Raw genomic sequence first — 144,179 nt, 5'->3', positions numbered from 1 at the left:
ATCTTGTGGAGTTGCCAAACTCCTGTTTTCTGGCGATCCAGGTTCTCCAGAATTAGTTGCACGTACATGTGAAACTTCAAGTCCACGTGCATGCCTTCCTGTCTCATAGCTAGCTTGAGTTGGAGCCATATTCTGGCCATGCCCAGGCTATGGACTTCCAGGCAGCTCCGAGGCTGCTCCCCTGTGGTACGCAGTCACTTGGTCGAGCACTTCGAGCATTGATTGGTGTGCTGCACGAGCCATCGCATGCATCGTCTGCTGCATTCTGCTACGTGCCTTGGCGCACCTCTATCCCTGCTTTATCTGGCGCGTTCGGCTGCGCTCCGTTGTTCAGAGAATCACTCGGCGTCGTTGTAGTCTCCGGTTGATTATCGGGATGCTCGTATTCGTTGTAAACAACGTGAAAGATTTCATTAGAGATCGGGTATACTGGCTCGGTAGAGTTCCAATTCCATGACCTTGCTTCTTCAAAGACTACGTCACGCGTCACAACCACCTTATTGGTAGAGGGGTTGCACGCACGGTACGCCTTCGAATCCGCTTCATAGCCAACCAATATCATTGGAGTACTCCGATCCGCCAACTTACTTGTATGCTCGGCCACCGTCTTCACATGTGCCACGCACCCGAAAGTACGAAGATGATCAACCGCGGGTTTATGTCCGTACCATGCTTCGTACGGCGTCATCCCAACCACACTCTTGGTTGGAGCCCGGTTCAGCAAATAAACGGCCGTATTGACCGCCTCACCCCAAAACTTGCCCGGAATCCCTTTGCTCTTCATCATGCTTCGTGCCATCGCCACCACGGTTTGATTCCTCCGTTTCACAACACCGTTTTGCTGCGGTGAATATGGCGTCGTAAGATACTTCTTGATCCCATGTGCTTCGCAAAATTCTGTGAATACACGAGACTTAAACTCACCCCCCCCCCCCGATCGGTACGGAGGGCCTTCAGTTTGGCTCTAGATTCTACCTCGGCCGCCCTCTTTACTTTCCTAAAGGCTTGCAAAGCTTGGTACTTCGTCTTCAACAACACAATCCACATGTATCTCCTGAAGTCGTCGACGATGAGTAAGAAGTATTTGTTCCCAGCTGGGGTAGCCGGTGTAATGGGTCCGCACAAGTCACCATGGACCAACTCAAGAGCTTTACTTGCTCTAAAGTTTCCCTCTCTCGGGAACGAGGCCCGCCTTTGTTTCCCAACAAGTAAACCGTCGCACACTTGCTCAACATGATCAATGCACGGTAGGCCACGTACCATCTCCTTTTGTCCAAGTTGCCGAAGAGCCTGGAAATTTAGATGATCGTAGCGCGCGTGCCACTTCCATGCCGAGTCCTCCATGCTTGACAAGAGACATACTGGCTCCACACGATCCAAGTTGAGGACGTAGAGTCTGTTTGGCGACCTCTACACCTTCATGATCAACATCCTCTGACGGTCATACCCCCATAGATAGCCATCTTCGAGCACAATCTTGCAATCACGCTCCTCGAGCTGGCCAAGACTTATGATGTTGCTCTTTAGCTTGGGAATATAGTACACATCTGTGAGTACCTTGTGACTGCCATTCTTCAGCTCAAATAAGGCAGTCCCCCGCCCTGTGATGTCAACGGTCCGCCCGTCACCAAATCGAACCGTGCCTCCAACCGAGAGATTTAGCTCAGAAAACTGGTCCTTGTCACTTGCTCCCGTGTCGAGGTACCACACGTGCCTCGCCGTGTTCACCCTCTTCCTGTCATGAAGGTAAACCTTCTCTTCGTCGAGCATGACAACCTCGGTACCTGGTGCCTTCGGAGCTGGACCATCCTCGTCCATAAGCTCGCATACTTCGACCATGAGCATCATATCGCTATCATCGCCTCCCTTGGCCATGAGAGCTCTTTCCTCCGGTGGATTCTTGCAATCAGACTTGAAGTGACCGAGGATTCCACAATTGTGTCACTTACCTTTTTTATGTCAAATTTTCTCCTTGGTTTTCTAGCCTTTTCTTCCTATCCAGCGAGGTCCTTTTTCGCTGGGCTTTGCTTCTCCTTTTCTTTACTACTGCTCGTGGATCCACCTTGCTTTCCTTTCGACAGGGCCATCCATTGCGCCATTGTAAGTATGAGATGCTCACTCTCCTTCGAATCGCCGAAGCTGAGACGAATTCTCTCATCGTGGGCATTGAACCTTCCGACGAGATCCTCAACCGTGAGCGTGTTCAGGTCAAGACATTGCTCGATCGACGTGACGATTTGGATGTAGCGTGCCGGTGCTGCGCGCAAAAGTCGTCGTACGATCGCAACTTCTTCTAGGATTGAACCATAGCCGCGAATGCCGTTGATGAGGGTCTTGAGACGGGCGCCGAACTGATCAACCGTGTCGCTTTCCTCCATCTTCAGGCACTCGTAGCTTCTCATCAGGGACTGAAGGTGTGCTTCCTTGACACGGTCATGACCCTGGTGCAGGATCTTGATGGTCTCCCATGCCTCCTTCGTCGTTTTTTTCCGACGAGGTGTTGCAGCACATCCTTCGGCATGGGGGAGTAGATCGCCGTTAACGCCTGACGATCCGTCCGGTACTTTGCCGCGCCCTTCGCATACTCGGCGCCTCCGGGATCGACAGCTTCCCAGAACTCCGCTCCCTCCATCGCGACCTCGATGTTCATCGCCCATAGTGCATAGTCTTCTCGATCCAGCCGGGGTAACTGCGACACCCCCACCGTCGGCATCGTTGCTCCCGCTCCCGCCACAACGATCTCCTTGCCCGGGTTCGACATGATCCTTCGATTGCTTTCTGAAGATCACGCCAATAAACCAAGCTCTAGATACCAATTGTTAAGCACCGGTCCCGTATGATACACCTCGTACGAGTACTTTCCGTAGAGGATGTATACGTAGCAGAGGTAATAAGCAAGTAGGCAAGGAGCTGGATGGATTCTGGACGCGTACGGCAAGGTGCTGGATGGATTCTGGACAGCGGCACCACTACGATCCGTCTCTCACATGTGAAATACAATACGTCGGGTCGCCGAGTTATGGCAACACGAGCGTGTCGCTCCTGGGAATATTATTGCTTTGATCTTTCGATCTCGGTTGTCTACAGGGGAGCCACGTACAGGTATATATAGTACTACTATCCTACCAATACATTACTGACTCGGCTAAAGCTACGAGTTCGTGCCGGACTTAGTTGCCTAATCGTGATTATGTCTAACAATGTGTTCGTACCATTTCATTAAGATTTCATCTTCACCGTCTGTTCGAACGGAAGCCTATGATCATTTGGGAAATGGATCCCTGTTGATAGTCAGTAGTGAATCTCCTGTCAAGTATTTCGACAATAACTTCATCCTGATCTATCATCTGGAGTGCTCGTTAATATGCTAGAGTGCCGAGTGATCAGTAAGAACTTTGGTCCTGGTTCCATGATTTTGGAGATGGATGTCGTAGATGTATTCACAGCCCGTGCGTTGTGTGTATTCTGCTTTCTTTTCGTTGTCGCTCTTTAGCTGGTCCATCAAACATCTAGGTATGTTCCTTTTAGCAATGTGTGGTAGACTGGGACATCTTATTTACTTGTTTTCCTTTTCGAATAAAATCTGGAATGATCATTCCCTCGTCCATCCATGCTTAGCTTAGCTTAGCTTAAAAGAAACAAGCATAGAGATAGATATCTGTCTTAGATAAAAGTCCTAGGCCTAGTAATACATTAAAGAGGGAACTTCTGTGGTTTATTTTAGATAAAAGGGGACATTTAATTTTCTCTATATAACGGCATGGTGTAGATTTAGCGTTGATATGACCTTACAATAGTATTACATTGTAGTGTTTTCTGCTTGGTTTCGTATCACTAGTTTCATGTTGTCTTCACATTTGAGTCTATTACTTGTTTTTGTTTTTATCCTTGATTAGTATCAATTGTTGTACTGTAGACTTAAAATTGTGTTGGTTCCTCTTTTACAGAAGCTCAAGTGTGAAGTGTGAAGCCGTGAAGTGTGAACCCAAGTGTGAAGCTGTGAAGTCTTACTCAGTTTAGAGTAGCATATTGTAGCGCATCTGTGCTCTAAAGATTATAATAGATTTATTTAGTCGTATATTTGATCAATTTTATGTGTTCTTAGTTCTATTTGAAATTCATTCCTGGATTGAAAGTGGTCAAAAAGACAATATATTAGTATTAAATTTAGGTTGATTCTAAGTTTGTGTTGTCACCTGTATTGGATCAGATATATTTGTGCCTTCATAATGCTACATATCAAAATGTAAAAATCTCGAGGCCCAAAATTTGACAAAATTTTGAGATCAACATGACATGTTGGATCAGTACAAAAATAAAATGGCCAAAAAAGAAAATCAATAGAAAGTAAAAGGCCACAAACCAAAATTCGAAAAAAGATAAAATTAAAAGTGGCTATAAATAGGCTAAGGCCCAAAAAGAAGCCCAATAAGGAAAAGCTCCAAAAAATAAAATCAGTCCATGTGATCAATTGAAATGGGTTGGGCTGATTTTAACCATTACGTTTTGATTTCGTCATAATTTTGCCACGTAGGACATCCACGTAGGACTGGGTTTGATTGCCAACGACGATTTAGGATGGTCGTAAAGGTTACGACAATTCAGGAATAGTCAAAAAAGTTATGTCGATTTTGATCAAAACGTCATTGCTGTTCATTTGTGACGCTCCGTTTTCGACGCTTGGTTTTTCGTCGTGAGATCGTCGTAAATTAAAAACCGTGACGATGTACCGACGAAAAAATAGCATCGTGTATTAGCATATTCCTTGTACTGTTATGAGTATAGTTAGTAGTTGATCAATACATTTTGTGAAGTTTACACTATTACATTTACGAGTATGTTTAGTTGCTCAGAACCTTTTGTAAAGTCTAAACTCTAAATTTTATGAGTAGGGTGTTAAATGACTCGTGTAGTTTTTGAAGTAGTATATTTCTATTATTCGAAAAACAATTTGCTGGAGTTGGATAACAGCGCACGACCAAGGCACTATGAATGTATAGGCGGCGTTGGCCACATGGCACACCATCAAAATGTCATATACCGTTGGCGTCAGATGTTACGCAAGCAGTATTTTTTAACAGTGGCGCCATATTGTTGGCGTCGGGTGTCCATGCCTGCAAGGCCAGTTTCGTCAAGCCATAGCTAGGCTTTTTCTGCACTAGTGTATGCATGTTATATATGCTTTTAGTCTAAGTTACTCCCCACTATGAGTAACCTAAGGCTGGTCATTGTAGGGAGTATCATATACTAGTATAATATCATGCATATGATACTAGTGCATGATGCTACATCTGTAGTGCATAGTATCATGAATTACTATCATAGTTTGTCTCATTTAATGAACCTTCTATTTTTTTCATTTAATTCTATGTTATACTAGCAATGATACTCCAATTATGGGTAGCCTCTCAGAGCCCACTGTTCTTACATTTTAATGTCTCTCTCCTCAAAATAGACAAAATGGCACGTAAGCGGGCTATAAGAATGCTATTGTACTTGCTCTTAGATAGATTATGATGAACAAAGAGATGAGTATTACAACTATGGGTATTATCTTTGCTCCATCCGTCCTCTGCATTTATTAACTTGGCAAGACCTATGTGACAACTAACAATTTGTCCACAACAAATTATTATTTGATAGTTGTAGTTATCGTTTTAAATTGGGAACCTAGGAGTCACTTCTCCATTGTTGCTAACACTTATCCTTCTTGATCCAAATGGATACACATACATACATGAATGCATGCATAGTTTGAGATAGATCTGGTTGAATAAGGAGACAAATTAGACAAATTCTCCAGTTGAGAAGTATGGGTTTTAGATGATGATGTACCAAATGTTAGATCTCCCACTTCTATCACATTCCTATGGCATCCATTTTAATAGTTAGGACTATTGCCAACTAACTACTAACAACTAATAATAATACTCTATTTGGTCAACGATTTTGTACTGCAACCAAACTTTTGTTTGTGGTTAATCATATGTCCTTAATATTGATTTAAAGTTGAATATTGCATTTCTTTTAGTAGAGAAAAATGAGACCATATGGACAGTAGTTGGTAGAAACTTCTCGTTGCCATGTATGCCATCTAAAGATGAGGACGTAAGCATGTCATATAGATGATTGTCAGAAATTTTTTGTTTACATGTCTCTGTTTTTTTTTCTGCTGACTGAACTTTAAGTAGAAAACGTGTGACTGCAAAATAGTATAATTTATATCAATCTAATGGAGGAAAACTTCTTATGGACATTATAGCAATCTAATTTGTAAACATGTAAGTAGAGGAAAGAAGATGAACGGGTAAATGAATGTGTGGATCATACGTACATTACGTGCCACTACAATACCAAGATATTTCTTCGAGGAGGATCAATAATTTTCTAAAATTAAGTTTTTCCTATGTAAACTTACCTAAGCTCGTGTACATTATGAAAAGGTAAAATGTAAATATACCTAAGCGCTACTACATTAGGAAAAGGTAAATAGAGTATACCATCAAACATAGATAGTCTAGAACGGCTATGAACACCGTCGATAGAGCAACATATGTGAATTGAGAACGTCACATATGTGCAACGGCTAGAAGACAATTTTACACATATGTAAAATTGACAAAACAATAATCAATTAACCATATACATCACCGAGGATGAGAATACTCCAAAGGATGATGAATTGTTATACTTAACTCCCTCTATTTTTACATCACTGCACCATATTCTTATGTCCTGTAAATAAATATTATGTTAGAATTCAAACACGAACGTAAGAAAATATATACGGTCATGAAAAATAGTATATGTCCTGCAAAAACACTACAAGAAATAAGGTCAATTATGACTCCCTATATTGGTCACTGATTCGTCATTGTTGTCGTTTATTGACCTTTTTTTGACCAAATTTACAACGTCAACAGTTGGCCGTCAAGAATGAACAAACATAACCTTTCTAAAATTTTGATCACATGTCTCTATCGACCAAATTTTTGGTTTGGTCATTACCCATTTGTGTCAGCCACGTAGGATCTGATGTGGCCAAGCTGACGTGGCATTGCTAGTGAGCAAATGAAATCATCATAATTTTCAGATCCCTGTCCACCAATCTAGCTACATGGGCCTGGTCCAATACCTATTTTACTATTGGAAATGTTTGATTTGTTTGGGTTGAAGCATTTTTTTTTGCTAGAAGCACGCATATCTCAAGATAGGCACATTAAAAGTAAGTACAACAGAATAAAAGATTGCAAATAAAATGTATATTTCATTTCAGTAGCATATAACATCAAATACAATACATCATCCACCGACTCGACGCATTAAGGTTCAACGCCTAACAAGGACACATCAAAATAATTTTACATGTGCACAACAGAATACTTCTCCAAGTGCAAGTGCATAGAAAAAGGTTCCAACAAATGCACAATCGCACATAAAGAGAGTTCCACAAAGATTGGATGAAAACCACAAGTTTCTTCTCATCCTCTTCCTCTGCACAATATGCTCTTGCCATTGCCGCCTGCAAGAAGAAAATGATGGTAAGGCTTTCAGACCACGTAAATAGGGATTCGGGCTCGTTGTATCTTGCTAAAAAACCGAGATGCAGGTGTACTAGCAAAATATACCCTCTCGTAGTAGTGATATAATGATATTGTACTATTAATTTGTACCGTTACTGTTAATTATCTTGTTCTTCTGAAAGTCCTGTTCTACCTTCTTCTGAAATACAAATGTTCTATATTTACTCTCTCATAAAAAATAAGTATATGTCTCCTCACACGCATGATGTGGTATATTGTACGGACGTGACTAATGTACTGAAATCTAGTGATTCTGATTTCATTGTGAAATATGGTATAGTGCTTTCCATTTTGAAAATCTGTATTTTATTCTAGCTCTGGAAGGTCATTTTACTACGCATATAAGCAACTTCCTAGGTGTTCTGGTACTGACTTTGGCTATACCACCTTTTTGCCACAGTAAAATACCAACAACATTCATCACGTATAAAATAATAATTACAAGAAAAATATGTATAAAAATATATGGAATATTTGGTACTCAAAATATGCCCTTTTTAATCCGCATGCTTGATCAAACACTGCTTATAAAAAGAAATGTAGGCAGACCCAATCATTTTGTAGACACAGCAATTTGTAAGTATGTGTGTACGTAGGTACTACCAATTGTCGGTGTTGTAGTTTGATAAATTGAAACAGAAAACACCTAGCGGTTTCCAGCAAGGATAGGACAGGACATGTATAATTTTGCAAGTTTCCAAACATCTGCCATGAATGTGTAATAATAAAGAATGGGTAAACATTCAGTTCGTAGCACACATGTATCACAACCCAAATAAACCAAAGAAAAGGGAATTATGTTTCTTGTTCTGACATCATTGCATTTCAAGATCATCTGTATTTATTTGTGTGCTATTGCAGTCTAAAGGGCAGCTCGATTTGGATTTTTTGCCAGGCTTGGTTGTTGTGCCCTAAACAGGATGAAACTCGGTTGAGATGAGCCCTGTAGTTTACAAATATTCATGGAGCTCTCCCTATGTCAAGAGAGAGGACAACTCCTGCAATGCCAGCTTGACAGCAAGTGGCTAATGCCCTCATCTTATTTGTTCTGTAAAGTAACGCAACTGGCAGCATCGTGTTGGCTGTATGATTTGGTTAATTGACTGATCGTGAAAATTATTTTTTATAGATAAGGCAGCCCCTAGTTATTTGGTGGGCAGGTACGTGTGCAACTGATTTGCTAATCACGGGTTAACCAACGCTATAAAGAGGGCCTGCGTGTTTCATCTGAGACACCGAAATACAACAACCCACTAGTTTACAATTAAAGAGCAGTATCTTTTTATTCTACTCTACATATTTTTTTCATACTGCCGCTTTAGAAAATCAACTACGTATATACTACATACTCCCAACGAATATACTCCATAATCTAGTAATAAGCATATTCGGTACTCCCTTCTAAAAAGCTATTCTATTTTACATGCTCCCCGTGTATTATACATCTTTTCTTTCGTACTGTTGCTTCAAAAAATTAACTACACATTGTTATATACCCCATACTAGTAATAAGCATATATACCCAGCATACATATATACTCCATACTCACATCTAGAAAAAATTATTGTTCACTAACTCTGCACAATATAGGGATTAATCAAATAGAAATAGCAGAAAACAAAAAATTTATTCTAAACTTATTTGATAACAAGTTAAGTTCGTATGTGAAATTTGAGACTACAATAGTATGAAAGATAACTCTGGAATGTCGAGGATCATATCCTTTCAGAAATGTCATCAAATAAGAAAGCTACATTTACCTTTGTGCAAGAGAAGTTCACATTGATCTGATGGACTCCGAACCGACTGATGAAGTCCACTATCTTTATAGAATAACTCTGCAATGCCGAGTTCTGCAGTGCTTTCCTACAAGCTACCACATTATAGAATAAATTTTCAACCTGCAAATTAAGAAAAAAATCCTTGTAAAAATCACACAGGACATATCTAATAGAGCAATAGTACTATGAAAAGCTGCAAGCTCACCATGATTTGAGTTCCTTTAACCGCATCACAGGGCTTTGGGTCATTCTCCATTACTCCATCCCTATAAGAAACTCTGACAGGACAACATGATAATAATCATTAACAGATGACTCCAGAATCTAGCAGAAATATTTGAAGTTGCTCATGGACTAACCTATAGCCATGCAGTTGGCCTTCTGTTATTATTGTCACGGTAACATGGCCAACATAAGTCATACTGGCCAAAGCCTCCCCTCTGAACCCCATGGACTTTATTGTCTGTAGATCCTCATATGCAGACAACTTTGAGGTAGTATGCATCTTACACAATATTGGCAAGTCCTCACACTGTGAAAGGAAACCAAGTTAGCTGACAGAGTGGTGGTCAACAATGCTAGCCTAAATGCTTGACATATGAGATGCTTATAAGAAATTTCTGATCATGCCCGACTCTTCAAATACCCAACAATAAATATTGTAATCAAATACTAGTACCCTGCAGGCGCCTGTCCACTTTATAGTACAAACACAAGCCCCAGTTCGTAGTATCATAGACAACTAAGTGCAACCTAAAGGCAATTAGCACCAACAATCGTGAACTGTATTAATGGAGTTGTGCGCTCATTTGTCCATGGAATGGCAGCTCCTATGCCTTTTTTCACAGCTGAGTGAGTCGGAACAAACAGACATCAGATCCCCAATCATTCGCCCACATGTTCCTGTACGCAGCAAGGATTAAAAGGTCGCAATCAAGAGAACTCATGATTAACAGCTCGCATCTGAAGGAATTTTGCAGTAGTAGGCGCCCGCGGCAGCACCAAGGGTTCAGGGGATGGGGAATTTGTTTGGAGGTTTAGGGTTTATTTTGGAAGCAAGCGTACCCGGATGCCATGACCGTCTTCTGAGACCTGGATGAGCTTGAGGCCGCCGTCCTTGACGGTGACGGAGATGGTGGAGGAGCCGGCGTCGATGTTGTTCTCGACGAGCTCCTTCACCGCCGACGACGGGCGCTGGATCACCTCCCCCGCGGCGACGCGGTTCACCACCGACTCCTCTAGGCGCCTGATGCGGTGCGGCTCCCCGCCCCCGCCCCCGCCGCGCGGCGCCACGTCGTCGACCTCCATACCTACCGCATCGCATCTGGGGACCGGGCGGAGGAGGTGGGGAATGGGGAGGCGGAGACGGCGAAGGTTCCGTCGATTTTGGTATTCGGGCCGAGGGGAGGATCGGCCGCTATAGGTCATAGGTCGTGGGGGAGAAAGAGATGGGGATCACGAAGAGAGATGGGGTCGTGGGATTTCTGTCTTTCACTTTTTTTTCATTTTGGGCAGCCAGCCTATCACATGCGAGGCCACGGATCCCACCCCAGAAACAGATCCTGGCCATCCACTCCTCCTACATCCAACGCTCCAAAACCCTTCCCTCATCCAACACACCTATATCATTTTTTCTCTTCTTCTTTTTTCAATTGGTAGCACTTAATGACCAATTTGTGCAATAGTATCATGACCTAATGGATGCAAAAGGTCATAACGTTATGGGCTTTGGACCCTCTTAGACTTGTCATGACTAATTTTGGAATTTTGGTCATGCATCAATGACCAATTAAACCACCGTCAATTTTTTTGGTCATAATTGAGCATTTTTCTTGTAGTGAAATATACGATAAAATAAAAAATAAAAATACAATTTTTGTTGTGTCTTATGACTTGTAATTTATTTTTTATGCCAAATTTTACATAGTGCATGAATATGAACGTAACTATTTATATTCCAAATTTAATTCCTTAATGAAAAGACGGGTATTTTTCGCAAAATACCTTCTTCTACACAATGGGTCATGAACATTGTTAGTATTTTTCGAAGATCATATATTTTGTAAACTATCACAGGCAGATACACCACAACGGGTATGATATAACATATATAGACTCAAGTGAAGAAATTTTAGAATTAGCAAAGTCATCATGTGTCTTCCCATCCAAAGAACATACACTTGAAATATACAAAAAGTGTCAAAGACATACGCAAAAATTTATACATATGTAAAAGGAATATAAATGAATAAGATATATGTCCTTCAGTTGGGTGGTACGTGACCATACATACCACCTGCTTCATACGAGCCCACAACAATTGGTAATGCTGGCCATAGTGGGGTATCAATGTTAAATGCTATGCTACTATGTGTCATGCATCCTAATAAATGAAATCAACTATGATACTAGTTTATGATATTATGCACTATGAAGATAGTATCATACAATAGTATCATATACATGATACTACTATTTGTTACTTTCCACTATGAGTAGTCTAAGCCATGGAGGAGCCCTGAAAAAATGCCTATCCTGGATACCGTGTCTAACACAGGACATGAATGGTTACTACATTTGTTGGAACACGTTCCAAAGTATGTCAAAATTCTGGAAAATCTTCCATGTTGACATTTGATAGTGTACTACACCTGTGTAAAATTTCATGAGAAAAAACATTGATTCCAGAGCTACACAAAAAAGAAATAATCGTTCGTTTTATACGGTGGTCACACTGTTTTCAATGTCAGCTATTTGTTTTTTTGTCTGTAGCCCGAATGCAGTATATATTCATGTGATACTGTGGATTTGTATAAAAAATATGAAGCATTGAAGCATTAGTTTTAATTGTTTTGAAAAAAAAGTGCCGTGTAGCTCGAGCTCCAAACTAGTATCAACTTCTCTACCCCCCACAGATTTTTTTTATTTGTTATTTTTAAATGCTCAAACTTCGAGAAATTTACATTTCAGAATTTTTAAAAATTTGGAAGGTCCTAAATCTCAACCAGTTGATCCGGCCCTTTTTCATTTTTGTGTCGCAAAGATTCATGAGATAACAACATCTGATTTTTTCTGATGGGGAAAGGCCAACTTATACACATATTGAAACAACGTCTAAGAACATACCACCCCCACGCACCCCTGTGTGCATCTACCCTTAAAATAAGAAAGAACTCTATCTGTCACCTTCCATCTCTCACTTAAACGTGTAACCCAACTAAAAAAAACTATTCACACAATCTTTCTCTCCCTGACTAGAGGGTCCACTATTGCACTTAACCCTAAGCAGAATCTATTAGATGGTTTTTTCAACAAGGGGTCCCACATATAATAGACTAAGTGCTTAGTTAACTATGGTCTATGTAATCTCTCCCTAATAATAAAGCAAATTCGGTTTCTGGTCGTCCGTCTTCAAAATTACCCCTAAAATTTGCATAAATTACTCACCATGCCACCGGTAAGTAATAGAAACGTTTCATAAAGCAAAAAATCTTGGACTGGGCCGGCCCATGTAAAAACCTCCTATATTACGCTCTGCACGCTGGGAGAATATCTAGCACACCGTATGGGCCGGCCCATGCACACGCGCCTGCTTTTAGTTCCGTTTATTTATTTATTTTCATTTCCGTTTTATTTTTTTATTTTATATAATTTAGAACCTTAAATAATCTTAAAATTTTAATAAACTGAAAATTATAAATCAACATATTTAAATAATTAAAATGTTTGTGACTTCAAAAACTGCTCGGAGTTTTGTAAAAACTGCTCGCATATAATAAAATGTTTGCAATTTTATAAAAATGTTTGTACAATAAGAATAGTCCATGATCTCAAATACAATTCCATGTCTTAAAAACTATTAAATGCATTTAACAAAATGCTTTCTAATTCAATATATGTCCTAAAATTTTAAAAAGAGCTAATGCCTGTTTTGATAGTTTCTTTTTTTTATTTAAAATTTTCCATTCCATTTTTGTTTATTTATAATTAAAATAATTTAGAATCACAAAAACTTTTGCATATTAAAAAATAGGAATTTCGACTAAAATGCTGACGAATTTTTATTTTGAATTAAAAATAGGATTCAAAAAAAGCGCCGGATTTTTTTTTTTTTTGCAAATTCCAAAACAATGTCCATGAATTTAATAAATATATTACTGATTTATAAAAATGTTTGTTTATTCAGAAAAACTTCATGCCTTTCAAAAAATGTTTGTGAATTTAAAATAAAATCCTCCAACATCAAAAATTATGTTCCTCTTTTCTTGAATTGGTGGCCAATTCAAAAGAAATTATTTAAACTCGTTCGAAATATAAAAAATATTCATGATTTTTAGTAAATGTTTGTAAATTGTAAAAAATGTTCTCGATTTTAAAATCGTTTCCATATTTGTAAAATTGTTCACGAAAGATCTAATGTATGTAGTTAAACATTAATGCTTCTAAGTCTTTGTAACAATATACCTGTGTTAATTTTGAAGAATTAACTGTTGGATGAATCGGATTATTATTGTATGTTTTCTAAAAAAAAAATCTTGAAATTCAAAATAAATCTTTGAGTTACCAAGATTTTTGACAACCATGATATATATATATTTTTTAAAATGTAAAGATTGCTTCAACTTGTGAATAAATTTAAAAGAAGAAACATTTTCTTGCGTTTGTGCACAAAATTTCTAAATCAAGCGATGATATGTGAACATAATGTGGTCACCATCATTGGAGATTATGTTTTTTTTCTTCCGTGGCAACGCATGGGCCATTTTGCTAGTTAATCTAAACTAAGCACCGCACATCCTCTTACCGGAGATTAGACGGTGGAGACCAAAACACACGACAAATGCACTGTATGCTCGCTGCAGGGCAAGAAATCGCGTATGGATGAGTTCTACGGATAGTAGGGCCCGATCCGTACATTATGGTGGTGGTTCTCGTAGCAGAAATCACTAGATAAAGGGTTGACGACAAGGTATTGCAACGACCGGGGCACACGTTCGAATGGTTCAGTGCTATAGAATTAACCACGACGAGCCAAGGGTAGCGTTCACTTCCTGGCAATATTAGGAGCACGATTCCATTCTGAGACGCAACAAGTTCTAGCTCTAGCAAAGGCCGTAATGAGGCATCGAAACGGAGGCGGCTATTGGAGCATGCGGAAATGGTAGCCTTTTCTGCACTAGTGTTGTGTACCGGCCACCATGACCACATGACTACAAAATGGTGTGTTTTTCATTCTTATATGTGAAAGATAGGCTGAAAGCGTTGAACCATTTGTCTTGGGCCGCATTAATATATATTAGGCAATTGCCTTGGCTTACAAGGAAGAGATCAATCAAGAGATTGATTGGGATTACATAAGTCGGTTTGAGAGAGAGAGAGACCGAAGAGAAGAAGAGACAGAGAAAGATTACAGGGTTTAAAGTACTTTCCTATCACTACACAACTTATTCTAACACTCTCCCTCAATCTAAACCTCATGGAATTCTGCCAAGGTTGAGATTATACTTAAATTCATCTAGCCTCTTCATAGTAAGGGGTTTTGTGAAACCATGTGCAAGTTGATCACCTGTATGAATGAACCGAATATCAAGTAGCTTTCGAGCTACCCTTTCTCTAACAAAGTGGAAATCAACTTCAATGTGTTTTGTCCGTGCATGGAAAACAGGATTAGCTGAGAGATAGGTTGCACCAATATTATCACACCATAACCTCGCAGCTTGTGGAGCCTTAATTCCAAGCTCATAAAGTAATGTTTGGATCCACATTACTTCAGCTGTAGCATTTGCTAAAGCCTTATATTCTGTCTCAGTACTTGACCTTGAGACAATAGCCTGCTTTCTTGCACTCCATGACACAAGATTTGTTTCCAAGAACACAACAAAACCACATGTAGATCTTATATCATCAGCAAATCCTACCCAGTCTGCATCCGAGTAAGCAATGTCAAGCATAAAAGAAGACTTGATAATCTGAAGTCCAAGCCCTTTTGAAAATTTAAGATACCTCAAGATTCTCTTAACTGCAGTCCAATAAGTGGTTCTAGGTGAATGCAAATATTTACATACCTTGTTTACTGAATAAGAAATATCAGGTCGTGTGAGTGTCAAATATTGCAAAGCACCTACAATACTTCAGTAATTTGTTGCATCTTGTGACCCAAGTATTTCTCCACTTTCAAGTGTATGTTTTTCTGAAGTTGAGATTGGTGTACTCACAGGCTTGCAATTTTCCAGTCGTACTTTTCCTGTGTGAGAAGTATACCATCCTTTATTGGGTTTACCTCTACACCAGGAAAATAGGGAAGATCACCCAAATCCTTGAGTGCAAACTCCAATTACAGATACTTAAGCAAACAAGTAGTAGCATCTGAGTTTGAACTAGCAACAATTATATCATCAACATACACAAGCACAAACATGGTGATGTTGTTTTTATTGTAGAAGAATAGTGAGGTATCTGCCTTGGATGGAGTGAACCCAAGATTTTGTAACTGCATGTTAAACCTAGAGTACCAAGCTCTTGGGGCCTGTTTCAGACCATACAATGCCTTCTCTAGTTTAGAGACATAATGTGGTGTGCGATGATCCTCATATACTGGTGGTTGTCACATGAACACTTATTCCTCAAGAACACCATGAAGAAACGCGTTTTGAACATCTAGCTGTCTTAGACTCCAACCTCTAGAAATAGCAATCGACAATAGAAGTCGAATAGTAGCTGATTTAACAATAGGACTGAAAGTATCTTCATAATCAATCCCAAAACTTTGCTTAAACCCTTTAGCAACTAACCTGGCCTTGTATCTTTCTATGCTTCCATCAGATTTTCTTTTTATCTTGTACACCCATTTACAATCAATAACATTGTTACTATTCTTTGGTGATACTAGATGCCAAATTTGATTGTGCATGAGAGCATTATATTCAATACCCATAGCTTCTTTCCAATTTTGATGAGAATGGGCATCATGCAAATCTATTGGTTCGCCGGCAGTGGTAAGAAAAGCATGTTTAACTTTGTCATACCTTATTGTGCCATCAGTGTATTTATTTTCTTTAGTAACACCTGACTCAGATCTGGTATGCCGACGAGGAAGCACAGCTTGACAAGTTTCTGGCATATCAGATGCTGATGGAGAAACAACACCTTCTGCAGGAGACACTGAAATATTAGTTGTCTACTGATGATCTTTGTTGCCCAGTGAGTCACTCCCACCAACGCTGGTGGACACCATCAGATTAGAGTTGTCGGCCGCCAGCTCCTGAATGTTGCATGGCGGCGCAGGGGAGATATCCTCTTGAGTCGGTGCGCTAGGAGACCCAGCCGAGTTGCTGCAACCAGACTCAAAACACACGTCTGCTGCAAGTTGCGTAGAATAAGCAGCATGATGGAGAAACTGTTGGAAATATGCCCTAGAGGCAATAATAAAATGGTTATTCTCATATTTTCTTGTTCATGATAATCGTCAATTGTTCATGCTATAATTGTAATAACAGGAAACAGTAATACATGCTATAGTTGCATTGCATCCTGTGTTTGCTTTGCGGCAAAGTTCGGTGTGTCGGTCCATTTTCTGTGTACATAATTCGTCATATGTTGTACTGTTTGCTTCCAGCCGTTTACGATTTCTACCATTGGCAAACGTCGAGGCGGCCCTTTCGAGAAGGTCAACTACACAGAGGCACCCGAAGAGGGAAACATAAAATGTTTGCAAATTCAAAAATTGTTCGGGATTTTTGTAAAAATATTTGCATATTAAAAAATCATAGTTTTTGAGAAAACATTCGTGAATCAAAAAAAGTCCATCATTTTAAGAAATTTCTTTAATGCAATTAAAATAATGTTTGATAATTCCAAAAATGAATTATTCACCAATTCACAAGAAAATACTTGAAAACAGTTTGTAATATAAAATATTGTTTGGAATTTAAAAAATGTTTATAAATAGTAAAAAATGTTCTCAATTCAAAAAATGTTCCCAGATTTGTAAACATGTTCACGAATGATCGAATGTATGTAGTTCAACAATAATGCTTCTGAGTCTTTTTGATTATATACCTGAATGAATTTTGAAGAATAAATTGTCGGGGTGGATCGGAATATTACAATATATTTTTAAAAATGTTTCTTAAAATTCAGAATAATTCTTTGAGTTGCCAAGTTTTTTGACAATCATTATATATTTTTTTTAAAAGAACATTGTTTCAACTTCTGGATTGTGAATAAAATTAAAAGAAAAAAAAATTCTTGCATTTGTGAACAAAATTTTAAAATAATGCAATGAGATATGAACATAATGTAGTCATCGCCATTGAAGATGGTGGTTTTTTTTCTCCCGTTGCAACGCACGGGCCCTTTTGCTATTAATAATAATATAAGAAAATCAATTAGGCATAGTTTTTTCTCTTAAACGTGAGGCTTCAGGAGCATTTATTTGTTTCTGCCTTTTTTCCAATTAAACATGTACGCTTTTGGGACGTGTTCCCTTTTTCTAGCGTGGGGCTAGATGATTTTTCACTTGTGCTTACTTTTTTTATTAAGGGAGAAGGCAAAGTGGATTTCTAATGGTCAGCACGTAACGTGTGCATTGGTTTAAACCTGTGCTAACGGCGATGGTGGTCCTAGCCTCAATTTTGTTTTATCAATTGATGATGCCCACGATGGCTAGGGGTCTTGACCATAAAGAAAAGACTACGTAAAAATATGAGTTTGTATGACGTACGATTCATCCCATGCATGTAAAAAAAAGTCTAATCATGGCAATATATATGGATTAATCTGTACCGTAATAATTATGGGCCCATCAAATTAACGGCTCCTATTTTCTAATTAACGTGGTAATTCTTTGGGAGTCTCTAATTAGTATAGTAATAGATAGATAGATAGATGTGGCTAGGTGTGATTAGATAGCTGAAAATATCAGAGTGGGTGGGTGGTCCACAGTGAATTTTGGACGAACTGGAGGGGACATATATGTTTCTAAACTTCTTATATGAGGACTACTCCAACGCCGTGCATCAAATCAAACCCAAATGTTTGGACCGTGCTGCACGGACTCATTAGACCATCCAACCCTCTCTGCACCCAACGTTAGCGGACCGGTCCGGGCATTAGAAATCCCACATACTGAAACCAAAGTTGGGCCAGGTTTGTGGGCGTCCACACATCCACCACGAATGAATCTGACACCTAACACCCATACAGACCGTATCTCGATCGTTCCGCTTCAGCCAACACTCCTTTCTCCAAGCCGCATTCATGCATGCAAGTCTAGAGCTAACGTGATCGGTCACTATCGCATGTTGGATAAACGGTGCAACATTTACACCGGTTGGGTGGCCGAGAAATCTGCTTCGGCTCGACGCTCGCTACACGAGTTCTTGCTGTCCGCGATGCGGTAATGCCAGTTCAGAACAAATGTGACATAAATCCACATAAGTATAAAAAATAATTCATACAAAGTTTTGTTCGATTCTGAGAACTTTTGTTTCTACACAAAAATAACATCAAAGTAATTCTGCTGAAAACAACGTCACTCTGGTTTAGCTCCATTCAAATCATGCACATTAGAGGGCAAAATTAGAGCAGAAGTGTTTGGAAAAGTATATAAACGTATCAACTCCCCCAAACTTAACTCATTGCTTGTCCTCAAGCAATTCAGTTGATAAACTGAAAGTGACAAAGAATACATTTACAAACTCTTTTGTTCTTGTTATTATACACATGCTTAGCTAGTTTTCAAGTTTTCAGCATAAATAAACACATCCATGATAATAATTTAAACATCGTATCCAATCATGGCAATACATAACCAACTAGTAAGAAATAATAAGATACCTCACATGCCAACAATTTACCAAAACAATCACGATAGAATATGGTGACATGGTATCTCGCTAGCCCTTTCTGAGATAGAAAAACATAAACGTAGAGAACCTCTGAGATACAAGTAGTGACTAAATATCTTAATTCAGAATAGAAAAGATCCTAGTCATACTCCTAACCATCATTGAGTGGACTCAATGCATGAAAGGAAGCATCAACATTTACTTTAACAGCTCCCCCCGCAGCCTTCTTTCATATATGATGTCGCTTGCGAGTAGGCCGATTTCGAGTGTATGCTCGTATCTAGCACATGGATCGTCATTGCTGCTTGTTGAGGCAGCTGAACTATCTCACCTTTTGTATAGATTCTCCTTTGCCACCAAATAAACCACATTGCTACAAAGTCAAGCTCAGCTATAGAAATGTTATGTACTTACGACGGCAACTGGATTAGGCTGTCATGGTTAATTGAGCCCGATTGGTCTTGGGAAAACACCTGGTCAATATCCCAAGATAGACCTAGCTCTGCCCAAATTGCGTGTGCCCTGGTACAAGTGAACAAGCAATGTTGTATATCTTCTAATCCAATGGAACAAATCGGACATTGCGGGATCAGAGGAATATGTCCACTAGCAAGGACACCACAACATGGTAGAACCCCCTTGAGCGCTTTCCATCCTAAGTGTTTTATCCGCGGTAGCCAAAGTTTCCAAGGATCTTTTCAAGCTCAAATTAATAAGGCACTACTTGGGCTAGTCCGATTCAAGTGATGCCCAAACTGATGCTCAAATTCAACATGGTATGCCGAATGCAAGGAAAAGGTCCCAGACCTTGTATGTTGCCAAGCTACAAAATCTTCAACAACCTCCATACGAAGAGGAATTTGAAGAATTTTATGCACATCGACTAATGAAAAGACACTGCGAATAAGTGCCTCATTCCATTGTTCGTTCATACTAGTGGGTATCCATGGGTCATCCCAAATGTTGATGTGTGAGGTATATCTCATACGCCATATGCATCCCCTTTTGAAACTTTGAATGCCAGCTACAATACTCAGCCAAGTGAACGAGTATCCTTTCTTGAGGCCAAATTTCAGAATATCTTCATTGGGATAATATTTTGCCCTCAAAACTCGTGACACAAAGAGTGTGGGTATTGGATTAGTCCTATCATTACTGAAGATAAATAGATTGAAACTTTTTTCTAAGAAACAATTGCAATAAGCAATACAATATCTTTTGCATTCTTTTCAGTTTTCCTTTTACTTTTTTTATCGTACATATTTATTTTTCCTTTGCTATGGACGGTAGGCCAGGATTCATGTTATGTGTTGCTAGTCAAAGCTTCGACACGGTGAGCCGGGCCGGTACAGACCCTCTTATCTTTGAAGCGATGGGCCTAAGCCCACGCGCCCTCTCCCGCAGCGAGAGCTTTTGCACCTTCCCCGTGACATTCTTGGGCAGCTCATCGACGAACACCACTTTCCTAGGCACCATGAAATGCGCCATCTTGCTCCTGCAGAAGGACACAATCGCCTCCTCGCTTACTTCGTCAGCGCCGAAGTCCAACTGTTTCTTCAGGGCGACGAAAGCGCAGGGCGTCTCGCCCCAGTGCGGGTGCGGCATGGCGACCACCGCCGCCTCCCGCACTGCAGGGTGGCCGTACAGCCCCGCCTCAACGTCCACGCTGCTGATGTTCTCGCCGCCGGATATGATCACGTCCTTCGACCGGTCCTTGATCTCCACATACCCGTCCGGGTGCACAACGCCCACGTCGCCGGTCAGAAACCACTCGCCGCGAAACGCTGCTGCCGTGGCTTCCGGGTTCTTGTAGTATCCCTTCATCAGGCTACTCCCGCGCAGCACGATCTCTCCGAGGGTGGCGCCATCGCGGGGCACGCTCTCCATGGTCTTGAGATCCTTCACCTCGGCGCCGGCGAGGGAGAGTGCGCCCACGCCCTGCCGCGCCTTGAGCAGCGCGCGCTCTCTCGGGGCCAGCGCGTCCCAGCGCTCCCGCCACTCGCACACCATGGCCGGGCCTGTGGCTTCCGTCATGCCGTAGGCATGCGTGACGTTAAACCCCAGCCGCTCCACGCGCTCCACCAGCGCCGCGGGCGGCGGCGCGCCACCCGTGAGCACCTCGACGGTGCGGCGCAGCGGCTCGCGGTGGGCTTCTAGGAGGACGTTGAAGAGCACGGGTGCGACGCACATGTGGGTGACGCCGTGGTTAGCGATAGCTGAGTACATGGCGTTGGCTGTCGGGGCGCGGACGCAGACGTTGGTGCCGCCGCGCGCCGCCACGCCCCAAGTGAAGGTCCAGCCATTGCAGTGGAACATGGGGAGCGACCATAGGTAAACCGGCTCGTTGTCCACGCCCCACTGGAGGAGGAGCCCCACGGTGCTAAGGTAGCTGCCGCGGTGACTGCACACGACGCCTTTGGGCGCAGACGTCGTGCCAGAGGTGTAGTTGAGCGCGACGGCGTCCCACTCATCCGCGACCTGCCTCGGTGGGTACCTCGCCGGGTCACCGCGCGCCACCAGCTGTTCGTACTCCAGCTCGCCAAGGCGCGCGCCCGTGGGTGTGTCAATGTCATCGATGACGACGAGAAGCGGCAAGTTCTTGTCCGAGATGGAGTTAAGGGCATCCTTGGCGACGCCTGTGTACTGGTAGTCGACGAAGAGGAGCTTTGGTGCGGCATGCCTCAGGATGGCGGCGACGGCGGCGGCATCCAGGCGGATGTTGATGGCGTTGATGACCGCGCCGACCATTGGGACAGCAAAATGCATCTCGTACAGCGCGGGGGTGTTGGGAGAAAGAACCGACACCTGGATGGACACGTAAGAACAAGCCGCTCGCCATTAATGGACGAAATGAATAGTTTGTGAGAGCTAGTAGGTACGTACGACATCGTTCTTGGAGACGGCGAGGACCTGGAGCGCAGCGACGAGGCGGCAGCAGCGGGCGTACGTCTGGCGCCAGGTGAAGGTAGTGCCGCCGTAGATGAGAGAGGTGCGGTCAGCATACACAGCGGCGGCGCGAGGCAGGAATGTGATGGGACTTAGGGGGACGTAGTTACCGTCGCGCTTTGGCAACTTGTCCATATGATCGATCAAGAACGAATGCCCGATATTTTTGGTACGGGAGTTCTATTTGACGGGTACCTGAAAAAAAAGTGTTGAATCATTCACTTCTCATCTGTACACTCACTTCTTAATCCAACAGCCCAAAACAGATTGTATACTCCTCATATCCTTCCCCCCTTCCTTCCTCTTCCTCCACGGCTCCTCCTCTCGCGCGGCCTACCGCGACATAAGAGCATCTTCAACAGACCCACAAAAAGGACTGTGCGTGTTAGTAGAGGCTGTAAAATAGGGCATGCACAAAAAGCGTGAGCGTGCGTGCTGGAAATGTTGGACGCGCTGGCTTACAGGCTGTAAATTTGGGGCGTTGGATCATGCGCGTTTTATAATTTGCACTGTGTGTTCTTTTGGGCATGCGTTTTTGGCTTCTGAAAAAGCAATGTTGGTTCATGCGCAATAAAAGTGCTATACCGACGTGCTAAATATTTTATTGCGTGCGAAAACTTTTGTACGGCTGTTGAAGATGCTCTAACCGCATGCCCCCATCCCAATCCCTCTAAGCTCCGCACCGCCAATGCACAACTCCAGTGATCCCCTCCTTCCGCTACCCTAAGATAGCTAAGAGCATGGTTAATAGAAGAGCCGACTGCCGGCTCTATGCCGATGCCATGTCACTTGTAGCCTTCAGAAAATAATTGTTGTACAATAAAGTTAGTAGATGTAACAGTTAGCTGTAGTAATCAATGTTTACATGCATGGAAGAGAGAAAAATGTCATTGATTGGAGGCGAGGAAGTAGTGATAGCTTTTAGCCCCTGCATGCAGCTCCTTTCTATCGAACATTGTGCTATAGCCAGGCGCTCCGTGAATCGCCCGCTGTCTTCTCTCTCCTGTCTTCTCTTCCCTCCAGCTAGATTTTAGATGAGGTGGAACGGCTTATAGCCAGCTGACTAGACACTATTGTACTTGCTCTAATGGGATTGTGGCTTCCCCCTAATAACATAGACAATGAGGCTATGAATTTATTCTAAGATAGGTGGTGGAGTTGGTTCTCACGTGATGTGTGCTCGGGAACAAGGAAGGAAGAAGAAAAAAAATGACTGGTCCATAATAAACATTTCAGTTGAGTGAGAAATAGAAAACTTTTTTTGTCACTCGGGTCCATTCTGTTATGATCTGAACATCTATATCCTCATGGACGCTCTGTTTTACATGGCATTTTGGACAGCTGTCTAGACATCAAAACCAAAATTTCAGAACTGTATTTTTTAACTGAATTAAATGCCTTTCATTCATCAACCAGGAGTGGTGCAATCCAGATTACATAAAGGGATAATTTCCTATGGTGCATGGCGAAGCCACAAAACTGTCTGAGGCGCCTGACACATTTGATGAAGTTTTTGACTAACAAAGCTTATATCTCTCCTAACATGTGAAATCACATGTGGTAGGCACAAACTTAAGAGATGTTTGGTTTCCTCGACGATCGACGCAGCCGGTGATCTATTCACTTTTGCCTCCGTGATCATGGTTGCGGCTGTAGTCTCCAAAGTGAATGGATCGGTACTCCATTCGAGTGTGAGGGACACCCTTCCAAGCATGTCGCTAGCTTGGTTGCCAACACGCTAGAGCAGTTTGGCAGGAAACGGTAGGACGCAAATACAACCGGTCCCTCCTGGTTGCATAGGATCATATCTGCGGCCCGCTTCAACAAAGGCGTCGCCGATGTGCATCTTCACCATCCATCAGCGGGTTGGCCAATCTATCCGGCGGCCGGGGGTTATCTGCAGAGGAAGACCAGTCAGGTTTCCGTCTGAGCATGTGGTCATACACGACCATCATTCCTTTCAAGACATCTGCGTTCCGATGTTTATGGATGCACATGACTTGGTCAATATAGCTTGAGAGGAAACGCCGAGAAGCTTCCGTATCACTAGTAGAAAACAGGGCATTGAGCCAACCACATTGGACCCGGATTGGATATAAACCGGTTTTAAAGGGTCTGTCCGCTGGGCCCCCTCCCTGCAGCAAATGGCCGCAAGGCCTTTAGGACCGGTTTGTAACACAAACCGATCCTAAAGGTTTTTGGACCGTTTGCTGCAGGGAGGGGGACCCAGTGGACAGACCCTTTAGAACCGGTTTGTATCACAAACCGGTGCTAAAGGTTTTCTCATTTTTGCAGCAACTGCGGGGCCCCGCTGTCAGACCCTTTAGCACCGGTTTTTAACACAAACCGGTCCTAAAGCCCTCCTCTCCTTCCTCCCCAAGCACCCCTATATTCCACCCCGAGCTCAGCTCCATTTTTTCCAGCTCGAGCTCAACTCCATTTTTGCTCTCTCCTTCCTCTTGGGAGCTCTAATCCATCCTCATTTTTCTCCATCATTTGTCAAGATTGTTGGCACCCATCGGTCCTACGGTTAGCATCAACATTCCCTCTTCCGGCATTGCAAGTTTTGCTCGTTTTCTTGCTCATTTCATTTTTGTTGTGCTAGCTAGGTGTTTGATGAAATGCCTAAGCTAGAGAGAGTTCATCATTTGTTATGTATACATATGCAATTTGAGCTCAAATTTAATTATGATTTGTGGTTTTTTTTAGTGTCGCGCGCCTTGTCCCCTTCCTCACCGCCGTCGATCGCCCCGTCACCGACACAACCTTGGTGAGCCTATTGTTTTTATTTACCAAAACAAATTTTGATTTGTATGATTTACATATTTACTTGTATATAATTTTCTTATTGTGTAAGAATTTTTTTATATGTATAGCGCCATGGTTTTGATATCCGTCCCCGTTGGCCCTCGTCCAGTCTATGATTCGGATGTGGTATATTATCTTTTATAACTACATATTTTCATTTCCTGATTATATATATGACAATTAATTACGCCGATCAACTTGACATAGATATTTTTATCTAGGAGGTAGTGGAACCGGAAATGCCAATCGACCCTATTGTTGAGAAGTTACACTTAGTTGAACAAGAAAATGTTGGCCTGAAAGAAAGATTGAAAAAAACTGAAGAAAGGTTGGAAAAAACTGAAAGAGAGAAGATGACCTTGAAAAAGGTTCTTGCTGGTGTCGTCGATGGTCACAAGAGCGAGATGGACGCAATGCGCCTGAAGATTAGAAAGATTAGAAAATATGCAATTAGTAAAGAGGCTTGGTATCATTATGCCGTCGGGTCAATTGTTACCTTTGTTGCGATTTTGATCGCATTTGTTGTTGTTTTTAAATGCATTAATTAGAGAGAGTTTTTATGGTTGGTTTCAGTGTGTATTTTTATGAGAACTATATATGTATGGTCACTACGCTACTTTGGTTTTAACGTGTGATGAACTTTTTGTATTAATTAATTAATTTAGTCATGATGATTTAGCATAATGGTTTTTGATAAATTTATATAATGCAGATGAACCGGCAATGGATATACAGTGATCGACGTCGTCCCGAATTCCTTAATGGCATGCATAGTTTTCTCAATGTGGCTGAGAAAAACAGGCAGAATGAATTTATTTTTTGTCCATGTAAAAAATGCCAGAATAAGAGGAATTTCCCTAACTCAAGAACCATACACACCCACCTGTTGCAAGAAGGCTTCATGCCCAGTTATTTTTGTTGGACCAAGCACAAAGAAAGAGGGGTTGTAATGGAAGACAATGAAGAAGAAGAAGAGGATAATGATAACTATCCTATGTTCGGTGAACACGGTGATACTGAAATGGGGGAAGACGAGCCTGAACTTGAGGACATTGTTGATGAGTCTGATGATGATCTTCGTCAGGTCATTCGTGAAGAACAGATAAACTGCGCAAGTGAAAACGAGAGGTTGAAGTTGGAGCGCATGTTAGAAGATCACAAAAAATTGTTGTACCCAAATTGCGAAGATGGCCAGAAAAAGCTGGGCACCACCCTGGAATTGCTGCAATGGAAGGCAGAGAATGGAATATCTGACAAGGGATTTGAAAAGCTGCTGAAAATAATGAAGAAGATGCTTCCAAGAGATAACGTGCTGCCCTGCAGTACGTACGAAGCAAAGAAGGTTGTCTGCCCTCTAGGATTGGAAGTGCATAAGATACATGCATGCATCAATGACTGCATCCTCTACCGCGGCCAGCACGAGAATTTAAATGCCTGCCCGGTATGCGGTGCATTTCGGTATAAGATCACGCGAGATGACCCTGGTGATGTTGAGGGCGACGATCGCCCCAGGAAGAGGGTTCCTGCCAAGGTGATGTGGCATGCTCCTATAATACCACGGTTGAAACGTTTGTTCCGAAACAAAGAGCATGCCAAGTTGCTGCGATGGCACAAAGAAGACCGTAAGGAAGACGATATGCTGAGACAACCCGCTGATGGGTCGAAGTGGAGAAACATCGACGATAAGTACGAGGACTTTGCACGTGACCCAAGAAACTTAAGGTTTGGTCTAAGTACAGATGGCCTGAATCCGTTTGGGGAGCAGAGTAGCAGTCATAGCACCTGGCCCGTGACTCTATGTATCTATAACCTTCCTCCTTGGTTATGCATGAAGCGTAAGTTCATTATGATGCCAGTGCTTATCCCAGACCCGTCGCAACCCGGCAACAACATTGATGTGTACCTGAGGCCACTGGTTGATGAACTTTTAGAGTTGTGGGCTCACGAAGGTGTACGTGTGTGGGACGAGTACAAACAGGAGGAATTTGACCTACGAGGGTTGCTGTTTGTAACCATCAATGATTGGCCCGCTCTTAGTAACATCTCGGGACAGTCAAACAAGGGATACATCGCATGCACACACTGTTTAGGCGAGACTGAAAGTATACATATAGGCAAGAATGTGTACCCGGGGCATCGTCGATTTCTTCCAGACAGGCATCTCGTAAGAAAGAAAGGAAAGCATTTCAAAGGCGAGGCAGATACACGGAGGAAGCCAACCCTCCCTAAAGGTACTGATATATATGACATGGTCAAAGATATAAAAGTAATCTTTGGTAAGGGTCCTGACGCACAATCTGTTCCGAATGACGCCGACAACCATGTAGCCATGTGGAAGAAGAAATCTATATTCTGGGAACTACCCTATTGGAAATTCCTAGAGGTTCGCTCTGCGATCGACGTGATGCACGTGACGAAAAATATTTGCGTGAACCTGCTAAACTTATTGGGCGTGCATGGGAAGAAGTCGAGAGATACACCAAAAGCACGGCTGCACCACCAACGTATGCACGAACGAGACGACCTGATGAATCCAGAGAATTTCAAAGGTCCTGCCAGCTACGCTCTTACCAAGGAAGAGAAGGAGATCTTTTTCCAAGTCCTGAGCAGTATCAAGGTCCCGTCTGGCTACTCGTCGAACATAAAAGGAATACTAAACCTGGAAGAGAAAAAGTTCCAAAACCTAAAGTCTCATGACTGCCACGTGATCATGACCCAGTTACTTCCGATTGCATTGAGGGGGCTTCTGCCAGAAAACGTGCGAGTACCCATTGTGAAGCTATGTGCATTCCTCAACGCAATTTCTCAGAAGGCAATCGATCCAGCAACTCTACCAAGTTTACAGAAGGACGTGGTCCAATGTCTTGTCAGCTTCGAGTTGGTGTTCCCACCAACCTTCTTCAATATTATGACGCACCTCATAGTTCACCTAGTCCAAGAGATTTCCGTTCTCGGTCCTGTATTCTTACACAATATGTTCCCCTTTGAGAGGTTCACGGGAGTCTTGAAGAATTATGTTAAAAACCGTGCTAGGCCAGAAGGAAGCATGGTCAAGGGCTATGGAACAGAGGAGGTCATTGAGTTTTGTGTTGACTTTATTCCTGACCTGAACCCGATCGGTGTTCCTCAGTCGCGCCATGAGGGGAGACTGCGTGGAAAAGGCACGCTAGGAAAGAAATCAACAACATGTATGGACGAGCAATCTTTCACTCAAGCACACTACACAGTTCTAGTTAATTCCAGCTTGGCGGCTCCATATATCCAGGAACACAAGGATATTTTACGCTCGGAATACCCGGAGCAACCTGAAGATTTCATTGCTAAAGAACACGCGAAGACTTTCGGCGGTTGGTTGCAAAGACGTCTCATTAATGACAACATTGTTCAAGATGAGCTATACTTGTTGGCCAAGCAACCATCTTCGACTGTACTGACCTTTAAAGGGTACGAGATAAATGGTAACACATTTTACACGACAGACCAAGATAAACAGGGCACCAACCAAAACAGTGGCGTCCGGTTTGATGCAAAAGACGACAACGGGCAAAGGGTCACATACTATGGTTACATAGAGCAGATATGGGAACTTGACTACGGACCTTCCTTTAAGGTCCCTTTGTTCTGGTGCAAATGGTTCAACCTGTCAGGCGTGAAGGTAGACCCGAAGTACGGAATGACAACAGTGGATCAGAAGAATCTTGGGTACGGCAATGATCAATCCATCCTAGCCAATGATGTGGCTCAGGTTTTCTATGTGAAGGACATGTCAAGCAGACCGAGAAAAAGAAAAGATAAGGAAGCGAATACATCAGACGATGAGCCAAGGCGCCACATAGTTCTTTCAGGGAAAAGAAACATCGTGGGAGTCGAGGACAAGACAGACATGTCAGAAGATTACAATAAATTTGATGAAATTCCTCCCTTCAAAGTCAAAGATGATCCAAGCATCCCGTTAAATAATGAAGATACTCCATGGTTACGGCGCAATCAGAAGAAAGGCAAGAAGAAAAATAGATAGGGGGTGTTGTTGGTGATGTGTAATAATGTATTAAACCTTTTATGTAATTGTGTTGACCATTTTGATACATATCAAAAATTTGACCAGTTTCCACTAAATTTGACCATTTTAATAAATATCATTTTTATTTTTAAGTGTTAAAATGACATTTAGACAATTTGTAAAAAAATATCAGAAAATATAAATATGTTGTTATAATATTTGATTTTACAAAAGCTTTTTGAGTCTAATTTGATTTTATAAATAAATGTAAAAGAAAACAGAAAAGGGAAACAAAAAAGAAAAATAAAAGAAGAAACAGGAAAAAGAAAAAGGAAACAAAAATAAAAAGAAAACAGGAAAAAAACCTTTAGGACCGGTTTTTAACAACAACCGGTCCTAAAGGTGGGTTCGCTCGCGCGCCCAATTTTTGGACCTTTAGTACCGGTTTATGTTAACAACCGGTGCTAAAGGGTCTTTAGGACCAGTTGTCAACACCAACCGGTGCTAAAGGCTTGTACTTTTCTTTTTTGTTTCCCGGTGCCGCCGTCTTCTCTCCTTCCCGCGCGTCTTCTCTCCTTCTCTCCTCGCCGAGTCGACCCTCGCCGCCCCACGCCGTCGCCTCCTCGCCGCTGTCGCCGTCCCACGCCGTCGCCGTCCCACGCCCCCTCGCCGCCCCACGCCGTCCGCCGCCCCACGCCTCCTCGCCGTCCCACGCCGTCGCCGTCCCACGCCTCCTCGCCGCCCCATGCCGTCCGCCGCCCCACGCCTCCTGGCCGCCCCATGCCGTCCACCGCCCCGACGCCGTCTGCCTGCGCCGCTCCCACGCCGTCGTCCGCCGCCCCGACGCCTCCATGCCTCCGTCGCCTCCACGCCGCCGTCGCTAAGTTAATCGTCGGAAAGTTAGAATTTTTTTGCTAAGTTAATCGGAAAGTTTTACGGAATCGTCGGAGTCGGAATCGTCGGAAAGTTTTGCTAAGCTAATCGGAAAATTATTAGTTAGAAATTTTTTGCTAAGTTAATCGGAAAGTTTTACGGAATCGTCGGAGTCGGAATCGTCGGAAAGTTTTACGGAATCATCGAAATCGTCGGAAAGTTTTACGGAATCATCGAAATCGTCGGAAAGTTTTACGGAATCGTCGGAAACTTTCCGACGATTCCGTAAAACTTTCCGACGATTCCGACTCCGACGATTCCGTAAAACTTTCCAGTTCCGTAAAACTTTTCCGTAAACTTTCCGGTTCCGTAAAACTTTTCCGTAAACTTTCCGGTTCCGTAAAACTTTTCCGTAAATAATTTTGCTAAGTTAAATTCTTGTTACTAGCAGGGTGTTGAGCTATGGATCCCCAAGAACCACATGATCCGCACGCCGATTAGCTCGCGGAAATGGGTGAGGCGGAGAAGGAAAGATACATGTGCCAGATGATTTTTGAAGATGCAACGGCCATATATCATGATGACTACGGTGGACATGCGTTTAGCAATCAATTTTTGAACGACTCCGGTGACGGAGCTGAGAATATAGAAGATGTAGTAGATGCAGAAGTGCCCTCCGGAACAAACTCTGCCAATGTATATCTCAAGTCACTGTTGACGCAACAATTAATTTGTATTGCACTTACTAACGAATCATTATTTTCCCGTTTAGGCGCCCTCCGGAACAGCTAGCGCAAGTACTGAGACAAAGTCGAAACGAGGCCCGGCCGCAAGGTTGAAAGATACTGCAAGGTACTCGATCGATAAAGTTGCTGCTGATGGCAAACCACTGGAACCCCCAGAAACTTATCGCAAATTTGTAAATCAGTGCGGAGTTGTTGTAAGAGACCTGGTCCCGATCAACTTAATAGAATGGAATAAGCCGAAGACCGGCGCCAACGTTGGAGCTACTTATGTCGATGACAGATTGAAAAGAGTGCTTTGCGACACGGTCTGGCTAAATTTCAGCGTAGTGGAAGATAAGAAGAAGAAAGTCGAGGAGTGGGCTTTGAAGAAGATGGCCACACAATTCCAGAGGTGGAAGAAAGACTTGTGGAAGAAATATAAGGACGAAGATCCAGTTTTCACTGGGCACCTAGTGAAGATAAGAGACGCTTGGCCTGATTTTAAGGCGTACAAGAAATCGGGTGTCTTTACATCCCGATCAGCCACAAATACGGAGAATGCGAAGAAGAAGAAATATCACCATATTTTGGGGTCAGGTGGCTACATGACTGCCCTGCCTAGGTGGCGACGCTATGAAGATGCGCTTCTGAAAAGAAATATCATTCCACAGACACATGACTGGCCCGATAGGTCCAAGTTCTGGTTGTTCGCGCATGGGGCAACGTTGGACGCTGAGACTGGGATGATTGTTGCGGAGGGACCATAGTCGGAAAAAATAACACAAGTCGTATCAGATCTAGAGAAGGCAATAGAAGCTGTTCGAAAAGGAACTTTTGTTCCCGATAGAGAGAACGACGAGCTGACGAAGGCACTCGGGAACCCCGAAAAGTGGGGACGAACACGAGGCTTTGGAGCCACTACCCCGTGGAACCAAGGGTTTCCGGCGGACCTTGGCACTTACAGAAGCCGTGGTAGAAGCAAGAGGAAGGCGCTGGAACGGATATCGACATTAGAAGAAAAGGTGGCGTTTCTCTTGAAGAAAGGGGGACACCCTGTACCTGACACTGAAGAGGAGGAAGAAGATCCTGCACCTGACGCTGATCAACAACAATTAGAAGACGATCCTGTAGCAGATGCCGTCCCATCTCAGCATAGAAGCAGCGTGGGTTCCACGCAGCTGCAGCTAGAAGACGGTCCTGCAGTCGAACCGTCGGCGCCTCACTACCCCGTGGATGATATCACGGAGAAGAAAAACTGTGAGATACATATGCCAATGGGGAACATATCCTTCATGGTGGCGTCAGGCTATGCTTTACCGAATCAACCTGCAGCAACCTACCATGGTGGTCAGATTCCAGCATCCCATGCTCGTGTCGGGTTGTCAACAATTACGCCGGGATGCCAGTCAATTGAGCTTGATATTCCTGGAGGTGAAGGCGAGAAGACACTGGGAGAAATGGAGCTTGGTATCATCTTGTGGAAGAAGAAACACATCGTGTTTCCTAACGCGGCGCCAAGGCCACCGACTCCTCCAGGTACAAATGCACCACCTCCAACAATTACTGAATGTTGCACCACATGTAAGCCTATTTTTAATAGTTTTTTCACTTTCGTACAAAGAATGCACGACCTCCAAGTCCACCCCCCAACGCACCTCCAAGTCCACCCCACAACGAAGATTGGGAGCCCGAGGCCGAGAGTCCATCGCCCGTGCACTCCAGTGAGCCGACGGATGCGCCCACTACGGGTACGGCAAAGCGGAAGCTGCAGTTCAGAAGAAACGGGACTCCTCCCAAGAAGAGAGAAAGGAAACCCAAGAAAGTCAAGACTCCCCCGAAGTTACCAGGCCTGATGACTCCGGAGGAACTAGACGAGGCCGTGAAAGCCAAAAACAAAGCATGGTTCGCATGGTTTCCCCTGAAGCCCCCTCCAGACATCTGGAAGGAAACTCTGAAGAACATACCAAAGTGGAAAATTGAGCGCACCATCGACAACTTATATTATCCTGAACCGCCGCCACCGCCGCCCCTTTCAGACTATGAAAGGTACATTGAAAAGATGCACACCGCACAGATGAAGCAGGAGGAGCAGATGAAGCAGGCGGAGCAGACGAAATGCGGGAAACAAGTTCCCCAGCTCGGACAACAAGAAGCACAGTCAATTGCCCCGCTCAAGGTGTTATCTGACCAGGCTTCAGTGTCCGGTCCACGCATGGGCGACGTAGGTTACGCTATTGCTGATGTGGTATATAAATATAAGCCCGAGCACCCTCTGGTCGAAAATCCTAGTGCTCTAACAACCCAACTATGGAATTTACATGTTTAGTACTTGGAGGCCGCAAGGCAAAAGAGAGACTGTATCATGGCGGCAGTTCAGGATCAACACTACTTCGGAGAGTACGGTGTGGAGGTTGGGTTCGATGATTTTTTCCAGATGTACAATCAACGTGCCCTCGACAAAGCTATCGTCAGCTGCTACTGTTTGTAAGTGATTTATTTGTGTAATTTAATTATTTAGTTAAGCTCGCGTTCATTGCCCGTATAATTATCACTCACGAGACATTCTTTTTGTACGCTACTATGCAGAATGAAGATTCGTGAATGCAGGCTGGCAGGAATCTGGGACTTTGGGTTCATTGACCCGTATTCGTTTCATCAAGAGACAATAGAAAAGTTCAACAAGGATACACCGGATGATTTGCTAAGGTTTTTGAAGCGACAAAGTACCAAAAAAGAAATACTTTGGCCCTACGGATTCAAGTGAGTGTTACTGTCTTGTACACATTCCATTTTGCTTACCTGATGTTAAGTGTAATTGATGAGTATGCATGATTGCGTGTGTACACGTGCGCAGGTCCCACTTCATATTGTTCATCATTAGAATCGATCAAGGACAAGTTGAAGTCTGGGACCCGTTAACCTGGGACATTGACACATGGAAGAGCGCGCGTCAGATGCTTCAAAGGTATATATATATATCGGCCTATTTCGTTCATTTCCTGATATCAAGTAAGTAATAATTAACTCTTGTATTCATTTTTCTTTGTCGGCCAGGGTTTGGCAAATGTTCATCAAGGAAGAACCCGGTACATGGGCAGACAAGCTCCACTTTCAGATTAACAAAGTAAGTAGTACTAAGTACCCTGGTTTCAATACCATTACCATTCTTTTGATTATTATTAATTTGACTTAATTATGTTCTCGTATATAGGGCGTCCCGCAACAACCACCGGGCACTGATTATTGTGGATACTACGTTTGCGAGTACATTCACAGGATTATCAATGAGAAATCCCGTACTTCCACAAATATAGAGGTACGTAACCGGATCTTCACAACTTTATTTATGTTGCCATCAATTATGTTTAGTTTTGTTCATAACTTAATTGTTTTCATCTACTTCTTTTAAAGTTGCAACGAAAGCGGGCGATGCTCAGACCAATCCAACGTTGCAAGGCAGTTGCAGAGGAATTGGCAGGATTTCTCCTCACACAAGTCATAGATGAAGGCGGAGAATTTTTCCATCCTATGAACCAATAGCCAGCTCCCTTCTCTATGCAAGTATACAGCTATAGGAAATGAACTTCAAATTATGTAATGATAATCGGTCGAGTACTTCGTGTTACATGTATATATGTACTTTTATTTGGTGCATCGACATTTAACCGCAAACACGGAATCGGTGTTTCCGGATACGTGTTTCCGATTACGTGTTTCCGATTCCGTGTTCGTAAAAAACGGAACACGGACACACGGAATCGGAAACACGGAATCGGAAATACGGAATCGGAAAGACGTAAACGGAAATACGGAACCGGAAACACGTAAACGGAAACCCTGAAAATACGGAACACGGAAATACCGAAATACGGAATCGGAAACCCTGAAAAGAAAAGGAAAAAAAAAGAAAAAAAAAACATTATGACCGGTTGGTGTTACCAACCGGTTCTAAAGGTCCTCCGCCTGCGCGCACTCTTCGGCGTCCACGTGGAGGCCTTTAGACCGGTGCTAAAGGGGGGGGGGGGGGGCTTTAGTCCCGGATACGTAGCACCGGATGTGTATCCGGGTCCAAAGGCACTTACCAACCGGTTCTAATACCCCTTTCTCCACTAGTGTATGATGCTCTGGCTTGTGGTTACTTAGCTCATTATGGACATGTCTGAAGGCGTTCGTCCCCGCTGCAGTGTTCCAACAAATGTAGTAACCATTCAGGTCCTGTGTTAGAGACGGTATCCAGGCTAGGCATTGTTCAGGTCTCCTCCATGGCTTACCAATTGCCGTGGGCCCTTAGGAAGCAGGTGGTATGTATCCTCGCGTACCACCCAACCGAAGGACATATATCTTGCTCAGTTCTATTCCTTTTACGTATGTATAACTTTTTACATATGTCTTTGACACTCTTCGTAATATTTAAAATGTATGTTCTTTGGATGGAAAGACACATGATGACTTTGCTAATTCTAAAATTTCTTCACTTGAGTCTATATATGTTCTATAGTACCCGCTATGGTGTACCTGCCTGCGATGGTTTACAAAATATATGATCTTCCAAATATATGAAGATATTTTGTTCCCAATGTGTCTTCTCATTAAGGAATTAAATTTGAAATATAAATAGTTACGTTCATATTCATTCACATATATACAATTTTTATTTTATCGTACATTTTCGCAAGACATATACTATTTTTCATGACCTATATATATTTTCTTACATTCGTTTTTGACTTCTAACGTACTATTTATTTACAGGACATAAAAATATGGTGCAGTGATGTAAAAGTAGAGGGAGTTAAGTACAACAATTCATCATCCTGGGGAGTACTCTCATCCTGGGTGATGTAAATGGTTAATTGGTTATTGTTTTGTCAATTACATATGTGTAAAATTGTCTCCTAGCCGTTGCACATATTTGACCTTCTCAATTCACATATGTTGCTCTATCAACGGTGTTCATAGCCGTTGTAGACTATCTACGTTTGATAGTATAATCTGTTTACTTTTTTGTAATGTACTAGCATTTAGGTATATTTACATTTTACCTTTTCATAATGTACACGATCTTACGCACGTTTACATAGGAAAACTAAATTTTAGAAAATCATTGATTTTCCTCGAAGCAATATCTTGGTATTGTAGCGGCACCTAATGTACTATGATACGGGCATTCATTTACCCATTCATCTTCTTTCCTCTAATTACATGTTTCCCTTATGCATAATGTCCAGAAGAAGTTTTCCTCCTAGATTGCTATAAATTATACTATTTCACAGTCACACCTTTTCTACTTAAGTTCCCGTCAGCAGAAAAAAATCATAGAGATATGTAAAAACAAATTTCAGACAATCATCTATATGATATGCTTACATCCTCATCTTGGATGGCATAAAGGACAATGTGAGAAGTTTCTACCAACCACTGTCCATATGGTCTTATTTGCTTCTCTAGTGAAAGAAATGCAATATTCAACTTTAAATCAATATTAACGACGGATAATTAACCACAAACAAATTTGGTTGTAGTATAACATCATTGACCAAATAGAGTATTATTATTAGTTGTTAGTAGTTAGTTGGTAATAGTCCTAAATATTGAAATTGATGACATATGAATGGGATAGAAGTGAGAGATCTGACAGTTGGTACATCATTCAAAAGCACATACTTCTGAACTCGATAATTTGTCTCCTTCTCCAATCCCATCTATCTCAAACTGTGTATACATACATCTATGGATGTGTATCCATTTGGATCAAGAAGGATAAGTGTTACCGATAATGGAGAAGTGACTCCTAGGTTCCCAATTTAAATGATAACGACAACTATCAAATAATAATTTGTTGTGGACAAATTGTTAGTTGTAAGATAGGTCTCGCCAAGCTAATAAATGCAGAGGACGAATGGAGCAAACATATTACCCATAATTCTAATACTTATCTAAGAGAAAGTACAATAGCAGTCTTATAGCCCGCTTACATGTCATTTTTGTCTATTTGGAGGAGAGACATGAAAATGTAAGAAGAGTGGGCTCTGAGGCTACCCGTAATGGGAGTATCATTGCTAGTCCAACACATCTCAACTATGAAATTCTGATGAACTGCCGTAGAACTAAATGGAAAAATTGAAGGTTCAGTATCATATTATGATATTGTATCATAATAAATTATATGCTACTATCTGTTTTGCATGGCAATAAATGAGACAAACTATGATAGTAATTTGTGATACTATGCACTACAGATGGATTATCATGCACTAGTATCATATGCATAATATGATACTAGTATATGATTCTCCCTACTATGACCAGCCTTAGATTACTCATACTGCGGAGTAATTTAGACTAAAAGCACATATAACATGTATACACTAGTGCAAAAAAAGTATAGCTATGGTTTGGCGAAATAAGCTTTGCTGGCGTGGACACCTGACGCCATTAATATGGTGTCGTTGTTAAAAAATACTTCTTGCATAACATCCGACGCGAGTGGTATATGACGTTTTGATGACGAGCCACGTGGCCAATGCCGCCTAGATATTTCTACTACCTTTGTCGTGCCTTGTTGTCCAATGTAAGCAAAAAAAATTGAATAATAAAAAAATACTACTTCAAAAAATACATCATTCATTTAACAAGATACTCATAAACTTAAGAGTTTATACTTTACAAAAGGTACCGGGCAACTAAACATACTAATAAACTTAAAAGTTTAAACTTCACAAAATGTATTGATCAACTAGTAAACGTACTCATAAACTTAAGATACTGAAATAACTACTCTTCATCAACGATTACACCCAGCTGGCGAACCTACTTGTGATTGCTCTCTCCATCCATTTTGAAATGAGCAACATCCATGTTTAGCTCATCCCTCTCCGCCCTGAGTAGTTTTCTCAGCCCCTTAAGTTTTCCCCTCTCCGCCCTGAGTAGTTTTCTCCCCCCACCTTCAGTTTATCCCTCTCTCCCCTCAGTTCATTTTACCTACGAACAGCATCAACACCCTCGGTGAGCAGCTCGTCCCCTTCATTCTTCACATAGACATTGTTTTCTTTCAGTTTTTATGAGCCATTATGAAGGCTCTAAGCGCTCCTTATTCCACTTGTCCACATCATACACTAATTCATTGTTATTTGTAGAATTGTCCATATGTTCCGATTCAAATTATGTACACAAGCCAACTAAAACTTGTAGTAGAAATTATAAATCAAGCAGTAGCGAAACATCGCAAGTTTGAGACATATGAAACTTCTGTATAAATCATTTTAGCAGAATTTTAACTTCATCTTACAAAAAGGCTTTACAGTATAAAGGTTGTAAGTATTTTGGCAGACTAGTTGTATGAGCGCTCAAACTAGTTTGACAACTATTTACTTTGCACAAGCCTTCCACTATGTGACTGATGCCATACTTACACTAGTTTGGAACTATCAATTTCATCTTACAAAAAGGCTCTAGTAATGTGAGAGAGTTAGCACCGCTGTGCACACAGCCTCACATGTATAAACAAATCAATCAACCTAACTACCACCAATAGAAAACAGGGCTTTGGTTTTGGCTAGATCAGAGCATTAATTCCGGTCTTGTTACGAACGGGACTAATATAAGCATCAGTCCCGGTTCGACCGGCTAGGATGCCGGCCGGGCATCGGCCTGCATCAGTCGCGGTTCGACTGGGACCTTTAGTCCCACTTCTATACACCAACAGGAACTAAAGGGCCTCGCTCCTGGCGTGCCCCCTTTAACCTCGATTTGTGTCTCCAACCGGTAGAACATGTCTGTCTTCCGTCCTGGTTTTAGACACCAACCGAGACTAATAAGATGCATATATATATATATATATATATATATATATATATATATATATATATATCCTCGCCCCTGCGCCCCTCTCCTGTGTTCTTCCTCCAAGCTCGACCTCCAAGCTCCATTTTCCCGAAAATCCGTCTAGATTTCATGTAGCAACAAATATTCAAGTGTTCTAAAAGGCTAGCAACTTCATCCTTTCGTCTCTTAATGCTAGTTTAGCTCTTTCATATGCTGTAGAAGTAGAGTGGTTTGTGGGTTTTATTGGAGGAATGTCTGTGTGGGAGTTTATTTGATTTAGATGCACAATTTGAGCTCAAGTTAACTTCTTAGTTTGCACATGTGTAGGATGTCGCCCCGTCCATGTCCCCGTCCTCACCTCCGTTGATCCTCAATGCCGATCTCGTCGTCGGGACCATCGTGGTGAGCCTCTTGTTCTTATCTTTTTTTAAAAGGAAAAGTTCTTACTTGTATGATTTAGATAGCTACTTGTATAATTTTCTTACTCGTATTATTTATTGTTATTATATAGTGTCATGGTTTTGGTATCCGCCCCCATAAGCTCTCGTCCGGTCTATGATTCGGATGTGGTGTATTATATTTTATAACTATTTGATTCATTTAGTGTTTATGACAATTATGCAGACCAAGTTGATAAAGATGTCTTTATCTAGGAGGTATGTGAACCGACAATTCCAACCGACCCACTTGTCGAGAGGTTAAATCTAGTTGAGCAAGGAAACAATTATTTGAGACAAAAATTGAAAAGAATTGAAGAAGAAAAGATGAAATTGGAGTTGCATGTTGCCGATCTCGCCGATCTACACAAGATCTACATGGATGCAATGCGCTTGAAGATTAGAAAGAAAAGAAAATATGCGATTGATAAAGAGGCTTGATATCATTATGTTGTTGGATCAATTGTTACTTTACTTGCGATTTTGATCGCATTTGTTGTTGCATTTTAATGTTTTACATAGTTGTATGTTGTTTTATGAGAACTATGTACGAACTTTATGTACTTAATTTTGCAGTAATAAGTATTGTACTTTGGTTTTAATGTCATGATGTATTTGCATTAATTTGATCATTTCTTTATTCATGATGTTCTGTAATGGAGGTCCCGTATATCAATGAATATAAGAATATTCTACGCCCCAAACACCTGGAGCAGTCTACCAACCGGATTTCACGTGAACACATGCAGACTTTTGGCAGTTGGTTGCAAACACATCTCATGAGTAACAACACTGTTGGAGATGACATGCACTTGTAGTCACTAAGAGGAACACGGGTTCGCCTGCTCGTTTTCTCCTAGTAAATCAGGCGTGAGAGAGAAGTTGAACGCTAGAGGTAGGCCACCTGAAAAGCATGGTCTCTTATCGCAAATTCAGAAAAGGGTTAAAAGGAGAAATTGATGATATGTTAAGGGTTGAGAAATCAGAGAATACTATGATAATAGTCTATTGTTTGGATATATCTTATGAACATCCAGGCACCTTTATATTATTTTACATTAGGAATAAAAACCCACATCATGAGTATATTGGGTTATACCAAAAGGGTTTTAGATTCCGAAAGAAATAGGTTGACAAACCGGAGGGAATCTTTGTAAGAGTTAGGGTATATATATCTTTGTAAAAAGGTCTAAAACCATAAATAGGAAAAAGGCTTTAGTCCTGGTCGGTGCCATCGACCGGGACTAAAGGTCTAGTTTTTGTCCCGGTCCGAGCCATCCACCGGGACTAAAGGCCTGGGTTTTGCGTCCTTCGGGCTGCTGAAATTTAGCTTTAGTCCAGGTTGGTGGAATGGACCGGGACTAAAGGGAGGCTTTAGTTCCGGTTGGTGCCACTCACGGGACTAAAGTTCCAGGTATTCAACCGCCCCCGCCGCCCCATTCTTCCTTCTCCAATTGTCTTCTCCACTTGCAACCGCACCGCATGCCTGCCCCGACGCCGAAGCACGTACGCTACAGCCAGGCTGTTGAAGATCACTCCCCCCTCGACGATGCCCGTAGCTGCTCGTCACCGACGACCTCCATCGTCGGACCTCCCCGTCCTCTCCTCCCCGAGTCGCACGCGTCACCGAGCATCGCCGCAACCTACTCCCCGACAACTCTGGTGAGCGTCACTGCCATTCCACTCCTCATCCTATCCCCCCCGGGTCAACGCCGCCCGCGCCGATGTCGATGCCTCCAGCGTTCAGGCCGATCCACCGCCGCTGCTGTAGTCTTTTTTTCCCTTTTTGCTATTTTTGTCTCAGTCAATTACACCTCGAAGCAACAACGAATTTTGCAGCGATTCATGTCATGTTCTACACATACTGGTTGTATTAGGTAGTGTGCTAACTATGCGTTAGAATTCTAATGGCACTAATTGGAGATTATAGGAGATTATTGGAGATTGTTGGAATTTAAGAGCTTATTGGAGATTGTTGGAATTCTAAGGGCACTGATGTTAGGAGTAAGCTAATGATTGTTCAATTTGTAGCATGTTAGGTGTATGTGTTGCATGATTGTTGGATTTAAGAGACTTACATGCAGGACCCACCACTTTAGAAAATAAACACATTATACTATAACGAGAAGAACCAAATAACATATGCATGCATACATATATAATAGAAAAATCCTACATGACTCGAGTAAGAAGAGAATTTTTTTAGGTTTTTTAGATTGAGAAACAAATGTTCAACTTTGCATATGATGAGTGGTTACTTCATCATGATGATCTTGCTAAAACAAATTGAAGAACAAAATTGTGGTGACCTAATGTTTTTTCACTCGGTGGAATTACAGGATTTCTGGTGTTGCATCTCCATGGAGTGATCGCCGACGTTGGAGCTGTTGGTCCCTGATCGTCCCTCCACTGGTCGACAAAAGGAGTCCATTTGTCATATGAACATAAGCCCGATAGCTTCAGTATAATTTTTTTAACATGTATGTGTTTGATCACTGCGTGCTTATATAGTTGATTGGACTTCGGAGTGCATATTTAGTCCAGTCCAAAATCATTATTAGGGAATGATTTCAGATTGTTGGGCACCGTATAGAGTTTTCAGAGGAGATTTCCCTTTGATAATTGATTCTAGATAGGACGACTCATCAGATATGATTCTAGATATTGTCCAATGCCTCATATCGCGAACATAGTTATATTGGATAATTGATCTTCATATAAATAAAGCAAACAGTTTAGCAATCACTTAGAAATTGCCATGTTGTAATACTTGCAGAAACTATGGAATACGCCAGAGACTTAGATCGACGGAGGTGACGATATCACCTCACAGTATCTCAACGAATTCGATGGTGAGGGAAGAGAGGATGACGGATCCGGTGATCGAATGGATGGAGGAGATGACTTCTCCGCCAGTGTTGGAGCATTAACTTGTATAAGGAGATGAGTCCCGAAAAAAACATTGGGCAAGAATGAAAGGTTCACGATAGAAGAAGTCGCTGCAGAGGACAAACTGACTCTTCCCCAGCGGAGCTTAGACCGATTTATACATTAGTGCGGAGTTGCTGTTAGGGACAACATCCCGATCAGCATCCAAGAATGGAATAAGCCAAAGGCGGACGATGGAGTTTCTTATGTCGATGCTAGATCTAAATATGAGCTTTGGAATACGCTCATGACAAATTTGAGCCTATTGCTGGAGGAGGATCCAAATAACCCTATTATAGAGCAAAAGGTAAAGGTGTGGGATCTTAAGAAGTTGACCGAACTAGTCAACAATAAGAAGAAAAGATTGCACGAACAGTTTGTCCTGAAAGAGAAGACTCCAACATTCATTGGATAATATGAGAAGATAAAGATTACTGGGACGCATTTGTGGCGTACAAGAAATTGGAGAAAGGTAAGAAAATGTCATAGGTAAATAAGCAAAATGATGCAAAGAATAGGTATCACCATGTTACGGGGTTAGGTGGCTACAAGTTTGCCCGACCTATGTGGGACAAAGGTGAGAATGACCTGCTTGATAAAGGGATCCATCGAGAGATGATGAACTGGCCCGAATGGGCTAGGATCTGGTTCTTTGGGCATGGGGGAACTTTGCACCCAGAAATAGGGAAGTGTATTTATACGAAAGATCAACTTGCAACACAGGTCAGAAACATTCAGGTTGCAATCTAGGCCGTGCAGGAAGGTAAGTTCTATCCCGACAAAGAGAAGGACAAGCTGTCACGCGCCCAAGTGAATCCTGAAAACCCGGGACTAACACGAGGCACATCCCCACAGAGGAAGCAGACCGGCTGTAGAAATTTTGAAGAAAGATTAGTGTTCCAACATAAGAAAATAGAGGAACTTACCAGCCAATGAGCTACCGGCCCATCATCTCAGCAGCACGAAGATCCTTAATCGATACTACCCATGGAGCTACCCCACTATCTCAATGGAAAAGCAGCATGGCGTCCACGGAGTTCGTACAACCTAATATCACGGCTCCTTTCTACCCCATGGATGATATCACGGAGAGGGAACATTGTCAACTACATGCAAAATGCATTAACTTAACCATGAAGGTGTGGTCAGCTATGCCTTACCTCGTGGACCTCATGGAACTTACCATTGATCTCCGATTCCAGATGGCTATGCTGTTGTCGAAGCGGATGAAGTTATCAACGGATTTGAGCATATGGATCTTGAGTACCCGACAGGTGAAGTGGAGACTCATCTGAGAGATGCCATGAGGAGTATTATTCTATGGATAAAGGTACACACTGTGCTTTCACACTGGACGCCGCGTGAGCAGCCTAAGCCGGAGGAGTATCCTGAGCAGTAGACTCCTCACAGTCCGACTCTATCTCCGCTGCCTCAGCCGTCTCCGCCGTGTCAGCACACTCCATCGCCTCCGCCGCTTCAGCAGACTCACCCGGAGGAGGCCCCTCAGCAGCAAACTCCTCATAGTCCAGCACTATCTCCGCTACCTCAGTTGTCTCCGCTGCGTTAGCGGACTCCATCGCCTACGCCGCACTAGAAGACTCAACCGGAGGAGGGCCCTCAGCAGAATTTTCCACGTCAGCCGACTCCTCCTCCTCCGCCACCTCAGCTCCGGCGGAATAGATTTGTCGCCGCTCCGGTGTCTAGTAGTTCAATAGCGAAGAAATGCAGAGCATGTAGTGTCAAGAAGGCTCCTTTCAAGTTAACATACGACATGACTGATGAGGAAAACAAAGAGATCGTGGATGCCGAGGTGAAAAGCCATTTTGCATAGAAGCGTCCAGATCCACATGAGAAAATAAATCCGTAAAATTGAGGCGCTCTCTAAGAAATCTTTTGAAACTAACACATTGCTACTGCAACAACAGACCTTCCCTGACAACGGCGCCAGGAATCCTGCTGCTACGGGCTACGCCTATAGGGACTTCCTTGGAAAATATGCAAAGGATTTCCCCGCGGCCTTGGAGCCTTGCGTTGGTGTTCCCTTGAAGAGGAAAGGGTGATGTAGCATAGTGGCGGTAAGTATTTCCCTCAGTTTGAGAACCAAGGTATCGATCCAGTGGGAGGATCGCGTCAAGTCACAAGTACATGCACAAACACAAAGAGCTTGCACCCAATGCTCTGAAGGGGTTGTCAATCCCTTATAGATTGTTTGCAAAGTGAGAACTGAAAGCAAAAAAGTAAACAAAGCAAAGTAAAAGTAAAAGTGGAGCCGATAGTTGTGAATAGACCCGGGGGCCGTAGTGTTCACTAGTGGCTTCTCTCATGAAAGCAAGTAGACGGTGGGTGAATGAATTACTGTCGAGCAATTGATAGAACCGCGCAAAGCCGTGACGTTATCTATGGCAATGATTATATCTATAGGCATCACGTCCAAAACAAGTAGATCGATACTTCCTGCATCTACTACTATTACTCCACATGTCGACCGCTATCCAGCATGCATCTAGTGTATTAAGTTCATAAGAACAGAGTAACGCCTTAAACAAGATGACATGATGTAGATGGACAATCTCAAATCTATGATGAAAGCCCATCTTGTTACCCTTGATGGCAACAACACGATGCGTGCCTTGCTGCCCCTTCTGTCACTGGGAAAGGTCACCACACGGTATGAACCCAAAACCACGCACTTCTCCCATTTCAAGAATCATAGATCTAGTTGGCCAAACAAAACCCAAGACTCGGAGAGACTTACAAGGATATCAAATCATTCATATAAGAAATCAGCAAAGGCTCAAATATAAATCATCGATAATCTGATCACAAATCCACAATTCATCGGATCTCGACAAACACACTGCCAAAGAGGATTACATCGGATAGATCTCCATGAAGATCATGGTGTACTTTGTATTGAAGATTCAAGAGAGAGAGGAAGTCATCTAGCTACTAACTACGGACCCTTAGGTCTGAAGTGGACTACTCATGAGTCATTGGAGAGGCGATGGTGTTGATGTAGAAGCCCTCCAACTCCAAAGTCCCCTCCGGCAGGGCACCGGGAAGGGTCTCCTGATGATATCTCGCGGAAACGGAAGCTTGCGGCGGCGGAAAAGTGTTTTCGCGGATGCCCTGATTTTTTCTGCGATTTTAGGGAATTTATAGGCCAAAGAGCTAGGGCAGGGGAGCGCCAGGGAGGCCACAAGCCTGGTTGCCGCGGGCCCCCTGGCCGCGGCAACACGGCTTGTGGGTTTCCTGTGGGCCCCCTGCCTTGGCCCTCAAGTCCCCAGATCTTCTTCTGTTCTGGAAAAAAATATTTCGGGAATTTTATTCCGTTTGGACTCCGTTCAAAAATCAGATTTGAAAAGAGTCAAAAACACAGAAAAAACAGGAACTCGCACTTAACACTGAATTAATAAGTTAGTCCCAAAAAAGATATAAAAGGTATATAAAACATCCTGTTGACAAGATAACAGCATGAAACCATCAAAAATTATAGATACGTTTGAGATGTATCAAGCATCCCCAAGCTTAACTCCTGCTCGTCCTCGAGTAGGGAAGTGATAAAGAATGAATTTTTGATGCTTTCATGCTACCTAGCATAGATGTCCTTTGTAACTCCTCTTATGTGACGTGAATGTTCAGATCCATTAGATTCAAAACAATAGTTTGCTATTGACATGGAGACAATAATACTTCAAGCAAACTAGCAAGATAATTAATCATGAACTTTCAAAATAACTAGGCCAAAAGAAAGTTATCCCTACAAAATCATATAGTCTGGCTATGCTCTATCATCCTTGCACAACGAATTTAAATCATGCACAACGTCGGTATTGGCCAAGTAATTGTTTTCATACCTTTACTTTCTCAAACCTTTTCAACTCTCACGCAATACATGAGCGTGAGCCATGGTTTTAACACTATAAGTGGAGTGGAGTGTGGTGGAGGTTGCAAGGCAAACAAGGAGAACATGGTCACATTGACTAGGCATATCAATGAGCTATGGAGATGCTCATCAATAGATATCAACGTGAATGAGTAGGGATTGCCATACAATTGATGCACTAGAGCTAAGAGTAAGTGAAAGCTCTTAAAAAACTAGTGGGTGTGCATCCAACTTGCTTGCTCACGAAGACCTAAGGCAATTTTGAGGAAGCCTATCATTGGAATATACAAGCCAAGTTATATAATGAAAATTTCCCACTAGTTATATGGTGGTGACAAAACGAGAGACTCTGAATCATGGTGTTTAATATGCACAAGTGTGGAAAAATAGTAGCATTGTCCATTCTCTCTTTTTCTCTCATTTTTTGGTGGGCTATTTGGCCTCTCTTTTTTTTTGGTGGGCATATTTGGCCTATTTTATTTACTCACATGGGACAATGCTCCATCAATGATGATCATCACACTTACAACTCAAAACTTAGAGCAATTGTGACTCTATATGGAATGCCTTCGGTAGTGTACCGTGACAATGATCTAGCATGGCATAGACATTAATGGAAACATCATGCTAGCTATCTTACGATCATGCAATGGCAATGTAGAAGTGGTGGCACATGTCATCGTGTTTGTTGTATGGCAATATATCTCGGAATAGCTTTGAAAAGGCCATAGTAGGTAGGTGTGGTGGCTGTTTTGAGGGAGGATATATGGTGGGTTTTGTGCACCGGCGAAAGTTGCACGGCACTAAAGAAGATAGTGATGGTGGAAGGTGAAAGTGCATCTATACCATGGACTCAACATTAGTCATGAAGAACTCATATACTTGTTGCAAAAGTTTTAGTAGTTATCGAAACAAAGCATTCAACGCATACTCCTAGGGGAAGGGTTGGAAGGTATAAACCATCGCGCGATCCCGACCGCCACACAAAGGATGACAATCAATAGACTAATCATGCTCCGACTTCATCACATAGCGGTTCACCATACGTGCATGCTACGGGAATCACTAACTTCAACACAAGTATTTCTAGATCCACAACACATTACTAGTATAACTTCAATATTACCATAACCACAACTCAAAACTAATTGAGATGAATCAAACTTCTCCAACTATTCAATGCACATGAAGGTGGATGTTTTCATATCCCTTTGGATAACTACCCCTTTTGAGACTACTTTCATAGCATAGATCAACTACCAAGCCATGCGCCGTTGTGCTCTAAAAGATATAAGTGAAGCACACAGAGCAAAATCAACTAGCTCAAAAGATATAAGTGAAGCTCGACAAAATCACGGTGAGTGCATGTCTCTCTCTCTAGGTGTGCAACAAGGAAGATTGTGACACAACAAAAATAAAAGACTCATATGATACAAGACGCTCCAAGCAAAACACATAACATGTGGTGAATAACAATATACACGCAAGTAACATTACCGATGGATTGAAGACGAAAGAGGGGGTGCCTTCCCGGGGCATCCCCAAGCTTAGGCTTTTACGGCATCCTTTAATAAACTTGGGGTGCCTTGGGCATCCCCAAGCTTTATCTCTTGCCACTCTTTATCTTTTTGTCCATAAGAACTTCACCCAAAACTTGAAAACTTCACAACACGAAACTTAAACAGAAACTCGTGATAACATTAGTATAAGAAAGCAAACAACCACTTCCTTAGGTACTGTAGCAAACTTAAACTCTACTTATGTTGATGTTGGGTTACTATATTTTCAATCTTCCATGGCTAATACCCCCCGATTCTATCCGTAGTTTCATCAAAATAAGCAACCAACTCAACAAAAACAAAATATGTTAACAGCAGACCAGCCTGTAGCAATCTGTATACTTCATATACTTCTGGTACTTCAAAAATTCTGAAAACTTACGACAGTCTGAAGAATTTGTGTAGCAATCAGCAGCAATAAGAATCAACTCAAAATCTCTTACAGAAGAAAATGAAAATTCGTTTCGTGAGCAGAAAGTTTCTGTCTTTTCCAGCATGACCAAACGATCATCCCCACGACTAATCATAACGGTTTTACTTGGCACAAACACAAAAGAAACACCAAAAACACAATCATAACATCATTATGAAAGTGTGGAAAACACAAAACAGAAAGAAAAAGGATAGATTCGTTGGGTTGCCTCCCAACAAGCGCTATTGTTTCACGCCCTTAGCTAGGCATAAGAATTTCAATGATGCTCACACAAAAGACAAGAGTTGAAGCACAATGAGAGCATCATAAAGCATGTGAAAATCACATCTAAGTCTAACATACTTCCTATGCATAGGCATTTTATAGGAAAAAAATTTGGCAAGACAACCAATAGTTACCAAATGCAAGGAAGAAGAAAGAGACAATAGCAATCTCAACATAACGAGAGGTAATTTGGTAACGTGAAAGTTTCTACCACAATATTTTCCTCTCTCATAGCAATTACATGTGGGATCATATTCAAATTCAACAATATAGCTATCCCATAGGATATTCTTTTCATGATCCACATGCATGCAAAGTTGGCGCTCTTCAAAAATAGTGGGATTATCATCAACTAAAGTCATGACTTCTCCAATCCCACTTTCAATATCATTGCAAATATCATATTCATCATGAGGCTTAAACAAATTTTCAAGATCATAAGAAAAATCATTGCCCCACTCATGATCATTGCAACAAGTAGTGGACATAGCAAAACTAGCATACCCAAGCTTAGGGTTTTGCATATTTTTAGCATGATTGTCACTAATAGAATTTATAATGAAACCATTGTAATCATGCTTTTCATCCAAGGAGCCCTCGTGAATCACTTCATAAATTTCTTCCTCACAATTTTCAGATTCACGCATCTCAAGCAAAACTCCATAGAGAAAGTCAAGTGCACTCAACTCACTAGCAATTGGTTCCACATAAGTGGATCTCTTAAAGAGATTAGCAAGTGGATGAGGATCCATATCACTATATTATCAGCAAGCGAAGATGCAAGCATATTGAAGGCACATGGCACACAAGCGAACAGAAAGCAAGCAAGAAAAAGGGCGAACAAAAAGGTGAACGGAAAAAGGCAAAGGAAAAAAGGAAAAAAGGCAAATGAAAACGGCAAGGAAGAAAGGCAAATGAAAACGGCAAATGTGAAGTGGGGGAGAGGAAAACGAGAGGCAACTGGCAAAAAAGGTAAATGCAAGAGATGAGTTTGTGACACCTACTTGGATAGATCTTGACTTGATCTCTCCTCCCCGGCAACGGCGCCAGAAATAGGCGTGTTGATGGGAGATTATTCTTGTCTTGATACTCCTCGGCAAGCGATCGTCCCCGGCAACGGCGCAAGAAATCCTTCTGCTACTGCGACAACAGACCTTCCCTGACAACGGCACCAGGAATCCTGCTACTATGGGCTACGCCTATAGGGACTTTCTTGGCAAATATGCAAAGGATATCCCCGCGGCCTTGGAGCCTTGCGTTGGTGTTCCCTCGAAGAGGAAAGGGTGATGTAGCACAGCGGCGGTAAGTATTTCCCTCAGTTTGAGAACCAAGGTATCGATCCAGTGGGAGGATCGCGTCAAGTCACAAGTACATGCACAAACACAAAGAGCTTGCACCCAACAATATGAGGGGGTTGTCAATCCCTTATAGATTGTTTGCAAAGTGAGAACAGAAAGCAAAACGTAATCAAAGCAAAGTAAAAGTGAAAGTGGAGACGATAGTTATGAATAGACCCGGGGGCCGTAGTGTTCACTAGTGGCTTCTCTCATGAAAGCAAGTAGACGGTGGGTGAACGAATTACTGTCGAGCAATTGACAGAACCGCGCAAAGCCGTGACTTTATCTATGGCAATGATTATATCTATAGGCATCACGTTCAAAACAAGTAGATCGATACTTTCTGCATCTACTACTATTACTCCACACGTCGACCGCTATCCAGCATGCATCTAGTGTATTAAGTTCATGAGAACAGAGTAACGCCTTAAGCAAGATGACATGATGTAGATGGACAATCTCAAATCTATGATGAAAGCCCATCTTGTTACCCTTGAGGGCAACAACACGATGCGTGCCTTGCTGCCCCTTGTGTCACTAGGAAAGGTCACCACACGGTATGAACCCAAAACCAAGCACTTCTCCCATTGCAAGAATCATAGATCTAGTTGGCCAAACAAAACCCAAGACTCGGAGAGATTTACAAGGATATCAAATCATGCATATAAGAAATCAGCAAAGACTCAAATATAAATCATGGATAATATGATCACAAATCCACAATTCATCGGATCTCGACAAACACACCGCCAAAGAGGATTACATCGGATAGATCTCCATGAAGGTCATGGAGAACTTTGTATTGAATATCCAAGAGAGAGAAGAAGCTCCTTGCTGAAGATTGGGATACACTAAAGACTCTCAACACCCCTCGGTAACAACAACAGGGCACGCAGCAACTTCCAAGGGTATGATGGCTATGAGGTAAAATGTAAAATCTGGAAAATAATGGACCACCTTGCTAAAGATTGGGATTGGCGTTACGCCCATGATAACTCCCAAAAAAACAAAGTTGCGGTAGTAGCCGATGTGTCCTACATTATCGATACCAATGGGTATAAGGACACAGGTCCCGCAAACCACATCACTGGTGAGTTGGAGAAGCCATGATCAAGTCTACACCATAGCAAATGGTGCAGGTATGGAGAAAAGTCATATTGGTCATTCAGATATCAAAATCCCACACAAATATCTTGAACTCAATGAAATCTTGCCTGTACCAAATGCTTGCAGAATTTTGTTATCTATTCATTGCACTGCTCTTGACAACAATGTATTTACAGGATTTTACCAATTCTTATTTTTATCAATGGTCACATCACGAAGAGAATTCTCCATGTCACGACCAATAAAAATCATTCCCGAAGCCGGTCAAAAAACACAGATCTGTGTGCAAAGAGAGGGGCCTCTCCCCGACCAACGGCATCTCCCCTTACATCAGTATCTACTATCGAGCACACGTCGGTCCCCATACTTTGCGGCATGTACACCATAGAATCCCCTAGGTATATGCTAGTTGTTTGTAATTATCATTGGTATTCTGTAGAGAACAGAAAAATAGCATTCGTGCTCATGTATCGAGATGGGCTTCATTCACAGGCTGCTAATACTAGTAGAAAACAAGGCTTTGGTTCGGGCCTGTCCATCCCATTAGTCCCGGTTCTTCACGATCCTGGACCCATGGGGGGCATTAGTCCCGGTTCTTCACGATCCGGGACCCATGGGGGGCATTAGTCCCGGTTCATGAGCCCAGAGGGCCGGCCGGGGCCTCGTGGGCATTGGTCCCGGTTCGTCTCGACCCATTTGTCCCGGTTCTAGTCACGAACCGAGACCGATGGGCCGCGCTCCTGGCCCACATCCATTGGTACCTGTTCGTGCCTTGAACCGGTATAGAAGGGGGACGTTAGTCCCGGTTTATGCCATGAACCGGGACAAATAATTTGCTTATATATACCCATCGCCGAGGCAGAGCACTCTGTTTTTTCTCGCCGGCGAGGGGAGGGCATTTGGGTGCTCTAGCTCACCTCCTATGCACATGAGGTGTTCGATGAAATGACCGAGCCACACTAGTTAAGCTTTCTCCTCTCGAAGCTCGACCTCGGAGCTCCATTTTTCCCGAGATTTGTCTAGATTTAGCGGTCCGTCACGCCCCGTCCCCGTTTTCACCGTCGTTGATCACCCGCGTCGATCTCGTCACCGGCACCACCGTGGTGAGCATCTTGTTCTTATCTTCTTTCTGATTTTCTTACTTTAGATAGAGACTTGTCTAATTTTCTTACTTTAGATAGATACTTGTCTGATTTTCTTACTTTTGACACACATAATTATATATAATGCACGCAGATGAACCGGCAATGCATTTATGGTGACAGACACACCTCCGAGTACATTAAGGGCGTGCATAATTTTCTCGAAGTGGCTGAGGCAAACAAGCATAATGGTTTTATGTGTTGTCCATGCCCTAAATTTGGGAATACGAAGTCTTACTCTGACCGGAAAATCCTTCACACCCACCTGCTTTACAAGGGTTTCATGCCACACTATAATGTTTGGACGAGGCACGGAGAAATAGGGGTTATGATGGAAGACGGCGAAGAAGAAGAGGACGATGACAACTATGTCCCCCCTAAATACCGTGATGCTGCAACGGGGGGAGCTGCTGAAGATCAAGAGGAACCAGACGATGTGCCCGATGATGCTGCAATGGGGGAAGCTACTGAAGATCAAGAGGAACTAGACGATGTACCCGATGATGATGATCTCCGCCGGGTCATTGTCAATGCAAAGACGCAATGCGAAAGTCGAAAGGAGAAGATGAAGTTTGATCGCATGTTAGACGATCACAAAAAAGGGTTATGCTCCAATTGCAAAGATGGCAACACTAAGCCGGGTACCGTACTAGAATTGCTACAGTGGAAGGCAGAGAATGCTGTTCCTGACAAAGGATTTGAGAAGCTACTGAAAACATTGAAGAAGAAGCTTCCAAAGGATAACGAATTGCCCGACAGTACGTACGCAACAAAGAAGGTCGTATGCCCTCTAGGATTGGAGGTGCTGAAGATACATGCATGCCCTAATGACTGCATCCTCTACCATGGTGCGTACAAGGATTTGAACGCATGCTCGGTATGCGGTGCATTGCGGTATAAGATCAGACGAGATGACCCTGATGATGTTGACGGCGATCCCCACAGGAAGAGGGTTCCTGCGAAGGTGATGTGGTATGCTTCTATAATACCACGGTTGAAACGACTGTTCGGAAACAAAGAGCATGCCAAGTTGATGCGATGGCACAGTGAGGACCGTAAGAAAGACGGGAAGTTGAGAGCACCCGCTGACGGGTCGCAGTGGAGAAAAATCGAGAGATAATACTGGGCTGAGTTCGCACGTGACCCAAGGAACGTATGGTTTGGTTTAAGCGCGGATGGCATTAATCCTTTCGGGGAGTAGAGCAGCAATCACAGCACCTGGCCCGTGACTCTATGTATGTATAACCTTCCTCCTTGGATGTGCATGAAGCGGAAGTTCATTATGATGCCAGTTCTCATCCAAGGCCCTAAGCAACCTGGCAACGACATTGATGTGTACCGAAGGCCATTAGTTGAAGAACTTTTACAGCTGTGGAATGGAAACGGTGTACATGTGTGGGATGAGCACAGACAGGAGGAATTTGACCTGCACGCGTTGCTGTTTGTAACCATCAACGATTGGCCCGCTCTCAGTAACCTTTCAGGACAGACAAATAAGGGATACCACGCATGCATGCACTGTTTAGCTGACACCGAAAGTATATACCTGGACAAACGCAGGAAGAATATGTACCTGGGCCATCGTCGATTTCTTCCTACCAACCATCAATGTCAGAAGAAAGGCAAGCATTTCAAAGGCGAGGCAGATCACCGGAAGACGCCCGCCATGTGTTACGGTGATCACGTACTTGCTATGGTCAATGATTTAAAAGTAATCTTCGGAAAGGGTCCGACCGGACTATCTGTTCCGAGTGACATTGCGGGACACGCACCCATGTGGAAGAATAAATATATATTTTGGGACCTACCCTACTGGAAAGACCTAGAGGTCTGCTCTTCGGTCGACGTGATGCACGTGACGAAGAACCTTTGCGTGAACCTGCTAGGCTTCTTGGGCGTGTATGGGAAGACAAAAGATACAACTGAGGCACGGAAGGACCTGCAACGTTTGCATGAAAAAGACGGCATGCCTCCAAAGGAGTATGAAGGTCCTGCCAGCTACGCTCTTACCAAAGAAGAGAAGGAAATCTTCTTTGAATGCCTGCTTAGTATGAAGGTCCTGACTGGCTTCTCGTAGAATATAAAGGGAATCATAAATATGGCAGAAAAAAAGTTCCAAAACCTAAAGTCTCATGACTGCCACGTGATTATGACGCAACTGCTTCTGGTTGCATTGAGGGGGCTTCTACCGGAAAACGTCCGATTAGCCATTGTGAAGCTATGTGCATTCCTCAATGCAATCTCTCAGAAGGTGATCGATCCAGAAATCATACCAAGGCTAAGGAGTGATGTGGTGCAATGTCTTGTCAGTTTCGAGCTAGTGTTCCCACCATCCTTCTTCAATATCATGACGCACGTCCTAGTTCATCTAGTTGACGATATTGTCATTCTGGGCCCCGTATTTCTACATAATATGTACCCCTTTGAGAGGTTCATGGGAGTCCTAAAGAAATATGTCCGTAACCGCGCTAAGCCAGAAGGAAGCATCTCCATGAGCCATCAAACAGAGGATGTCATTGGGTTTTGTGTTGACTTCATTCCTGGCCTTAAGAAGATAGGTCTTCCTGAATCGCGGTATGAGGGGAGACTGACTAGAAAAGGCACGCTTGGAGGGGACTCAATAATATGCAGGGATGGATATTCTTGGTCTCAAGCACAATACACAGTACTAATGAACTCTACCTTGGTGACCCCGTATGTCGATGAACACAAGAACAGTCTGCGCTCCAAACACTCGGAGCGGTGCGACTAATGGATTACAAGTGAACACATCAGGACTTTCAGCAGTTGGTTGGAAACACGTCTCAGAGATGAGAAGACTGTTTGTGCTGAGTTGAACTCGTTATCCAGGGGACCATCTTCAACTGTATTTAATTACAAAGGATACGAGATAAATGGGAATACATTTTACACGATCGACCAAGATCAAAAGAGCATCAACCAAAACAGCGGTGTCCGCTTTGATGTAGCAACCGAGAGGGGAATAGACACATATTATGGTTACATAGTGGACATATGGGAACTGGAATACAAACATGATTTTGAGGTCCCTTTGTTTAAGTGCAAATGGATCAATCTGTCAGGAGGCGGGGTATAGGTAGACCCACAGTATGGAATGACAACAGTGGATCTGAACAATCTTGGGTGCAGTGACGAACCGTTCGTCCTAGCCAATGATGTGGCACAGGTTATCTATGTGAAGGACATGTCTACCAAACCGAGAAAAAGAAAAGATAAGGGACTGAATACATCATACGATGAGCCATAGTGCCACATAGTTCTTTCAGGAAAAAGGGACATCTTGGGAGTGGAGGGCAAGACAGACATGTCCGAAGATTATGAAAAGTTTCATGAAATTCCTCCCTTCAAAGTCAAGGCTGACCCAAGCATCCTGATAAATGATGAAGATTATCCATGGTTACGACGCAATAAGGAAAGGACCCAAGCGAAGAAAAAGTGAAGACTTTCTCCACAACTATTACGATGATACCATGCCAACTTTCAACCTTTTCGTAGTTCATTTGAAATGCCTATTGTAACAGACAAGTTTCCGTATGAAATCCTGATACTTCGAAAGAGATTGTCCGTTTTGTACAGGAAGTGCATCCAGTTAGTGCCGTAACCCTTGCATATGCTATGTGGATGAAATGATGATACTATGCCAAATTCTAACCTTTTCAGAGTTCATTTAAAATGCTTTTCAATTTCAGGGTCTTACAGCTCAAAATAATCAGTAAATGCATGAAAAATAACATAAGAAGTCAGAAAGGGATGAAAATTAATGATGTAAGTAGAAACCAAATAAAATGAAATAAACTTTAATAAAACCAGAAGTCCGGACTAAAAGAATTATCATAAAAGAAAAGAAATAAGTAATTAGAATTTTGATTCAAACTTTAATAGCAAAAAGAATTATCATAAAAGAAAATTAATAAGTAATTAGAATTTTGTTACAAACTTTAATAGCAAAAAGAATTATCATAAAAGAAAAATAAATAAGTAATTAGAATTTTGTTACAAACTTTAATAGCAAAAATAATTATCATAAAAGCAAATAAATAAGTAATTAGAAACAAAAAAGAAAGCAAAAAAAACTAGAAAAAAAATTAAACATAGCACCGCACCAAGCGAGCACATGGCCTTTGGTCCCGGTTAGTGTCAAAAACAAAAAAATAGTTGTAAGTGAAACAAAACAAAAAAAAGCAAAAAACAAAACAAAAATAATGGATTTTTTTTTAAAAAATAGATGCGAATTTATAGAGAAAATTCAACCTAAATTCAAAGTACTAGTTAGTTTAACTCGCTAACTAGCACTTTGAATTTAGGTTGAATTTTGTCTTTAAATTCGAGCTCGATGTTGCAGCCGCGGCGGAGCTTATAAACAGGTTCGGGAGCCTTCGCTTGGTGAGGTGGGACTAAATATCCAACCGCACGGCGGCTGTGGCAGGCACATGCCTTTAGTCCCGGTTTGTGGCTCCAACCGGGACCAAAGGCCTCTGCTTCCCGCCCTCCGGGCTGCTGAAAAGAGACCTTTGGTCTCGGTTGGTGTCCCTTTATTCACGGTTGGTGCCACTAACCGGGACCAAAGGTCTCTGTTTCCCGCCCTTTGGGCTGCTGAAAAGAGGCCTTTGGTCCCGCTTGGTGGCACCAACCGGGACCAAAGGCCTTTGCTATATAAGCCAACACTTGAAATTTTTAGATTGGTACCGCCACCATTGCCCCACGCCCGACGATGACGCGAGCTCATCCACGGCGCCGCCAAGCTGCCCCCGTCGCCGTCGCCCGTCGCCCTCCGCCCCCCGAGCCCACGCCATCGCCCGTCGCCATCGCCCTCGGCCCCCCGTCGTCGTCGCCGTCGCCCTCCGCCGCCCTCGGGCCGTCGCTCGTCACCGTCGCCCTCGCCCTCCGCCCCCCGCCGACGTCGCCGTCGCCCTCGCCGCCCACGCCGTCGCCCCGGCCGCCCACAATGTGAGCCGCCGCCGCCACGGCTCTGTTTTTTTTATTTATAGTTTTTAATTCTTGATTTATAACACAACAATTTGTTGTTTATAATACAAAAATACAAATAAATATACATGTGGTGATTGTCCAAGGTTTTATCATAAAAGACTATGTCCATGTCTCAAAATCACGTATTTTAAAATGTGGTGATGTGGTAGTCCTACTACCATATGCCTATATAATATGCCTATCCCGCATAGAACTAGTTTATTTTTTAGTTCATTTTACGATGATATAATATGCCTATCCCGTATTTTAAAATGTGGTGATGTGGTGATGTGGTAGTTTGTTATTTATTTTTAGAAGCACGCTGATAGAAGAAGTAGTTTATTTTTAGCAAGAAAATTAATAGAACTAGTTTATTTTTTTAGTTCATTTTACGATGCCTATCCCGCATCCTCGTCGTCGACTCGGCGGAGGACACCTGCTTGATCAGAGGGGCAATGTCCGGCACTGGGCTCCGCCCGGCTGGTATTGGGAGGTGCTACCTTCCGAGGGGTGTAGGTTGGTCAGGAGCCAGCCCATTGTTGACCCGATCCTTGTTTGGTGGCGGTCGCGTGGGCCACTGACGGTGCCGAGGCTTCCGGACACCGTGGAGGTGGTACGTCACCGTGTCAGCGAGGAGGACGAGCACATCCGTCGCTACATGGTTGTGTTGGAGGGCAGGTTCGACAATACCTGGCAGGTTCTTCAGGGATCTCACTGGAGCTATCATCCTGTGATGGTTCCTTCTCTTTGGGTGTCCACCGCCCAAGAGATGATGTAGTTTTGCTTATAATTGAATGCATGCTAATTTGAATACTACTTTATTTTACGATTTGGTTTTGCTTATTGAATGCTCAAATTGGAAAAGTACTCCTACTTTGAATGCGAAAATTGGAGAGCACTATGCAGAAATCTAGGAGCCCCCTCCATCATCCACGCCGTCGTCCCCGTCACCGACCCCCCTCCGACCTCGAGTCAGGGTCTATATTGTTTTATGCTATTTTACCTTGAAGAGGGTATTATTAGGTCCTACCTAATACTGATGATCATGTTGCTGTAAATGGTGTATGACAATGTTGTAAATGGTAGTAATTGGTCTCTTCAGCTGCTTTTCAGAGATGGAGTTCTTCATGATTATACTTGAGAAATCCTCCAGCAGGCAGGTGCCGCCGTACAATTTTGTGAAGATGTTGGATGGCCATCGGCCACAGAACATGAAGCTGAGGCAGGCCGGCAACGGGCTTCGCAAGCTGTGGGACGTGGACGTGGTGTTCGACACCGATGGAAGCATGTACCTAGATCGTGGCTGGAAGCAGTTTGTCCGTGCCTACGACCTGCGGCACGGGTACTTCCTTGTATTCAGGTACGACGGCAACGCCACATTCGCCGTGAAGGTGTTCGACACGACTATGTGTCAGAGGCGCTACTAGGACGACGATGATGCCAGTATGCTCTGTCTCTTCTTCCTCTCCATTAGGCTATGTCTCACACCCATTTTTTTAAAAACTTTTTTGCATTTGGCAAGGCAATGGGAGCAGGAGCAGCGAGTACTGGCAATGTTGTAAAGGGTAGTAATTGGTCTCTTCTGCTGCTTTTCAGAGATAGAGTTCTTCACGATTATACTTGAGAAATCCTCCAGCAGGCACGTGTTGCCGGACAATTTTGTGAAAATGCTGGACGGCCATCATCCACAGAACATGAAGTTGAGGCAGGCCGGCAACGGGCTTCGCAAGTTGTGGGACGTGGAGATGGTGTTTGACACCGATGGAAGCATGTACCTAGATCGTGGCTGGAAGCAGTTCGTCCGTGCCTATGACCTGCGGCACGGGTACTTCCTTGTTTTCAGGTACGACGACAACGCCATGTTCGCGGTGAAGGTGTTCGACACGACTATGTGTCGGAGGCGCTACCAGGACGACGACGATGCCAGTACGCTCTGTCTCTTCTTCCTCTCCATTAGGCTATGTCTCACACCCATTTTTTTTAAAAAAAATTGCATTTGGCAAGGCAATGGGAGCAGGAGCAGCGAGTACTGCGGCAGGTGCTATGTCTACGGCAGCAGCGACTCTGGCTACATCAAAAGTAGCAGCGACTCTGGCTACAGCAAAAGTAGCAGCGACGATGGCCTCGCGATGGTGATCCCACAGCTGGGCGACACGGCCATGCCAATTGTGGTAGAGGGGTACATCCCACAGCCTGGCCTGTGGCTTCGCCGCTCTAAGCGCATCAGGATGATGAAGGAGAAGGTGAAGAAGCAGGAGTGAAGATCTTAAGAACCTGATGGAGCTTTAATCTTTATAGTGTAAACCTTTTAAGTACGATAGTGTTGAACTGCTACTGCACTCTTAAGTATGATGGTGGTGTGCCTGATGAAATTTTGTGCATGCTCATGGATGCTCATGGATGAAAGATAAAAAAAAATTATGCTTGCTCATGGATGCTCCTTGGTTGGTGTATATAACAACCTAAATTAACTTCTAAACCAGCCCCTTTAAAAAAAACCTCAGCTTCAGCCAGGTGCTGACGCGTGGATGTCTTCTGGTTTCGGTTGGTGTCACCAACCGGGACTAAAGGCCCCCCTACCTGGCCTGACTGCAGCGGTCACGTGGAGGCCCATTTGTCCCGGTTGATGTAAGAACCGAGACTAAAGGCCGAGGGCATTAGTAACGACCTTTTAGTCTCGGTTCCAAAACCGGGACAGAAGGTCTTTACGAACCGGGACAAATGGCCTTTTTTCTACTAGTGTAATGCAGGGACTAGGCATTAAGAAATAGACAAAAACCCACTTGGACGGCACCATGTAGTGCAGTTTGGCTCTATCACAGTTTAGACGGCCTTCATGGAGAAAATTCTGAATTAGTGAAAACTGAAGAATAACGAAAATAAGCAGCAGGCAGTGTACTTGGTAGACACAGAGAGTTCCATCTTCAACTCCATTTATAGTTTCTGGTCCTCTCAACCTAATACCAAAGACTCGCACGGATGTATGCAGTGAAGTGGAGTATCCAGTAAATCTTCGACGAGCATTGCAGCTGCAGTTAACTTGGATTTGGTCACTGATATGTCATTGTTGGTGATGTATAATATGTTGGAATTGTATCAATTGTTTGTCGTTTCTGTATGGCATATTAATATTTCGAATAATCTTGGCAATGCAAGGACGGTCGATTCTTCTGCTCCAAACCTGTGTCATAGTTCCACTGTGTGCTATCGATTTGGCCTTGAACATGTATATTTCTGATGGAAAAGGACTTGTACAAAGTAGTCCATGGCATCTGTTATACTCCCTCTGTTGTTAAATATAAGATGTATTGGCAGTTTAAATTAAACTTCGAAAACGTCATATATTTAGGAACAGGGAGTCCATGGCATATGATATCAAGGCCTGAATAATAAGCACTCCTTCAAAGAAGAAAAAGGTCTGATGCTTTTATCCTGCCATGAGTCAGGAAGATGGAATACAAGGTTTGGAACATACATCTCATCTTTTTTTCCTTTCCTCTAGATGTATTTCTTTTGCTTTTGCTTTTGCTTTGAGCAAAATCTGTATTCCTTCCTTGTTATAGTAATCCTGGCATCTTTGCCCCTATAAGACACTGTCGTGTAGCGAACTCTTGTTGCGCTGTTGCTACAGATATGCTACATCCCATTGTTTACACAAAATAGGATTCCATGGTAATTAAGTAGTACTAGCTACGTCCGCGCATCTCTTTATTTCTAGTTTCAATACCATTATAATGTTTGATTATTATCTGAGTGAATTTTATTCTTGTACAGTTTTGCATGCGACAACAACAGGAAAATAATCTATGTGCATACTTTATTTGCGAGAACATTCGCTCCTTTACGACCGAACAACCCACTAAAGCAGGAACTCTTGCGGTACGTAAACAGTATTCATAATTTTTGTATTCATGGTCTAATATATATATATATATATATAGGCATATATATAATGTTTATATTGGTCTCCTTCTTTAAAAGATGACGGAGAAGTGGGAGTAACTCCTCCGAACGAAATGCATACAAGCACTTCAAGAGGAATTTACCGGATTTTTGCTGGATCAGGTCATAGATCCCAAGGGAAAATACCACTTCACCGGTTAATGCCTGCATGTAATTGATCCGCAAGTTATAAGAGAAATTATATATACCAAATTGTATGTATATATATTCATGTGTGTATGCATACACACACACAAATATATATATATATATATATATATATATATATATATATATATATATATAGAAACTCTATTCACCATCCAGGGTGTAGAATAGTTTATTCTTCACCTGAGATAATTTTACGATCAATTTATAAAATAATTACTTTTGAAATACAAATAGTTACATTTATATTGATGCACAACGTAAAATTTGACAAAAGAAAAACAAAAACATAGGTCACAAGACCAGAAAAAATTGAATTTGTTGTATTTTTTGCACTATTTGTGTATCTTCGTACTTTTACGTTGATTATATTTTTTACGGTCTCTTTTTACATGTAAAATAAGACAAAATTTACGAAACATAAAACCACGGTGCATTGATATTAAAAATAGAGGGGGGTGAAGAATAACTATTCCTTATCCAGGGTGACGAATAGCGCGACCCTATATACATATATATGAGACTGCTGAACACAAAGAATTAGAACTTCTAGTATTTGCGGCTTCAAACCATGTATGATAAAAAACCGGGGTGCAGACGTTAATGCTATACCATTATCGTTGGCTATATTGGACTTCTGCCCCGCCATCTCCAATCCCACCACTCCTCCCGCCGCCGCCAACTGGCCATCTTCTTCCTCGCCCGCTCCGGTTGCAGCGCCGGCTCCGGTGTCCTCCCCGGCGCCCCCGTTCTGGCGCCGCCGTCCCCTTCGTGCTCGTCAGGTGCTCGAAGAAATGTCCGAAAGGTATTGTGAATGGGGGTCATCCTTGCTTCTCCTTCTCCTTGAATTGATCCTCTACACCCAGCAGCGTATTTTGTATTTTGTTGATCCACTAGGAATTACATATTTCTCTTTTGTACCCTAATGTGGAATTGCCTACCAAAAAGGATTAATCACAGAGCGATTCTTTTAATAATTTGGGGAGACCACCCGTTGCGTACTGCAAGTTAGTTTAGACTGAGAATGAATTGATGCAAAAATCTCACCATTGATGAGAAAAACGACTTCTTAAACTAACGAAATGTAGCTCTTTAAAAATTCAAAGAATTTGTCACTATTTAGACTGATATTATATTTGGGACTTACTTATACTTTGTTACTTGGACAAATTCTTCTGTTCTGTTGATCTGTTGTAGTTGCTTACTACATTCATAGCAATACCTTTCATGTAGACTGTGTATTCTGAACTGCTGATTGACCATTATTGAGCAATTGCAGCTCAAAAACCATGGACGCACTACCAACGCGATGCCAGCCTGGCTTGGCGCCAGAGTTGCGTGACTTGTTTCCACAAGAGGTGGTTCAAGTGCTTGACACTGCTGGTTTGAATAAGCTGATGAATTTCAAGCTAGATGGCCTTGGTAGCAGGGTACTCTTGTTTGAATTAATGGATTGTGCTGTCGTTGATAGAATAAACAATACAATTGAATTTCGGATAAGGGAAGGAGATTCCCTGTGGGTCACCAAGGATATTTTGCAGCATGTCCTTGACCTGCCGACAGGCTGTACTAAGGAGTTACTAGCTCCAGAAGACACAGAGCCAGCAGATCAGGAGTACAATAACATGACTAAAGCCCTAAAGTACGTAATTGAAACGTACAAACCAAAAGAAAGGGAGGGAAAAAAAAACAGCACAGCGAAGAGTCTGCAAAAAAAGCGGCACATCTGCAAGAATTGTTCGGCGTCAAGAACATTGAGCTGTTATTTACACATTGTGAGAAAGCAGATGTCAAACCTTATGTTACCCCGGAGATGCTCGCGAGGCTGTACTTAGCCGTAATATATGAAAGATTTTTAGTGCCTGGAAACTCTGCCTATATCACCACTCCTACACTTCGAAAGGTACACGACCTAAATAAGCTGGGGGATGTTGACTGGGCACATCTGGTACATGAGCAGTTGATGAATGGCTGCGAGAAGAAACCCAGCAAAAAGTACTTCCTGGGTTGTGTGGCTGTGCCTTTGGTAAGTACTAGGAGCTTTCCCAATGCTTTGGCAAGCGAGCCTTTGGTGTTGCTTTCCTATGCATTGTTGCCAGCAAAGTGACCTGTGTTGCTATCATATATACATGTTCCCAATTCCTCTTAAACTAATGCCCAATTCTTTCACTTGTTCTCAGATTGTCTTCGTGGACTGCTGCAAAGGGAATCAGTTAGACGCGGAAAAATCTGGTCGAATAAACTTATATGATGAGAAGATGCTCATTACTCTTGTCAGTCAACGTGTAAGAAAAGGAACCTGTAAGAAAGTATGCATTATATTATGATGCAATTTCAGAACAAACCTCCCAAGATTCATTAGAAGCAACAACTGAATAATACGACGTACATGAAGCTTGTCGCTATTTCAAGTGAGTTATCCACTGAAAACACATTTCTCCCTATTTCAACCAGAAAGCAACCTTTCGCATTTTGGAGATTTCCTTGTAGACGTTCCAGCGCCTGGACACTTTGACACCACATTTGTTGACTATCGCTCCACCGAGTTTGGCTTCAGGTTGTGGTCGACGCCAACTTGCAGACCAGATCGAACTGCACAGGCTTCTACTTCTTCCACATCTCATCAACAATTACTCAACCAACACAGCCGCATTGCTCGGTCGATGATCTCATAGTGCTAGCAATCAACCTCATGTTGCATCTCTCTCTGCATCGACTGTTGCTAGCAGAAGCTGACCCGGCCAATCTTTTCCCAGCGCCTCCCTCCCCTCCATCTCCTCCTCCCTGACGAAAAATCCCCTATTTTTTCTCTTCCAGCTAGCCTGCGGTACCAAATCGAGTGCTATCACTAAAGCTTGGCAGCCTCCTCTGTTGTTGGTGCTGCCGGGCTGGCCTAGTCGTTTATGCCACCCGCCATGGACAGGAGATCGAGGGGCCGCGAATAGAAGGAACGATTGGAAGCACAGGGATCGGCAGCCTTTTTTTTTTCCGGCGATTATAACTTGTCCTTTATGTGCATTATTATATTATATCTTTGTATTTCAGTGTTACTGGTCCATGAGTTTGACATTGTTTTTTTTCAGATATGTGCCCCTATAGTCGCTGATGGCCACATTTCGTTGGTCGTTGTTTCGCATACGGAGTCAAAGATATATTTCCTTGACTCCTACCCAGATGAGCATAAAGAGGTGGCAGATATTCTGGTAACCAATCTGCAGTCATGTTTGCAGAGGCACGACATTGACATATCTCTGTATGAGAAAGTCACTCCAGAAGTTAAAGCTCAGCAAAACAAGTAAGTGATGTTCACCTTTTTAGAGCTGATAGTATTCTTTTATACCTCATTATTTGGTGATCACTAAATAATTATTGCAACTATTGCAATTATTGCAGCTGTGATTGCGGATTCCACGTTCTTCTCTATGTCAGAGGATTCGACGAGAAGGACATATATAACATCGACAAGGAAAAGGTGAAGTTGCTACGAATGGAGCTTACTAAGTTCCTGCTGCATCATCCGGAGAACAGGAAAAATCCGAAACGCAGGCGCATATCTGTCCATGAAGATATACCTGATGAAGAAGAGGAATGCGAGCTTCTTGGAAAATCTGAGGAAGCCACGCTTAACTCAAACAGTTCAGGCAGTAGCCTGGGAGAATCTTTTGGCTTTGGAGCCTCAGAAGGGACAGGCCAGGAAGATTCACATGAAAACTCATCAGCAGAATCACTGCCTGGTCACAACTCTCCCAACGCTGTCAAGAATAAGGGTGTTCCCAAGGGAAAAAAAGGGACTGGCACGAGTAAGGCTGCTTCCAAAGATTCATCAGAAGGAAGTGCTGTCAAGGATAAGCCTGTTAAGCCTGTTACCAAGGGAAAAGGAAAGGCTTCCAAGAGGAAGGTTGCTTCAGAAGATTCAACAGGAAAGTCACCAGTTTTTTGTCAGGGCAAGAGGAGGCTTCCTTTTTCTGGTCCCATGGTTTCTTTTAAACCACACACTTCCTTGTCTGCTGCAAGTTGTTTAGACATCTACGATATCATCAAAGCGAAGACGTAAGTTTATGGATGATTACTGTTAGTTGAGATTTTTTTAATTTATGGCTGATATTTATATCATGTTTTTAATTGGTGTAGCGGCAATGATGCTCCCGTGTTTTCTGTGGGCCAAACTTCCATTAAGGCTGGTGAGCTGCTAAATTCTTGGAGGCAGATAACTATGACCTGAGAATCCTCAATGCATTCATCCATTGCCTGAAGTGTGACGATAAGGGTCAAGGCTACTTGGAACAAAGAATCATTATCCCCGCACAAGATCTGGTAAGCTTTCTGCAAAACACAAAGCTTTGGATGTCTTTTAAAATCTGATAGCAAAATATTTTGGAGTGCAGAATGACGATAAATTTGCGGACGTGATTAAAAAAGAGCTGCAGGAACTCAAGAATGGCGCATTTAGATTTGTAAGTGGTGCTCGATTCTAATGATAATACACTCGATGATATTACAGTCACTGATATGATATTTCTGCAGCTATTCTTTCCTACTGTTCACAATGAAGAATGCATTGTGTTTTTTGTTGATGTTAAAGTACAAGACCAGGTCACTATCATTCAATCCAGCAACTCAGAATTAACAGAACATACTGCTGATCCCATTGGTCTTGCATTCGCGAAGCATGTCAAGCAAGCCTTTGGGCCCAATTCGCCAATTTCCAAGCTAGACGACACACTAAGGGTGACACAAATTAGCTACCATGTCGAACGCAAATACAGTAACCTTGGATCTATCCTTGCCCTGGAGCACTACAGCGGAAAACATTGCCCCAGATTCCAGAATAATATTGAGGTAAACATTGCCTCAAAGCTGGCGCACCTTATTATCCACAACGAAAATAGTGCAGAGAAGTTTCCAGAGGTTACTGTGATAGTGGACAACGGTCAAGTGAACATCAGAAAACAAAAGCGCAAAGCCAAGAATAGGACAAAGAAGACAAATGCAAAGTGATGCTTGTTGGTTCTGCTGTATGTGAACTTGTTGGGTGAGCTCTCAGTGGATGTTCTGTATCTGGGACCTGATGCCCGCTGTGGGTGGTGTGGTGGTGCTGTTGTTTTGTGGCTAGAGGCCTGTTGAACTTGTGGTTTGTCGTTGCTGGTTGTAACTCGTGGTGCTGTTTTGTCAACTCTATGCATACATTTTTTATTTTCTTGAAATGTACATAATCAATTTGCACATTCTCTTTAGATTCTAGAAGGTAAGTGTCTCTCACACACACAGAACAAGCTTGGTTTTCTTATAAAGGGGATACATCCTGGTATAGGTTTTTAGTTGGTTACTGTTCACTAAATAATACGCCTGTTACAGTACCTCCAGCTTGTAACAGCTGGAAACAATTTCAAAACTGCTTCTTTACAGAGCAATTCAAAATTGACCTGAACACAAAGAATTAGAACTTTTACTTCTACTAGGACTTTTACATACTTTGATACTTCAAGACCAAGCTAGCTCCATCTAACAGCCAAATGGATTCTGTTAGATACACCACAACTATGGATATGTTTCAGTGTAAATCACACACATCAAAGTCAGAGGAAGCGAAACATACTTTAGGCCCACTTAATGTGGCATCTGATAAAAGTTTGATTTTGTCCATGGAAGAATTTTCAAAACTATTCACATATTTAGTAATTTGGTCTGCTAAATTCCCACAAGAATGCTGGAGAAACTGATGGAGCTTGTGCTTTACTGCGACTTGTGCAAAGTTTTCATTGTTTCCTAATGCAGACCGTAAATCTGTCAATTCCCCCTCATCTGTGTATTTATGATTATTGAAAAGATGCCACGTTAGCAGAATATCCAAGACAACATCACCAAGGAACTCCAGACGCTGAAACAAATAATATTTAGTGTTTTTTGGTGGAGAAATTGCACAATAAAGATTAAAAGACACCAAGTATGACTAACAAGCTAAAGAAAGTTCTAGGATAACATCTACCAATACCTGGTAGGAGTATCTTTCTGCTGATTCCTGCTGTGATGAGTGGGTAAGAGCTTCTAGCAGAAAACCTTTCACCGAAAATACATAGCCTAGTTTTGCTTCAAGCATTTCAACATCAATTTTCGGAGGATAGGTCATCACAGGTGCACTCAAGATGGTCTGAATAATCAATTCTTCCTCAATTTCAGCATCAATACCCAGCCACTTGAAAACAGCCAGAGCTGCTCTTAAGCCACCTCCTACATAATATGCCCCAATTACGGCTTCAACACAATCAGCAATTGTTTTGGAACACATCCATCTGTGTCCCTTATCACAGGTCTGGCCAATTATATCAATAGGTTTGTCATCAACAACATGAATATCCCGAGTTACAACCTCAGAATCTACTGGGCAATTACAAGGAACATGGTGAATCGAGAGCTGTCCCGGTACAAGCCATCGACGAGGATCAAATGCAGCATCACGTATGTAACCCTATGAATCACATGGATGCCACCAGTTATGGGATTAGTCTGTGATAATGTTAAGATCAATTGAACAAATGCAACATTTGTATAGATTTCTCAAGATGAGATACAATTTTACCTGTATTGTGTGTCCAATTCCAAACCCATAAAGTGCAGCATTAGATATTATATCATCCCTACTGGATGATAACTGCCCCTCGTCCTTATCAGGAAATTTCAGGAAAAGGTGACGACTCACTGCATACTTCAGCACAGAATCTCCCAATAATTCTAGATGCTCCATGGAGAAGTTTTCAGAGCATCGAAGTGTTGTAATAGCTTCTAGAATCTAAAGAGAATGTGCAAATTGATTATGTCCATTTCAAGAAAATAACAAATGTATGCATAGAGTTGACAAAAAATACTAATGGTGATTTCTTACTAGAAAGCTTGATATATTTGAATCTTCATATGAAATTTCACTTCTTAGTTGACTGGCTAGCATTAACGTTTCTATACGATGCATCAAAGAGGGGACCAAGTAAAATGCTCTCAAAATGTCCTCAGGTAGATTAAGGAGAATCAGCAACTCTGGGGGCATGTGAACACAACTGTCCGTCTTATTTACAGGTGATGTGCCCACATTTATCTTAACATGGTTGCCTAGAAAAGCAACAAATAAACATGAATAATTGGAACATGATCCTAGAAAAATCAACAAACATGGAGAACAAAGGATAGGCTGTCTAAATGAGCTTATTTTCAATCATGCTTGGCATATGATAAATTTAAGATACTTTATGTAACAATTCTTCAACAAACTACGAAGTGATTGAAACTGGAACTGACTACAGATGGAAAAACAAGTACCTTCATCTCTCAACTTTGAGGAGAGAAGGTTGTGAGGTCTATGACTGGGTTTCAGCGCTAGTAATGGCTGTAAAGGATGACGAAGAACTATGCCGTACCTGCACATGAAATACATTAATCGAAAATGGAGTTGAACATATCGATGCTTGAGAAAGAACATAATTGTACACATAGTAAACATACGTTTCTTCAAAGTATTTAACAAAGGTGTTGAACTTTCTTTCTTTCTTATCTGATACACCATCGAATGTGCTATTGGCAGATAAATCAGAAACATGAAGAGCAGTATATATCCTCCCTGTGTGAACTGCCAGCACTACCACATTTCTAAGGTCATGAGCCTTACATGACGTGTTAGCTAAATGAATTATATCTCTGTCGTTTTGGTTGAAATCAAGTCCTGGTATGTTCATTTTGTCTTCAGAATAGATCGTTCTCAAAAGTTTGACAGCTGTAACGGCTTCATCGATGATTCTCCAGTTAATGCAAGAAATGTCATGAGAGTCCGGAGTAGGATCAATAGGTAAAATCAGATACATATTTGCATTATTCCAGATCAATGCATCATTTTTATTGAGAATAAACTCCCTCGGAAAATTGGATGATTTTGATCGAGTGAACAACTTTCCGAACAAACCATTGAACATAAGTGCTTGAAATAGCTTTGCTTGCTCCATCTGACCAAAAAAAAAAACAGAAGAAATATTTCATGTTAAACAAAGCCAAAGAAGGAGAAACAAACATAGAAAGAAGAAAACACAAACTTGGACAGACCTGTTTAACATCCAACTCAAGAAGGCCGCAAGGAGAGGCTGAAGCTTTTACCATCTTGTCATGAAGATACAGATCATTATCCAAATTAGCAGCTTCATTTGATATATTTGTGCCAATTAACAGAACAAAGTCAGAGTATCTCTGACCAACTTGATCACAAAAAAAAAATCAACTTATAGCCTTGAAGCTTAACAACATTTTTCTCGAATGCCCAGGTACCAGACAAGGCACGTACTCCAGTTGTACCATGCAGCTCCTTTCGTTTGGTTGTACCTTCAAGAAGGTAGTAAATCTGCTATACCATCTGTTATATGTGTACGACAAAAAAATTGAAATGTGATCACCATACTTGTCTTTTGGAAGCTTGTTACAGTATTTGTTAATAACACCAATGCTAGAATCGGCAGTTACTTTTGTGCCTGTTGTGCCTACAAGGTATTCGTTTTTTTCTTCAATGGGGAAGAAACCAGGGAGGAGATCCTCAGAATATCTGTTCAAAGCAGTCTCATACATGGAGGTCTTGCTTCTTAGAATGGCTGACACCGACTTATTTTGTTCCGCATTTCCCCTGCAAAAAATATCAAAATTATGGCTTCTTGTTTTCTCTTTTTACCGTTCCTTTCCGCTACCATTTTATCACCACAAGCATACGAAGTTCAGAATGGATGACCAAGTGAAGAATTTACCGCTCAATCCGCACATCCACTCTCAGAATTTAAAAGCACATCGCTACCTGAAATGAGAATCCATCAAAGAGATGGTATATCATACTCAATATAGTTTTACAGTGCTACATTTGTTTAGATCCTCACGCTAACAGTTTTGCATTTCTTTAGCCCATAGATTATTTTTGTCGATTTGGACTCTTTTTTATGGGTAGGAATGTACCCATTTCTATTTATCCATTCTCATAGAAAGTGCCAAAAAAAATTGAATATATGGAGCAGGCGTTGGGCGGGCCCGATCTGGGCCACGATTTGGGCTGCGTCCGTCCGGCGCGCGTCGGACGGAGTTGGCGTCTAGACCCAAATTCCTAGGCCAGACACGAAATTCCGGAGAACTGCTTACATTTAAGCTAGCAACAACGAGGTTTTAAACGGCTGGGGATACCAGCTTACAACACAAGGTTTGACATCCAAAGACATAACAGTTTGACAGCCACACTGGCCGATACAGCACATCCAAAGACATAGCAGTTTGACAGCAATGTCTCACGAGGCAGAAGCAGGAGGCACCAGCAGCAGGAACAGCAGCGATGATCAGGAAGTTGCACACAAAAAATGGTGAATCCCATTAGCAACATAAAACCATGTGGCTATGCTAGTGCACTCCAAACATATTTAGCTAGTGGACAACTGAAGAAACTATTTACACCCGGTTCATCCCTAAGGCCTAACTTGGTTCCATGTTTATTAGCCAAAAGCGGACCTGCATTAACACCAGTTCTGGTTCACCTAGCTCCAGTTGATGCATCCTTTCTTCCAAAGAGTCCTCAAGTGCTTGTTCCTTCGACTGCAATTGTTCTCGCAAGGCAACCAGTTCATCGTCCTTCTGATCAATCTTGTCTCGCAAGTCCCCGAGCAAGTTGGTGATATATTGAGGAAAAGGATTTGTATCATACCATTAGAAGAACTTACATTTGGCAGACTAATGCAAACAAAAAAAATATATGAGCATATTAGACAAAATAAAATGTCTGGAATCAACAAAGATCAAACAAACTAACTTACTTGAGGAAGCATGCAATTGAGGTACCTCCTCCCCGGGTACTGCGACCACGAAATGAATATTCCGGCCGGCTGGTTGCAAAGGCAGAGCTTGTGTGGCGTGTAGCCCAATGGATGGTGGCGGTATGGTATCGGCGACTTCCTCCGCGGCATGGTCTCCCTCCCTAGGGACGACGGTGGCTGGAAGGATACCGGGGAACTGCTCTCCCTCGCCGGCGAGGACCGCAGCTGGAAGCGCTCCGGCGACTGCTCCTGGAAGGGAGCCGGTGAACGGTTCTCTCTCGCCAGCGACAACCGTGGCTGGAAGGGCACCGGCGACGGCTGCGGCTGGAAGGACACCGGGGAACTGCTCTCCCTCATGGGCGACGGATGCGGCTGGAAGGACACCGGGGAACTGCTCTCCCTCACCAGTAAGGACCGCGGCTGGAAGCGCTCCAGCGACGCCTGGAAGGGTGCCGGCGACAAATGCGCCGGCGAACTGCTCTCCCAAGTCCGCAGTTGGAAGGCCCCCCCGGACGAACTGCCCTCCCCATCCCACTACTGCCACGGCCACATCTGTGTCCCGTCCCCCCCCATTGGCCACCCTAGATCCAGGTGAACGGGAGGTGAGCAATGAACCTGCTGTCCTACAATAGAGAAAATGAAAAGTTGTGTATTAGCACGGCAATACAAGGAAATACGTAAACATGAACTCATTGTCACTCAATTTTTATCGAACATGAACAGAAAAATATGTGGCTCCATCCTATAGACTACCCAGCAATTCTTAACATGCCCATCAAGGAGTCCTTGAACACGCTGCATGCCATACGAGACAGAGCTATGCCTCTGCGTTCTGTCTACTCTCCCTCTAAGCTCTAGTCTTTGTGGATCCATTGCAGTACTAAAACAATAGCAAAAAAAAAGGCGTGCAATAAGAATACAAGATCTAGATTGCATGTGAACAAGCACTAACAAGCACTAAATAAGCTTGTACTATGAATACTAGTAGAAGGCACGTGCTTTGCACGTGTGCTTTGTTATAGAATTGAATGAGCACGGAAATATGTTATATTTGGATGGAAGGCAACATACATGGCTTGGTCGGATTTTATACCTATTTTCTCGTGTAAATTATACCTATTTTCTCAGATTCTATATCTATACCTATTTTCTCATGTAAATTATACCTATTTTCTCAGATATTTTATCGTACCATTGCATCTTCTCTAAATTGCACTCCTTGTTTGATTTATCAACATGGGTGAAGAAATATCGGTGTTTACATCAAAATGATCATATATGTGTTCGTTGTATCGGTGTTTACCCCATGTCATGTCCTCAACTCATTTGGAAGCATGCATTAATCCAGCCAGGTTTTGTTAATCCCCTAAAATCTGGCCAAAGAACCTAAACTCATAAGCACTCTATTGTACCCTTCCAATCTTCCTGACTTCAAAACCATTTAATCGATTCTTTAGGTACCTGATCTCTTCATATAGGCTCCAAAATATCATGTTAATCCCAATGGTTCTGTATCAGGAAAAAAAAGATATGTGCCAGGCAGTATGCTATAACTGAAAATGAATGGCAACTCCTAATCTATAGAGCTGGTACTGTATGCTCGAATAGTACCAATACAAATATTTCTTTGGACTGCGTCTTTCACAAGGATGCCTAGCCACCATGAGACTGGGCCCAGCAGGCGCAAAGAAATTGCGAACCTTATGGTGATGCAGCTGCAATGTGGATGTAAGACACGGTCTAGATGTGCTGGTTTGTGGAGTGGAAGATGTTTTGCTGTAGAGAGGATGGACCAATGGAGGTGGCATATGTTACATCAATATCCGGTTCACATACCTTAGGTACTTGCTCAAGGGTAGGGTTGGCTATACTTGCATGGCAATGGACCTTCGAAGAAGGTTTGGTTGCAGTGTAAGTGATCTCTTCTCCATCACTACTGGTCATGCTAATGGACTTTTTGGTGCAGTCAATGACTCCTTTATACCAGGTCATCCAATTCATACCAAGTACTACTTCTATCCCTTGGGATCCCAATACTATAAGATCAGCATGAAAAGTTTTCCCTTCAATATCAATGGGCACATTATTGCAAGCAAGGTTGGCCTTGGTACTATCACCAGGTATTTGTACTAGCATAGTATTGACCAAACGGTTGCATTTCATACCACTTTTATCAACAAATGGCTTAGTGACAAAGGAATGCGATGCACCTGAATCAAACAGAATTGAGGCTGGTACAGAGTTGACAGGAAACGTACCCATCACCATGTCTGGTGCATCGCATTTTGAATATGAAAGCAACACTGGTCACTTTGAAAGCAACACTGGTCATTTTGAAAGCAACACAGGTCATTTTGATAGCAACATAAATATGAAAGCAACACAGGTCACTTTGAAAGCAACACATGTCACTTTGAAAGCAACACAGGTCATTTTGATAGCAACATAAATATGAAAGCAACACAGGTCATTTTGATAGCAACATAAATATGAAAGCAACACAGGTCACTTTGAAAGCAACATGAATATGAAAGCAACACTGGTCACTTTGAAAGCAACACTGGTCATTTTGAAAGCAACACAGGTCATTTTGATAGCAACATAAATATGAAAGCAACACAGGTTGGGACACACGAGTATTCGGGGCACTCCTCGTCGCCGCCTTTCCCCGATTCCCCTTATTCCGCTGCCGCCGCGTAGCCTCCCGCTGCCTTCGACCCGGTTCTGCGGAAGATCGGGCCATCCAAGCAGCCGGTCAAGAACCTGACAATTTAAAACTGACACGCAAGTTCAAAATTCCAATGTGGGTGTGTTTCTTGTCCTATAAATATCACTCCACAGCCGAACATGAACTCTCCCCTTCAGATCCCTCTTCCTCAAAGTCCAAACCTTCTTTGCACGCGCGCCCGCAAGGAACAATGCTCCGCATGCCACCCAACGTCCTGACTCGCCGGACATCGATCTCCTATTCCTTGTCGTGAGCATGTGGAGGCCACCTACCGACGCTCGCTCGAGTCTGCCGTGTTTTCCGCGCCACCGAGTTATGCCGCCAGTGTGTGGCTTGGACAAGTTTGTATTATTGTTAAGTACTTGGATATCCTATGCTATGCTAGTGCTTGTCTACCTTTTAGATATCCTATCAGAGACTGGAAGCACGGGTTCTTCTTCCTGGCCTCGGCGACGCCGTGGCCTTGCCCCGTGGATTGGGGCGAGCCGTCCAGGAGCTCGTTCTTGAGGCCGGTGCTCTCCGGCGAGGAGAAGAAGTGGGCGGCGAAGCTGCTGCGCGCTCATGGCGCCGCCCCCGTTGATGTCAGTACGCTTCTCTGCGACAACAAACTTGCGGCAGCCACCATGGTGTCATCTCCGGTCTGGCCGCCGCCGTCTTGTATTCGTACCAGTAGTACTACTAGTGCCAGCTCCAAAGGTGAACACTGAAATCTCCCTGATTACTCCCATGTTTTGTGCGGCGACTGATCTTATTCTTTTGTGATTTAGTAACAGGGATGGATCCCTCTGTCTATGACATGATGAAGACCATGCTGGCGGACAAGGTGGCGGCGGCCGTGCGATCATCGGCATCGGCGAAGAAGGTGAAAGCAGAGTTGTTGCCGTCGCCGTTGGGCGGAAAGAAAAGGAGCCTGGATAAAGCCAACGGCGTGGCAGGTCCAGAGTCTTCTGTTCTACGGAAGAACCCACCTGCCGCCGCCGATGTCTGCTCGGTGCCGCCCACCGGCGACCTTGGTTCGCCACAGCATTTCACCAGCAGACTCGTCCACGACAGCACCGAACGAGTGATTGCGGCGAGCAGGCCATCCTACACGCTGGAGCTGGAGGAGAAGCTCCAGGAGCGGCGAGCGGAGATCACCGCGCTTCGGAAGCAGCTGGAGGAATACAACAACACTGTGAAAGACATGGGAGACAAAGAGCGGGGCGGGCTGCGGGACGAGCACCAAGCCGCCAACAAAGCCGCCAACAGGCGCGATGCCTTCTTCCTCCTCCTCGTCGTCTTCCTCGGATGACCCAGACTACCATGTCGACACCTCTGACCTCGACGATGGCGCAGCTGTCGTGGTCCCCCCGAGGCAGGTAGACGCCGGCTCCATCGTCTCGTTCCTGCGCACGCAGGACGAGGTCGACGAAGTGTGCAAGAAATACGGCGTCCCCATCAAGCAGTACACCTCGCGCCCCGCCGGCGGCGATGTCCGCGCGAGCTCGCCCCCGTCGCCGGGCGCCGTGTGCGTGTACGCGCAGGCGCTGGAGGCCGGGATGCGCGTCCCGCTGCACCCCTTCTTCTCCGAGTCCCTCGCCCATTTCGGCATCGCGCCGACCCAGCTCGCCCCCAACGCGTGGCGCATCATGGCGGGGTTCCTCGTGCTGTGCCGCTCCACCGGCGTGGCGCCGTCGCTGGCCGTGTTCCGCCATTTCTTCCGGCTGTCCGTCCTCAGCCACAGGCACAAGGGATAGATATCCATGCCTTTAATCTTGTCTATGCCATGCTTGTTTCCAAGATATTGGGGGAGCTCTCCTTATTCCTATCGGTGCACTTTGCATTCAAACGCAAATTCAACCAAGTGCATACTTTATGGGGGAGTCTACTTAAATATCTTCTTTGGAAACTTGTTTTAAGCTTATCATAATATTCTTTTATGACTCTAGCTCGGTTTGTCATCGTTAACCAAAAAGGGGAGATTGTAAGGGCAAAATGCCCTCATCGATGTAATTGGAATGTGGCCTTACAATGGGTTTCAGCGCTAGTAATGGCTGTAAAGGATGACGAAGAACTATGCCGTACCTGCACATGAAATACATTAATCGAAAATGGAGTCGAACATATCGATGCTTGAGAAAGAACATAATTGTACACATAGTAAACATACGTTTCTTCAAAGTATTTAACAAAGGTGTTGAACTTTCTTTCTTTCTTATCTGATACACCATCGAATGGGCTATTGGCAGATAAATCAGAAACATGAAGAGCAGTATATATCCTCCCTGTGTGAACTGCCAGCACTACTACATTTCTAAGGTCATGAGCCTTACATGACGTGTTAGCTAAATGAATTATATCTCTGTCGTTTTGGTTGAAATCAAGTCCTGGTATGTTCATTTTGTCTTCAAAATAGATCGTTCTCAAAAGTTTGACAGCTGTAACGGCTTCATCGATTATTCTCCAGTTAATGCAAGAAATGTCATGAGAGTCCGGAGTAGGATCAATAGGTAAAATCAGATACATATAGGGGATTTTTCGTCAGGGAGGAGGAGATGGAGGGGAGGGAGGCGCTGGGAAAAGATTGGCCGGGCCAGCTTCTGCTAGCAACAGTCGATGCAGAGAGAGATGCAACGTGAGGTTGATTGCTAGCACTATGAGATCATCGACCGAGCAATGCGGCTGTGTTGGTTGAGTAATTGTTGATGAGACGTGGAAGAAGTAGAAGCCTGTGCAGTTCGATCTGGTCTGCAAGTTGGCGTCGACCACAACCTGAAGCCAAACTCGGTGGAATGACTATGCAGTTGCTGTAGCGACAGTCAACAAATGTGGTGTCAAAGTGTCGAGGCGCTGGAACGTCTACAAGGAAATCTCCAAAATGCGAAAGGTTGCTTTCTGGTTGAAATAGGGAGAAATGTGTTTTCAGTGGATAACTCACTTGAAATAGCGACAAGCTTCATGTACGTCGTATTATTCAGTTGTTGCTTCTAATGAATCTTGGGAGGTTTGTTCTGAACTTGTACTCAGACTTCCTAACTAATCCCCTTTGAAGATGTGGCCAAGTGAGATATATTGAAGTTTATAGTAATTTTCGCAAACAAATTATGACATAGCAAAAATATTTTTAAGGTTAATTTAGATAATTGGCCTGGTACACTATATTATGCTCATGGAAAATAATTTACAATGTTGCTCTTCCGCAGCAAAGCGCGGGCATTTTGCTAGTAATGACAAACCTCACTCGCATCCTTCACCCTATCAGATTCAAGCTCTTGTCCTCCAGAAGTACTTTTATTCAGAAGATATTGCTGGAAAAAAAGAAAGGGATGACAATTATAGGTAAAGCATAAACACATTAAAAATCCATAAGCAAGTTTCTTAGATAAGTATACTTACAACAGCACCATAACTTAGGACAGCTTTATCAACATTGTCCGCTAAAAAACTGTCACATACAAGATGCAGTATGTCTGAGTGCATTTTACCCTTTTTTTTCAAGCAGTCCACAAAAGTGGACTCGGGTATACAATATGGACCAATATCCACTACAATTTCATCACGTGTTCTATCTAGCACGCGCTTCTTGTAGAGAGTAACTAAATCATCCTGATGCTGAAAAAAAAGGACAGCATCAGTACTATGCAATGCTCCCCCTGACCTTGAAAAGGAGAAGCGATACTCACCAATTCAAATTGTTTGTACGGGCTTTCCTCCCATTTCTCGAACTCAAAAGAACAAAGCGGCTTCGCTGTCTTGTTATACTGATTCTGCTTTTTCCCCGGAAAGGGACATAAAGCAATAAGAAATTGCATCATAATATAATGCATACTTTCTTACAGGTTCCTTTTCTTACACGTTGACTGACAAGAGCAATGAGCATCTTCTCATCATATAAGTTTATTCGACCAGATTTTTCCGCGTCTAACTGATTCCCTTTGCAGCAATCCACGAAGACAATCTGAGAACAAGTGAAATAATTGGGCATTAGTTTAAGAGGAATTGGGAACATGTATATATGATAGCAACACAGGTCACTTTGCTGGCAACAATGCATAGGAAAGCAACACCAAAGGCTCGCTTGCCAAAGCATTGGGAAAGCTCCTAGTACTTACCAAAGGCACAGCCACACAACCAAGGAAGTACTTTTTGCTGGGTTTCTTCTCGCAGCCATTCATCAACTGCTCATGTACCAGATGTGCTCAGTCAACATCCCCCAGCTTATTTAGGTCGTGTACCTTTCGAAGTGTAGGAGTGGTGATATAGGCAGAGTTTCCCGGCACTAAAAATCTTTCATATATTACGGCTAAGTACAGCCTCGCGAGCATCTCCGGGGTAACATAAGGTTTGACATCTGCTTTCTCACAATGTGTAAATAACAGCTCAATGTTCTTGACGCCGAACAATTCTCGCAGATGTGCTGCTTTTTTTGCAGACTCTTCGCTGTGCTGTTTTTTTCCCTCCCTTTCTTTTGGTTTGTACGTTTCAATTACGTACTTTAGGGCTTTAGTCATGTTATTGTACGCCTGATCTGCTGGCTCTGTGTCTTCTGGAGCTAGTAACTCCTTAGTAGAGCCGTTCGGCAGGTCAAGGACATGCTGCAAAATATCCTTGGTGACCCACAGGGAATCTCCTTCCCTTATCCGAAATTCAATTGTATTGTTTATTCTATCAACGACAGCACAATCCATTAATTCAAACAAGAGTACCCTGCTACCAAGGCCATCTAGCTTGAAATTCATCAGCTTATTCAAACCAGCAGTGTCAAGCACTTGAACCACCTCTTGTGGAAACAAGTCACGCAACTCTGGCGCCAAGCCAGGCTGGCATCGCGTTGGTAGTGCGTCCACGGTTTTTGAGCTGCAATTGCTCAATAATGGTCAATCAGCAGTTCAGAACACACAGTCTACATGAAAGGTATTGCTATGAATGTAGTAAGCAACTACAACAGATCAACAGAACAGAAGAATTTGTCCAAGTAACAAAGTATAAGTAAGTCCCAAATATAATATCAGTCTAAATAGTGACAAATTCTTTGAATTTTTAAAGAGCTACATTTCGTTAGTTTAAGAAGTCGCTTTTCTCATCAATGGTGAGATTTTTGCATCAATTCATTCTCAGTCTAAACTAACTTGCAATACGCAATGGGTGGTCTCCCCAAATTATTAAAAGAATCGCTCTGTGATTAATCCTTTTCGGTAGGCAATTCCACATTAGGGTACAAAAGAGAAATATGTAATTCCTAGTGGATCAACAAAATACAAAATACGCTACTGGGTGTAGAGGATCAATTCAAGGAGCAGGAGAAGCAAGGATGACCCCCATTCACAATACCTTTCGGACATTTCTTCGAGCACCTGACGAGCACGAAGGGGACGGCGGCGCCAGAACGGGGGCGCCGGGGAGGACACCGGAGCCGGCGCTGCAACCGGAGCGGGCGAGGAAGAAGATGGCCAGTTGGCGGCGGCGGGAGGAGTGGTGGGATTGGGGATGGCGGGGCAGAAGTCGATGGCTGGGAGAGGAGGGGCAGGAGCGAGAGGGAGAAGGGGCTGGGGCAGAAGTCGAGGCAGGAGCGAGAAGGAGAAGGGGCGGATTTGCTTTCACAATTACCTGTGTTGCTTTCAGAGTTTCATTTTTATGTTGCCATCAAAATTACCTGTGTTGCTTTCAAAATGACCAGTGTTGCTTTCAAAGTGACTTGTGTTACTTTCAAAATGACTTGTATTGCTTTCAAAGTGACTTGTATTGCTTTCCCGCTCCACGGCCGTCGGGAGCTGCAAGCTCGTCTATCTGCCGAGCCGACGGTGAACTTGATCGAACCGAAAGCCGTCGTGTTCCTGAACGATGATGGGATCTCAATCGATAGGCACGCGGAACGAGGAAATCTTTTTGTTGCGCCTACACCGCTCACGCTACCGGCCGACGCGCCGTCGCGTCTAGTCGCCGTCTGGACTCTGGAGCAGTCCAGCAGAGGCAAACGATTATCAAGGCGCGCGCGTGGTGGCGTGTGAGACGCTTCAGCCCCAACTTTTGCACTCCAATTGTTATATTTCAGGAGCTGGCAAGCGAGTCTATCTGCAGAGCCAACGGTGTGCAGCATTGATCCTTCCGGGTGCGCGCGCAAAGAAGGCTTGGACTTTGAGGGAGAAGGTTCTGAAGGGGAGAGTTCGCGTATGCCCCGATCTTCTGCAGAACCTGCACCACCGCCGCCTCGCCAAGCCCTGCCAGCTGATGTTGCGCTTGTGGTTCGGATCGTTGCCCATGCTCCCCCATTATTAACTAAAATTTAGGTGAACATACTATTTACTACAGACGTTGGGGAAGAGGGCATCGATGTCCCAGACTGTTCATGTGTACAAACAGTAGCTTTGCCTTAGGACTGACATAGAACCCACCTTTCAATCGGGCCTCACCCTTAAGCTGCACCAACTGCTTGGCGCGGGCGAAGATGACCTTGCGGTTCTTGCCTGCCTGCTTCTTCTCGGCGATGGCCTACTCCTTCTTCTCGATGGCCTACTCCTTCTTACTATGCTCATTGGACGGAGGCAACGGCTCTTCTACCAGCGTGATCTCGATAGCCTACTCCTTCTTACCACAGCTGGCCTTAAAGAACGGGGCAATGCACAACCCCAACGTCTGCCCCAGCATCAGAAACACCCAGTTGATCTGCTCCTTCTCCTCGGCGGAGAGGTTGAAGAGCCTGTATTTCACCAAAGCTTTTTGAACTCATCCAAATCTTTAACTCTTTCAGGTAGAATGCTATTTTTACCTAACATGACATAATTCTGCTTCTTTACACTTACAAGACATTCTTCTGTTCCTAACAGTAACTCTGACCCTGTCCGATGCCTTATTTTTGTCGACCGAAAGATCACTGCTAGAGTCCTTGAAAGGACAATGAAGAAAATTGGACAACTCTCACATCTTTCATTTTCTTTTCTTACTGGAGGGGGTTCTTCAGTGGATTCTCTGACCCCTAAAATGCAAAAGGACACACTGGATTTGTTTCGCTCCGGAAAGGTTCTTATATGTCAACATTTGAAAAAACAGAAACTTAGCCTCGTGTTCTAACACTTTTTTGTCTTCCCATTATTAACTAAAATTTAGGTGAACATACTATTTACTACAGACGTTGCGGAAGAGGGCATCGATGTCCCAGACTGTTCATGTGTACAAACAATAGCTTTTCCTTAGGACTGACATAGAACCCACCTTTCAATCGGGCCTCACCCTTAAGCTGCACCAACTCCTTGTCATGGGCATCGTACACCTCGTCGTACTGCTTGGCGCGGGCGAAGATGACCTTGCGGTTCTTGCCTGCCTGCTTCTTCTCAGCGATGGCCTACTCCTTCTTCTCAATGGCCTACTCCTTCTTACTATGCTCATTGGACGGAGGCAACGGCTCTTCTACCAGCGTGATCTCGATAGCCTACTCCTTCTTACCATAGCTGGCCTTAAAGAACGGGGCAATGCAAAACCCCAACGTCTGCCCCAGCATCAGAAACACCCAGTTGATCTGCTCCTTCTCCTCGGCGGAGAGGTTGAAGAGCCTGTCAGGGCGGAGCTGGTTGCAGATCTCCATACGGGATCTATGTGGGGTACAAATCTCTGTCGATCACAAAGTACCAGAAGGTCAGAAGCCTGCTGAAAGACTGGCCGCCTACATACCTGAAAGGATTTGAGGACCGATCGTAAGCAAGCGAGATGCTTGACGATGCTTCTGTCAGATAGTGCTGCTGCATTTGAGGTTGTAACCAAGTCTTGTGCTCATGGGAATGGAAACACCACAGTGCTGATGCTGAATGCTGACTTTCGTCCTGGTAGCGAGCCACACTTGAGACACCAACAATAACGTCGTTAATACACCTTACAATGCATACACCTCCGTAGCATGTTAATGGTGGTCTTGTTGACCTTCAGGAACACGCCATTGAAGATCTTCCTCAGACGTAAAGGTTGAAACATCTTTTTTTGTCTTCGGGTGCATAGCATTGATACCACGGATACGGAAAACAAACAACAGCTTTGCCTCACGATTGTGCTTTCCTATGCCCTCCTCGATGACTTTGTTGTTGGCCAGAGGAATCCTTTGTTTGTTTAGCTTTCCATAAACTTTCTTGTAGATCAACGCTCGGAAACTCTTCAAGTTAGGGTACCCATATGCAACATATGGTTCAACCATGCGTAGCATGTTAATGGTGGTCTTCTTGACCTTCAGGAACACGCCATTGAAGATCTTCCTCAGACACTAAAGTTGCAAGATCTTTTTTGTCTTCGGGTGCCTAGCATTGATACCACAGATACGGACAACAAACAGTAGCTTTGCCTCAGGACTTGTGCTTTGCCAGGCCCTCCTCGATGACTTTGTTGTTGGCCACAGGAATCATTTGTTTGTTTAGCTTTCCATGACCTTTCTTGTAGATTAAATCTCGGACACTCTTCAAGTTAGGGTACCCATATGCAACATATGGTTCTACCATGCGTAGCATGTTAATGGTGGTCTTGTTGACCTTCGGGAACACGCCATTGAAGATCTTCCTCAGACACTAAAGTTGCAAGATCTTTCTTGTCTTCGGGTGCCTAGCATTGATACCACAGATACGGACAACAAACAGTAGCTTTTTCGAGATATGCCTTTGACACCGTCTATCCATATTTTTGGTGTGGCTCATTCTTGCGATGAAAGTTGTGCATGTCTTACTGCGTGCATCTACTCTTGGCAGATTGCACAGCGAGTTGCATTGGCAGTGAGTTCCCGCATCTGTCTGCTTCATTCATTTACCAGTGAGCTGATTTGTTGGGCAAAACATGTAGCAACACATGCAATGTCCCCATTAGACTCCATATCCTGACATTCCAAAAAATGCTTGCATTTGTTCCGTGGTAAACCTTTTTCAGCTCATTTCATGGCATAGCTAAGTTTAGCCAATCAGTCCTGCTACATTTTGCTAAAGTGTCTCTGATTGTAACTTGAATTTGAATGTAACTATCCAGTTCTATGATTCTGAACAGACATACACTATGCACCTTTGAAGTACACCTTCGGTATTGCCGTATTGAATTGCATGTGTACGTGAGATGTCATGTGATATTTACTAAAATTATAACGCTTACATGCTGATCTTTCTGTGGGTGACTCGCTGGAACAGGAATGAAAGCTGAAAGTTGGCTCCCCGATAGTGGATTACTTATGTATAGTGTTTAGTTTCTTCAATATTTACCATGCACCATTATCCACATTTTAATAGAATGTGAAGTCCTTCTGTTTTTCGCCTAATAAAATGTGTTCAATGTTTAGAACTTGCATATTTGGCGCAATTTAGTGTTGTCATCATTGTTTTCTATGGGCGCAGCAAAGCGCGCCCTGCACTTCTAGTATGATAGAAACTGGTGTAAAAACCCTCATCGAAACTAACCTAGTGGTGTAAAAAGGATCTCTAATCCGAATAATTGTTTAGAGGATAAATCATTTTGAATTTCAAATTTGATAGTTAAAATGATGATGTCACCCATTAGGGCGATTATAGTGGGATGTAAATAAATAATATCGTGGATTTAGAGTGTGTACCATAGAGTGACCTGAACTGTTTATAAGGATTAAAATAGCATATTAAGTTTGACTATATATTTTGGAAAAACTATCAACTTGTACTATGTTAAATTTATACTATTAGAATCGCCATAAAGTATATTTTCATAAAATATGTGTTTGGTACTATAGACGTTGATATTTACTCTATATTCTTCATCAAACTTAACAAGAATATGTAATTCACCTTTTTTATCTATGGATTTAAGTATTCCAGATTTGTATTATCTACTACTACATCCGGGACATCCGGCAGAATGCGAGGTACCGTTCCGGCAGCACAGAACTGACGTATTGTATTTTATTTTTTGAAACTCAGAACTGACGTATTGTAAACTTCACATTTCGTGGAAATTTAGAACTGACGTATTGTAAACCGTTATGCCCACTTAGCTAACAGGCCATGCTTGGGCTCAAATCAAAGCCCACCAGGCGACACGGCACAGCCCGTCAGCTTAACATGCATCCGTGGGCCGTGCCATACCAGGCACGCTAAGGCCTTAGCGGGCCCTGCCGTGCCGTGGGCCGGACCATTGGCCAGTTTTGGTTGCCTTCCTCTTTAGTCGTCCTCAGTCCTCCTCGTCCTCTTCTCCTCTCCACAAGGCCATACCTAGGTTATATGGAACAAGCCACTGCTGTCGTCGCGGACGGGGGAGCCGCCGCTCCCGCCCAGGACAGGCGCGCCTTCCTCGCGTTCGTTGACAAAGCCATCTCCTACATCGAATCTATCCGGGATGGAAACCCGACGTGGGCGTGGACGGTGGAGCAGGTGCTCAAGTGTTGACGCGCCGACCCCAAAGGCGTTCCCGAGGACGATCTCCTCATGGGACTATACTTGGTTAGTCAGATTCCCTACGGATATTCCTCGAATTTTGTTTGATTAGCTACGCACCTGTTTGCGGATGGATTACTCCGTATAATATATACTCAAATACACAAGGATATACACACAATTTATGTCATATGGAATAAAAATGGCTCTGCAAATTATAACTGAAAAAAAATGGTATTTGTATTGCAGGCCCTTGGCGGAACATACCGTGCCAAGCACTAGCCCCTCTCCATGGCTAATTCCTCCTATTCCAACTTCCACCAGACACCCAAAGCAGTGCCACAACAGATCTGCTACATCTGCGGAGGCGCAATGGTGGAAACCGCTGTGGTCCAATCTGACCAGAAAGGCAACCAGGGCAGGCGCTACTACAGGTGCCCTAGATCCCATGTGAGTGCTCTCTTCTCATTACAGTTCTTCGCACGAATACCTAAAGATCCGTGGATGCCTTTTCAGGTCCTGGATGAAGACCGCGAGCAGCTGTGCACATTCGAATTCCTCTGGCACGAGAAGTACAAAAGGACTCTGGAGGTCTCGGGGGGAAACAGGCGACCATTGAGATCGCCGAAGTCCAATCCAGTGGGATAGACAGCAGGTCGGTTGCTCGCAGCAAGAAGAATGGGGCCAATCCAGACGTGACAACTGTCGAAGTCACGAGGCAGCGCACAGCAGATCCGTGTGCACGCGTCTTACTGGTTGCAATATTACTCGTTAACATTGTGATAGCATTAGCTCGCTAGCTGGGTGCGTCTTCGCTGTTGGATGGTGATTAAACGTTTTCATGCAATCCTAAGACTCATGTATTACCTGGTGTTTTCGCCTAGCAAGAAATTGGATTGATTAGAACTCGATTGATGTCATTGCTATGCCATGCTGAAATGAAAAATGCTAATATTTCATCTATGCTTCTGTGGGTAGCTTTAGACTTGTGCCCTCCTTATGATCGTCTGCAATTTTGTATCTGTCTCCATAGATCAAATCAGATGGTATGGTCTTTTGTTTTCCGATGTTTGCATTTACCTAAATAGCCATTTTCTTACTGGAATTAGTCACAAGGAGTGGAGTATGAATGGTGAGAAAATGCACATTATGCTATACACGATTCCATGTTCTCTAAAGTCTGAACTGAACCGTGCATTGTTCCTGCCTTACCGTGACACATTTGGAGACCAGCGAAGACAAGAGCAAGAAGAAAGTGGTCCTCTCTACCTTTACATATGTTCCTACGCGAGATAAACCCGAATGGAAGCACAGAAACTCCAGGAGTCAGCTGAACCGCGCCATAGCTATTGTCGATCGGCTGTCGCTGCTGCTTCTAGCCTGGCCTCGGCCTGGCAATGGTTGGCTCATAAGAAATAGGAGTAGGTTAGATGGATGGACCTGCATGGTCCTCGATGTTCGTAATATGTAGATCATTTCAGAAGTGACATAGATATAAAAAAGCAACAGTTTGACATACATAGGCAACATATGCCACAGATAGGTAACATACTTCGTTGCTCGTGTCAGTTAGAATGCCCAACAGTTAAGCAGACCGACTGGAGCAAGGGAGATTTCACATAGCTACAGCAACAACAGGAAAAAACAACACCAGCAGCAGCACAACACCGGCAGAAGCAGTTAAGGACAAATTCGAAAGTACAACACCAGCAGAAGCAGCTAAGGACAAATTCGAAAGCAAGGACGATGACTACGGCACCAGCAGGTTTTCTTCGATGGGCCAGCAACAAGCCTCCCTTGATTAATCCGAGATTTCATCGAGAAAATTTAACTTATCTTCAATGGCATCGAAAGAGTTAAACACATGCAGATAAGCCTCATTTTTTAACAGTCCCGTTGCATACTTGATACGCCAATTACTGTCTGGTGGAAAAGGATAATCAGGCAGACTTTTCAGTGCTTCAGCTACTGTACCGCATTCCTTTGACTTTGAAGAGTTCTGCTGCACCGACGACTTTGAACAGTTCTGCTGCACCGACCCTGACTGTGAACTTGGTTCAGGAGCACAGAGAATTGAACACAATTCACGAAAGAATTTGATACTTCTATCTTCTGATGACACTTGAATGCGTGATCGTTTCAGTATTGTATCCAATTTGCGCTTGATCCTTTCACTAGTAACAACATATCCCAAAATGGGGGCCATCTTGAGCGCCATTGAATCTGAGAACACTGTTTTGTTCACGAAATATGCTTCTAATTTTTCAGCATTCTCAACAGATGAGAGCAGCGCCCGCTGCTCTTCTGCAGTCCACTTATGTCCACTTCTCATCTATCAAAACAAAAGTAAAATATTAGAGTATTTGTTGAATGATTTGTTTTATTTAACAGAAAATACAGAGTATTTGTTCAATGATTCTACAGAAACTCTACCTCTCCTAGAGAAGTTTCTTGATGAGTTTTGTCCACATCTGCTCCCAACGCCCCTTGCCCATCTGCTGCCATCTCCTATATATCAAAACAAAAGTAAAATATTAGAGGCAATGGTTTGTTTTATTTAACAGAAAATATAGAGTATTTATTGAATGATTCTATACCAGCAAATCAAGACTTGCTTCATAATCACAAGCTGAAAAATCCTCCGTGTTTGTTTGACAAGCCTACATAACAAAACCAGTCAACAGAGGCTTCTTTTAGCATCATGTATCTAACAACAAGCAACAAACCATGCAGTTTATCCTCGGCTGACTGTTGCTACTGGAAGAATTGCATGAGCTTGCAGCCGTTGGCTGAATGTTCTGCATCAAGGAGATCTCTTAATTAATATAAATATAAAAGCTGGGTGCATATGTGAGATTCCTAGTCTGGTAAATATAAAAAGTATTTAACTGATCCTCTGTTAACTCTGGATTCTTCAATTCTGAAATGGGAGTACTATTATGATCTGATTCCTTCTTATTAGGTGTAGCAAAGAGGAAAAGAGATCTCATGAGATCTTATTAGGTGTAGCAAAGAGGACAAGAGATCTCATGAGATCCCTCTCGTGAAAATGAAAGACACCACGTCTATAATTTCGTCCCCGGAAATCAAGATATAGTGGCAGATAGAACTTAAAACCAACCAATGCTTCGGCAAGTTCCATTGTTGCTTGTTCAAATGTTGCTCTCTGAACGTTTTTCAGGAAGACATATATCAATTCTTGTTCATTAGCATATTTTAGTAACTCAACAAATTGATTAAGCAAGTCATTGGTTTCTTCACTAAGAAAATCTCGGAACAAATCTATATGGATATCATCATCATGTGTAGTCCTTACATAATCTTTCTCATTCTCAGTCTCCAAGTCAAGTCTAATTAATTTTCCGCTTTGGATAAGTTTCAATTGCTGAAATTTGGAATCAGCCTATATGGGGTTAGCTGATTATAATCAATCTGATAGCACATATACTTAGAAGATGTACTGGACAATGAGATCGAAAAACATTCTCATTCTGACCAACATCTCTTTTTAGACGAAAATACCAACCACACACGCTTCAAATCTTCAACTAAAACAGAGATGAACCCTAACGCAGAAAACAGATCTCGATAGAGAGGAAGACTCGAAAGAGATTGGCGACTTACTCGCTTGATCGGAGCGGACTTCTTCCGAAATTTTGCCCTCCGCGGCGGCTGCTTCCGAGGCGGCTGGTTCCGAAATCCCTCCCCAGCCGGCCGCTTTCTCCTCCGAGTCTCCATCGCGATTAAATACGGGGAAATGGCAGGCTTTTGGCTCGCCGGAGGCATTACTGCGAGATGGCGGATTGGACAGGCGACGGCGTTCGTACTCGTCTGCGAGCCTCTGCAAGGGCGGCGCAGCAGGGAACCCTGTCTCGTGTTGACCCAAAGCCCAAAAAACGAGGGATTTCGTGTCGGTCCTATGCCGCCCTCGCTGCCGACCGATCGTTTTTTTTTTTGACAAGCTGCCGACCGATCCTTGGTTCTTTTAATTTCATCATTATACGGAACTGTTCACCCTTGCAAACCTAGGTCAAGAGTGAGAAAAATTGTTCAAATATAAAACTGTCCGAAATCCTTCAAATTCAAATTTAACACCATCCATGAAATGTGCCAGCCATTTGGCCAGTAACTCTGATGTGTAGAGATTTGCAAAACTCTCACAATATCCGATGACTGTGAACTGTGGAATGTTTGGGTGTATGCACTCCCTGTATAAAATAAAGATAAATCATCAGCTGAACGGTGTGGTAGAGCACAAGCATGGTAGGGGGGGCGACCACCACTCGAGCCTTTGGTTTCCGACGAAGGTAGCGCCGCCGCTCACCACTATCGTTGTCCTCTCTCTCGGGCTCACTGTTATATCTAGTACTATTAACCGTGGTGTTCTTGTGTGCTTGGGCAGAGTGGATAGTGGCACACACAGGCAGTGGCCAGTGTGCCGGGGCTCCCATGGTGGCAGTGCAGTTGTGGATGGTCCCCGGATCTAGGTGGCCAGATTTGGAGCTTTGAAGGCAGTCTGGATGGTGCACATGTTGTCGTTTGGATGCTCATGGGACAGATTCGGGTGAAAACCTGGTCTCAGGCTGGTGGTCGAAGCCGGTGATGGTGACGCCCTCGGCATCGTTTCCTTCTTGAAGGCATTATCGAGGTGAAGCTCCCAACTCTTTCCGATACCTCCAAGGGAAACCCAAGATCAGTCGATCGCATGACGGTGACGCATTTGTGTCATCCCCTTCCTAGAGGGCCGTTCTTGAAGGTGTGCATTTGCTTGAGGGGGCAGTGGACACAGCGATGGAGCGGAATTCCATGTGATGCATCGACGACGTGGACTCTTAGTGGTGTGGCGCGGCAGGGACTCGACGACGGATGTGTGATGATGGACGCGCATTGGGAGGAGGTGTTGTATGGCATTGTGGGGGCATTGACGGTAGGCTTGGGAAGGTTGATGCGTTAGTACATCCTCTGAAGATGGATCAGTGGGAGAAGGTGGTGATGACCTATGAGAGTGCGTAGGACCGGTTTGCACCCCATACCTAGTATGTGGCTTAGTTGGGACATCCGTCTTTAGTTGTTAGGCATTTGTGTGATGTATGTTCGGTATTAGGTTCGGACTATCGACATCCCTTCATCAAGTGGATAAGATTAGCGACAGATGTTGGTAAGATGATGGCTTCAGACTTCCTGATGTACTACTATGCATGCATCTCCTAAATGCACAGGCCGGATCATCCTCCTTTTCGAAAAAAAACACTAGCATGTAGGCCCGTCCACACGATCAGCGGGAAAGCATCTACCAGCAGCAAAATGGGACTACAACCTTCAATTGAGAGCAACTAATAAAGGAGCGCTCTTTCGGAAGCCTCCCAAGGGTCACTCTCAGACGTCATCATTAATCGCGTTCTCAACCATCGTCACATGTCGTGCTCTAAAAGCTCCCTCTGGATTTTTGTTCTTTTATTTTTTTTCACGCGTTTTCGGCTTTTTAGATTTTTTTGGGGAGGGGGGGGGGGGGCTTTTCGGTTTTTCCTCGGTCTTTCTTACCTTTTGTACCAAAAAATATTGAAAAAAATCATAAAAAAAGTGTTTTCCTTTTTGCCCTTCTTTTAAAGGCATGGTTTTGTTTCCGCGAAAGGCACGGTCATGCCTCTCAAAAACGATTCCTCGAGAGACATGATTTTGCTCCGCGAGAGGCAGCCTCTCACAAACGAAAAAAAAATTGTGTTATTTTTCCCCACGAGAGGCCATGCCTCTCGAAAACGATTTCTCGAGAGGCATGGTTTTGCTCTCGCGAGAGGCACGGTCGTGCCTCTCGAAAACGGAAAAAATGTCTTTCGAAAATGAAAAAAATGTGTTCCTTTCATGAGAGACACGGTTTTGCTTCCGCGAGAGACTTGGATTTACTCCCGCGAGAGGCCTGGTTCATCTATGTCAACCCAACGAAAAAAAATTGTGTTATTTTTCCCCACGAGAGGCCATGCCTCTCGAAAACGATTTCTCGAGAGGCATGGTTTTGCTCTCGCGAGAGGCACGGTCGTGCCTCTCGAAAGCGGAAAAAATGTCTTTCGAAAATGAAAAGAATGTGTTCCTTTCATGAGAGACACGGTTTTGCTTCCGCGAGAGACTTGGATTTACTCCCACGAGAGGCCTGGTTCATCTATGTCAACCCAAGTACTCCCACGATTCCTAAATATAAGGTGTATTAGTTTTTTAAAAAGTCAAACGGTCTCTATGTTTGACCAACCGTACAAGAAAATATATAAATATTTGCAATATTAAATATATAAAATCTAAAAATAAACTTCATGGTGAATCTAGTGATAATGATTTGGTATTCTAGATATTGATATTTTTGTCTGTAAACCTGATCAAAGTTAGAGAAGTTTGATTTTTTGAAAAAATAATACACCTTATATGTAGATACGGTTCTACTCAAGAAAAGAAAAAGTATGTAGATACGGTGTCTCTCTGCCTGTAGGGAGACACCTGTGGTCAGGTGTGGTTCCGCATGACACCCTTGTAATAGCCACAAACATCCTTTTTGTTTTCTTTTTAATGGTTCGAAGAGTGACCACCACGCCTGTCGCATGGTACCCACAAACATCCTTGATCAATGAAGACTAGCTATCTTTGCTCAAAAAGAAAAAGCATCCTCGTTGAATTGAGAACAAGAATCGAGAGCACACAAAAAAGATATAGAGAAGAAACTAGAAGAGAAATAGATTGCACTTTTTGTTTTTGTCTTTCGTTTTTAGCTGCGTGCTACTGTGGCTACTAGTAGCATCATCGCCTCTCACACTCTCAACGTAGGTAGGTAGGTGCTGGTTCAGTGAGCGAAACACAGACGCTCAGCGCAGCACCATCGCCTCTCACACTCTCACTCAACTTCCTTCACATCCATCCATCCATCCATCGGCGCAGCTCGTCCTCTGCGCCGGCGATGATGGAGGCGGCAATGGAGGCCGGTGACGACCCTGCGTTCGTCGCGGAGGGCACCATCACCTGCATCAGGCTCGCAGTCGCTTCCAACGAGGAGATCGTAACTACCAAGCCCTTCTTCTCTCCCTCCACTTCTCTTTCTTGATCCCAACCAACGATCAACATTGGTGACCGTGTGTAGGTGAAGGCGCAGCCGATGATGGAGGAGTTTCCCGTGGCGCACCCGGGCCAGCTGACCAGGAACCCGGCGCTGGGCCTGCCGCTGCAGCTAGGCCACTCTGACTCCTGCGGCGCCACCGACCTCGCCAAGTGCGAAGGTAACTGGCTCCCTGCTCTCTGTTTTACCTGCTACTAACTCAGCACAGTACTACTCCCTCCGTTCCTAAATATAAGTCTTTTTAGAGATTTCACTAAGTGACTACATACAGAATAAAATGAATGAATTTACATTCTAAAGTATGTCTACATACATTCGTATGTAGTCTTTTAGTGAAATCTCTTCAAAGACTTATATTTAGGAACGGAGGGAGTACTAAGTAGCCCATCAACTGATCTATGCAAAGAGAAAAAGAATGCAAGTATATCACTGAACGTCTGCAAGCATGCGGCAATAATTTTCAGACAGTTTCAAGTTAGAAACCAAATTGAAGTCAGATAAAACTGAACTAGCTGTTGGGTGTGATAGGGTAAAGCTGCAGCTCTGTTTGACAGTTCTGCATTGCCAGAGACTTTCTAGCTGAATTTTTTTGGCCTGCTGCTTGCTCTCTGTTTTACCTGCTACTAACTCAACACAGTAATTTTCTTGAATAACTCGTCAATTAATCCATGCAGAGTGAAAAATAATGGAAGTATATCACTGAACGTCTGCAAACATGCGGCTATAATTTTCAGACAGTTTTGCATGTGTTAAGCTAGAGACGAAATTGGAGTTAGATAAAACTAAACTAGCTGTTTGTTTACTGGAGCATAGGTAATTAAGTTGGGGTGTGATAGGGAAAGCTGCACCTGTTTGACACTTGTGCATTACCAGAGACTTTCTAGGTGATACGTAAATGTCAAAAGAATATCTGAACTTTTTAGGTTTCTACCAAAAGCTGTGACATGAGACTCGTCTCATCTTCTTTGTAAAAACAAGGTTGTGTGTGTCTCTCTCTCTTTAATTTAGCATGGATGGTGCCACTCAGCTGACTACTCACTTGAGAGTGATACATTATAAGAGATATTCCTGGTAAAATTACTTCTGCATCAGCATTTACCTCAACTGATAGACATCTCTTGTTCCTAAGCTTTCGGCAATACTCAAAAAACTCGGCTGAAATAACAGCATCTCATTCCACCTGCAAAATATTCAGCTAAGTCAGTTTACTGGAACATAGCAAAGTTAGCTACCTCAGTTAGATCACTTTCTAGCAATATAATAAACTGTCAGATATGATAATGGTCGAACCTGGCCGTTCAGTTTATTGTTATACACTGTCAGAGACATTGTTGGCAAAAATCAATGCTGCAGCTTCCGTCGGTCCGAGCGGGTGCCTCACCTGAACCGTTGGTCCGCCGTCTGCTTGCTTCCGTCTGCTTACTTTGCAGTAGCAGTAATGTCGCGCGTGAAGCCCTCCGTAGCCTGCAGCAGGCCTCTGCTTCTCCTCTTCGGGAAGCAACGACGGGAGGCGCCCGAGGCGCGTCAAATCGCCGCAGATGCTTCCCTTCCCTTCCCCTCCTATATCACCAACCAGCCCTACGCATTTGATGCTTCATTCAGATCGCCGCGCCCTCCCAAAGAGAGCGGCGAAATCAGATCGGCCGCCGCGGAAGAGGAAGGTCAGTCCCCCATCTTTGCATTGTTGTTTTGCTTTTGATTTTTAGGGGATCTGCAAGGTACTAATCCTAGCTTGCTGCCTCGATAGTATCCTAGCTTGCTGCCTCGATTGATTTTCCATAGAGCTTCACTGTTAAGTTCATTCACAAATGGATTTATCCATTGCCGTCACCATAGAGCTTGCTGCCTCGATTCATTTTCCATAGAGCTTCACTGTTTTGTTCATTTTACAACACCGAACACATTCTCAACAGTCACAGCAACTCATACAGACCAAAATAACATGGTGACGGCAATGGATAAATTTTATCCTTGCTCTGCACGGGTACAATATGTTGACACCAGAGTTTACTTTTGAAAGCTACATTGTTTTGCGAGCTTCAGTAAGCAGACTTGTCTAGTTACCACAATTTAGCTTTGCTTCGATGGCACACGAGGCCAGCGGCTGAGTCTATTGCTTCTCTTCTGAGGACAAGTACAATGAGAGCATGCTTACTACATAACAATTAATAGCACCAAAACCTGGAAAAATAACAGGTTGTTGGATTAGGAAGGCACAATAGTTGCCGGTAGTTTGTACCAAGCATAATGTAACAATAGCTATTTTAAGTCAGGAAAAGGTAAACAAGACAGATTGCTAATGATTTATGTGTGCAGCACATATGGATTGAGCACCGAGGTCAGAAAACTATTCTTTTTTTCTCTTCAAAATTATCTTGGAGAAGCTATGGTACATACAGCTTTTGTTACAATTTTGCTGAAAATCTCTCCCCTGTTACAATCGATGCAGCATGCCACTTACTAATATCAGAAGCTGAACAACAGGATACTCACATCACAGATGCACTCGTACAACATTACTCTATTAGTCGCATGGGAAAAAGTAATATAAGGTCTCAGATGTATTAGGAAACAGGGAACCTAATATTTAGATTTTTTTGCAATTGCTGAACCATAGAACGACATGAATTGCTTATACTATATCATTTACAAAATGGGAAATTATTGAGGATGTTTGCTTCTGATACAGAAGCAAAAGATTCTGCAAAGGCATGTGAGCTCATCCTGTTCTTCTAATATCCCCTGCCAGCTGACGAGGCACTGCCAGGTTTGTTCCTTTTTCAACTTTACTGTTTTTTCTGCTAAAAGAATACAATGGATTTCCTCTAATATTTACTCTTGTTTTGATGTATAGATTTGTCCAGCAAATATGTCATATGGAGGAGATCATCCTCAACTTCAGCTGAGCCTGGGCCAGGTATATTGACTCCCCAACTTCTTTACTGTTTTTTCTGTAACAAGAACAAACTGTATGCAACAAACTGTATGTGTCAAGAAAATATAGTCCCCTGAATCCAATTGTAAATTTTTGTGGTTAGGTGTAGCTCAGTGTAAGAAGTTACTCTGTCCCTCCTCTGGCCCATTTTAATTGACGCAAGTCATCCACATTTGCAGTTTCTCTTTTTAAAAACCAGAAACATTTAAAACTATTTGCCTTAGATTCAACAAAATCTCCTCCTCTGCAGTGGGATGTAATCTAGACACAATTTCAGAGTCGAGCATTCACACAATCTATGCACTTCTTCAGAATTGAGCATTTTTGTACTGGCATCAACACATGATCTTAAATAATCTTGCTTCAGTAGCTTCAACACTTTCAGTACCTTCAGTAACACTTTCAGCAACACTCACCTGCCAATATATGATAGATGAGCATTTCAGTTTGTACCATTTTCAGTTTCTTGAGAGTGAGTTCCTTGGCATGATAGGATTACTAAAGTGGCATGTTAGGACTTTGGAGTAGTAAAATGACATGTTAGGAGTGGTAAAATTTGAAGAGAATAAAAATGCATGTGAAGATATGGATTTAGCTACTGTTCTTTAATATTTTCAGTTAAAACTATGAATCTGAATGCATGTACTATATATATAGGTGGCTCAATCAGACACCGTATCAGGAGCTAGCACGGAAGGAACAAACAAGGACAGAGAGACACATGATTGGACGCATGAAGAGACAGATCATCTGTTTGGGAAACTAGACACTCCTGATAAACTAAGCATGTATCTGGTAGCCAAATCGGATTTTTCTACAAAAGCTTCAATTGAGATGAATACCAGATTTCGACCGCAGGTGAAGTTCACTAAAGACACGATCAGGACAAGATTGGTTGTAGTTCGTAAACAATGGAACCGCAAAAGAAAAGGTCTTCCGGTTTCCCGGCCAGTCTCCCAGTCAGTCCCCTTGTTGCTGCTTGATAAGTATTCTCAGACAATCGCTGCACTTGACGCTGCTCAAACCGAAAGTTCCTCGTCAGTGCAACTTGGCGAGACGGATCAAGATGAAATGACAGTTGAGGACATAGTTAAGAAGCTGATTAGTTGGGGAATCCACGGCAAGATTGTTTGTAGGTTCAGAAAGGCACTGGCGAAGAACAAGGAGGCTGTGCGTATGTTTCACCTCTACCCTGACCCTCACGCCCAGCTAAAGTTCCTAAAGGAAATTTCGTCAAAAGAGAAACCTACCCTGACCGTGGCGCCCAGCTACAGGTCCTAAAGGAAATTTCGTCAAAAGAGAATGTTTAGTGCTTGTGTTGTAAGCTTACTTTCGAATTTGTTCGTTGAAAATGAATGCTTAGTGCTTGTGTTGTAAGGATGCTCTGAACTTCCTGTGTTGTTGGCTTTGTTGCCTTGGGTTGTAATCGTATTCTGTTCCTGGCTCTGTTGAACCGGTTTGTCTTTATTAATTTGAAGTTGGGCACTGCATGCAAAACTGAGTTTAAACTGGGATTTTTATTCTTTTTATGCTGAACAGGGCTTGCCACCACCCAGCTATTGTGATGAGAGGAGCCTGAACACATGAGTGCCCGCCTGCTGGAGTGCCCGCCTGCTCTTAAGCCGGAATTGGCTGAGTGCAAAAGATGGTTTAACTTAGCAACATTTAGATAATAGGCAACTGATGCCGGCTTTATATTAATAAAGCCCCACGGCTGACGGGGTTATCTTCTCAAACAACCCACAAAGTTTTACAGACCTGGCATAGAAGCCCAAATGTTCAACGATAGGCTACATACGGCACACTCGCCAGAGGAAGCAGACACAGCTGCCCAAGATAAAGAGCTACTATAACTTAGGTGTTGGTGTTGTCTGGGGGAGATTATAAACGAAATTTCATACACGAGTACTTATTAGCCAGAACACCACTCGACCTTCAACCGAAACGCAATTTCGTCATCACATCTTCCAGATTGCCGCCTAGCTCTTGTTCCCGCTTTGTGTATGCATCAACCTCCAACGCTAATCCACCCACTCTGTCTTGATAATACCACAACAAGTTTGTGATATGTTCAGGAAAAACCGGATCAGCCCAGCCAAGGAATTCGCTGCATCTCTCACACTAATGCAACAAAAACATGAGCACATTAGACCAAATTTAAAAAATGACCAGAATCGACAAAGATCAAACAGAAAAACTTACTAGAGGACGCATGCAACTGTAGTACCTCCTCCCCAGGCACACTCCTTCCACGAAATGAATAGCCCAGCCTGCTGTCTGGGGTCGCAATTGCATAACTTGGCTGGCTTGTAGTCCAATGGATTCTCGTGGTACCCTAAAGGCGAGGGCATAGACCGGTAGGTTGTCGACGAAGTCATCCTCGACGGGCAAGGCTGGAAGGACGCCGACGAGCTGCTATCCCCTGGCGGTGATGGCTGCACCGGCGACCAGCTCCCCCACACCGGCGACGGCTGGAAGCCCCCCCCCCAGCCCCCCTCCCCTGGCGGTGACGGCTGCATCGGCGACCCGCTCCCCCACACCGTACTTTTGAAAGCTACATTGTTTTGCGAGCTTCAGTAAGCAGACTTGTCTAGTTACCACAATTTAGCTTTGCTTCGATGGCACACGAGGCCAGCGGCTGAGTCTATTGCTTATTTATCAGCGGCTGAGGCAATGGATAAACTATATGTACTTATCTTGTGGGAAAAAGGAAAATTTTATGGATGGACGATGTTATTACGCTTATTTATCAGCTATTCCATTGTACTTCGTTTTCTGGTAAAAATTTCCTTTGTCACAGGCTTTTCATTTCTTTTTTAGATACGAGAGCTTATTTGTTCTAGAAGCTATGGTAATTAATTAATCTGCTAGTCTAATCACCTGCTTAATTACAATTTACACCACCTAGCCTTAGAGGGAGAAGCAGCCCTGAGATTTTGGGTTGGTTGGCGACCTCCCGCCCGTCGATGAGCTGGCTGAGGGGCCTGCGGCCGGGTAGATTCAGATCGCTGGACGAGGGCATGTTAGGCATCTAGCCGTGGCGGTGGAAAGCGGAAGAGGGCGAGGGTTTTCCTCCGATGCAAGTGTGGGGTGTCGATTTGCTTGGGCAGAGAGCCATGAGAGTGTGGGAAGGAATTGGCCGAGATGCATTTCGCGTGCACGCGCTGGCTCCCACCTCAAACCATGAAATGTGGAAGCAAGAGCAGTCTAAAGAATGATAATGAAATCTCCGAATGGATTTGAACACGAAGGAAGTTCATACTTAGCATTTTTCATACAAAGCAAATCCAAGATGGACCGGCGGATGCAGACGGCCCAGAACGGCGGGTGCTCTAGCGTGATTTATATGTACAATGCGCCACAGAACATGCCAAGATTATGTTGAATGGGCTTGCAAAATTTCAGCATAAATGATTCGAATAACTAGAGGGGTCCTTCTACATTGGTCGGTAACATGACTATCGGAGTAACAGGTATACTCTGGAGAGTATACATGACAGGAAAAGTTACAGGTCTATATCAGGCGGTAACATTACTAAATAAGTAATAGATCTACTATGGAGGGTAACAACTACAATGGAGTAACAGGTGTACATAAGGAGGTAACAGTCTCCAAGGAGTAACAGACTAAGAGAAGATACAGAGCCCCAGCCATCGTAGTGGTCTTGCAGGGGTCCTCATCCACAATGGGAGCTGTTGTCTTGCAACTAGGGCAGACCACTTCCATTGGTGCTGGTGCTAGTGCTAGTGCTGGGATTTTGAGTTGACCCTGCCTTACATTTGTCTTGCAACTAGGGCAGACCACTTCCATTGCTGCTGGTGCTAGGATTTTGAGTTGACCCTGCCTCACATTTACTATTCTGAAGCGAGAGTATATCTCGTAGCTCAGATACCCATCTACCACAGCATATTCAAGGTTAATCTGTGGAAGCGGCTTCCACTCCCATAATTGGTGATCATCACTGCTCAGTTTCTTCTTCATCTCATTGTACGAACTGTCAACGATTTCAGACGCCATCGTAGCCATTCCAACCCTTACAAGTTCGCCATTACTCAATCTTTCTTCTGACTTGTAAATATCTTGCAGATCAATGTAGTAATCTTCAGGAATTTCGATTCCAGCCAGATGAAGCAGTGTCTTGTCACGCCTCTTGTCAACCGAAGTGAAATAAATCCCCTTGTTTTGCAGGAAATCCACCAGCGCTAGAAACAACCTACACGTGCGTTACGGTGGAAACATGCCAAAACGGTCTTCCCGATGTCGGGGAAACGTGAAACCGGGAATAGCCTACACGTGCGTCACGGTGGAAACCGGCCAAAATGATGGTCCGTTACGATGGAAAACGTGTAACGGGGCGAGGTCTTCACGATGAACCGCCCGCGGCACCGTCCGCCGCGCACGAGCACCATTTCAAGTGGTGTTTTGAGTTGGAGCAGCCAAGCACCATTTCAAATGGTGTTTTGAGTTGGATGAGGCAAGAACCATTTCACCTGGTGTTTGGCTGGGAGGGCCAAGCACCATTTCACATGGTGTTTTACTGGGAGGGCCAAGCACCATTTCACATGGTGTTTTACTGGGAGGAGCCAAGGACCATTTCACATGGTGATTTACTGGGAGGGGCCAAGCACCATTTCATTTGGTGTTTTACTGGGAGGAGTCACATGGTGTTTGCCTGGAGTGAGAAAAGCACCATTTCACCTTGTGTTTGGCTGGGAGATCCAAGCACCATTTCACATGGTGTTTGGCTGGCAGGGGCCAAGGACCATTTCACATGGTGTTTGGCTGGGAGGGCCAAGCACCATTTCAAGTGGTGTTTGCTTGTAATGAGCCAAGCACCATTTCACATGGTGTTTGCCTGTGAGGGTCAAGCACCATTTCAAATGGTGTATTACTGGGAGGAGCCAAGTACCATTTCACATGGTGTTTGGCTGGGAGGGGCCAAGTACCATTTCACATGTTGTTTGGCTCGGAGGGCCAAGCACCATTTCAAGTGGTGTTTGCTTGGAATGAGCCAAGCACCATTTCACATGGTGTTTTCTTGGGTGGAGCCAAGGACCATTTCACATGGTGTTTTGAGTTGGAGCAGCCAACCACCATTTCAAATGGTGTTTGGCTGGGAGAGCCAACCACCATTTCACATGGTGTTTGCCTGGGAGGGTCAAGCACCATTTCAAATGGTGTTTTCCTGGGAGGAGCCAAGTACCATTTCACATGGTGTTTTGAGTTGGAGCAGCCAATTGGTGTTTTGAGTTGGAGCAGGTAGTGCGGTCCTTCTCTCAGCTTCAACATTCTATCCTTTGCCACAAAATGGATCACAACTTAAAGGGTGCTTTGAGGCGGAGATTGGAATGTGCATGAATTTTTAGACATCAACAACCCAATTTATTTAACTGCCTATAGGGAGTTCGAAGTTGAGCTGGAGCCTCGCCATGGTTTAGTTGTCTCCGACACGCTATCTTTTTGCTTGACTCACTCCAGCCAAACACCACTTAAAATGGTGCTTGTCTTCTCCAGGAAAACACCAGTTTAAATGGTGTTTGACCCCTCCCAGGCAAACACCAGATGAAATGGTTCTTGGCTTCTCCAACTCAAAACACCATGTGAAATGGTGCTTGGCTTCTCCAGGCAAACACCACTTTAAATGGTGCTTGACCCCTCCCACTCAAACACCACTACAAATGGTTCTTGGCTGCTCCAACTCAAAACACCATGTGAAATGGTGCTTGACTCATTCCAGGAAAACACCATTAGGAATGGTGCTTGACTCATTCCAGGAAAACACCACATGAAATGGTGCTTGACCCATCCCAATCAAACACCTGTTGAAATGGTGGTTGACCCTCCCAGTTAAACACCTACTGAAATGGTGGTTGACCCTCCCAGGCAAACACCTTTTGGAATTGTGCTTGACTCACTCCACCCAGTCAAACACCGGCTGAAATCGTGGTTGACCCTCCCAGGCAAACACCAGCTGAAATGGTTCTTGGCTTCTCCAACTCAAAACACCATATTGGGAAAACTCGGCGATGAGGTCGGGGCGCGGTGCATCTGAGGAGGTGAGGTCGAGGAGGATGAAGTTGAGCAGGGATCGGGCGCGGAGGCCAGCGTCGTGGGTGGCGGTTCAAGAAGCCTGGGAGAAGACGAACCTCAAGTGGTATTTGCCTTGGAGAAGCCAAGAACCATTTCAAGTGGTATTTGCCTGGGAGAAGCCAAGAACCATTTCAAGTGGTGTTTTCCTGGGAGGGTCAACTACCATTTCAGCTGGTGTTTAACTGGGAGGGCCAAGCACCATCTCAACCGGTGTTTGATTGCGATGGATCAAGCACCATTTCATGTGGTGTTTGCCTGAATGAGCCAAGGACCATTTGTAAGGGTGGCAATTTTATCCATGGATCCGGGTATCCATGGATATCCGACCCGGAGGGTAAGGGTTTGGAGGGTTTGTTACGCCCACGGATTTCATGGGGCGGATATCCGCTAACTCAAGGGCTAGGCACGGGCAAGTGTTTTGCTCCAGGCGCCCCAACATGTGTATGTTGACAGTCTCAGCGGCTGGTGATGGGCACGGAGGTTCGACCCCAATCTTCTTGCCACCAGCAACGGACAACCTACACTGTTGTCCGGTTGCTTGGGACGCGGTTTGCGTTCGGTTTGCTTGGGACCCAAACCCAAGGGACATGCCCGTGCCCATGAACACACATGTCGCGACAGTTGATCTCCGGCAGTTGATCTCCGTCGCCGCCGCAAAACTCGGGGCGATCCGCCTTCCTAGATCTCCGCCAAGCTGCCAGAACACGCAAATCGCTTCCTTGTCTTGTGCGCCAAGGACTCGAATACTTCCATCTTTGCCTAAAGAAAAGCAGAGGTGCTCAAAAGGAGTTGGATGAGGAGAAAGATAGGTTGAAAACACCTGAAGGAGTTCCACGCCTTTTTGATCTGGTATGTGGAAAGCAGAGGTGCTCAAAAGGAGTTGGATGAGGAGAAAGATAGGTTGAAAACACCTGAAGGAGTTCCACGCCTTTTTGATCTGGTATGTGGTTTAGGGTTTAGGGTTTCATTAATCGAATTCGATAAACCACAATCAAACTCGATAACCACAATCGAATATTCGATAAAACACAATCGAGTTCGATGTTCATTGATCGAATTCGATGTTCAATAATCAAATTCGGTAAACCACAATCGAATTCGATTAGCGAACATCGAATTCGATAGTGGTTTATCAAATTCGGCGGTTGATCGAATTCGATGGCGGTTTATCGAATTCGATAGCGGTTTATCGAATTCAATTGTGGTTTATCGAATTCGATTGTGGTTATCGAGATCGGCGGGCTCGGCACCGTTAATCTGCGAAAAAATGAATGATGTTATAAAACACTATCGATCGGATGCGTCTAATATGTAAAGAAAAGCAGAGGTGCTCAAAAGGAGTTGGATGAGGAGAAAGATAGGTTGAAAACACATGAAGGAACAGGGTGAATCGAGAGGTGTCCCGGTGCAAGCCATCGACGAGGATCAAATGCAGCATCACGTATGTAACCCTATGAATCACATGGATGCCACCAGTTATGGGATTAGTCTGTGATAATGTTAAGATCAATTGAACAAATGCAACATTTGTATAGATTTATCAAGATGAGATACAATTTTACCTGTATTGTGTGTCCAATTCCAAACCCATAAAGTGCAGCATTAGATATTATATCATCCCTACTGGATGATAACTGCCCCTCGTCCTTATCAGGAAATTTCAGGAAAAGGTGACGACTCACTGCATACTTCAGCACAGAATCTCCCAATAATTCTAGATGCTCCATGGAGAAGTTTTCACAGCATGAAGTGTTGTAATAGCTTCTAGAATCTAAAGAGAATGTGCAAATTGATTATGTCCATTTCAAGAAAATAACAAATGTATGCATAGAGTTGACAAAAAATACTAATGGTGATTTCTTACTAGAAAGCTTGATATATTTGAATCTTCATATGAAATTTCACTTCTTAGTTGACTGGCTAGCATTAACGTCTCTATACGATGCATCAAAGAGGGGAACAAGTAAAATGCTCTCAAAATGTCCTCAGGTAGATTAAGGAGAATCAGCAACTCTGGGGGCATGTGAACACAACTGTCCGTCTTATTTACAGGTGATGTGCCCCCATTTATCTTGACATGGTTGCCTAGAAAAGCAACAAATAAACATGAATAATTGGAACATGATCCTAGAAAAATCAACAAACATGGAGAACAAAGGATAGGCTGTCTAAATGAGCTTATTTTCAATCATGTTTGGCATATGAAGTTGAGCTACCGGATCTCGTGGAAATGAATATTTCTGAGAAACGATGGGCATTCTCAGCGGCTAACATCAAGAACTTGTTTCAAAACTGTGAGAAGGAAGATGTCCGTGCATATATTGATGATGATATGATCATTAGGCTATATGTTGGGACGATGGTAGATAGACTGCTACTACTATGCACATCATTCTATACAACCAGAGTGACAATTCAGCGTGTACACAAGGTGGAGAAATTGCAGGAGATTGACTGGTCCTACTACAACCATTACTAGTGCTGAAACCCAGTCATAGACCTCACAACCTTCTCTCCTCAAAGTTGAGAGATGAAGGTACTTGTTTTTCACTCTGTAGCCAGTTCCAGTTTCAATCACTTCGTAGTTTGTTGAAGAATTGTTACATAAAGTATCTTAAATTTATCATATGCCAAGCATGATTGAAAATAAGCTCATTTAGACAGCCTATCCTTTGTTCTCCATGTTTGTTGATTTTTCTAGGATCATGTTCCAATTATTCATGTTTATTTGTTGCTTTTCTAGGCAACCATGTCAAGATAAATGGGGGCACATCACCTGTAAATAAGACGGACAGTTGTGTTCACATGCCCCAGAGTTGCTGATTCTCCTTAATCTACCTGAGGACACTTTGAGAGCATTTTACTTGTTCCCCTCTTTGATGCATCGTATAGAGACATTAATGCTAGCCAGTCAACTAAGAAGTGAAATTTCATATGAAGATTCAAATATATCAAGCTTTCTAGTAAGAAATCACCATTAGTATTTTTTGTCAACTCTATGCATACAATTTTTATTTTCTTGAAATGGACATAATCAATTTGCACATTCTCTTTAGATTCTAGAAGGTAAGTGTCTCTCACACACACAGAACAAGCTTGGTTTTGTTATAAAGGGGATACATCCTGGTATGGGTTTTTAGTTGGTTACTGTTCACTAAATAATACGCCTGTTACAGTACCTCCAGCTTGTAACAACTGGAAACTATTTCAAAACTGCTTCTTTACAGAGCAATTCAAAATTGACCTGAACACAAAGAATTAGAACTTTTACTTCTACTAGGACTTTTACATACTTTGATACTTCAAGACCAAGCTAGCTCCATCTAACAGCCAAATGGATTCTGTTAGATACACCACAACTATGGATATGTTTCAGTGTAAATCACACACATCAAAGTCAGAGGAAGCGAAACATACTTTAGGCCCACTTAATGTGGCATCTGATAAAAGTTTGATTTTGTCCATGGAAGAATTTTCAAAACTATTCGCATATTTAGTAATTTGGTCTGCTAAATTCCCACAAGAATGCTGGAGAAACTGATGGAGCTTGTGCTTTACTGCGACTTGTGCAAAGTTTTCATTGTTTACTGATGCAGACCGTAAATCTGTCAATTCCCCCTCATCTGTGTATTTATGATTATTGAAAAGATGCCACGTTAGCAGAATATCCAAGACAACATCGCCAAGGAACTCCAGACGCTGAAACAAATAATATTTAGTGTTTTTTGGTGGAGAAATTGCACAATAAAGATTCAAAGACACCAAGTATGACTAACAAGCTAAAGAAAGTTCTAGGATAACATCAACCAATACCTGGTAGGAGTATCGTTCTGCTGATTCCTGCTGTGATGAGTGGGTAAGAGCTTCTAGCAGAAAACCTTTCACCGAAAATACATAGCCTAGTTTTGCTTCAAGCATTTCAACATCAATTTTCGGAGGATAGGTCATCACAGGTGCACTCAAGATGGTCTGAATAATCACTTCTTCCTCAATTTCAGCATCAATACCCAGCCACTTGAAAACAGCCAGAGCTGCTCTTAAGCCACCTCCTACATAATATGCCCCAATTACGGCTTCAACACAATCAGAAATTGTTTTGGAACACATCCATCTGTGTCCCTTATCACAGGTCTGGCCAATTATATCAATAGGTTTGTCATCAACAACATGAATATCCCGAGTTACAACCTCAGAATCTACTGAGCAATTACAAGGAAAAGGGTGAATCGAGAGCTGTCCCGGTGCAAGCCATCGACGAGGATCAAATGCAGCATCACGTATGTAACCCTATGAATCACATGGATGCCACCAGTTATGGGATTAGTCTGTGATAATGTTAAGATCAATTGAACAAATGCAACATTTGTATAGATTTCTCAAGATGAGATACAATTTTACCTGTATTGTGTGTCCAATTCCAAACCCATAAAGTGCAGCATTAGATATTATATCATCCCTACTGGATGATAACTGCCCCTCGTCCTTATCAGGAAATTTCAGGAAAAGGTGACGACTCACTGCATACTTCAGCACAGAATCTCCCAATAATTCTAGATGCTCCATGGAGAAGTTTTCAGAGCATCGAAGTGTTGTAATAGCTTCTAGAATCTAAAGAGAATGTGCAAATTGATTATGTCCATTTCAAGAAAATAACAAATGTATGCATGGATTTGACAAAAAATACTAATGGTGATTTCTTACTAGAAAGCTTGATATATTTGAATCTTCATATGAAATTTCACTTCTTAGTTGACTGGCTAGCATTAACGTCTCTATACGATGCATCAAAGAGGGGAACAAGTAAAATGCTCTCAAAATGTCCTCAGGTAGATTAAGGAGAATCAGCAACTCTGGGGGCATGTGAACACAACTGTCCGTCTTATTTACAGGTGATGTGCCCCCATTTATCTTGACATGGTTGCCTAGAAAAGCAACAAATAAACATGAATAATTGGAACATGATCCTAGAAAAATCAACAAACATGGAGAACAAAGGATAGGCTGTCTAAATGAGCTTATTTTCAATCATGCTTGGCATATGATAAATTTAAGATACTTTATGTAACAATTCTTCAACAAACTACGAAGTGATTGAAACTGGAACTGACTACAGATGGAAAAACAAGTACCTTCATCTCTCAACTTTGAGGAGAGAAGGTTGTGAGGTCTATGACTGGGTTTCAGCGCTAGTAATGGCTGTAAAGGATGACGAAGAACTATGCCGTACCTGCACATGAAATACATTAATCGAAAATGGAGTTGAACATATCGATGCTTGAGAAAGAACATAATTGTACACATAGTAAACATACGTTTCTTCAAAGTATTTAACAAAGGTGTTGAACTTTCTTTCTTTCTTATCTGATACACCATCGAATGTGCTATTGGCAGATAAATCAGAAACATGAAGAGCAGTATATATCCTCCCTGTGTGAACTGCCAGCACTACCACATTTCTAAGGTCATGAGCCTTACATGACGTGTTAGCTAAATGAATTATATCTCTGTCGTTTTGGTTGAAATCAAGTCCTGGTATGTTCATTTTGTCTTTAGAATAGATCGTTCTCAAAAGTTTGACAGCTGTAACGGCTTCATCGATGATTCTCCAGTTAATGCAAGAAATGTCATGAGAGTCCGGAGTAGGATCAATAGGTAAAATCAGATACATATTTGCATTATTCCAGATCAATGCATCATTTTTATTGAGAATAAACTCCCTCGGAAAATTGGATGATTTTGATCGAGTGAACAACTTTCCGAACAAACCATTGAACATAAGTGCTTGAAATAGCTTTGCTTGCTCCATCTGACCAAAAAAAAACAGAAGAAATATTTCATGTTAAACAAAGCCAAAGAAGGAGAAACAAACATAGAAAGAAGAAAACACAAACTTGGACAGACCTGTTTAACATCCAACTCAAGAAGGCCGCAAGGAGAGGCTGAAGCTTTTACCATCTTGTCATGAAGATACAGATCATTATCCAAATTAGCAGCTTCATTTGATATATTTGTGCCAATTAACAGAACAAAGTCAGAGTATCTCTGACCAACTTGATCACAAAAAAAAAATCAACTTATAGCCTTGAAGCTTAACAACATTTTTCTCGAATGCCCAGGTACCAGACAAGGCACGTACTCCAGTTGTACCATGCAGCTCCTTTCGTTTGGTTGTACCTTCAAGAAGGTAGTAAATCTGCTATACCATCTGTTATATGTGTACGACAAAAAAATTGAAATGTGATCACCATACTTGTCTTTTGGAAGCTTGTTACAGTATTTGTTAATAACACCAATGCTAGAATCGGCAGTTACTTTTGTGCCTGTTGTGCCTACAAGGTATTCGTTTTTTTCTTCAATGGGGAAGAAACCAGGGAGGAGATCCTCAGAATCTCTGTTCAAAGCAGTCTCATACATGGAGGTCTTGCTTGTTAGAACCAGCCTTGGATCGACACACTCACGCGAGGTGGACACACCTGAGATGAACTGAAGGAGAAAGACGAGATGCACGAACGCAGCGAACAGGGAGATTTTTGCGACGCGTAACCGCTGCGTCTTTTCTGCTCATTCCTTTTATTCAGCTGTATAACAAACTCACACAATGCGCTGATCACGATCCGTTTTCTCCGTGCCATCCCACGGACAGATCGTGGCCAGATCCTTGCACGATTACTTGACTAAGTAAACAAGGACTCTGTCTACACTACGACTCACACTGCCGCAACGTGAACCAAGCACGTTTCTGGCTAAAGTCTTAAACAAACTGCATACAGATACGCTTATGAGATAGCTGAAATAACATGACACAACTGAACTTAGCATGGGTGCAGCGAGGTTAACATAATATTCACCTCCTTAATCTCTGCTGCACTCACTTCACATCACGCAATCCGATCATCTCCTTCATCTCCTGGAACCGAACCCTAGGAAGTGACTTTGTTAATATGTCAGCAAGCTGTTCTTCAGTTCTTATATGTTCCACAATGATCTTCCCCTCCTCAACACAGCTTCTCACGAAGTGATATTTTATCTCAATGTGCTTGCTTCGCTCGTGGTACACAGGATTTTTGCACAAGGAAATGGCTGATTGATTATCCACTTTCAGTAGTACCTTGTTTGGCTTCTGATCCAGTAATTCTCCAAGAAGCCTAGCTAACCAAATCCCTTGACAAGCTGCTGATGCAGCAGCTACATATTCAGCCTCACAGGAAGACTGAGCGACGATTTTCTGTTTTTGCGATGTCCAGGTTATGGGACAGCCACCATAGTAAAACAGAACACCTGAAGTACTTTTGCGATCATCAATGTCTCCCGCATGATCACTGTCGCTGTATCCTATCAGTTGAGGCGCATACTCTCTAGACTTGTTGTAGACACATCCAAGGTTGAGTGTTCCTTTTACGTACTTCAAAATGTTTTTGACTGTGACCAAATGCTCTGTTGTGGGCTTCTCCATAAATCTGCCAACAAAACCCACTGCAAAACTGAGATCAGGACGTGTGTGAAGTAAGTATCTCAAACTCCCCACTAAACTCCTGTATTGAGTTGCATCAGTTTCTTTAGCCTTACTGTTCTTGCTGAGTTTCAGCCTGGGTTCCAGTGGGGTTTGGGCTGACTTACAGTCTGACATCCCCATTTTCTCAAGGATCCGGGAAGCATAACCTGATTGGCACAAAACAATACCTTCTTCTGATTGCTTAACTTCAATACCCAGGTAATAACTTAGTAGACCCAAGTCACTCATGCTAAACTTAGACTTCATCTGGTCCTTGAATTCTTTGATGGCACGGTCACTGCCGCCAGTGATAATCAAATCATCAACATACACACCCACTATCAGTACTGACTTAGCTGCCCTTTTCCTGTACAGACCCGACTCGGAAGGGCATTTTTCAAAGCCAAATTCAGTGAGAGTAGTATCCAATTTTGAGTTCCATGCCCTTGGAGCTTGTCGAAGGCCGTAGAGAGCCTTCTTAAGTCTGTACACCTTGCTGTCACATCCGGCAATCTCAAACCCCGGCGGTTGGCTCACATAGACTTCTTCATTCAGATCACCGTTGAGAAACGCTGATTTAACATCCATATGATGCATTTTCCAACCAAATTGTGCAGCAAGTGCCACTAGAAGTCTGACAGATTCCAAGCGTGCAACAGGAGCAAAAACTTCCTCAAAATCGACCCCTTGGCGTTGTACATACCCTTTAGCTACCAGCCTCGCCTTGTGTTTGACTACAACTCCATTGGGATCCTTCTTTCTCTTATAAATCCACTTCAGACCAATGGGCCTGCATCCCTTTGGCAGGTCACAAAGGTGCCATGTACTATTTGCCTCAATGGAGCTCAATTCATCCTGCATAGCTCTCTGCCAACACGACTCTTTCATCGCCTCGAAGTGATTGGCAGGTTCTTCCATACCAAATAAACAGAGGCCTGAGTAGGCTGCCTCTACCTCTGTCGTTTCCTCATAGACATCATCCAGAAGGCGCTTGCCTTGTGGGCCCTCGGAAGGCTCGGAGTACGGTGTGTCAGGAGAACCAGGGGCATAAGCAGGAGTCACCGGAGAGGCTTCTAGGTCCAGCGGGATCGCAGACCCGTCGTTAGCACGTCTTGTTCTATCACCCAGCCGAGGCGCTGCCATTGCAGGGGTTCTACTTGATGAATCCGCCTCCGGGGCAACGTCTTCTGCTACCTCTCCTGCTTCGTCACAATTTGGTTGTTCTGGGTAGCTGATAACAAATGAACTTCCATCGCTACTTTCCACTGATCCCGAGATGCTCCAATCCCAACACCTGTCTTCCTCGAACACTGCATCTCGTGATACAACAAGTTTCTTGCTTTCAGGGTCATACATGCGGTAGGCTTTGGAGCCATGTTCATAACCAATAAAGATCATTTGTGAGCTTCTATCAGAGAGTTTTGACACGCCGGGCCCAACCTTCTTCACATGAGCAACACAACCAAAAGTACGAAGATGTTGAACTGACGGCTTTTTCTCATACCAAGCCTCATATGGTGTTTTCCCCTTGACACTCTTTGTCAACGATCTGTTCAGCAAATATACGGCAGTGGTCACTGCTTCACCCCAAAACCGAGGTGGCACCCCCATACTTTTCAGCAGACTGCGCGCCATGCCCACCACGGTTTGGTTTCTCCTTTCAACCACACCATTTTGTTGTGGGCTATACGGTGACGTGCGAAAATGCTTGATTCCGTGCCGCTCACAGTGCTCTGCAAATTCTCTTGAAGTAAACTCACCCCCTCGGTCTGTTCTAATTTCCTTTAACTGATGCCCACTTTCAACTTCAGCTGCCTTTTGGATTTTCTGCAGTCCATTGAGAGCTTCATCTTTGCTCCGCAACAGAGTAATCCACATGAACCGAGAGTGGTCATCCACTAACAAAAGAAAATACCTCTTTGCGCCAGGCGTTTCAGGTGTTATAGGTCCGCACAAGTCTGCATGGATGAGCTGAAGTTGCTCCGTTGCGCGGTAAGTCGCCTGAACTGGGAAGGAGAGGCGTCTCTGTTTTGCTATCATGCACCCATCACAGATTTGCTCCACCCGGTCGAGGTACGGCATGCCATGTACCATCTCTTCTGCTGCAAGTGTACGAAGTGACCTGAAATTTACATGTCCATACCTCATGTGCCACAACCATGCTTGATCCTTAGCGTGAGCAAGCAGACACACAGGTTCAGTGGGCTGGATGTTCAGTATATACATCCTGTTCTTGGTCCTATTCACTCGTGCAAGAACATTTCTTTCTCTGTCCCACACGGTCATTACTCCATCCTCACTTGCATACTTGCATCCATTTTCATCTAGCTGGCCCAAACTGATAATGTTGTTCTTAAGTCGAGGAATGAAGTATACATCCGTCAGAACCCGGTGCTCACCTGTGAGACACTTCAAGAGAACTGAACCTCGTCCACGGATGTCCACAGCAGAACCATCGCCAAATTTGACCTTGCCGTTTACTGCCTCATCGAGCTCTGCAAACTTGTCGCGGCAACCGGTCATATGATTGCTTGCTCCGGTGTCCAAGTACCAGGAGATGTCCCAATCACCGCTTAGCTTCGGAAGCACCTGCTTCTCATTCAAGAACACTTGTTCCGTCAACTCGATCTTTGCTGGGGCCAGCTGACATGCTGCGATCATGAGCAGAGGTTGCTCATCTGCATCCTCCTCCTGGGCAAAATTTGCCTGCTCTCGTTTGGGCTCTGGACAGTCTGACTGAAAATGTCCCATCTTATTACAGTTAAAACACCTGACCTTAGTGATGTCGAACTTACGGTGTTTCTTCTGCTTCTCCACGTCCTTGTTCTCGCCGCGCCCGGCTTGTCCGCGGTTACCGCGGCCACCGCCTCGACCTCGACCACCTCCGCGGCCACGACCAGCGTTGCTACTGCCGGCTCCCGGTGGCCCATTTTTTCCCTTCATGAGCTGCTCAAGGGCCTGTGTCATCAGCATCAGCTGGTCCTCCTTCCCACCGGATTGACGGCGCCGCCCGCGTTGGCTCTCTTCAAACGCGGCGAGGCGACCAACTGCCTCCGACACGGTCATGGTACTGAGGTCACCCCACTGCTCAATGGTGTTCACGATGTCCCCAAACCGGCTCGGGACGGCGTTGAAGAGGACCTCAATGATCGACTCATCTGACACCGTCTCGCCCAACGATCGGATTTCTCCGACGAGAGTCAGCAATTTCTGCGCAAACACACTAACGGACTCACCATCGTCCATCTCCATGCGGTCGAGCTGTCGCTTCAACTGCTTGACCCGCGCCTTCTTGACGCGGTCCTCACCGACAAGCATGCGCCGGATCGCTTCCCAGGCCTCGTGAGCGGTGGTGCATTCAGCCACTGCCATCATCACCGAGTCGGGAACAGACTGAGACAAGGCAGCAAAGGCTTCGTCATCCCTGTTTTGATTAAACTCGCCTGTCCCCTCGATCGCCGGCCAGACACCGTAGGGGCGAAGGAGCAGCTTCATCTTCACCGCCCACAGACCATAGTTCGAGTCCGTGAGCATGGGATACTGGATCGGGACGCCGCCGGTCCTCGTCGGCATGCGCGGTACGATCGCCACCTCCGCGGCCGTGCCCTCATCACCAGGCCTCCTTGCCGGCGGCGTGTACTTTCCGCCGCCGCTGCTGCTCGGTGAAGTGTCGCCCATCGTCGATCTCCGCCGCCACAACTCCTCCTACCTCCGCCGCCGTACGTGAACCAGGCTCTGAATACCAAGTGTTAGAACCAGCCTTGGATCGACACACTCACGCGAGGTGGACACACCTGAGATGAACTGAAGGAGAAAGACGAGCTGCACGAACGCAGCGAACAGGGAGATTTTTGCGACGCGTAACCGCTACGTCTTTTCTGCTCATTCCTTTTATTCAGCTGTATAACAAACTCGCACAATGCGCTGATCACGATCCGTTTTCTCCGTGCCATCCCACGGACAGATCGTGGCCAGATCCTTGCACGATTACTTGACTAAGTAAACAAGGACTCTGTCTACACTACGACTCACACTGCCGCAACGTGAACCAAGCACGTTTCTGGCTAAAGTCTTAAACAAACTGCATACAGATACGCTTATGAGATAGCTGAAATAACATGACACAACTGAACTTAGCATGGGTGCAGCGAGGTTAACATAATATTGCTTCTTAGAATGGCTGACACCGACTTATTTTGTTCCGCATTTCCCCTGCAAAAAATTTCAAAATTATGGCTTCTTGTTTTCTCTTTTTACCGTTCCTTTCCGCTACCATTTTATCACCACAAGCATACGAAGTTCAGAATGGATGACCAAGTGAAGAATTTACCGCTCAATCATTAGTATGTAATGAGAAGCCTTCTGGCGTGCTCGTCCACGTGACTGCACAAAACTACGTGTTGTCTTCGGCAAATCAAATTTTATTACACATGAATAGTCTGGGACATCGATGCCCTCTTCCGCAACGTCTGTAGTAAATAGTATGTTCACCTACATTTTAGTTAATAATGGGAAGACAAAAAAGTGTTAGAACACAAGGCTAAGTTTCTGTTTCTTCAAATGTTGACATATAAGAACCTTTCCGGAGCGAAACAAATCCAGTGTGTCCTTTTGCATTTTAGGGGTCAGAGAATCCACTGAAGAACCCCCTCCAGTAAGAAAAGAAAATGAAAGATGTGAGAGTTGTCCAATTTTCTTCATTGTCCTTTCAAGGACTCTAGCAGTGATCTTTCGGTCGACAAAAACAAGGCATCAGACAGGGTCAGAGTTACTGTTAGGAACAGAAGAATGTCTTGTAAGTGTAAAGAAGCAGAATTATGTCATGTTAGGTAAAAATAGCATTCTACCTGAAAGAGTTAAAGATTTGGATGAGTTCAAAAATCCTTGGTGAAATATAACCCTTTTTCCTTGCTTCCGCACATCCACTCTCAGAATTTAAAAGCACATCGCTACCTGAAATGAGAATCCATCAAAGAGATGGTATATCATACTCAATATAGTTTTACAGTGCTACATTTGTTTAGATCCTCACGCTAACAGTTTTGCATTTCTTTAGCCCATAGATTATTTTTGTCGATTTGGACTCTTTTTTATGGGTAGGAATGTACCCATTTCTATTTATCCATTCTCATAGAAAGTGCCAAAAAAAATTGAATATATGGAGCAGGCGTTGGGCGGGCCCGATCTGGGCCACGATTTGGGCTGCGTCCGTCCGGCGCGCGTCGGACGGAGTTGGCGTCTAGACCCAAATTCCTAGGCCAGACACGAAATTCCGGAGAACTGCTTACATTTAAGCTAGCAACAACGAGGTTTTAAACGGCTGGGGATACCAGCTTACAACACAAGGTTTGACATCCAAAGACATAACAGTTTGACAGCCACACTGGCCGATACAGCACATCCAAAGACATAGCAGTTTGACAGCAATGTCTCACGAGGCAGAAGCAGGAGGCACCAGCAGCAGGAACAGCAGCGATGATCAGGAAGTTGCACACAAAAAATGGTGAATCCCATTAGCAACATAAAACCATGTGGCTATGCTAGTGCACTCCAAACATATTTAGCTAGTGGACAACTGAAGAAACTATTTACACCCGGTTCATCCCTAAGGCCTAACTTGGTTCCATGTTTATTAGCCAAAAGCGGACCTGCATTAACACCAGTTCTGGTTCACCTAGCTCCAGTTGATGCATCCTTTCTTCCAAAGAGTCCTCAAGTGCTTGTTCCTTCGACTGCAATTGTTCTCGCAAGGCAACCAGTTCATCGTCCTTCTGATCAATCTTGTCTCGCAAGTCCCCGAGCAAGTTGGTGATATATTGAGGAAAAGGATTTGTATCATACCATTCGAAGAACTTACATTTGACAGACTAATGCAAACAAAAAAAATATATGAGCATATTAGACAAAATAAAATGTCTGGAATCAACAAAGATCAAACAAACTAACTTACTTGAGGAAGCATGCAATTGAGGTACCTCCTCCCCGGGTACTGCGACCACGAAATGAATATTCCGGCCGGCTGGTTTCAAAGGCAGAGCTTGTGTGGCGTGTAGCCCAATGGATGGTGGCGGTATGGTATCGGCGACTTCCTCCGCGGCATGGTCTCCCTCCCTAGGGACGACGGTGGCTGGAAGGATACGGGGGAACTGCTCTCCCTCGCCGGCGAGGACCGCAGCTGGAAGCGCTCCGGCGACTGCTCCTGGAAGGGAGCCGGTGAACGGTTCTCTCTCGCCAGCGACAACCGTGGCTGGAAGGGCACCGGCGACGGCTGCGGCTGGAAGGACACCGGGGAACTGCTCTCCCTCATGGGCGACGGATGCGTCTGGAAGGACACCGGGGAACTGCTCTCCCTCACCAGTAAGGACCGCGGCTGGAAGCGCTCCAGCGACGTCTGGAAGGGCGCCGGCGACAAATGCGCCGGCGAACTGCTCTCCCAAGTCCGCAGCTGGAAGGCCCCCCCGGACGAACTGCCCTCCCCATCCAACTACTGCAACGACCACATCTGTGACCCGTCCCCCCCATTGGCCACCCTAGATCCAGGTGAACGGGAGGTGAGCAATGAACCTGCTGTCCTACAATAGAGAAAATGAAAAGTTGTGTATTAGCACGGCAATACAAGGAAATACGTAAACATGAACTCATTGTCATTCAATTTTTATCGAACATGAACAGAAAAATATGTGGCTCCATCCTATAGGCTACCCAGCAATTCTTAACATGCCCATCAAGGAGTCCTTGAACACGCTGCATGCCATACGAGACAGAGCTATGCCTCTCCGTTCTGTCTACTCTCCCTCTAAGCTCTAGTCTTTGTGGATCCATTGCAGTACTAAAACAATAGCAAAAAAAAGGCGTGCAATAAGAATACAAGATCTAGATTGCATGTGAACAAGCACTAACAAGCACTAAATAAGCTTGTACTATGAATACTAGTAGAAGGCACGTGCTTTGCACGTGTGCTTTGTTATAGAATTGAATGAGCACGGAAATATGTTATATTTGGATGGAAGGCAACATACATGGCTTGGTCGGATTTTATACCTATTTTCTCGTGTAAATTATACCTATTTTCTCAGATTCTATATCTATACCTATTTTCTCATGTAAATTATACCTATTTTCTCAGATATTTTATCGTACCATTGCATCTTCTCTAAATTGCACTCCTTGTTTGATTTATCAACATGGGTGAAGAAATATCGGTGTTTACATCAAAATGATCATATATGTGTTCGTTGTATCGGTGTTTACCCCATGTCATGTCCTCAACTCATTTAGAAGCATGCATTAATCCAGCCAGGTTTTGTTAATCCCCTAAAATCTGGCCAAAGAACCTAAACTCATAAGCACTCTATTGTACCCTTCCAATCTTCCTGACTTCAAAACCATTTAATCGATTCTTTAGGTAGCTGATCTCTTCATATAGGCTCCAAAATATTTCTAATAGCTTAATATTTGAGCCAGCATTCATGTGAAAAAATAAATCAATGAAACCAGCGTTCATTACAGAATTAGAAACAAACTAAATACTAAACCAGCAACTCATGTTTCGAAGCTAAGTATCAGAAATTAAGTCACAATTCAGTCTTTAATTAATCTATGGCTAAAACTGAAATCAAGTCCTTCACAGTCGATCCATACTTACTGCAGATACAGTCCTTTGTTGGCATGCATCTTCGATGATAGGCCTTGGTGCAGTTGCTGGAAGGGGCAACAAATCAAGCATAAGATTTTTTTTTTCTATATTTTTGCAGATAAATCGATCATAAGATTATGCAGGCATCCGAAAAAGCATAAGACCGAGGAAAGAAGAGGGCGAGGGCACAAAAAAACTCTATTCATCATCCAGGGTGTAGAATAGTTTATTCCTCACCCGAGATAATTTTACGATCAATTTATAAAATAATTACTTTTGAAATACAAATAGTTACATTTATATTGATGCACAACGTAAAATTTGACAAAAGAAAAACAAAAACATAGGTCACAAGACCAGAAAAAATTGAATTTGTTGTATTTTTTGCACTATTTGTTTATCTTCGTACTTTTACGTTGATTATATTTTTTACGGTCTCTTTTTACATGTAAAATAAGACAAAATTTACGAAATATAAAACTATGATGCATTGATATTAAAAATAGAGGGGGGTGAAGAATAACTATTCCTTATCCTGGGTGACGAATATATATATATATATATATATATATATATATATATATATATATATATATATATATATATATTATACATGATATTCTATGATATACGTCCTACGAGAAATTCTATGATATATGTACTAAATTCTATGATATGTTTGAAATAAAAAAGAATTAAATGAAAAACAGAAAATGAAAAAAAAAACAATAAATCCCAAAACTCCAAAACCCCAAATCACATAATCCTACCCCGGCACACTCTGACAGCCACGTGGAAGGGATTTAGTCTCGGTTTGTGGCAAACCGGAACTAAAGGGAGGGGCCTTTAGTCTCAAGTTAATAGTCCCGGTTAGTGAACCGGGACTATAGTCCCGTTTTCTACTAGTGTGAGTTCTTGGTTTATTACAGATCCTCCACTAAGAAGCTCATATGGTTTGCATACGTGGCAACAACTACTGCCTTTTTGATTGGTTTATACATGGTGTTGGATCCACGTGTCCACTGGTTAGCGATTGCAATTTGTCTTATGGTAGCTTTAATGCCAATTCTGAAGTTGCTGGGCGAACGGCCATTCTTGAAACTCAGATTTAAGCTGGGTAAAGATTTCCCATTCTGATTTCCTTCACATGGTGTGACCTCAAGAATTCATCTTATGGTTATGATTTCTGACGATACTCTGCAATTTATATGTAATCAACATTGTTTGGTTGGACACTCGGTCCTTTATTTTTGAACTCATTGGGACAAAGTATTGTACTACCATTCTTGTATTTGTTTCCAACTTTAACATAATGTTGTGCTCTTATTCTTGTATTCCACTCAAATTTGATGCATTGGTTCCTTCCATCTCATTCGTGGTGATCCATGCCAAGCATCGTGTATTCCAGCATCAAGCCATCAGCAGCATCTCTTTGAAAATGGGCGCCCCAAATATGTCGCGCGTGATGCAGTTTTTCTTAGCGCTGACGCCTTTCTACCACGCGCGACATTTTCGTGCAGCTGCTGGAGCGCTTGTTTCGCGTGCGCGCGCATTATATATGGCCAGTTTTTCAGTATGCCGCTTATTTAACGCCTCTGTTGAAGATGCTCTATTAGCGTGTTATTTCTGTTCAGGCGCTACTAGTAATATTGACTAGTAGTGTAGGTCTATATAAAACGCTACCAGTAAAGAGCAGTAGCGTGGGTCAATAAAGCGCTACTAGTAAGCGATTGTTTATAAGTTTTTTTTCTAGCGGTGTATGAAGACGGGCTTTTTCATTCACAGAATGCTGATGCAGGGAATATGCATTAAGCAATAGACAAAAATCACTTGGGTGACATCATACACTAGTGGAAAACGGGCCTTTGGCCTGGACCCTTTAGTCTCGGCCTGCCTCTGGGCCGGGACTAAAGGCCCGGCCACGACGCCCCAATTCTCAATGCCTCCCTCGAGGCTTTAGTCCCGGCACGTAAGGAGCCTTTAGTCCCGGTTCATGTCCCAAACCGGGACTAAAGGGCTACCCGGCGGGCAGTGGTGGTGGCAACCGTTCGTATCCCCCTTTAGTCCCGGTTGGTGGCTCAAACCGGGACTAAAGGACTAACACGTGGCTTGCCGTAGTGGTGGCGACCGTTGGTATACCTCTTTAGTCTCGGTTGGTGGCTCAACCCGGGACTAAAGGCCTAACACGTGGCCTGCCGTAGTGGTGGCAACCGTGTGGTATACCTCTTTAGTCCCGGTTGGTGGCTCAATCCGGGACTAAAGGCCCAAACGGTTTGCATCCCGCGTCGTTTCGGGCGATGAAAAGCACGAACCGAAGCGTACAGTCGCCATTTCTCTGTTCTTCTTCTCTCTCGCGTCGCCCTCTCTGTTCTTCTCCTCTGTTCTTCTCCTCTCTTCTTCCCTTCTCTTCTTCCACCATGCCAACTAGCTTTCGTAAGGTGCTCGCACATGGCACGACGATGCTCGATGTCGTGTACACGAACCTGAGTAACGAGGTGCCGTTTTTTCTTCAACGGTTGAAGGAAAAATGGTTTGACCACGCAGCGGATCATGAGAAGTTTTGGGGCTTGATTTGGAGTACACGGCCGATCAACGCGGTGTTGCCGTCATCCAACTATGCTTCGCACGCCATGTCTTGATCTTCCAATGGGCGAGGTAAGTTTTGAGGCTTTCTTTGATCCAAGATAATGACATTGTAAGTTTATTTGTTTCAATCATAGTTGGTTCCCTTCAAATAGTTGTAGTGAAACAATTTTGATTAGTTGAATGGGAGCACAATCTAATTGGAATAGTGTTCCATAATCTGAAAAATCGTATTAGAATCAACTAGTGTTTAATATGTTCCATTGGAATCATAGTTGGTTCCCTTCAAATAGTTGTAGTGAAACAATTTTGATTAGTTGAAGGGGAGCACAATCTCATTGGAATAGTGTTCCATAATCAGAAAAATCGTATTAGAATCAACTAGTGTTTAATATGTTCCATTGGAATCATAGTTGGTTTGCTTCAAATAGTTGTAGTGAAACAATTTTGATTAGTTGAAGGAAACACAATCTGATTGGAAATACATATAGCGACGCTAACTGACAAACCCAAGGAGACGGAGGAAAACCTTCTAAGGTTTCTAACAGATCAAAATTTCTGTGACCACATACTTTTTCCATACAACTTCAGGTGAGGGTCTTTACTCTGTTGTGTCCATTCACTTATAAGTGTAATTGATAAGTTACTGACACACACACACACATATATATATAGGATCACAGATTCGACGTAAGCAATGAACATTCACACCTCTATTTTTACCCGTCATTCTTTGTTATCATAATTGATATTCATATTCATCTCCTCTTCTTATATAACACACGGCCATGAGGACGAAGGTCCTACCACAGCAACGCGCGATTGCTGTTGCAGAGGAGCTTGCGGGATTTCTGAGGACAGAAGCTATAGAAGACAAAGGACGATTTAGTGTAGCTAAGGGTCATTACTGATGTTCGTCCATGTAATCGAATAGACGGGCTCTAGTCCCGATAATTCAGATCTCCATATAATTGTATATATATGATCGCTTGTAAGATAAGTTAATCTTATATATATATATATATGCATAATTATTTGTATTTAAATTATATGAAAACTAATTCCCGAACACCAAACGAGGCATCACGTTAATCTCCCGAACACCTAAACCCTAAAACCCTAAAACCCAAAAATAATTTCATTCAAAAAAAAACCCAAAAACCAGCAAAATCTGAAAATCTTTAGTCCCGGTTCGCCTGCCCCTGGGACGCTACGAGGCGCCCACGTGGAGCACCTTTAGTCTCGGCGTGTAACAGAGCCGGGACGAAAAGGTTAGACCTTTAGTCCCGCCCCTTAGTCCCGGTTGATGAACCGGGACTAAAGCCCCTTACGGCCCGGGGCTATAGGCCTTATCCCCACTAGTGATATGATGCACTTTGGCTGCATCCCAGTTTCGACGGCCCACATCGAGGAAATTCTGAGTTAGGCAAACTGACCAAGAACGGAAATAAGCAGTGGGCAGTGTACCGACTAAGACACAGCGAGTTCCATTTCAAACTCCTCATCCATCCGCAGCTTGTGTTCTCTGAACCTGACCCCGGTGGTTCATATCAATCCGTACAGTGAAGTAAAGCATCTAATAGGGAGTTTAATTTTCCCCAGTTTGCCATTTTGCCAAATTTGGGTGATGTATAATATGTTGTAATTTTATCAAATGTTAGCAGTTTTTGTAGTGCATAACAACATTTCTACTCCCTCCGTTCATATTTATAAGACGTTTCATAAATTTAATATTGAACAGTTTTGGGCACTGTCTGATATGTTTATAACGTCTGATAAAAGTGAACAAAGGGAGTAGTAATGTTGGTAATGTAAGCACGGTAGAATTTTCTGCTCCAAACCACTGTTCAAGAATTCATCCGATTAATTAGTTAATTGGCCATTAAATCATAATTCATCGGATGATCGAATCTAATAACACCTATTCATCGAGTTAACTTCCCAGGACGATTAAATGATATGTCAGACCGATTAAATGGTCTGTTAGACCGGTTAATATGTTGTCAGGTCGAGTAATCGTTGTTGGCCCGCTAACTCATGCACAGACAAAGCCTGATTATTTGGCCCATAACCCCTCCTAGCCCATCTCGCTCCTAAATATCTAGGGTTTATCCCTTCACACCCCCTCCTCCTCCTCTCATCTCATCACGACATAGATGGTGGCTAGCCAGGTCCTCGTTGGAATGCTACCGCTTCCCCTCCATCCGGGTGTGTCGTCGCTTTATCTTCTTCCTCTAAGCGCTATGACCCGCCACCTCTGGTAACCGACCCATTCAGACGCCCTTCAGAAGCGATGTGACCTTTCCTTTGTTTGTTGTCATTGCGGGGCCGCCATATCTCGGAGTTGTGTCCCAGAAATTAGCAAAAAAGTGTTGTTGACTTGTTGTATACATGTTTGTTCAAGATTTTTATGTCCACGTAGATGATTATTGTTGTATACATGTTTGTCATCTAGCTATTGAGATAAGAAAATAATGCCATTTGCTTCATATTTGCATTGTAAAAAAATCTCCATACAAATTTTTTTTCCATTGAGTTCGAAATTACACCGATTAATGATAGACCGATTCATTCAGTTAATAGACCGAGTTAGCGATTAATCGTTACTCCCAACGCTAGAGAGCAGCTAGCATTTACCGATTTCCTCAACATTGCTCGAAACTGTGTGCTATTATTAATTTGGCCATGAACATGTCTATTTCTGATGCCAAGGGACTTGTACAAGGGACTTTACTGATTTTTTTTTTGGCTATTTACTCCGTCATCCATCCATAGCTTGTGTTTCCTCAATCTGGCCCCCGTGGTTCATACCAATCTGTACACTGAAGTGAAGCATCTAATAAATTTTCGACCAGGGTTGCAGCTGTAGGTAGCTTGATTTGGTCCCTGCTTTGCCAAATTGACATTTTTGGGTGATGTTTACTATGTTGTAATTTTATCAACTGTTAGCAGTTTTTGTATTGCATAACAACATTTCTAGTAATCTTGGTAATCTAAGCATGGTAGAATTTTCTGCTCCAAACTGTGTGCTATTATTGATTTGGCCATGAACATCTCTATTTCTGATGCCAAGCGACTTGTACAAGTAGGTCCATGGCATCCCATATATAATAGTACCAAAACACCAAATACAACAGAAGATCTAGGACCTGGACTCTCTAGCAGCTGGTCAAGTACATTACTGAATCAAGTGCGGATGCCAATGCAAGGGGTCATTAGTTTATTGCGCCATCATATGGCTAATCAAGTATACACCTATTAACTTGATGACTCCCAGCTTCATTAAAGTCCTGTACTAACCATCTCCATGGAACATTGATGAGCGAGCTGCTGGATTTCTTCATCTTGCGACTACGTCTCTCTACTATTGTGTGAGGTGAGTACTTTCTATTTCACCATATTTATGCCCATTTTTCCTGTTATAGCTATCTTGTTTCTTCCATGGCGAGCTTAATTTTACGACAGTTTCTTGCGTCTCATGTTAGCCACAGAGGTCTAGTCTAACTTAGATGTTTAGATTCAAAAATCACAATGGAAACAACAATAAAATCACGGAAGAAATGATAAAACTGAACTTTGTTTGCTTGCTTTTTATATGTAATTGTATTGAGTTATTTTCTTTAGTCTTCAAGAGAACATGGTTAGAACTTAGAGGAGAAGTATTTTGGACAGCAATTCCGCTTCACACCTTGAATGTTGCAGGCAATTGACCCAGATCCAAGATAAATGGATGACAAACATCAAAACTGCATGCATCAAGCGCAAGAACACATAACTCACATAAAAAATCACAAAAACCGCAATCTAGCCATGCCAAATGCTCACCCAACTTCAGAAAAGAAGACACGAGATCCACCTTGATGCTGCCCATACTCACATCTACCACATCGGTTCTTCTTGCTCCCGTACACACTGGCTTCTTTCCCACTGATCCACATCCATTAATTGTCTATATATATGTAGTCATTTCCCCCACTACATTAACCTAATACTGCCGGAGCCCAACTCTGCAGTACTATCTACTATGTGAAAGTTCATTATAGAGTTAAAAAACAGACTCCTTCATTACCGGGCTAAACTCTGCATTACTAGCTGAAAGTTGATCATCTTGTTTTCCATCAAAGTGTCAAAGTAATTGTATTATTGATAGTTAAAACTTGATAATCTTGCGGAAGGCGACTCCTTCATATTCCATGATTGACATTTTAAAGTGCTATAGTAGTGTATCTGTTTTGCAATGGCCACGTAGGCGCTTACTGAGTTAAACAGACTCATTCGACCAAGGTCAAGTAGAGTATATATGGCAGCAAACCCAAAATAGCAGGACAAAAAAAGGAAAAGGAAACCCAAAATAGTTGGTGTAACATGTTACCATTCAGCTAATCAACAGGTCATTATCTGGACCTAGTTTCATTATTCGGAGGGTTGCTGTTCATTAATCGATTGGATTTAGCTAAACCCAACTACTTAGTTGCAAAACTGATCTTTGAGGGATAAGTTTTTATAATGAATCATACATACACTGGGGTTGTGACTATGGGGGCCAGGTCAAAATTAAGGGCCAAAGCTCATTGAAACTGAAAGACAGTCTGAACCAGCAGGTCATTAAGGTTTTCATTCTGGATCTTAATAGCGTGCGGTGGCACTCAAGGTTCCATCTTAATTATGGTGAATCAACTGTTACTTGCCAAAAACTGAGTGCTACAACGGTAATGTAGCTTATTGAGTGGGTACACAAAACTAGGACATTATTCTTGTATTTTTTTGGACCATGACCGCGTTTCACGGAGTCTGGACTGGATCAGATCAAGTCACGGAGTCTGGTCACGGAGTACTATTGACAAAAGATGCTATCAAGTGCAAATCAACTACTCCCTCTGTAAACTAATACCACTAAGATAATGATTTAAAATGTCTTATATTTGTTTACACATAGAGTACTACATAAATAATCTTGTAATTACTAAATGATTGAGTATTTAATCTTTCGGCATTAGTTCAGTGGGCGCCCAAATTTTGTCTCAACTCTGCATACACAAGTGGACAGGCTGGGGCTTTACGTGGATCGATGTACTCCTACTGGCAGCTCCTCGATCCATGTTGGGTGTTCTTTACTAGTATGGAGCAGGTCAGTTTTTTGGTACTCCCTTCGTTACGGTTTAGAAGACACGATTGGAAATTCTCTGCCACCTAGGGGTTATTGATTGGCTCTGAGATAGGTTAAAAAATATCATTCACACTATGCATGCATATAGAAATAGTACAACAGAGTACTAATTAGCTATTAGGAGTAAATACAATGCGTCTTAAACCTTATCTATTATGAAAATACACGTAAATTTAACTGTGCCTTCTAAACCATAACAAAGGTAGTAGATGAAAAGGGCCAAAGCCCTTCTGTTTGAAAACCAAACACATACAGTCTGACCATGCCAAGTTCTTTTATTGGATCAGCTGTGGATCTCGATAGTTGTCAAAGGCGTGCCGTGGCATTAAAGGTGTCATCAAATGGAGAATATCAAATGATTCATATGCACAAATGTCTAGACAAATTAAGCTAGTAAAACCAAACACATTAATTTTGCCCCTGTAATGTGTTTAGGCAAGATTGGAGTGCGAGAGGGAAATGTTCTGGAAATGGCGGGCTTTGCTTACTAATAGCATCAGTTAATATTCTTTTTCTCTAGTTTTTTTAGAGAAGGAGGTTAAACCCTCGGCCTCTGCATCAATCGATGCATGCAGCCATCTTATTAATTATTTCACAAAGGTCTAACAAGAATATACATCAATTCACCCAAAGCCACCACTCACACCTACAAACTCGATAATGTGGAGTGCTCTCACTTCACATATTTAAGACCGGTGTTGTTTCCAATCCATCCACATAACGTATCGGGAACAACAGCCGGTGCAGCACACCATAAATACGATGTTAATTGACTTATGCTTATTAGGGTACCTTCAGTTTGTCGGAGCTTCTTGTGTGACTTTCATGTCCGTTCTTGATGGAGAAATCTAGGCTATTGTCACTAGTAGAAAATAGGGCTTTGGTTCGGGCCTGGCCAGCCCATTAGTCCCGATTCTTCACGAACCGGGACCCATGGGGGGCATTAGTCCCGGTTCATGAGCCCAGGGGGGCGGCCGGGGCCTCGTGGGCATTGGTCCCGGTTCATATGGACCCATTTGTTCTGGTTATAGGCACGAACCGGGACCAATGGGCCGCGCTCCTGGCACACATCCATTGGTACCGGTTCGTGCCTTGAACCGGTTTAGAAGGGGGGTTTTAGCCCCGGTTTATGCCACGAACCGAGACAAATAATTTGCCTATATATACCCATCGCCGCGGCAGAGCACTCTGTTTTTTTCTGGCCGGCGAGGGGAGGGCATTTGGGTGCTCTAGCTTACCTCCTATGCACATGAGGTGTTCGATGAAATGCCCGAGCCACACTAGTTAAGCTTTCTCCTCCCGAAGCTCGACATCGGAGCTCCATTTTTCCCGAGATTTGTCTAGATTTAGCGGTCCGTCACGCCTCGTCCCCATTTTCACCGCCGGGGCACGTCCATATGTACGTCCGAAATGTCGTGTGCAAGCTCCTCCGCAGACAGTGAGGTAAGTCGATTTGGATTTTCGGTTGACATTGGATTTGGGGATTTCTCATCTAGGGTTTCGCGGGATGGGCCGTAATATGCGCCTTTCTGGCTCGTAGGTGGATGGCTGCGGGATTGTGCAGTTCCAATCCGAATTTTCCATTCCTAATCCAAGTTTCTACGGCCTTGAGGAGCGCTCGAATCACCGTTGCCCGGGGCATGGGCTAATTCCTGCTCGTCGTGTTTCTTGGGATGGAGCAAGCACGGGAAGAAGGTTTTTGGGTTGTCCACTCGATGTAATTCCTCAAAACATCATTTGGTACTCTGTTTTCATCGATTTATTGCAAAGTTATGAATTTCACCTAATTATGTGAACTCTGATTTAACAGCTTCCTGATGAGTGTGATTGGGTTGTTTGGATTGACCCCCCTCCCACTGAGCTAGTGGGGCAAGCTTTTGAGGAGCTCCATGGTGGCCTTGAACGTAGTTGGATCAAAGCTAGTAGGATGGAGAAGAAGGTTATGGATCTGAGCAATGAAAACAAGAAAATGCAATTGAAGTTGCAGAAAAGGAATGAGCAGGCACCGCCAAGAATCCGCAGGAGAAAGGCCCATAGATCAGGACCTGGGGTGCGTAGGTGGCGGTGCGGGCAGCGGCCGATGAAGGGGAACAACACACCTCCACAACAACACTTCCAAGAAAGATAGAGGCACCCGCGGGCGTCGCCGTCGCGGCTCCGATGAAGACCGGAGCAAGGATTTCTCCCGGAGCTACGCTGGATATCCACCGCCACCGACCGCTGAGCATGACCTCCACGCACCATCACGACCCCCAGCCAAGGCCACTGCACCGCACGCCCAGCCGACCAGCGCAGCCGCGCCCGGCTGCCGCTCCATACCACCAGAGCCGAGTGACCCGCCAGATCCGGTCATGGAGCCCCGGATGCGCCCTCCGCCGCCGCCGATTGGTGAGATCACACCGGATCCCGCAATCGCCGACGCGGGGCGCCGCCGTCACAGCCCGAGGGCCGACGCGAGGGGCCCCGTCGCCGCCATCCCCGGGGCGCGCGCTGCTTCGCCGGCGTCCCCTCCGGCAGCGGCGAAGCGGGAGGGGGCGGAGAGGGGGTCCGGTGGCGGCGCGGTGCATGTCTCCAGATTGGTGCTTATCACCAAGATGAGCGCTTGACTCTGGAGCCGAGCCTCTGGTGCTGATCCGAAGGAGTTCCTGACGGGGGCGGGCGGCCGGGCAGGAGGCTGCGTGACGGAGCTCTCGCCCAAGGGCGCGGGCGGAGGCGGAGGCGATCCGATCTGAGCTGGGAGGCGGGCGGAGACGGATGCGATCTGATCTGGGAGGCGGGCGGAGGCGATTCTTTGTCTCTAGTTAGCAGTCGACACCATCATCCCTCAATTCTGATTGCAGAGACACCAGCCAAACAATATTGGCTATATTTCTGATCAAAAGGCAACATCTTAATCTTGTAGCTCATCCTGCCCACACCGATCTAAGGACTTGTTTGTTTAAAAGGTCCTAGGATTTTTTTAATCCCAACTAAAAAGTCCCTAGTCCCTACCTGTTTGGCTTCAGTGACTAAACATGGACTAGAGGTTAGTAAATGACATCCTAAAAGACCATGTTACCCTAGTAATGGACTAGAGGTTATTAAATGACATGCCAAAAGTCGGGACACTGTTGGAAAAGTCCCCAACAGACTCTCTCTCAGGGTCTTCTTTCTTTAGTCTCAAATGCCCACTTTTAGTCCTAAAAGTCCCTCATGTTTCGTTTAGATGGGACTAGAAAAGACTTTTTTAGTCCCTACACTAAAAAGTACATGTAAACTAACACCCTCTAAGACAACTAATATTCATTATAGAATAAAAACGAGGACAAAATAGTAGGACAGCTAGACCGCTTTTATTTTATGAAGTTAGGTCGAGTTTTATATTGATTAAAAGCTCCCCATTACATGCCTAATGAAATGATACATGCACAAATTAACTCAAATTGAATTGTGCGTTGACTTCCCACTCCTTAAGTTGTCACCATACGCTCGCATAGAACAATAGTGTGCCTGCTAACTGCTCTCTCCATTGTGCGACTACGTTCGTTCTCTGTGCGGTTGTCTGAACGAGGTGTGTACTTCTACGCCGACGAGATTAATTATGCCTTTGGATGTTTTTTTGTTTCGTTTTGAGTGTAATTCGCTCGTTTCTTCCGTTGCTGGCTAGTTTGTTGTTTAGGAAATATTCTTCCATAGTTAGTTTGATTTTACGGAAATTTCTCGAGGCCCCTTGACTTGAGCCCCACAAACGCCATTGACGGTTTGCCACGACCTCACATCGAACCGCCGCCGCCTCCACGCTCCTCTGCCTGTTCATTAGCGGTGCTCATTAGCGGAGGCCACCTGCTAATCATCCCCTCACGAGCGTCGCCTTCTCTTCTTCCCCATCGCCAATGCAAGCTATTGTTCCTCCTTTCCGCGGTGCAGTCATGATGCTAGGCCCGGATCAGTGGGCATCCTGATTTTGTCTCAACTTTGCACAGAGTGGTCTAGCTTCTCCGTGTTGGCTGTTCTTTACATACGCGTGCATTTACAGGTAATAAAGCTAGTAATTCATTGGTTATTTTCAGTATGTATTATAAGTTTATAACCATAGATATCCCCACCGGAAGAGAATTAAGCATCAGCCAAGTGCGTTACTTACTATTTTATCAAGCTAATTTATTCTCAAATTTCCTATCGAGAGTGGATTTTCAGCACCCTCTATGAACAGTAAAACCGAAACAAATTGAAAAAATCTGAAACTTTGAAGGTTCAAAGATTTTTTTAGAAAAGGTGAAGGTTCAAAGATGATCAAACTTTCTAGGTGCTTGCAAATTTTCATTGGTTGTTTTCACTATGTATTATAAGTTTATAACCATAGATATCCCCACCGGAAGAGAACTAAGCAGCAGCCAAGTGCGTTACTTACTATTTTATCGAGCTAATTTATTCTTAAATTTCCTATCTAGAGTGGATTTTCCGCATCCGGGTGCCTAGGCACTCTCTATGAATAGTAACACCGAAACAAATAGAAAAAAAATCAAAAACATCTGAAACTTTGCAAGATCAAAGATGATCAAACTTTTTAGGTGCTTGCAAATTTCCATGCCAAAAAAACATTTGAGGAGCTATAGATAGGAAAAACATTTTAGTACTTCAAATTTTGAGCACTCTTAGCACTGAAGTCTGAAACTTGTTTGTACACATTTCTCTACATGATATTTTAGCATGAAAACATGTAAGAACCTACAAAGTTTGACCATCTTATATGTTGCAAAGTTTCAGATTTCTTTAAACTTTTTTTATTTTACTGTTCATAGAGGGTGTCTAGGCATCCGGGTGCTGTTACACCTTTCTCATTTCCTATGACTACCCTGTTTTCTGTAGCTACCATTTCGAATAATTTTGCAGAACCTTATTGCAAGTAGGATTAATGTTGGCATGGTTTACAGATTTCTTCTTCAAAACTGGTGGCTAATCATTTACGTATCATTGTATTTGTTCCCATTTTTCTCCTGCTGCAGTTATATCAGAATATAGATGGCAGATAATACATCAACAACTAGTTCATTGGAAGGACGACATGAAGAGCTATGGATGGACCAAGGCCTCCTGGAAGCAGCCACATACGGCGATTCCGCATCAATGAAAGCCATGGCATCGCAGGATCCAGACATGCTTCTTAGAACAACACCAGCTGGGAACACCTGTCTTCACATATCGTCCATCCATGGCCATGAGGCATTTTGCATGGATGTAGTGGCCCTGAAGGAGTCTCTTCTCACTACAGTAAACGTGGATCGAGAGACGCCACTTCTCGCCGCGGTGAAAAGCGGTTTTGTTATCTTGGCTTCCGTTCTACTCCGATTGTACTGTGATCCGCGATTGAGCAAGGCAATCTTGGAAAAAGACATTGAGGGTTGCAATGTACTGCACCATGCCATTCGCAGTGGCCACAGGAAGCTTGCGCTGGAGCTGATAAAAGCACAGCCGGCTCTGTCAACACATGTGAATAGAATGAACGAGTCACCCATGTATATCGCAGCGATGAGGGATTTTACTGATATTTCAGAGGCTTTACTTGAAGTTCGTGATTCTGCTCATATGGGACCATGCGGCCAGAACACTCTGCAGGCCGCCGTGAAAAATGGAAACGCAGGTGAGAATCAGTGTATGCATGTATATCTTTCCCGAGTTTGGGACTGTAGCAATTGTCCATTGCTTCCCTACAACCGCTGTGTGGGTGCATGTGGTTTCGTAGCATGGTCGCTTGCTCAGCTCAATAGTACAACTAGATGTTGAATTATTGTGTACTCCTGGTCTTTTGTTGCTCTATTAGTTTACAACCGGGAAAATAATTGAATGTACGGTATTATCTAGAGCATGGTACATTGATGTTCTAGAACTATTCTGATATACCGTTACTAGTCCTATCGTCATCCCTTTGCTAATTAACCATTGTTCATGTACTGATACTTCTTTTCAGGTTTGGCTAAGAAAATTATGAAAACACGTCCTTGGCTGGCCAAAGAAGCCGATAAGAATGGTTGTACTCCGCTAAGTTCAGCTGTATATCGTGGCCTGGTTGACGTAGCACGAGTATTGCTGGAACATGATTTCTCTTTAGGGTATGAGGTGCCAATGAACGGTAATCCTTTCCTTAGTTACGCTGCATATGAAGGTCACCTCGATGTTGCTCAAGAGCTTCTTAAACATTGTCCTGATACTCCTTACCGATCAACACATGATGCCCGTTGGACATCCCTCCATGTAGCTGTATACGAGGATCAAGTGGAGTTCACAGAATTCCTTTTGAGGACCCCGCAACTTCGGAAACTCATTAACATGCGAGATTCCAACGGGAAAACTGCTCTACATTTGGCAGTAGAGAAGTGCAATCCTAAAATGGTTGTTGCTTTGCTGTCTCACGATGATATAGACACAACTGTGCTTGATAACGAAGGTGTTACACCAGCTTGGGTATTAGCTCACCTCATTGATCATGCCAAGACTTTAAACTGGGTATGTATATCATCAATACAGAACCATCAATGCTGCAACATACACACGTTTTTGTAGTCCACTATTTGGCTCTGGTCTAAGTCTAATACAGTGATGTAGAAAATTTTGTATTGCAAGTTTTTTAATTTATATACTCCATCCGTTCCATAATGTACTACAATTAATGTAGTGCCTATAGATTTAAAAAAAGTCAAACCTTGAATAAGTTTTTTTTAGAGATAACTATTTATATCTACAATACCAAATATGTAATGTATGAAAGTTCATTTTATAATGATTCTAATAATATAACTTTGGTGCTCTAGATGTAAATGTTTTTCTCCAAAAATTTGGTCAGAGTTTGTGATGCTTGACTTTTCAAAAAATCTACATGCACTACATTATGGAATAGAGGGAGTAACTTCACTATCTCCAACATCATCGACCACTTTGCTTATCAGTTTAAATAAATGCTCAAATTTAATTTTTGTTCACTTTTTCTCAATACTATAGATAAATGTAATAGAATTGCTAAGCTCTGTTATTGCGATCTGATCTCCTTCCGCGCCTTCTTTGAATATATGCAGAATGAAGTGAGCATGCTTATGGTGAGAGCTGATCCCCGAGATGCCAACACTCTTTATAATCTTCACACGCATACCAAACACAAAGCGGCCTTGGAATCAAGGAAGGAGGCGAAATCACTAACTCAAACATACACAACTAACACTTCGCTAGTCGCCATCCTCATCACTACAGTCACGTTTGCCGCTGCCTTCACCCTGCCTGGAGGATACAGCAATGATGCCAGAAGCGAGGGAGTTCCCATCATGTCTCGGAAGTTTGCATTTCAGGCATTCTTGATTTCTGACGTCTTAGCAATGTGCTCCTCGTTTGCTGTCGCCTTCATATGCATCATAGCAAGGTGGGGGGATTATGAGTTCTTGATTTATTACATATCCGCCACTAAGAAGCTCATGTGGTTTGCATACGTGGCAACAACTACGGCTTTTTCAACTGGTTTGTACACGGTGCTGGCTCCACATCTCCATTGGTTGGCTATTGCAATTTGTCTTTTGGTAGCTTTGTTGCCCATTCTCACGAAACTGCTGGGCGAATGGCCGGTCTGGAAGCTCAGATTACGGTTGGGTAAAGCTTTCAACTCACACCTCCTTGACATGGTGTGACCTCAACAATTCACCTTATGGTTATGCTTTTGATAATACTGTGCAATTTATATGTAATGAACATTGTTTAGCCGGCTACTCCTTTTGTTAACTAATTGGGACAAGACATTACTACGGTTGTTCTATTTGTTCCAAACTCGGGAGAAACTATTATACTCTTCTTCTTGTATTCCCACTCAAATATCAGGCATTGGTTCCATCTCTCAAGAGATGATTCATGGCATCTGCAACGACAATTGCCTTTTTTTTTGCCATAGGCATCGTTCGTTGCAGCATCACATTAATCCATCAGCAGGGACAACAAAACGATATTTCTCACTAACATTTCTTTTAAAAGGGCAAGGATTAGCCATTGGGAAACCAAGGATGACTCGTAGGTCAGAGAAACGACCCAACAAACTGACCGACAAACAACACTGAAGAACCGACCACCTAACTGGCAGAGAATCCAACACGACAGGAGCGGAAGAGGACACACTACGAACACGGTAAACTGAGCTGGTATGAGGTAGACGGCAACCTCAAGCACTGTCCACCACCTTCTTCTTCCTTACTTGCCACCTTCTTTTAGTGAGCTGGTATGAGTGCTTAACCCTACAGCGCCCTTGCTGGGCTGGTGAGAGACGACACATCCGGATGCTAAAGTCGGCCTCAGACGAGTAATGTTTACAACTCTTGATTTTGGCTGTTAGCTGTGTGTCTGCTGGGATTTTTGCGTTTTCCTTTGTGGACATGTGATTACCTTGTAGTACAATCTTCCCACTTATGTAACGCAAAGGGGCAAAAGCGGTGGCCTTGACCATGTCCCTAGAGGAGTATACTGCCCCACAGCTGCTTCCCTGAGATGGATGGAGCCGTGCTGAGAGCATCTCCAACAGGCGCGCTTCGCGCCGCGCCTAAAAAACGAGTTTGCCGCACGCTGGTCAACTGGTTTTGCGCGTCGCGCAGCGCTGGCTCCGGCAGTAGCTATAAAATGCAGCGCGCGTGCTCACAAAAATGCAGCGCGCGCGCCGCTGTAGCAGCGCCCAAAATGCAATAACATGCGAAATTTAACACAAACAAGTAGATGGTCATCGTTGAGACTACAAAGTTTTGTGACAATGCAAATAAGCTATCTATATGATGATGCATTGAAAAAAAAAACAAAAAAATTAAAGTTGGAATTTTTTTCACCTTGGGGGCATTTCATCAAACATGTGGTGCGCGTCCTCCGCCGCCGGCTCAAAGAGTGAGCTCGCCGGCGCTTCGGTAGACGCCGCGCCCGGCCGGCGCACTGCAACCTTCTTCTTCGGCTTCGAGCTGCCGGAGCCGTCCGTGGTCTTCTTCTTCGCGGATGTTTTACCTTTCTTCCGCTCCAACGGTGCGACGGCGGCACGGGACGGCGCCGGCGCGACGCCACCCGCCGGCGTGGTCGTCCGCGGCGGCAAGAAGAGGCTGCGCACGAGGCCGACGGTCGGCGGAGCTCCGGCGGCGGCGCCGGCGGCGGCGCCAACGGCGGCGGCGCTAGGGTTTTCGGCGGAGGAGGCGGTGGCGGCGGCGGCGGCTGCGGCGGCGGCGGCGGGGGGTCGTGGCTGTACAACGGGGTCAGCGGGGCGCCGGTGTGCGCGTCCATGGTGGCCGGGGCGCTGGCGCAGGCGCGCGCGGGAGAAAGGAGGAAGAAAGGGAGAATTCGCGCGCGCGCTCGAGTCTGCCGCGCGCCGAAGTGAGCGCCCGAAATACGCAGCGCGGGATGTGGCTAGGACCAGCGCGTCCAAATCGTTTTAGCGCGCGCGCGATTTTAACGCGCGTGCTGGAGCTGTCCGCTGCGTTGCGCGCGCGCTATATTAGCCTTTTTTACCGTGCAGCGCTAGTATAGCGCGGCTATTGAAGATGCTCTAGGAACATACACAAATCGGCGGCGCCTCACCTCGTCTTCTCTGGCAGCCACTTCGGCGAGCCACTTATCTATCTTGTTGCTTTCTTTATTGTACGGAACGTGTCCTTAAGCTAGATTCTTGCACCTGTGCATGTACACAACCAACCAACATCTCTCTCTACTCACTCTGTCTTTCTGTCGCAGGATGATAAATATTATGTAAATAACATCCTAGTTAGTGACGGTGTATACACGCCTTCTAATTAAGAAATGACGATGGAGAAAAAAAGGACGAAGCTTTTTACTTGTAGGGCTACGGCTTTATCCAGGAGTTCCCTGCATCCCTTCATGTGATTCCTTAACTATTTCAACTAGGGTAGTGTAAAATCTGCAAGAGAAAGCCTCTGAATTATACCTTTGGCAGCAATTAGCAAGTGGATAAGCCCATTGCTTGCATAATATCAATTGCTGAAACGACAACGTTATTTTTTTTAAACAAGGCAAAAGACTTGCCATTTTATTAATTAAGAAAAAGGTTTAGACATAAGCCAGCCCGCGGAAAAAATAAAGGAAAGACTATTCTCGCGACATAAGGGAATTAAGGTGACTAGCTCCGGCCAGCGCCCAAAGTTTGGCCTCCTCTTTGATTTTGGCAACGATGACGGTGGTCGGGGTGGCCGTGTTGTGGAAGACTTGCGTTTTGCTCCTTCCATATTTCCCACGAGACAAGCATCATAACGGAGACAGTCGCCTTCTGGATGTGTCCTCCAGAGTTGATCGTTTTAAGCCACCAATCCTGGATGGAGGTCTCGTGATCAAAAGTTTTAAATTGCCGGCTAGGAAAAAGAATAACAAGTTTTACAACTAAAATCTTGTTACAGGAATATCTTTGAAAAAAGGCGTTTGTGGCAGGAAAATAGAAAAAGGAACGGACGAGATCTTATTGTTGCAGGAGTTGAGTTTGCAACTAGAGTTTTGTTAGGGGGAAAAGAACATGCTTTGCAGCTAGAATCTTGTTACAGGAATAAGCTTTGCAACAAGGCCGTTGTGACAGAAATATAGAAAAGAGTAACAAACGACTCGCATAATATAAATGAACGGCGTACGAGATGGCGGATCTTTTGCGGACACATAGCAGGCCGCTAAAAAAAGCTGGTTGCACTTGTAGAACTCGAAAAAGGAATAAACTCGGGAAATACCGATTTTTCATCAGTGATTGTTAATTTGGACCTAGAGAGTTCTTCAAATGTCGTTGCAATCCTGGTTTTTATTCATATCCACACATAACCATGCATTCTTTAGCTCCACGATGTGAACTACCGCACAACAACTTTCTGCCAAAAAAACTACCCCTTGATTGAGTTCTTCCGGAGGTGTAGACACGACAATAGCAATCCTTGCTGCGGTGGCCGTGGCTAACATCAAACTCCATTAATTGAAGGCAGTAGAGTTAGAAAAGTCAAAGTTGGGAAGGACTAAGAATCATCCATCGGGTTATATGAGACAAAGTACTATAACCATAAAATAACTTGGACCGGCCGGGACTCCAATGCAGTTGGTCATGTACATTATTGAATTAAATTCTTTTTTGTTTCAACGAGAGAAGGGTCCAGAGAAACAGCATGGCTAATAAATCTGAAATTACAACTAGGTCTACGGACTTTATAGAGAAGCACCAAACACAAGAAGTAAATTCCAATGTGGTCCATCTTCTACGGGAAAGCTTCAGCAATGAAGCGCTCCGAGGACTAGAACACTTGGGGTACGAAGGCCACCACAACACCACCATTCGCATTCGGATGCCACTAGCTGACAAGAGCATATGGCTCATCCTCAATTTAAAGCTCAACCACACATGCCTAATAGATGATGATGATGTATACATAAATCAATTTTTTGACAGCAAATTGGACTTTATTAGAGTGTTACATCTTCTAGTATCTCTCTTTCAAGAGAAAATAGTGGGCTTGGCTTCTTTTGTGTGAATTCTCGACGACACATCGAGGGTAGGGCCGTGCAGGGTTGATGCCTTCTAGAGAGGTGCTCTCACGGGGTTCCACGACAGGTGCACAGAGTGCACATCTACATTTAGACTATTCATAATGGAAGTAACTTCAACAGTAACATAAGTCGTTGCAATCCTGGTTTTTATTCATATCCAGACATAACCATGCATTCTTTAGCTCCACGATGTGAACTACTGCACAACAACTTTCCGCCGAAAAAACTAACCATTGATTGAGTTCTGCCGGAGGCGGAGACACGGCAATAGCAATCCCTGCTGCGTGGCCGTGGCTAACATTAAACTCCATTAATTTAAGGCAGTAGAGTTAGAAAAGTCCAAGTTGAGAAGGACTAAGAGGGTGCTTGGATCCAAGAGACTAAAACTAGTCACTTTAAAAGGCTAAAGTTCCAAGCATCCCTGACTAAAGAGAGACTAAAACTAGTCTTGAGGCTAAAATCTTTTAGTCAGGGGTACCCCTACTAAAATATGCATTAGTCATCTCTCTCCTCATTTAACTCCTCATGCAAGTTCTGGATTGAAGGGTTTGAAGGATAATAAATGCTCATTAACTTGATTTTAGTCTCTTTAGTACTTGGATCTAAGCATGGATGAGGCTAGCAAATTTTAGTCTCACTACTTTTAATCATGAGACTAAAACGCATGCAAGCACTCACTAAGAATCATCCATCGCGTTATATGAGACAAAGTTCTATAACCATAAAATAACTTGGACCGGCTGGGACTCTAGTGCAGTTGGTCATGTACATTATTGGATCAAATTCTTTTTTGTTTCAACGGGAGAAGGGTCCAGAGAAACTGCATAGCTAATAAAGCTGAAATTACAACTAGGTCTACGGACTTTATAGAAACTGCAAATTGGATTTTATTAGAGTGTTACATCTTCTAGTATCTCTCTTTCAGGAGAAAATAGTGGGCTTGACTTGGTCGAGAGGGGCGGTGTGAAAAGGGAGCAAGTCTTTTGTGTGAATGCTCGACGACACATTGAGGGTAGGGCCGTGCAGGGTTGATGCCTTCTAGAGAGTTGCTCACACGGTGTTCCAGGACACGTGTACAGAATACGCATCTACATTTAGACTATTCATAATGGGAGTAACTTCAGCAGTAACATAAGGTCTAGCTTAGCATATTTGCTTATGTTGTAATGATTTAATGGGGGAGAGAGATTAGTTGAGTAACCTGCCTCGTTTACTTATACTATGAGTAACATCACATATACCAAGACAAGATGTGTCTACAAGCTAATAAATGATATGTTACATGACACCACACATATTGAGAAAATATCTACAGCAACACCTCACATTAGGTGCTCCCGCGCAACCTTGGCCGTCGATCTAATATCCAATGGGCAGCATCATGGGATGTGGACCAAAGTGTCATTTCGGAAATGTTTGTGGGATTTTCTTTAAAACATTCATGCTGGATTTGTCTTTTGTGTTTCTCAATCTGCCTTTCGTATTTTGATTTCAAATTTTTAGGAATTGTACATTCCCTGTTTCTAACATCCAACATTTTATTTTTATTTTTTGTGAAACATTAAGATGTGCGTTTTAAAAATGGGAGCACCTAATGTGAGTTGCTCCTCTAGCACCAGATATTCATCCAACATATATGTTACTCCCTGCTATGAAGATAGTAACTAGACTAGTAATATATGCCTGTTACTAATAGAAGTTACTCCCCACCATTAATAGTCTTAGCGACATGTAGAACCAGCAAAAAAATAATTATAATTTGGATGCCACATCATCTTTGACTACTCTAATTGGATGCCATGCCACATCAGCTTTGACCAATCATCTTAGGGCAATAGTTTAACTGGTGTTGATAGTTCCAGGTTGTAAACTAATTGGTATTGGAGTTGAGGGGCGTAATTTTAAAGTAATGGTTAGTTGGGAGTCGTAAAGTGGACTTATCTCAAGTTTGATACGTTCTATTATGCGTTGGAGTGCAATGGTATACATATTTCTGTGCATCCAGAGGATTGGATGTTTTGCATAATACAAAAACCCGAATTATGACTAGGTAGTGTGATTATGTGTACTTGTTGAACATTGACCAACGGCACCATCCGTTCAAACAAGTCATTGTTTGAACCTGGAGTGTTCGTTCGATACTCAGTGCACTATTATTTTTTTCTTTAAATCCGGGAACAACCGTCCATTATTTGACTAGTTGATGAGAACTACATGGCAACTACTTTGAGTGGTTGTAGTAGCGAAACTACATAGGGATGCCACACTATAGAGAGTTATTAAAATACTCATGACAAATTGCATAAATAGTGGACATGTTAAGATATTACTTCCTCTGTTCCTAAATATAAGTCTTTTAAGAGATTTCACTATGGGTCTATAAACAGGGCAAAATGAATGAATCTACGTTCTACAATATGTCTATATACATCCGCATGTAATCTACTAGTGAAACCTCTAAAAAGACTTATATTTAGAAACGGAGGATGTAGAAGCGTTGGGCGCAGCAGCCGTGCATGCAGGGCCACGTGCCCTGCCTCCCGTTCTGTCGTGGCTCGTCGGGTTGTTGTGTTCTGTAACTGGCCACTGTCCGCTCCGTGAGTGACGGCATGCGCCACGTGTCGGCTGCGGCTGGTCTGTTGTGGCAGTTCATTTTAAGGGTGGTCTTTTTTATCAATTTCATTCGTCACATAGTCTTTTTGAACAAAAATTCTATCGATACGACACAAAAATTCTGCAGCAGCTGCCGAAGTATATTATTGAATCAAACTGTGGATGACGATAGCTGTTAACACCATCGCATGGCTAATCAAGTTATAATACTTTTTATAAAGAGGGAAACACTCTTTGCCTCTGCATTAAGTGATGCACAAAACCTATTTATTAAATATCTCGACGTTCATAAGATTAAAGTAAATAAGTGTTCAACACATATGGCTATATTCGAAGGGCAAGGGGATAAAAAGGTAAAAAAAAAAATGAGTCGCATGCATCACAAATCCTACTAGTAGGTCGTCAACCAAACTGGTTGGATAAATCCCAAGCAACTATCTCTGATCGGTTGCACATGAAGGATCCCGCTGATGGCCTTGAAGATAATCTGAATTTCTTTTAGAGAGTTCCGTTCTCTACTAGCGTTCCAAGTGGAGCATAGTAAATCACAGATTCTCACACGGATCTAGAACTTCAACTTGGGATGACCCTTAACTAATCAGTTTTCGAACATATTCATACTATTCGTGGGTTGAGGTAGATTAAAGCTACATGTACAGAGGATCATAGTAGCTTCGGAAGCGGGCAGTGAAGGAATAGATACCGAATCGTCATTACCATAGAGGCAACACTTAGTGCATCCTTCACGAAACAGGCAATCGCACCCCTTTATAGATAAAGGCAAACCACACCGATACAAGGTACATGATACAAGGTGTTGAGAAAATCCTCAAGGCTGGTCAAAAGAAAAATCGACAAAACTAGCTGATGATGCTAACGCGCCAACCGGTTGCCGAGAAGAAGCAAGGAGACTGTCATCGTGGGCCCCGAGGATCCGATCTCACCGGCGACGCCCCAAGAGGGTGACGACGTGAAGCACCACCGTCGCCGCGCTAGCCGAGCCGAACTGATGTTTTCATCGTGAGATCCGGAGCGAAAGGAGAGGATCACAGCGGAGCCCCAAGAGGAACACAACACCCAGAGGTGATGTCCCCGTTGGCACCATGGCGTAAAGCTTTTGCCCGGCCTAAAAACACATCACATCGAAGAAACTCCACGACGGGGACCCCATCACCACGAGTTGGGCGCACCAGATCCAGACCAGGGCTAAGCTGCCATCGAAGATGACCGCTACACCAGGATCCCCCACCATAGTACCCATTGTCATCCTCATGACCAAAGAATGCCATCAACACCAGCTACACCGGGACTCGCTGAGAAGCCAGCCCGTGTAGCCCGCCACCCGGGGCCGCCACCCCGGCGTTCAAACCGCCTGCTTACCTCTGCAAGTCCACGAGGTCCGCCCAAGGCCACACCTTAGCATGGGCGACACTCGCATAGGGCCGGCCCCCAGATCCATGTGACAAGGAGGGCCCAGGCAACGAGGGCCCGATCCCTACTGGATTAGCCCCCAAAACCATCGAGGCGGACAGGGATGGGGCAAACTGGCAGCACCCAGCTGCCGCATATGCGCCACCCGACCATACGCCGCCGCAGATGTCGTGGCTCGACACACAGCTGAGACAGGAGGCCACCATTGGCGGGACCTGGCATCTCCAGATCCGACCGAGGCAGGCCCTCAAGGCCCACCGTCCCATGTCCCAGGCGCCCCACCGGAGCTCCGCCAGCCCGAGCCACCGCTCGACAGCCACCGGGCCTCCTTCCACGCTAGCCCTTCCACATCTGCCGTCCTCTGGGCAGCCCGAGGGAGGCGCCATGTACCCCAACCGCGAGAAGGGCGTCCCGCGCCTCTTCAATGAAGAAACCACGACCGTCTTCCCCGAGCACGCCACTCCCACGATCCCAGGGTGTGGCCAGCACCAGCACCACATCGCCGGCGGCCCAGCACTGGCCACACCCGCCACCTCCGCTTCCCGCCACAGATCAATGCACTCCGCCACCAGATCCATCGCGCACACGCCGCACCACCCCGGCTCGGGCGAGCTCGCGTGCGCCCACGCAACCGCTGCAGCAAAGACGCACGCCCGTGCCCGAGGCACCGCCGTGCGCCTCGCCGCCGCCACCCCCCGTGCCGAGCGTCGCACCCCGCCGGTCACTGTGTCCCGCGTCGCGTTGCACCGCGTTGGATAGGAAAAGATGGCCCCGCCGCCGCCCACGCAAGCCAGGCTTTGCCTGGCCGCGCACGCCGGCGGCGGCGAGGAAGAGGGAAGGCGGGGAGGGACCGCGAGTTGCGGCGGTTAGGGTTTCGCCCAACCGCTCGCGGGAGCGGGCAGGGCAAAGGGGGACGGTCCACTTAGAGCCCCCTAATTCCCATTCCCTTTTTCTAATTACCCCCAACCAAACAGGCTCAACTTAGTGCATCCTTACCAATTTCAAGTAATATAATATAAAATAATTAGCTTAACGACTAAATTGGCGCGTTGACAGTTGAATTGTATGATTGCATCTCCTTTTAAGTTGTTGCCAGATCCATGGAACATTGGCGGACTGCTCTCTCTTCCTCTTGCGACTACACACACTCTCTGCTATTGTGTGAGGTGCGTATCTACTATTTCACCTCAGATTATTTATTCCCAGTATTTCCTTTGTGATAACCAGCTCTCTCGTTTGTTCCATCAGTTAGTTTTTTTTACGGGATTAATTCTCCTTTCTTGCACCTTATCACAAAGTTGTCGACTGCAGCTTAGATTGCATCGTTCAGAAATCGTAATGGTAATAATGGAAATGGAATGAGATCGAAGAACTGAACTGAAGTTGTGTATTTAACTGTATTTTCTATACTCCAAATTCGATCTATAAAAAATGGGAATGGGGGAGTATAATGATTTATTTTGGAGCACAGTTAGATGAGAATAATTGTGAACAGCAAGCCGGAATAACCTTCAATATTTTGCGTTTGCGTTTGATCTGAACTCTCATTCCAGCTCCCATTATTTCCATCAAGTAGTAACCAGTCAAGTTAGATATTGGATGGACAAGAAGTTGCAAGTTAACTAACAGTCTCGAAGAACACAGCCCAGAACTAGAAATCAAAACCCACATCCTCCCAATTTTTAGTTGTGTGCGAAGACTGACCTAAAACAGTTCATCCGAGGCCATCTGTTTACACACTAAAAACTGTCTACTTGCCATTCAGTAAATGTAAATACCATCAATGGTGGCGCTACGCCAGCGCTTCTTGGCCGCTGCCTCGCAGCAAAGCCAGCGGACCGTTGCTGCTCTCAAGCGTGCTCCTGCTTCTGTTGCTGCCGTGGCCGAAGAAGAGGAGCAACATCGGCAGCCGGGGCTGCTGTTTCTTGCGCGTGCTTGCTGCTCCGTGCAGGTCCCAAGTAGCTAGCTATCTGCTACTTGGTGCTTCCATGCACCACCAGCTAGCGCTGCTTGCCGCTGCTAGCTGCGGCCGGTGCTAGTTGTCGCTGCGATCCGGCGAGGAGCAGCGAGAGGGATTTTGTGCTGCTTGCTGCAGCTTCTTGGCTGAAGAAGGGGACAGGACCGGTGGCGGCGCGAGGAACAGCATCTCCGGCAAGGACCGGCGCTGTACTAGCTTGTGCAAAACTTTTTGTTTGATAAAACAAGTTGATAGTCTAGAACTCTAGATAGATGACAAAATTGAGATGGTCAATAAAAGGAACCCCAACCGGCCGACCCAAACGGACGACATTTTTGTTTGTTTTTTGTCCGTTTAGGTCGGCCCCGCGGACACCAACATCCGCTTCCGCGTTTAGGTCGGCGCATGCGCTCAACATTGGTCCGACTCATTTTGTGACGGCACGTAATTTTGTTTTGCAGACATTTCCGAAAATAAAAACAAACATAAATTAAACATTAAAGTCGGCACGAAGGCCGGTCAGAGTCCACGCGTCCCCTTGACATTATAATTGAACATTGAAAAAAATTGCACGCTACCCTAGGCATCCTCGCCATCTGTGTCGGGGGCGGTGAGCTTGGGCTGTGCCAGTGCAGGGGCGGGCTGTGCCGGCGCGGGTAGTGCCGGTGGTGGCGGTGGCGCTCATCCGCCAGGCGCAACACCCTCCTATGCTGGTAGTAGGCCACCTTCTTCTGGCGCAGTTCGCAGGGATAGACGACGGGGGGCTTGCCCTTGTTTTGGGAGGAGCCGACCATGGTTGTTGGCTAGAGTTTGATCGCCGACGAGGGAGCAGAGAGGTGGTGAGATGAAGACGGGGTCTGGAAGCAGATGAGGCTGAACCCCTCCGCATGCTCTGATTAAAAAAGGCCGACCGCGGTCGCTGACGCATGCGCCTGTGGAGGATGGTCGTCATTAATTAAGTTGACCACGGTTAGTTGGACGACCGGTGGGTGTGGATGGATCGGACACCGAGACGGTGCGCGCGTCCGCGCCGACGCATTTCATCCCAAATTTGAGTCAAAATGGATCGGTGCAGACGCGAAGTGGACGCGTTTTGACAATGGGTCCGCGAGTTGAGCCATCATTTTTATCCGCGTGAACTCAAACGGACGACAACGGACGAAATGGGTCGCCATGTTGGAATTGCTCTAATAACTATCAAGTGGTAATCATAACTAGACTATATATATGCTGGTTTAATTGCTGTCGAGAACGAGTCAAACACCCATATGATAAGTTTACCTGCTTCCATCTACTATTAATAATTGGAGAGGTAAGCTGACTTCCAACCGAAAGTATGACGCATATGATATTATTAGTCATTGGAGTGGTTAGCTGACTTCCAACCGAACTAAGTTCTGGACATCTCAATGGAACATGGGAGTAGTTTAGATTAAAGGAAAGTATGTTTTGTTTAGTCCCTCAAGTTCATCGAAAGTCTACATCTAGTCCCTTAACATGGCCTCCTCTGTCGCTGCTGCCATGTCCACCCACACGCCTATCAGGGGCGGAGACAGGGGGACGAGCAGGGGCATGGTCCCCTTAATAATGAATAAAACCTAAAGCATTTACTATATACTAGTCGTGACCCGTGCAGAAGCACGGGATATTCTGTTTAATCAAATCATTGAACTTCTAGTAATATTCCTTGCGTTCAATATATTTAGATTTTTTTAGATTGTTAAAATAACATTTTTTAATAATTGGTACTAATAACATGCAGCAATGCACATCGGTTACCGTGTAATAGTAATGATACAAGTTCTGAAGAAAATTATGGGATATTTGTAAAAAATTCAATTATGTTACACTGATCTGTACTTGGACTATTAATGAAAGGAAAATTAGTACTCCCTCCATCCAAAATAAGTGTCATACGTTGTACTAAATCGGCAACACTTATTTTTGGACGTTGGAAGTACACAACAACATTAGTCTCCTTTGTATACATAATAATAAATAAGTATCTTGGAAAAAAATGTATCTAGGATCAACATACTTCCATCATGAAAAATTGTTGTACCCTCTCATTTCCTTGTGCAATATGTTCTATCATGTCTAAAACCTAGTGACAATAATAAAATATTATCACGTATGTCTCCTTTGAGTTGTGTTATAAAAATAACTAAAATGCACACTGAAGTTTGAGAAGAAAATGTACATGCAGAAGTGTACTACTACTTGTTATTTTAATAAAAATTGAAATGAAGGTATCATAATTTAGGTACTACTATTTGCTATTTTTAGATCCACACATGACCCTTTTTATTTAAGATGCAAATGCAGATATTTTGTAGTCAAATGTTTGTGTAGACGTTTACATGTAAGAACAAAAAATAGGATTTTCCTTTGAGTGTTTTTTGATTGATTGCAAGTTTTTGTTGGTAGCTTACCAAGCTAGCTACTTGGTATTCCTTTGAGTGTTTTGGCTATGTGAAGCTTGGGAACATAAGGTTTGTACTCCATATGGCGATGTAGTTTCATTCGGAAATATAATGAAGACAAAGTACTAAACTACATGTAGAAACAAATGATTCGTATCAAAACTATGTCATTAATTTGCGTGTTTCCGCTATGTTAATATCACCATGCATTATATTTTTCTTACTCCTAGTTAGATTAAATAATTGAATACTACTAATTAATGAAGCCTGACCTATTTATATGCCTTATAGATTATAAGAAAAACACTACATGCTTTTTATAAAACATGAACAACGTGAAGGCCCAATCACATGTGAATCCAAATGAATAATGTAAAAAGCATGTACTATCTTAGGAGAAAACGAGAACACAATTTCCATAACTTTTTCTTACATAGTAGCCACACAAAACAATAATATATCACTTGTTCCATCCAAATATAATTATCAAAGGTGCTACGGAGATTAAACTGTTCATTGGTGCTTATGTTTTTCATTAGATTAGCAGCTTTAAATAGCGTGTGTAATTTGGCATCTTGCCATAGCTGGCTGGGCAAGTAACTAATATCGTGCCTTGTGCACATCTACCCATATTCAATCAATGACCGTCATGTGTATGTACGTGTATTCACGGAAGGAATAAATCAACCTGTTTACCTGCTGTACATGTTTGTTTCCCTCGGCCGAAAGCACTTACCAGCTAGGTCGCTCCATGGAGATTCGCCGGAAAGTAAGCAAAATTCGGACCTGTGTTCCCAAGAGACGGCAGCTATATAGGGAGCAACGGTGAAGGCAACCTGAACCCTAGCCTCGTGGATAAGTATTATGCAAAGAAGATGCCCTTCGTTCATAGAAGAGGATTGAGAGGCGAGGATAGCTAGACGTGATTTCTTTTTGAGACGGAGGTATATTTTTTGAGATGGAGGATAGATTGTATCTTAGCGTGAGGAATAGTTATTTTTAGGATCGGGAGGGTGAAGATAGATGCGATCCTTTTTTAGACTGGGGATTAGATGGGATCTCATGATTTTTTCCATAAAAAATGTTTTTTGGCCTTTCAAGTGGTTTTTTTGCTGGAATTTTACGGGTTGATCTACACCGTAATAATTCGACCCCACAAAGACGAACGGTTGGTAATTTCTAATTAACGTGTGATTTTCTTGGGAGTGCCTAATTAGTATATGTATAGATGTATAGATTTGACCGATATAAGCAAGTATATATGTATTTGCCCCCCCCCCCCCCCCCAATCAGTGGTCATATCCAAATCCTGGCTCCACCACTGACGCCTACCGTTGAGGAGAGAGAGGCACGGGGGCGCACTGGAGGCTTGTCGAGGGAATCTACCTCAATTGGGAGGATGGTGAAGAGCCTGAAGTGCTTCAAGCATTGCGGCAGTGGCCGGTGGGAATGGCGGGATGCCGGGAAGGCGGTTGTCACTAGGGACTAAAAGAAGGTGGTGTCGTGGTCCAAGTACCTGGCGGTGCCGAGGAGTTCGGAGCGCCGACCTGTTCGAACTCGAGACCCGAGCGTGCTTCGCCTCTGGCCGCAACACCCGCGTCTACTCCGGCCTCGAGGTCGCCATCAAGATGGTCACCCAGCCACAGAAGGAAACCGCGGTCGAGTGCCAGTTCGCCTCCGCTCCTCTTCGGCCTCAGATCCATACGTTCTACAGTCCTTCCACTGGATTAGTCAGATTAGATTAGATACTCCCCCCGTTCACTTTTGTAAGACGTTTAAGACAGCTGAAATTAAG

General features: G+C 43.7%; 5 protein-coding genes and 1 pseudogene across 5 annotated transcripts; 1 reads left to right on the top strand and 5 right to left on the bottom strand.

The window, feature by feature from the left end:
• Positions 1 to 10,409: 10,409 nt before the first annotated feature.
• Positions 10,410 to 10,673, bottom strand: LOC123442300 (DNA mismatch repair protein MLH1-like). The gene has a single exon (XM_045118320.1). The coding sequence runs from the start codon at positions 10,671 to 10,673 to the stop codon at positions 10,410 to 10,412; it is 264 nt and encodes an 87-aa protein (XP_044974255.1).
• Positions 10,674 to 20,499: 9,826 nt separating this feature from the next.
• LOC123441181 (trans-cinnamate:CoA ligase, peroxisomal-like) lies at positions 20,500 to 22,294 on the bottom strand. The gene is made up of 2 exons (XM_045117684.1): positions 22,097 to 22,294; positions 20,500 to 22,018 (listed from the first exon to the last, which is right to left on the bottom strand). The coding sequence occupies exons 1-2, from the start codon at positions 22,292 to 22,294 to the stop codon at positions 20,531 to 20,533; spliced, it is 1,686 nt and encodes a 561-aa protein (XP_044973619.1). The 3' UTR covers positions 20,500 to 20,530.
• Positions 22,295 to 65,914: 43,620 nt separating this feature from the next.
• LOC123442299 (endoribonuclease Dicer homolog 3a-like) lies at positions 65,915 to 69,176 on the bottom strand. The gene is made up of 11 exons (XM_045118319.1): positions 69,035 to 69,176; positions 68,883 to 68,936; positions 68,664 to 68,812; positions 68,514 to 68,566; positions 68,073 to 68,141; positions 67,890 to 67,987; positions 67,462 to 67,682; positions 67,159 to 67,368; positions 66,574 to 67,047; positions 66,178 to 66,459; positions 65,915 to 66,004 (listed from the first exon to the last, which is right to left on the bottom strand). Exons 1-11 carry the CDS (start codon positions 69,174 to 69,176, stop codon positions 65,915 to 65,917), a joined length of 1,842 nt encoding a protein of 613 aa, XP_044974254.1.
• A 595-nt stretch (positions 69,177 to 69,771) lies between these two features.
• Positions 69,772 to 70,875, bottom strand: LOC123445703. The gene is made up of 2 exons (XM_045122729.1): positions 70,394 to 70,875; positions 69,772 to 70,310 (listed from the first exon to the last, which is right to left on the bottom strand). The coding sequence occupies exons 1-2, from the start codon at positions 70,748 to 70,750 to the stop codon at positions 70,287 to 70,289; spliced, it is 381 nt and encodes a 126-aa protein (XP_044978664.1). The 5' UTR covers positions 70,751 to 70,875; the 3' UTR covers positions 69,772 to 70,286.
• Positions 70,876 to 97,057: 26,182 nt separating this feature from the next.
• Positions 97,058 to 112,181, bottom strand: LOC123442298 (annotated as a pseudogene).
• A 13,764-nt stretch (positions 112,182 to 125,945) lies between these two features.
• LOC123441180 (ankyrin repeat-containing protein NPR4-like) lies at positions 125,946 to 130,285 on the top strand. Its single transcript, XM_045117683.1, has 4 exons — positions 125,946 to 126,005; positions 127,441 to 128,075; positions 128,403 to 128,938; positions 129,505 to 130,285. Exons 2-4 carry the CDS (start codon positions 127,457 to 127,459, stop codon positions 130,102 to 130,104), a joined length of 1,755 nt encoding a protein of 584 aa, XP_044973618.1. The 5' UTR covers positions 125,946 to 126,005; positions 127,441 to 127,456; the 3' UTR covers positions 130,105 to 130,285.
• The last annotated feature ends 13,894 nt before the right edge of the window (positions 130,286 to 144,179 follow it).

The sequence above is a fragment of the Hordeum vulgare genome, chromosome 3H (assembly GCF_904849725.1).
Source record: "Hordeum vulgare subsp. vulgare chromosome 3H, MorexV3_pseudomolecules_assembly, whole genome shotgun sequence".
NCBI classification, from domain to species: domain Eukaryota; kingdom Viridiplantae; phylum Streptophyta; class Magnoliopsida; order Poales; family Poaceae; genus Hordeum; species Hordeum vulgare.
The sequence above is the reverse complement of the archived record's forward strand: the minus strand, read 5'-3'. Positions and strand labels throughout refer to the sequence as shown.

What these genes read in the sequence shown, in the direction of transcription:
- LOC123445703 (XM_045122729.1), bottom strand. Translation starts at nt 70,750, where the DNA reads ATGAGGGAGAGCAGTTCCCCGGTGTCCTTCCAGCCGCAGCCGTCGCCG. An exon ending in TCAATTGCATGCTTCCTCAA is followed by an intron (nt 70,311 to 70,393) that starts GTAAGTTAGTTT and finishes TGTTTGCATTAG; the next exon opens with TCTGCCAAATGTAAGTTCTT.
- LOC123441181 (XM_045117684.1), bottom strand. Translation starts at nt 22,294, where the DNA reads ATGGACAAGTTGCCAAAGCGCGACGGTAACTACGTCCCCCTAAGTCCC. An exon ending in CCGTCTCCAAGAACGATGTC is followed by an intron (nt 22,019 to 22,096) that starts GTACGTACCTAC and finishes GTGTCCATCCAG; the next exon opens with GTGTCGGTTCTTTCTCCCAA.
- LOC123441180 (XM_045117683.1), top strand. Translation starts at nt 127,457, where the DNA reads ATGGCAGATAATACATCAACAACTAGTTCATTGGAAGGACGACATGAA. An exon ending in CGTGAAAAATGGAAACGCAG is followed by an intron (nt 128,076 to 128,402) that starts GTGAGAATCAGT and finishes ACTTCTTTTCAG; the next exon opens with GTTTGGCTAAGAAAATTATG. An exon ending in ATGCCAAGACTTTAAACTGG is followed by an intron (nt 128,939 to 129,504) that starts GTATGTATATCA and finishes GAATATATGCAG; the next exon opens with AATGAAGTGAGCATGCTTAT.
- LOC123442300 (XM_045118320.1), bottom strand. Translation starts at nt 10,673, where the DNA reads ATGGAGGTCGACGACGTGGCGCCGCGCGGCGGGGGCGGGGGCGGGGAG.
- LOC123442299 (XM_045118319.1), bottom strand. Translation starts at nt 69,176, where the DNA reads ATGTATGAGACTGCTTTGAACAGATATTCTGAGGATCTCCTCCCTGGT. An exon ending in CTCAAAGTTGAGAGATGAAG is followed by an intron (nt 67,683 to 67,889) that starts GTACTTGTTTTT and finishes TTGCTTTTCTAG; the next exon opens with GCAACCATGTTAAGATAAAT. An exon ending in GAATTGGACACACAATACAG is followed by an intron (nt 67,048 to 67,158) that starts GTAAAATTGTAT and finishes TGTGATTCATAG; the next exon opens with GGTTACATACGTGATGCTGC.